Source organism: Pinus tabuliformis, chromosome 3_2, assembly GCF_031772625.1.
Source record: "Pinus tabuliformis cultivar Carrire ecotype Pingquan chromosome 3_2, CPIR1, whole genome shotgun sequence".
Taxonomy (NCBI): Eukaryota; Viridiplantae; Streptophyta; class Pinopsida; order Pinales; family Pinaceae; genus Pinus; species Pinus tabuliformis.
The window spans coordinates 790,099,746-790,243,924 of record NC_142302.1 but is presented as its reverse complement, the minus strand read 5'-3'; positions in this window follow the sequence as shown (position 1 = coordinate 790,243,924).

Here is a 144,179-nt window from a genome sequence, read left to right as displayed (position 1 = left end):
AAAGTAAATCTTTCTTAATAACTTTCCAAGTCTCCTGGGATGGAGAGTAATATTTGTATATGGTCATAAAATTATTTTACAGATGTTTATTTTAAAAATGGTCAACAATTATATGCATCATAATGTTATAGATCTCAAAGAATACATCTCACTTAAAATATTTCAATGGGGAGTAAATTGTGTATATAGTCATAAATTTATTTTATTGATTATAGAATTCAGGCTTCTGTGATCCATATCCAATTTTTAAGACAGGTTTTTGGCGATAATCACATCAGAATTCATTTTTCGATGCATTTCGAACCAACAAGTGTGGTTCATCATCGGGACAAGATGAAGAATCAGATCCAGGCATAGGTTAAATAGAGAGACAAATCATTGAAACAGCTAGAAAGAAACAACTATAGGTGGTCAACTATAGTTGTTTCCTTCTAGCTGTTTGAATGATTTGTCTTTCTATTTAACCTATGCCTAGATCTGAATCTTCATCTTGTCCGGACGATGAACCACACTTCTTGGTTTGAAACGCGTCGACAAATGAATTATGATGTGATTATCGCTGAAAACCTGTCTTAAAAATATTTTATTGATGTTTATAAAAATATCTAAATTTTAAAGATGCTTAACAATTATATGCATCATAATGTTATATATTTCAAAGGATACATCTCAGTTAAAATTTGAAATATCAGTTCATTATTTTTAAAATAATAATATTATATATAAATATCTATGGTCTTTCGATAGTATTCTAGAGTGTTTTTCAGTGTTTTTCAGATAATCATATTTGTATGTAATACATTTATTTGATATTTATAATTTGATTTAAATTGTGTAAATTAATGTGTGTTGTAAGTAGTTTTACATATAATAATGATGAAAATAATATTATTTATAAAGAATTACTTGGTTTTTTTTTGGTTAATTTAGAGATAAACTTTGGGGTATGCAAGTAACATCTGCTCTCAATTTAGTAATAACATTATTAATGATTTTGATGTCACATCTTCTGTGGATCATTGAATTGTGGTTGTTATCTATGTTATGCTTTCTTCCTCTGAATTGTATGTGTGTGGGTGTTAACATCATTTTTGGGTGTGTCACATGCATAGTTGGCTTTGGGGTGCAACATGGATGCAAGTACTAAAGCTCAATGTGATGGTATCCTCCTTAACTTTGGTACTAACATCATCGATAGTTTTAGTGTCATTCCTTGTCGTCTTACTTAGTTTTTGATCCAGATTGGATAAGTATATAATAATTTTCATCCATCTTAATGCTTTCAGAGCAGAAAACGTGGAGGAATCAGCTCACAAGACCATTTTTACTGGTGGGACCCAGTTTGGTAAATTGTGGTTTGAAACCTTTCAGGAGAAGTTTGAGGCATCAAACGATGTTTTTTGGGGTAATCTTTTCTTTCTTAAATGCAACACAATTTGGTACGATTATACACATAGAGACCTTTCCAACAACACAAGAATTACCTCAATCAAAGTTCGTTTGTAAAAGTTATGCCACTCAAAACTTGACCTTCTTGGTTTGATCACCATAATTTGAGAGGATGCCACATAAACCTCAGTATTCATGGAAAATGGACTAGACATTAGATCATAATGAAGAATAGTATATAAGAGTCCATATTATAACTTTAGTTAAGAGTTGAAGAAGTCAAATTTAACCACTAGTAGGCTATCGAGCTATGTTATAACTAGACCATTAAGGGGAAGAGGGTTCCATTCTATTTGAGTTCATTTTGTTCCATAGATGACAAAAGTAGCCGAGAGTAAATAAACAAAGAGAAAATAAAAATGAATTATGCACTATAACAACCCATGGGCCACAAGCCTCACTTCTTTGTACTTGCATCTATTTTTCTATTCAGAAAAAGAGAGCACATCAACCCATCCTTCCAGTTGGGTTTTATCCTAAAAGGGTTTCCTAGGTTATATCTTGAGTGAATATTCTAGATAAAACTATGTGTAGGATTCTTAATTTTGTCTAACATTTTGGTTGGACACTCTGCCCATGATCAAGGACTAGAAATTGAATGGTAACAAATGAGTGCATTGATGTCTTTAATAGAAGGAAGCATGCCAATACCAATTAAAGAATATATTAAAATAATAAAAGTAGTTGTTAAGGGAAAAAATCAAGTCAACAAATTGAAATAATAAAGGTAGTGAGAATTAAATATGAAATATAAGGAATTCAAAATAAAATAAAATAGAGAGAATAATGGGGGATAAGAGGAAAAATAATAGCACCTAGGCAATAGGATAAAAAGAACTAATGAAAGAGATGAATCTATTTAAACAATTTAATTTTATCTGGGAATAAGAACTTCGAAATATGAAGGAATATGACTGCAAAATGTGAAAATATTGATATTACGATGAAGGAGAAAGAAAATAGATTAAGGCTATTATAAAAATGAATAGATATACTGGATTAGAAAATATATTAATAAATTTAATTTAAAAATTAATAAATATAAGGATAGAATATGGGAGGGAGGGGAGGATTAAAATCAAATTGGGAATGAGATCAACTGAATAGAATAAAATTAAGTAATAAGAGATAAAATAGAATACAAATATATAAAAATGGTGCATAGGAAAATAGGGGGGATTAGGGTAAACTACTAAGTAAGATGGTGGATAACGGGTTGCCAAAAATGGCTTAATTTATAGCCATCTCCTCGATTAAAGCTGTCAGGGTTCTTATCTATTTCAAGGGCCTCGTTATTGATCCTAGAGTTGTAAAAAAGAAAAGAGACAAGGATTTTGGATTGATCAAAGAAGATCAAATGTTTAGAATTAAAAGAGTGCTCAACGATGGAAAATTTCGATAGGAATAGATGATCGATATCAACAATATGTTCTTGAATGCTAGATTTGAAGGGACTACTAGTCTGGACAATGTATGACTTACCACATGAATAATGAATCTGGTAGACCCATGAACTTAGCACAGTGTCGGAATTATCTTTGGTTGACTAGAACTTATGTTTCAAAGTTTTGTGGGGTTTAAAAATGGTCTTAATGTTCATTTTTAACAAGATTTTAGCAATGAGGTCGGTGGACCCTTTTATAGAATCGAGAGAGACTTGGCCCTAAGGAGGAGAGGAAACAAGGAAAATGGATATGGGATGAGAGACAAACTTGAATTCTTCATTGGTCTGAGAAGAAGTATAGACATTGGCCTTGAAAGCTTAGAAAGTGTGGAATTTTTTGGAAGGAAGAAACTAGGGAGCATATATTTTAAGGGCTCGAGAGATGAGAGTTTTAAGAACACCAAATTTTTGAGATGGGTGGTTTCCAGGATGGGCATGAAGATAATGATAAGTGTGGGTCTTCTTCCCATATACTTGATGGGTGAGGGAACCATTGGGAAGCCAAGTAATTAGGATATCTAAGAAAGGTATAGATTTATTATATTCAATTTCCATGGTGAATTGAATATGAGGGAAATGGTGTTAAAATGGAAGAGAAAGGAATTGGGTGAAGGTCTACAGTGTTTCTAAATGACAATAATATCATCGACAAACTTGAACAGACGCTTAGGATTTTGTTGCCAAGAGTCAAAAGCTTTGGTCTCAAAGTATTCCATAAAGATGTTGGCCATGGTAGGGGAAAGAGAGGAACCCATTGGCGTACCTTTAGGTTGTTCATAAATGGTTACTTTGAAACAAAATAAGGTTGACAAGAGGCATAATTGAACAAGGTTAAGAATTTCATAATCAATAAGTTTAGAGATGAAATAAAGGGCTTCCAGAACTAGTATTTTAGTGAAAATACATACAAGGTCAAAGCTAGCTATAATATCATGCTCATCGACATGAAATTCTTCGTTTTTAACAATAAAATGAGATGAATCTTTAATTAAATAATGGTTGGATCCAACCAATTTTTGAAGCTTAAAGGCAAGATATTGGCCAAGAGCAAGGGTGGGGGCTTCGATGGCACTTACTATGGGTCTAAGGGGGACTCCAAGTTTGTGAATTTTTTGTTGGCCATAGGTTCTAGGTTTGGGGGATATGGGAAATAGGACGTTGTTAGATGGAGGCATCCATAGAGGAGTATTTTACATAGGAGGATTTTCTACATTATTATAATTTTCATGCATACATAATAAATAATAATTTACATATGCATAAATCTACAGAGAAATAAACCCTCATAGATTTTTGGTTTTAAGCATAATTTTATCATATCTATTGTGACGAACTATCCTATGGAATATCCATGACAGTTGATAGATAAGTTTGTGTTTATTATGTCTTCCATTCTTCTAGATAATTTTCTATAATGATGTATCCTTGTGTTGGAAATTAATTTCACATGAATACTTTTCTTCTAAATAATATATGTGTTAACATTATTATTTGGTGTACATATGTGTGTGTTTTGAATAATATCAGATACATGATGATTGTGAGATTCAGATGGATTATAAGTCATTTCTTAAACCATCCAAAGTGGATATTTATAGTTATTATATTGTTTTGTTGATGCTATAGAATGAGATAAACAAAATTTAAGACTCATACAAGGCACATTTAATCATGTGGTTAAAATTGCATTAATGGAATAATCTAAAATCCTCTATTCAATGAATTAAAAGTGGATTTTGGGGATTTTGACCTTGAGGAAACATGTATCAAATGTATCTAATGCATTCTACAGGTCAAGGGCTTTCCAATGATGGGGTTTTCTCCTCAGACATAATTTGTATGCAAGAATAATGCCCCCAACAAGGTAGTTACTGATAATTCTTCATAGGTCCTTTGTAGAAGCCATGTCCATCACCCTAATCAACGTATGTAAAGTTAGTAATATACACACATTACTAGAAACTTATTGAAACATTAGGAATCTAAACCCTAACCTTAATGACAAGTAACAGTGTTAAGATCTTCACCAAAAGAATGGAAATAGATTGAATTGCTATTGTAATGGTTTGGTGTCCCATATCAAGAAAACCAAGAAGAGAAACACCATATTAGACTAAAATTGGTAATATATGGTGTTATAGTAAGCCAACTCCACAATGGGTTTGGTGATATTTGTATTTCACATCGTACTCTCCAACTTTTAATAAGAAAGGAATAATACTTCATTTAATTTTGTATCCACAACATGTTCCTCGAGGGAACATATTATACTATTATATGTATAGTTTTCTATTATGCTTCTTTTCTATTATAATTACTTCTTAAGTTGGTGTGGTTTTCAGAGTCCATATGGTTTGTTTATATTTATTTAATCACTAAATACAAGAAATAATAGTTTCCTAGCGGAGCACATGGTCATTATTTTAGAAGCTGAAGGTATGTTTTTCTGAGTCAACCATTGGAATATTCAAAGCAATTTCTAGATCATATTAGTGTTAAACTAACTATGTTTGAGAACATATGCGATTTGAGTTTACTATATGCTTACCTAGTGTAAGAACTCTAAAGTGGAGTGAAAGATGCACCCAATGGTTTTACATATAGGTATATCAAAGGAAAAGAAGGGGTTGTAAATCTCATATATCATTAGTGAGCATGTTGAAACACGTACTGATGTAGGTAAGTCAAGGTTAATAAAGTTAGGTCAACTTACCAAACATTTCTAGGAGTATGATCATATTGATGGATGTTCCTAAAAGTAAGACTAAGGGCCTTTTGGGAGCATCTCGATTCTCACAAAAAACCAAAAGATAAACATGAGTAAAAGGAGGAGAAAGAAGAACTTAAGATAAAAAAAGAGGAACTTTGGTTACTAGTATTTTACTAATGTTATATTGACCTTATTTAAAGTGGAAGCAAAGATTGATTTCAATCCTTATGAAAGTGAGTGAATCTAATAAAAGCATGTTAATGTGTCTTATTATATGACAAAAGAAAAAATATTTAAATGAAAAAAGATAAAACAAATGAATATAAAAATATCAATTATTTTTTTGAAACAAAAAATACGAAATAACAACTAGGTTTGGGACTTAGTCCGGAGATAACTTCAGCCGAAAAAGTGGAGAATTCATACACGCGAGTGTATGTTGGAACGGTCGGAGCGGTTGGTTTACACGCCCCCCGACCGGTATCGAATCCTGCCGAATCCTGCGGAGGCTACGCCAGTAGCATATTTGGGCCACGAGCACATATGTACTATGTACAATTGTATTATGACATATATAACTTCTTCAATTATGACATATATAGCTTCTTCAAGAGGGCCCCGCCCATGTACTATGTACAATTGTATTATGACATATATAGCTTCTTCAAAGGACCCCGCCCCCAAAAAAAAATATATTCGGCCGAATATCCAAGGTTGAAGTAGAGAGTTGTTCGGCCGAACATGAAATCAACCTCGAACATAATATTTGCAAATGCTCGAACGGACATTATTGGAGTAGTTTAGCTTACTATTAAGTTACGGGTCATATATATTATAATTACCACAATATTATGGCCCACAAGGAGATTGTTATGGATACATTAAGCTAAGGATTACATCATTTTTTCCCGTTCATATTTTTTAATAACACCAAAAATAAAACCTAGATTTAATGTTTATGTGGTATCACATTTCAATGCTGAGTTGGGGTGCTGGTTTCAACATTTGTCTGTCATCAATGTTGAGAATTTTTCGATATTGCACTTAGTCATACATTTATGAAAAAGACTCATTAAATGCAACATCCCTACAATGAGCTGAGAAAAGTAGCCTAGTGTTCACCGACATCCATGCAATGAAGAGTATCCAAATTCAAAACTGTAAGAAGTCTTTTTTCACTTAGTCATACATTTATAAAAAAGACTCATTAAATGGCAACATCCCTACAATGAGCTGAGAAAAGTAGCCTGATGTTCACCGACATCCCTGCATTGACCCGAAGAGTATCCAAATTCAAAACTGTAAGAAGTCTTTTTCGATCTTCCACAACATTCAACTTTCTTCTCATTAAAAGTATGTTAGCAAAGATCAAGATTTCTGTCACTGCTCTAAAATATAAGCATGTTCTTCCGTTGATTTTTTAAAAATTAATTACATAAATAATGAATTTTTAAAAATTTCCTGTTCGTGCACTTCTGCCTTCAAATTTCATATATTATAATGTTTTCCATTTTTAATGATGTCATTATTTATTTAACTTTATTGGTTGAAGTATGGCTTATTTTGCTATCTGTTCCTCCCAACGTTTAACTTTCCCCAATCCTTGCATTTGCTGGTAATTAATGGGCATTGATGGGGCTAGTTGGAATTCCACCCGGACTCAGTATCAACTGCAAAGCTCTTACCACTTTATACCTGAACATATCTCGGTCTAAACTTCCACCCGTTCCTTTCCCAGATCACTCATGTTCAAAATATAGGTTGAAACTTCCACCTATTTCTTTTCCCAGATCACTCATGTTCCAAATACAGTTACGTGTACGGGGTACATCTTCATTCTTTCTCCGCTATTTGGCTATAGTGATTGAAGTATGCCTTGTTAGTTTGTCCATGGAGTGATTTAGTGATGAAAGATTGGCTCAGTAGAAAGAGATCAGCCACACAATCGGCACATTGTTAAAAAATAATGTTTAATAAACTCATAATTAAAAATAATGAAATTTTATCAAAAATTATATTATCATTATTTTATCTAAAACTAGTGTGATATTTTACAACAAAGTATATAGTTTTCAAAAAGTATTAAAAATTCTCAATAAAAATTACAATTGAAATATTCCAATATTTAGAAAATTTGAACTTCTATTTTATTTAAATATTACATATCACTTTAATAACAAGTTGAGATGGAAGGTTGAAATGTCTAATGATTTTTATATATCAGGATCAGCTCTTACTGCAAGGACCTCTAGTAACCTCTCATGATCATTTATTCCAAGCTGCCATCTTTGACGTGGTTGAGTAGCAATAACATGATGAGTATATTGCATAACTACTTTATATGGTTCATATTCTTCAAATATATATCCGTCTTATTCTTTTCAACTTTCTTAAAATACATTCTCTTTAGAATAATAGATCCTCTTTCAAAGTCTTGACCATCAATATCAACTTGGCTTTCCAGCAATTTGCATTTGATTGTAGTACATCTCAATAGATAGTAGTCAACCCCTTCCACATTAATAGGAGGTGCTATAACAACAAATACATCACCTGTGTGGGATTTAATAGATATTTGAAACATTAAAAACATTTTGAATTTAACTAATATTTAGTCAAAATATAATATTCAAATATAATTAAAATTGATAATTTAATATTTAAAATTATCAAGGTATAAGAATTTGCATACCTTCTTGTATTAATCCAGAAATAACATCATAATCTGAAGAGAATTGTGGGTCTTCATCTCTTTATTCAATTGGAATGTGCACTTCAGTAGGACCAACACGATCTAAAGGTTCCAAGATAGTTTGTTTCCATTCTTCAACAAATCCTTGTTGTAAATTTATACATGCTTCTTGGAATTCATTTCCTACACAATATCCACAATAACAATCATGCTCCCTGACATGAAAAACCCAATCAGTGTGATCTGTGCTTCTAATAGAGTGAAAAGACCTTGTACCTAGTACAATTTTACATGTATAAGCATGTTCATGATCAACATTCGTTATATGCCAAAATAATCTACAAATAAACTTATCAATTTAACCATCACTTCTATGACACAAATTTTGAGTACACCAATCAACTACACTTTTTTCATCTTGCATTATATTAGCATCAAACTTCATTTGGTATCTTCTAAGAACTTGTTTAATGCAAGCTCCAACTCCATTATGCTCTCCTTTTCCATGACCACTTTCAAAGAAGCTCCATGTATGTTTAATTTTGATTTTACGATGAAGACGACACAACCAATAAAATGATCTTGCTGATTTGAATTGCCCTGCACAACCATCTAACCAAACCCAATGTTCTCTAAAAGTGACACTTCTATCCTTTATAAGAGAATCAAAAAATTTGTTGAAAGAACATTGCACAAAAAGAGTATCATGCTTTGAATCATCACTAACATAAAAGTGAACCTCTTTGATCACTTTTCTTTTTTCTGGTGTACTTTGTCTTCCATCAATATGCTCCTCTGCATGCCTATAAGATACATGGACCAAAATTGTAACTTTTTCTAAATGGTAATATTGGCTTTGTATTTCTTTTTGTGGTGAAAATATATAGTTTTTTGCAAAGTCAACAAGAGATAATACAACAGCAAGTGGAAAAGTATCTCGGCTAGTTCGAAATTGCATGTCTTGCCATCTTGTTGTATGACTATGTTGGACATAGTGATAAATCTGGTTAGTCTTAAACTCACCAATAAATTCTTTGATGGTAACTTCATCTTCAACCAAATTAATCCTTCTCGATTCACCTCCATGAGATAAAGAAAATGTGACATACTTGAAATTTTTTCTTTTAATCATATCATTTGAATAATCATGTGCAATATTTTTCCATCTTTTTAAATTAAAACAATTATCACATTTATTTTTAACACACTCCATATTGTAAAAGTGCTCATCTTCTCCTTTTTCACAAACTAAAGTCTTGATGAATTCAGTGACATGCAATGGAGGTGCTTCATTTGAAGGTTGGAATTTTAACCTGTAGTTATGAAATACTTCATAGTAATAATTGAATTCCACATGGTACCTACAACAACATGTTTCACGAACTTTGTTGGGTGGTAAATACCAAGGCTTCATTGCCTCAAAAGTTCATTTCCCAATTGTAATATTAGGATGTGCATCTTGAAACTTGTGGAATAGCTCTGTTTATGAAATGTCTAGAGATTATTTTTGATGCTCCTTCCTAATACCACATGAGATTCTATGTGTCAAGACATCTCTTCTATTAGAAGAAACTCTAGAATTTTCATTCCAAAATTCAATTATTATGCCACGCCATTCATCTAAAACCCTGTCATTTCTAAGAACCCTGCACACTATTCCCCAATTTTGGTGAGGATTCATGATTTCCAACTGTTCTCTTGTAGCAATCCTTCTTGTCAATGTTCTTCAACTAATATTAAGTTCCTTTGAAGTTGCAGTGACCAACCTTTCATTTGATGTCTTTTTACTAATAATTTCATTCATAATAGCTCTTCGAGCAGCTCTATGGTCTTTTTTGTGTGTTTTTCTACCAATCAAGTCTTATGATGACTTAATGTTATTAATCATGTTAGAGAACTAATAAACTTAAACAACAATTCTGCATGCAGAAAGAATTGAAAAGAATCACTGAAACTTAATGCCTAGGGATACGGATTACCTCCAGCCATTGGTGATGTTTTGATGAAGGCCACAGTCCACTTGCCTACTACTTCTTCTGCACTCCAGCTTCAATCCAAGCAAAAGAAAAAGAACACAAGAATCTGAAGGCACTTCCAAGCTCTGCTATCTCAGCTAGATGGTGTAGAACTGAAGGGGATTCAGATATGAGCTTGGGGACCAAACAGATGAACATATAGCTAAGCTTCCATCAAGCTTCTAAAAGCTATGTGTTAGAAAAACCACAAATCAAGGTAGAGATCAGATCAAAGTGATGGACCACTTTAGTAGCTCCCAATTATAAATTTAGTAATTGCAGTTGATTTTCTTAACTTAAGGAAACTACTGCAGTTGGTTTCCATAAGTTAAGAAAAGCTGCAATTCCATAAATCAAGGCAGCAATTAATGGAAAAATCAATGGAGCTTAACATTCTCCCACTTGGTCCATACTTCCAAACTTAATGTCTCAAAAACCATTGACAATCTGTATTAAGTAATAGATACATGAATCATGGCGATAAGTCCTCTTATGACGAGTATTATCTTCCATGTATTACTATGCATTTATTCTTATTCTAATTTATGTGGCAGCAATTTCTTAATGAATAAACCTTATGTTTATTCTTGGTCCTTCTTAAATGAATTTTCTCAAATCAACTTAAAGTGCACATAAATATGAGAAAAAACATCACAATAATTAAGAATTTCATTAAAATATCATTGTCCATACAATGAAAAACTTCATAATGGAACCAAGTCCCATATTCAATACATGATCCTTGAATTTAAACGGTGGCATGCCCTTAGTCAAAGGATCAGCGATCATTAACTCAGTGCTGACGTGCTCAATGACCACTTTATTTTCTTTAACACGTTCCCTTATAGCTAAATACTTAATGTCGATGTGTTTATTTCGACTCCCACTTTTTTAGCCATAAAACCAGCAGCTGAATTATCACAATATATTCTCAATGGCTTAGAGATAGAATCCATAATTCTAAGCCCAAAAATGAAATTCTTAAGCCATACACCATGTAAAGCAGCCTCAAACAGGATATACATAAGCATGTAGTCTTTGGTCCCTTGAAGGTACCTCATTACTTTCTTTGCAGCTCTCCAGTGGTCTAAACCTGGATCACTCTGATATCGTCCCAACATTCCCACAACAAATGCAATGTCAGGTCTTGTGCAGACTTGAGCATACATTTGGAATTGCTGATCTCTTAGGTCTAGTAGATCTTCTTAATGTTGTACCATCATCTTCCTCAGAAGTATGTGGTTCAACTTGTTGTTCAAAAGTTCTTGGCAACTCTTGAACTCCTTGATCTACTGGAATATCGTCAGCAGCTTGTGGAACTTCAACAATTGGTTGTTCAACACCAGTTTGTACTTGAGGGGTGCTATGAGTAATAACCAATCTATCACTTGAAGTGGAAGGTTGAGATTCTGAATGATCTTTCTCAGAAACTATGTTTCTGGTTTGATCGCTCCCACTGATCAAGTCATTTTCAAGAAACTTTGCATTTCTTGATTCCACAATCCTAGTGCTGTGAGATGGACAATAAAATCTGTAAGTATGTATGATTTCTAATATGTCTGAACTCCTATTGGCACCTTTCTTTGACTTGTTGGTCTGCTTTCCCTTTATGCAGTCCACACAAGTCTCAAGATCAGTAAAATCTAGAGTATTAAGTATTCCTTCATTTACCAATCTTTTAATTCTATCTATGGAGATATGACCTAGTCTCCGGTGCCATAACTTAGAGGAAACTTCATTAATAACACATCTTTTAGTGCCAGTGTGAACATGTGTTGAATCATATGTGACATTGTTTTGTAAATTAATGCAGTAAAGACCATTAGACAAAATACCATTCCCAACATAATCAGATTTATAGAATAGACTGAAAGATTTTTCTGAAAAGTTTAAGGAATATCCAAAGGTACAAGCCTTGAAACTGAAATCAAGTTTCTAGAAAAACTTGGAACATAAAAGGTCTTTTCTAACTCCAAAACAAAACCACCACTTAAAGCTAAATAACATGTTCCTATAGCTTCCACATGCGAGCCCATCTTGTTTCCTGATAAGATGCTTTGCTCACTTCCTACTGGCTTCCTTAGGTTTTGCAAACCTTTGCAAGGAATTCGAAATGTGAATTGTTGATCCAGAATCAATCCACCATGTGTTAATATTAATATTAACCATATCAGATTCATAACAAACAAACGAGATTACTTCCTCAAGTTCGAGAATGTCAGAACGAATTTCAGAGAAATTTGCAGGTTGTACTGCTGCATCAAAAGGATCACATGCTTATGTTAAAATTGAGGCTTAATAACTTTCATGTTTTACCAATGTAAATCATGCAAAAAAGAATTGAATCAAATGACATGAAAATTTCCTGTGGGCTAAATTTTCAATTCAAACAGACTCAATAAAACTTTATGAACTTTCATGTTTTACCAATGTAAAACATGCTAAAAGAATTGAATCAAATGACATGAAAATTGTCTGTGGGCTAAATTTTCAATTCAAGCAGATTCAATAAAACTTTATGAACTTTCAATGGAGCTTAACAAATCAATGCAGCTTAACAAATCATTGTATCTGAAACTTTATTTTTATCATCTTGATTAATTCCAAGCAAACACAATATAGGTTTCAGCTCCTTTTGTCACAATAAGCGTGCTAGAAGTTGGGCTTGAGAAATTAAAGATTTAGGTGAAAAATATTCCTCATAGATCTTACTTGTATGGTATTAGATGGTGCAATCAAACATCTTCTCTCCTGCATCAATCTCAATCTAAATAGATGATGGAATACTTGTTGGTATTTGTTTTGGTAAACTTGATCTGCTACTCAATGCTCCTTTCTGACCCAAAATATCACATCTTCTATCTTGCATTTGCATATCCTGGTTTTGGAATTGTTGATTTTGACTTGATGAACTAATATGTTGGTTGAATAAATTATTTGAACCTTGATTAGATGTTCCCTCTCCACCCAAAACATCCAAGTTTTGGACATCATCTTGCATAGGAGTACTGCAATGAGAATGCAAAATTTGACTTAATATGTTGGATCTTTGATGTTGAGTTCCTTCTATAGTAGTAATAATGATATTTTGCTGGTTTTCATGAGTTTCTTTTTGTTGGCTATTATACCCTATTCTTCTTTTTCCATTCCTTTCTTCCTCAACAAAACGAGGACGTTTGCAAGCTGATTTCTTCTTTCTCCTAGACTGGCTCCCCATATTTGCACAATATTTCACTATATATTCTGCATTCACATTATACAAAACACACTTAAAATTATATAAAATTTTGAATATAAAAAAAAAGAAATAAAAAATAAAAAAATAAAAAAATCATCTTTTCAAATTAATCTAGCAATTAATAAAACCAAAAATTACAATGTTCATACAAAAGGTGTATGATTTGCAAGGAAATGTTCTCCCAAAGATGCAATGATTTAGCACATCCAATGCAAAAAGATCGAAATGTTGTGAATGGCCTTTTTTTTATTAATGCAATTCTTACAAACAAAAATAGAAAAAAAAAATATTTCCCCAATCTTGTATTGAGTTAAGGAAATGTTTCTAGACACTTCTAGTGACACAAGTTTATTTATAAAAATAAATAACTACATGCTATATTCGAAACACCCTATTTACCATACTTTTTCTTTAATCACTTATGACATATTAGATTTGATAAAAAAGCAAAAGAAGCTTTTCTATGCTTTCCAAAATTTGCTCTTCACAAAATTAACCATTACCAAAAACAATTTTTGTATTTGTCATAATTTGTTTACAAATCTAATTGTTACCAAAAACATTTTTTGTACATACTAAAATTTGTTCTTTACAAAATTAACAACTAATGAAAATATTTGATGTACTTATCACAATTTGCTTTCACAATATTAACAATTACCATTCTTATTACTAAAATCATGTTTCCTATATTTAAGTAATTTTTCATTTTCTGCTTGCAAAATATTAAAATTGACATTTAAAAATATCAATAATTATTATTCTATCAACCACTTCTAATAAAAACTCTTCTTACATCTAAAAGGTTTGCCTTGACAATAACTTATTTATACTAACATTTATAAATTTCTTTATATAACAAAGTAAATATAAGTTTTTATAACAGAAAATTATGATTGAAGTGTTAATTCAACAATGTCTTATTTATAATATTACTATTCAATTTTTTAAAAGTGACTTTAATTTTACATAGAAAAATATGCTTAATTAATTTAGCAATATATATTTAACACTATATAATTCAATTGTTTTTTATAAAATAAAATAAATTTAGGTAAAAAAATAATTTATTTTTAAATTTTATTAAATTATTTATTTCACAACAATTCATCGTTAAAGAAAATTAAGATATATATGTTTTTAATTAAATATCATAAAATGATTAATTAAACAATATTTTTCTAATAATTTTTAATCAAATGAAATTCATATTTTATTTATATTTATAAGATATAATTTTAATTTTTAAAAACAACATTATTTAAAAAATTCATTCACAATTTTGCTGTAAAATTATTTTATGCAGTAATGATTTATTATGAAGGAAATAATTCTTTGGAGCGAACATTCTATATGAAACATGTTAATATGTTCGGTCGAATGCGCTTTCGAACGAATGCATCAAATTGGACCGGTGGTATGTGCATTAAAATTACTAATTTTGAATTTAACTTTTACGAACCTGGCTTTTACGTTTGGCTGCTATGGCATTAGGTTTGGTATTGTATTTTTCTTAATAAAACCAGTTCTAATGAAGATTTTCATTTTTATGGCCTTAAAAAATATATCAATAATTTATATTTTGGTAAAATTTTTCAACAATATAAATATTAATGTGTTGATTGTGAGTATATGATTTTTTAATTCTGTAATTTTTGTTTTTTTTTTTTAAATATTATTTTTATATATTATATTTTGAATAATATAAAATATATTATTATAATCATATTTTAATATTTTATTATAAAAAAATTAAAATATATTTTAAAAATTTTCAAAAAATAATTTTAACATTTTGCTATATGTTATTTTCAAATTTCTATTAAAAAAAAATGATTCTATAAACTTGAAAAGATAATTTCTTGGGTGGTTTTATATATGCAAAAATATTATCATTTTCACTAGTATTTTAATAATAATTAAAAAATATGTTTTCTTTTTATTTTTAAATTTGTTTAGCAATCTTTAAAATGTTTACAACACATCACTTAAAAAAATTGGAATCAAAAAACATAAATCAATAGAGAAATGTGGGGTCCCGGTTTTGTCACTACTTAAAAGTTATGTAAAATATTATTGATTATCTTTTAAAGAAAATGAATAAATTAGATAAAAAATATATATTAAATTTTAGAAAAAAATATGACATGAAAGTGAATTTAAATTGACATGTTTTGTCTTCTTTTACCACCACCACCTAATTCTAGATGATTTTGTAAATTTAAGAGTAAACATTCCAACTCCATTCGTTTTTTTAAAACTTCTTTGCCAGGAAAAGGGAAAATGTGATACACATTAAAATGCTTTTATCTGTTACAGTTAAGTTAAATTTGATTCGGATTTAAACAGGAACACAACAAATTACAGAGTTAACCAGAAATACAGATATGTAGTGGAAATAATACTTCATTTCATTAATGTAAAATACTGAAATATGCTTACAAATAGTAATGGAAATAAACTAGCTAGGGCAATGGTAGCTTATCTCTATGAAGAGATGTGGTTGCTGCATGCCTTTGAACTGTGTTACAATAAGGATTGAAGGTCTATTTATTGTTGAGAAAGAATGGAAAACCTTTAACATCCCAAAACCTAACCCTAAAAGATAAAACACCAAATTGTGGGCCCCGTTTGGGTAAATTGGTACATCAATTTCCCGGGGTCGTAACTTTGGCATACGATCTCTGTTTGATGCGTACAATAGCTCGATAAAAAGATCTATTCGAGCACTACAACTTTAGGAAGGGAAACATCGGTCCTGGACCCATGTTGCCCCCAAATTTCCCGAAAAACATCGTTTAGGGCCTCAAAACGGCTCCGGAAGTTCACGACCCGAAAAACCGCTAAAAATAGTAAACTGCGCTACAATTCAGGAAACTGAAAAGCTGAAAGAGACAATTGTGGGGGTCCAAATGGGATAAGTGGGTGGCCACCAACATCCACCTGGATCAAAATCATTTGTTATAGTACTTATAAGTCTATTTCATTGTGCATAATTTATAAAAGGTTCATAAAATAGTTTTTTAGACTCAATTTAGAAGGTCATGCACATACTTCGTACACATGATACATTGGGACCCTTAAGTTAGATGAATGCCTACTAGTATCTAAGTGAAAGCTATTTAGAAACTTCCTAAAATCCTAGTTTTACCCTATCAAGTGTGAAAAAACTAGAGGATTGGTAGAACTACTATTGATAAAGGTAAGGACATTGTGTATGTGAGTACAACATAGAGATTAAAAAAATAAGGCATGTAGTTGGCCATCTCTTAAAAGGATTTACATGTGCTTATTGAGTACTTAAGATGTCTTATTATGGAATTAAGAAGTGAGTCATGCTATTCAATCCGAAGGCTATAGATGATCCCTACTAAAATCGTGTTACATTAATTTAATAGTGAAATAAGGGATCCTAGTGGTTCACAATAATCTGAATAATATAGCATTTCCAATAACAATGTAAAGAAGAAGGAAAAGGAGAAAAATAAGAAGAGTATCATATGTGTTTAGAGACCATAAAAACCACTATGACCATTGAAACATTGATAGTCACATTAATACAAATTAGTGGAGGCTACAACTAGTGCTAAATAATAAGAACCAAAAACATAGTTATCAACTTGATCAGAACTGTGACCTCGGAGCTAGAACTCTAGCCCTAAAACCTCACGTTTTTTTGGCAAAAACACAAAATCAACCCATATTTTGAAAAGTGGTGTCAATATTAGTTCCTTTTCACCTTTTGGGTTAAAAATACCACATTTTGCAACCATGGATTTAACAACATTGTAGTGATGTCAAAAACCCCTTAAATTCAACCATTAAATTGAAAAGTGGCGCTAACAACAATACAATTTTTTTTATTTTTGAGGTTAAAACTACAACTTCTTTGAAACCTCCATAGTAAACAATTGGTACCACTGGAAGATGTTATATCCTATACAATAACCCCCAGTTATGATATGAGTTCTTCATTGAATAATGGGAACCCTTTCAAAATTTTATTTGTTTTCTGCAAAAAAAAATAAATAAATAAAATCTTATTTTATAGTTATGTACAATATTTTTCTTAATTGATTTATTTTGTTTAATGATTTTTCCTGATATGTTACTTCTTCTATTAATCTGTGATTCAATATATTAAGCATTAAGGTTTTTGGGAAATATTACTTTTTCCTAAGTACAGACCTAATTCATGGTCTATTAAATCAAGAAGCCTTATACCTGATGACCAATCACATGAATCCAAAGCAATATAAGCCTTTTTGGAGTTTTAAGTAAATAGGATGTCAAATACTTTAGGTTATATCCAGATTTGGCTACCTTCTTAGGCCTTTTTATTTTCTTTTAAGGTAGATATCATATTAGCATTATTCATATATAGTTGGAATGCTTAACCATTTTATTTCAAATTCCTTGGATGCATGGATATTGAATGTCTATATTTTAATTTTTCCTTCTAATTTTTGTGATTTTATTATTTACACTCGACATTTTGAAATTTGATTTTACAAGTTTTAATGCTTGATTTACGACAACATTTTGTTGATAGGTCATTCCACATGTCATTTAGACTAACTGTCAACTGGCCAAGATTGATGACTTGTCGTTAAAAGGATCATATCTGGATTTAGGATGATTCATAAGGAATGCTTAATTGAAGTCCCAGATACTCGGATGTTAGATTTCATTACTTTGAATGTGGATATGAGACTTATTGAATGTAAGTCATATATGAACTCTTGGATACAAGAATCACCTTCATGTTAAAATATATATGATATGTAAGGTATGACGTGGTAAGCACCTAAACACTTGGATCATATTCATTCTCAAACATATTTTATATTTGGGATTTTTTCTAAAGCATGCCATCGTGAAGCCCCAACTAATAAAATATCAAAAAAAAATTCATGAGGATTCATATTTAGATTTAGGGTCATGTGTAACACCTCCTCCCATATTTACCCACTTTTAAAAGATCCCTAGGCTAAACATGAGATGAGTGATACTATTACATGACCCAACCTCCACGTTCCAATGATGGAAGTGGGGCCTACAAACTGAAAACTTCTTGACATCCCTCAGGGACTACAAACCACTAAGGAGCCAAGTAATCACCCCAGGTAATCAATCCTTGAGTTGAAACCCCTTTTCACTGAACTAACTCAATAATTGCATCCATAAAACCTCAAGCATGTAGTTATGAGGTTGTAATATGTTGTGGCCAGCAACAACCCCCCTTCTTATTTGGTGTTATTGCTAATACTAAATAAGTGGGGACCCTTAATCAAAATTAAAAAAAAATCAACTAGTGCTTATATTTCCTTTTTCAATAAAACTTACCATCTTAAACTTAGGAGAAAACCCTTGGAAAATAAAAAAAGCCTAAGTTTTATGATAAAGTAGCATTATTCCTTGGGAAATATCGCATTGTAAAAGGATCATGAATACCCATTGCAAGCCGAATTCTAAAATTGCGAAATCGCGATATGCGACTACGGACATATATTGCATCGCATGCGTCAAACACTGCTTCCATTGAAAAACTTTAAACTTCTGATATGCGACGACGCATATTGCAAATCGGAGGAAACAGATTAACGAAAATTGTCATACGCCACGCTCCCGCGATATTGTGATATTGTGATAGAGCAATTCTGCGATATTGCGATAAAAGCGGAAATGCGATAACACGATTATGCGATAATGCGATATTGTATGTTTTTGATATAGCAAGCAAGCGATGTCGTGATTCTGTGATATTACGATCTGCGATATTGCGAAGCAAATCGCAAAATCGCTTCATTGCAGATCTTGTGGGCTCATGGTTCAAAAAAGTAGTTTCCATAAACTGAGACCTAGTTATATGCTTTAATGCCAATTAATGAGTTAGTTGCCAGTAATTAATGGAATAGAGTTTTGTGCTTATCAAAAAATCATTTCACGTAATGTGGTGTATTTTATATGTCTTCGGCATTTAAAGCTTTCCCGTCACCTTTCCTTATCATTATTCTCACTTCACTTGTAAATTACAGGAACGAAGAATAGAGAACGATACAAAGCAGTACGCAGGATACTATGGGAAAGAAAGGCAATGCCCCAAGCTCTGAAGAGAAGGAAATGGCGCCCTTGTATACAGACACCGCCTCCAATCGAGATGCTGGTATTGCTACCTGGGAAGGCATGTACAATTTACTTGAGGAAGAGAATCCCAGAGTAATGGAGGTGGAGGCTACTGCAGGCGCACATAGTTCTTCCGAAGGATCCCTTACAGAGCTAGCTTGTTCGTTCTTACATTGAATAACGGTGAGGCCCAAAATTCTTCCATACACAAACATGGTTAAATGGATACTGGACAGTGTGGATATCAGAAACAGACAATTTAAGACTCAGGGTCAAGAGCCTATGGAATCATTATTGTTACAAATTTTGAGCTTTATATCCACTAAAAGAAAAAGCGCAAAAGGCAAAAAACGCACCAAGGAAGCCGGGATCAAGAAACAGAGGTAGTTTCCAATGTGTGATTGAGCAAAACTTCTTGGAAAGGAAAGCTTCTAATTGCTCAGTCACCTGCAAGCCCAAGAATTTGCAAGAAAGCAACGATAGAGGTAAAAAGTAAAACTTGAATCCTAGACCACTGGTATTTGTTAGAAATATCCTCAAAATGGTATCTATCAAAGGCACAACAACTACAGACATACTGGAGAAAAAAGGCTCAAGGAAAGGCAGAATCAATCCAAAGGTTAACCAAGTTGAATTGGGATTCCTACTGGATGTACTTGGTAAAACCACACAGCCAGTGGATGACTCTCAAAGTGTATCATCAATTCTGCCGAGAAGATGGTGCCAGCTCTCACTGATTCTGTTTTCTCTGCACAACTGAAATCGGAAGTCAGCTAGCCGACTCTTCTCAAACATATGCTGAACGCGTGCAATTTCAAGGATCAGATACACAGTTAGTTATTAATTTTAGTAATTTTAGTTTTAATTTAGTTTTATATTTTCCCAAAGTGAGGACGGTCATTTAAACCGCATCCTAAATTTTTGTAATACGTTATTTTTAGGTTTGGTTAAGTAGTATTTAAACCCTTCTCATGCATTTAGAGAAGGGTCTTGAAATTTGTCAAAAACTTATCCCCAGGACATGCACTTCTGTACCCTCTGAGGAGGTTTTGATGAATGAATGGAACATGATTTATTGAAATCTGCATTTAATATCTGCTACTAATGTTTCACTTCTGTACTCTTAGTGGATGTTGGATTAAGAAAAGATAAATCATTATCACTTGAAGCTCATGAGTAGGACTAGTTATAAATGGTACTTTTATCTCTTAACTATTTCTGCCTTTTATGTTAAAAGTGATATTCAAGTTTAGTTGTTTATATATTAATGTGTGAATGCTTGAGTTATTATTTGGCACTTCTGTACGGTGATAGCTATTTATTTATGCTTGATGTATGAATAGCTTATTATGCGATATGTTTTTCACAACTGTTTCGTCTAACTTTTTATACAAAGTGGTTCATCTTTATTGAATTCTTTTCTCATAGTAGTTGAATGATCTTTATTACCAATTGTTATTTGAAATCATTTTAGATCGCATAACAAAAGGATTACACCCCAGGTTAGTGTAGAATTAGGTGTTTTTGTTTATTAGAATAAAATTTGCATGTTATTAGGTTAGAGTTAGAATTAGAGCATCTCACTTAGGAAATTTTAGAAGGGAAATATCAATTCCTCACACGCACACACATAAATTGGGAAACTGGTCCCATATCCCCAGTCGGACCCACTACACCAAACGGAAAAGGAGTTGCTAACCAAGGTCCAGATCGGGTGGGTATCCCCCTTGTTGTAGACCCTATTTTCGAGGCTTCAACATAACCACACTCATAAGCCCGCTTCCATGCGATTATGACCCAAAAACTCCAGTTTTGTGCCAACAGTTCTGAGATCTAAGCCACTTTTCTAGGCTAGTCTCTAGACCACTACCCAAAACTTCCTGTAACTTCCCAGAAACATAAAAAAGATGCTAACAGTGCTAACCATTCAAAACTTAAACAAGAAATTGAACTAGTCATGCCTAATCCATGATCGACATTTCATCAAACATACGATAAACATAAAAGATACAGGCCATGAATGCATATCTGACCATAAGATCCCACACTTCATTCAAGAATTACCAAGAATGTCTAATGTCATCTCAAGATAGCTGCACTAACACTTTTTAGCCCTTGCATTGATCAACCATTAAATAACTTATAGAATCATGAATAAGATCCATAGATAGCACACATCATATAATCATGCATATAACCAACATATAACCAGAATAACAACCATGAAAAATAAACCATAAAATCTTCATAATAACAAGTACTTGTGCTCATACACCATAGCAGGGAAAATTTCTTATATTAACATATGCAAAATCAAACCAAGTTAGGGATTTCCATGTACCACCTGACCATAGGTTGGGCTGAACCAAATATTACTTTCATCCTATCATCCTCGTGCCATATTCTAAGCACGATGTGGGATCACATGGGATAAACCAAGACAAGATCAAATGGGAATCTAGAGGTTAAATCACCTCCACGCTCAAGATACCATTATCTCACCTAAACTGGTCCTGAGATCACAAAACCAAACCAAGCTTGAATGCCTCTAAATTCCTTTACCATAAATTAAGGAATTTTATTGTCTCCACATCCCACCTATCGAGGTATTCCTGGAGAAAACCATGTCCACCCCCAACCCTTGGTATTTTCTTGAGACCACCTGAACTGGTTCCAAAACCTTCCGGTAATCAAAGCTCAATCAAGAATGAATTCCATCACACCATGGCTATCGAGGAAATGCCAAGGTAAGGCTAAAGTTATTGTCAAACCAAGAAAAACTCATGCCAATGACAAAAAATGAACCAAATGAACAAATTCATGTACCACACATTCACACTTCAACTACAAAAATCACACATGCAACCTATTACCTACAAAATACACCTGTTGAAGTTGTTGATACAATCTTCTCCTTGCACTCTCTTGCTTTTCTTTTCTTTCCCTTTGCTTCATCTGCTTTTCCTTTGCTTTCTTGCTCTCTCCTCTCTCTCTCTCTCTCTCTCTCACTCAATTTATCCAAGCCAAAACTAAAAAATAGATATGTCTCTTATGCCTTTTTATTATCGTTGTCTCCTTTTTCTTCATTTTCCTTCATTTTTCCTCTAATTTCCCTTGCATTCATATTTGTGTCTCTTCACCTTCCTTTTCTCCTCTCCTCCTTTATTTTCATAATTAAATGCCAATTATTGCCTATTTTCCTTTACTAATTTCCATAGCCATTATTAAACCACAAGTGATTCCCACTATAATGCTCACCCAACATTCAACTTGGGATATGTGTCCCGTGACCTTATTTTGATATTATTATCCTTTATTACATGAAAGTTTAACCTAGGGGCTATTACAAACCCCTCCCCCTTGGGGGAACACCTTCCTTGATGTTTTATGGCACCTATGATTAGAAAACCACTGAAAAAAACAAACATACCACTTATTAGAACTTTATAACACAAATCATTGTAGTATTCCACATGCAATATAGACCAATCAATCACATGATAAACATACTTCACATTTCTCTTAAGCATGAAAAACATCACGGACTTCGATTTTTGGCAACAATGCAAGTCTATAGGCCATTGGTCCAATCCTCTAAAGGATCTCAAAAGGTCCACAATATGGAGGTGCCAACTTCGCACATGATCCAAACCTCAAGGAGCTCCTCTTAGGCTCGACACGTAAGTACACATTCTCCCTAACATGAAACTCCTTGAATTATCTATGTTGATATGAATAACTCTTCTATCTATCCCATGGTACCTTTAAATTACTTTTAATAACCTACATCTCCTGTTCCATCTCTTCCAACATTTCTGGTCCAATCAACACCTTATTCACTGGATCACTCTAGCTGATAAGAGTATTACAACTCTACCCATAAAGAGCCTCAAATGGACTCATCCTCAAGGACTCTTGATATTCATTATTATATGAAAACTCTACCAGTGGAAGATACTCCTCCCACTTCCTCTGCCAATGCATGACATACTCCTCAACATGTCCTTAAGAATCATGTTGACCCTCTTTGTCTGTCCATCTTTTGCAGATGATAAGTTGTACTAAAAGCTAACTATGTCTCCAATCCTACAAACAACTACTTCCAAAATGTGGAAGTCAATTTGATATCTTTGTTTGATATGCTCTTCTTGGGAACACCATGCAATCTCATTATCTCCCTAGTGAATATATGAACTACCTCACTAGCTAAATTAGTAGACTTCACCACAATGAAATGAGCTACCTTACTCAACATGTCAACCACAACCATGACACAATCATGTTGCTTCATTGTCCTCGATAAGCCTACAATGAATTCCATGGAAATGACCTCCCACTTCCATTTTGGAATTAGAATAAGTTGTAATAATCTAATTGGGTTCTTACACTCAACTTTCACCAGTTGACAGTCCAAACACCTAGCAACAAATTCAGTCACATCTTTATTCAAGTTTTGCAAATGATAAAACTTCTTGACTACTGTGAAACTCTTCTGATATCTCGGGTGACTTGATCAATACATCTTGACATGAAACTCCCACAAGATAAGATTCTTGAGCTTACTACTATATGAAACATAAATCTTGTTACTAAATCTGACCAAGCCATCTGTCGTGAGGTGATACTCCTAATATCTATCACCTTCAGCTTTCTACTACAACATTTGCTTCAACTGCTCGTACTTGTCATCATGCTGCCTTGCCTACAAGATCTACTCCTAGAAATATGTCCCATAAAATATCACAGTTAAAATATGATTTACCTGCACTCACCTACTAAGAGAATCTAAAAACCCCGATTCTCCTTTCCCTTAATGTACTTTACCTCAAAATAAAACTCACTGAGAGTAGCCAACCATCTAGATTCCCTAACATTTAGATTGGGATGGTCAAAAAAGTACCTTAGTCCACTATGACCACTCATAATAATAAACCTCTTGCTAAGAAGATAATGCCTCCACATCTTCAAGGCATGAATGAGAGTTTACAACTCAAGATCATGAGTCACATACTTCTGCTCATGCTCATACCACCTATCCTTCCTGCATCAAGACTCCATCAAGTACTTTCTTGCAAGCATCTGTACATACCACAAATTCCTTATGAGGATCTAGAATCTTCAAAACTAGAGCATTTTTAAGAAAATGCTTCAACTGCTCAAAACTAGCTGCACACTTTCAATCCATTCAAACTTATTTCATTTTCCTTGCAAATATGTAATATGATATGAAATTCTTGAGGAGTTCCTAATGAACCTCCTGTAATAACTTGCTAATCCCATGAATGATATGACCTCATCCACATTCCTAGGAGCTGGCCATTCCATGATAATTTTAAACATTTCCTGGTTCACTGCTATCTCTTCCTTGGAGAAAACATGTCCCATGTAGTGAATTTGAGACTTAAGGAAAGCGAACTTGCTAAGATTGGCATACAATTGATGCTCTCTCAACAATCTCAATACTGCTACTAGGTACTCTGCATGCTCCTCCTCATTCTTATAATATATCAATATATCATTAATGAACACTATCACAAACTTGTCTAGATAAGGATGCACCACATTGTTCATCAAAGACTTAAATGTGGCTAGAAAATTAGTAAGACCAAAAGGATCAACTAGAAAATCATAATTCCCATACCTGGTATGGAATGCAGTCTTGCAAATATCTTCTTCTTTGATGTGCACCTGATGATATCCCGATCTCAAATCAATCTTTTAGAACACTGTTGCTCCCTTCAATTGATCAAACAAGTCACATATATGTGACAATGGGTGCCTGTTCTTGATAGTCGCCTTTTTCAACTTCCTGTAATCAATGTACAATGTGAGCATACCATCCTTATTCTTTACAAACAACACTGGTGCACCCCAAGATGACACAGTTGGACTTATGTATCCCTTATCAAGCATCCCTTTAAGATGTGACTTCAATTCCACCAACTCTGGAGTGCTTATCCTGTAAGGTGCCTTTGATGTTGGTGATGTTCTTGGTACCAAATCAATAGAGAATCCACTTCCTTATGAGGTAGTAACTCTAATATATTTTTCATAAACACTTCTTGAAATTGCGGCAAAACATGATACTTATTCAATAATTCCTCTTCCTGAACATACTTTCCATTGTCACTGGAAATATGCACTACAAACAATACATTCCCTTCCTACTACTACGCTTATCTTGCATAGCTATAACCATTCTTACATATGTAGGCTTCTTCTTTCCTTACAATATTCTTAGATCTCCATCATTATCCATGTACTCAATAGCCTTCTCATACCAGTCTACCTTGGTTGCATGAGTAAACAACCAATCCATACCCAAAAGCATACTATATGAATCCAAAGGAAGTACAATTAGATGTGTTGATGTAGGCATACCATTCAACTCTAATGAAAAATATCTCACCCAATGATTAACTCTTTTCTTGATCCATGTAGCCAACTTCACCAACCAAGACTCTACATGCACTTCTTTACTCAAGGTACGCTTATCCACCAGGTGAGGACTAACATAACTATAATTTGAGTATCAATCAAAATGGAAACAACTTGATCACAAAGCTTACCTTCCATCTCAATAATGGATGCCTCAATGATTGACTTGTTTGTTATCAATTGCTGCATAGATCTGGGGAATGCTTTGACTAACATCCCCAAATGTCTACACCTCCTGAACACTATAGATCTAAGACCTGCCACCTTCATACAATGGAAAATCCTTCTTGCAATGGTCCCTGCCACAAATCCAACACTACAATGGTTATCTTCCACTACCTTTATTCAACGTCTCTCCAAGCTGAGGTCCATGTCCCTTCTTATATGTATTAAACTTCTTGTAGGGAGCCACATTCTCTTTCTCGCCTGTATCCTTAGGTCTTCCTTGCTTCTAAGGCCAATTCCATTTAACCTTCTCATTTCCTTTCCAATTACATTTAGGCTCAAACTTGCACTTCGATTGCTCATAACAATTCTTCAATTTCTTGATGACTTCATCCAATGACCGAGGCTCATCATACTCAATCCAATCCTTGAATGTTAATGGTATTCCACTGATGAAAATTTGAACCTTCATCTTCTCATCCTTGATGTAAGGAACATACCTCAACAACTCCAAGAAATTGGTCATGTACTCTTCATCTGTCATGGAACCCATCTTCAACTCATAGAACTCCTTGGTCTTTTCGTCATAATACCTCTCAGAAAAGTACTTCTTCCTAAAGAGTGTTTTAAACTCTTGCCCACTCAACTCTTCTACCTTGACATCTTTGAAGATTGCTATCTTATCCTTCATATTCTCCTTATAATCATGCAATCTAAAGAACTTATTCATACTAAGAAACCATTCTTTTGCATCTTCTGATTTCTTCATCTCTCCATCAAAAGTAGGAGGCTTGTTTCTTGAACTTCTCTAACAAATAATGCTTCTCACTCCTCCTATAAGGATGATGGATATAACGACAATGATGTCTCTCTGAACCAAAACTAGAATAGAAACCATAAGCATTACATCTCCTTTTAGGTGTATCCAACCATATGCAACCTCTAACTATATCATCTCTATCCAACATGTATTCTGATCAAGACCTGCTACCATATTCCCATTATACATTTCCTCCTTTCCATGACTAATCCTTAGTTGTCCCTATCTCAGCAAATATAATAGGCTCCAAAGGATTACTGCATTAACCTCAGGTTTCTTTTCCTCGCCTCTAGGAAGCCTCTCCTATGTCTCAACCATCCTGTTATTATTTGCCTTGCAACTTATGATTTCTTCCTTCAAAATTTTCAATGTATCTGCTATGTAGGGGGAATAATCATATCCTTGCTTCTCAACTAATCTCTAAGGATAGTCACATGAACTATAATCCACCATTCTACTCATTATATCTATTCTTCTTCTTGTTGGAAACATGCCATGTTAGATAAACAAAATAGAATCATGATAAAACTTACCTTAATGAAGTTAAGGGGAGACTATCTCATTTGAAAAAATTAGTCTAGATTAGCACAATATACATGTATATACACATAATGACATCAACCTATCAACATATCACATCATGCATGATAATACAAACTATAACATCGACTATATACATGAAAACTATAACCATTGCAATGCATGCATAATAGACACACATACGACTAAATGCATGCATAACAATCACATCTATCCCATTTAGTCCAAGTGTTTAAAATTGGAAGCTATGATACAAATCTATAATAACTCCTCCCACATTTACCCGCTTTTACAAGCTCCCCAGGGCAAACATGAGATGAGTGCTACTATGAAATGACCTGACCTCCAAGTTCCATTGATGAAAGTGGGGCCTACAAATTGAAAAATTCCTGACATCCCTTAGGGACTACAAACCATTCAAGAGCTAGTTAACCACCCCAGATGATCAATCTGTGCGATGGGACACTTTTTGACTAACCTAACTCCATAACCACACCCATAACACCTCAAGCATGTAGTTATGAGGCTATAAATGCACTCATAAGCTTGCTTCCATGTGGTTATGACCCAAAAACTCTAGTTCTTTGCCATCGGTTCCAAGATCTGAGCCACATTTCTAGGCTAGCCTCTAGACAACCACCCAAACTACCTATAATTTTCTAGAAACATAAATAATATTCTAACAATGATAACCATTCAGAACATGAACTAGCCATGCCTAATCCATGACCGACATTTCATCAAACATATGATGAACATAAAATCTACAGGTCGTGAATGCATATATGATCATAAGATTCCGCACTTCATCTGAAAATCAGCAAGAAGGTCTAATGCCCTTTAGAGATAGATGGAATGAAACTTTTTAGCCCTTCCATTCATTAACCATTCAATAACTTATAAAATCATGAAAAGGAGCCATAGCTAGAGCACATAACTATCATATAACCATAATAGAAACCATGACAAATCAACCATAAAATCATGATAATAACAAGTACTTGTGCTCATACATCACAATAGGGAAAATAAATTATAATAACATACAAAAAATCCAACCACATTAAGGACTTCCACACACCACCCAACCGTAGATTGGGCTGAACCAAATCTTTCTTTCTACCAATCACCCCCATGCCATATTTCAAGCATGAATGTGGGATCACATGGGATAAACCAAGGAAATATCAAGAAATGAATACAAAGGTTAAACCACCTCGACCTTTAAGATATTATTATCTCACCTAAACCGGTATCAAGATTAGAAAACCAAACTAATTTGGATGCCTCAAAATTCCTTCACCATACCTTGAGGAATTTTCCTGTCTACACCACCTATCGAGGGCTTCTCAGAGAAAACCATATCCATACACAACCCTTAGGAGTTTCCTGAGACCACCTCACCTGGTTCCAAAACCTTTCGATAATCCAAATCTCAACTAAGAATGAATCCCAACACACCATGTATATTCAAGAAATGGCAAGGTAAGGTTGAAACTACTGTCAAACCAGGAAAAACCCATGCCAATTACAACAAATGAACAAAATGAGCCAATGCATGTGCCATGAATTCACATGTCAGTTATGAAATTACACATGCAATCTGTTACTTGAAAAATTCTCCTACTGAAGTTGTTGATCCAACCTTCTCCTTGCGCTCCCTTGCTTCCCTTTTCTTTCCCTTTGTTTCCTCTACTTGTCCTTTTATTTCCTTTACTCGATTGATTTGTCTCTCCTCTTGGAGCTCTCTCTCTTTTTTAATTGATCCAATCCAAAACTTACAAAAAAATGTGAACTATTGCTTTGATTCCTTTTTATTATTGATGTTTCCTTTTTCTTCATTTTCCTTAATTTTCCCTATAATTTCCTTTACATCGTATTTGTGCCTCTTCACCTTCCTTTTCTCCCATTTTCCTTTATTTTCATAATTAAATGCCAATTATTGGCCCTTTTGCTTCACCAATTTCCATTGCCATTATTAAACCACAAGTGATGCCCACTATAGTGCTTACCCAACATTTAACTTGGAATACATATCCCATGACTTGGTTCTCTTTTGTCTTTATTATCCTTTATTACATGAAACTTTAACCTGAGGTTGTTACATCATGCAATGGATCTATCATTTGACAATCCTATATACTTGAATACTTGAAGCTATTTTGTAGGTGGGGTTTATGGGTTTTACTGAAATCCCACCTACAGGAGCCCATGAACTAACCAAATAAACTAGTTTGAGGTGGTATATATACACCCTTGGGTAGGCCTAGTTCATTCCTAATGAGAGGTATCATTATTATGCCAAAAATTTCCCTATATTAGTTTTGTATTTTTTTTGTGCCTCCTACACTCCTAGTCTTCAGGAAACCCTTGTTTCCTTCTAGATATGCTCAACCTCATTATCTAACATCTTCTTACATATATTGTAGAGTAATTATTTGATGGATCTGGATGGTTGGATCTCGAGGAAGGTTTCATCTCCACGTTTGGTTAGGATGAGGTTGTAGCTTCACATGTACTTGCTTCTTTCAGTTAATAAAGAGACTCATGCCCTATTTCCAAATTGTATTATTGTTCTATGAATGTTAATTTTTAATCTTATGATTATTTATAATATATATACACTTCTAATTTTAATTTCAATGGTCTTCTCCTATCTTTGTGACTAACTTTCAAGTCTACACATCATGGAAGAAGATAGAGGTTTTGGACCCGACGGGATCTACTTTCAAACATAGGACCTATATGTGTGCTTTTGATTCCTACTTTTGTGAATTTAAGTGCTTGTCATGATTGCATGAGTTCTCTTTGTTATCATTTTAATATTCTCTATGTCGGCTCTCAACCCTAGCCCTTCAGAAGTTCTCCCTTCAAAAAAATTGGCGACTGCACTAGGGATTATAATAAGAAAAGAAAAAAATATATTCCAAAGAAAAAGGAGAGGGAACAAGAAGATTTTCTTTCATTAGTTTAGTAACAAAGTTAGTTGTGTTTTCCTTGAACAAAGCACTTGAAAAATGAATCTTTCCTCTATTGGGTTGGGACTTGGTTCAACCTTTAGGAGGCCAAAACCTTGTCTTAGATTCAACACTCCTTCGGGTGTTTTCTCTTCCAATAATATGGAGAGTTTGTTGTTGCCTCCTATATCACAAACTTATACAAAGTCCATTTTATGTTACCTTATAAGTTAGAAAGTGTTGTGATCTTGCTTAAGGGAAGTTAGTTGTTGTTTTAGCCATTTTGTGATATCTCTCGACTCATTTGTGTCGGCCATATCTAGTCTATCAAGTTATTCTCAATATCAGATTGACTACTTGGTCATTTACTCGTGTCAATAAAGAAGGCCCTCATTGACTTCTTGTTGACAAGTCTACTCTTATAGAATTCGACAAATTTCTTTGAGAGTAGACCTAGAGTCACACCTTGGCCATATTTACATCATTGATAGGTGACCTTGTGCCCAACGTTGATAAACATCATGGGTCTTTGACTGAGTGGTTTCCCTTGTGTTTGACGTCATATTACATTATCGTACATTAGGATTCATGCAATACCTTGGTTTCCATTTGGCCCTATTGGTGGATTCCTCACCTCTATGTCATATTTCATTATTGGTTGGTTTAGAGGATTTATTTTGTGCACTAGCTACATCTTCTGCGTGCCATAAATGTACACTGTGGTGGTTACTTCAACTTTATTCATCTAAGTCCTTCCAAATTATTGGCCTACTAGTTACAATCCTGTTGGTTGATGTGGGATGTCTTAATGCCTTCCTTCTAATAGATCTTTTCCTGTAGGCTCCAATTCATTGCTCTAAAAACAATATCTAGTCTATTTTTATTAGTACCTTAGGGTTTGTAGTCATCAGAGGAAAAATCCTTCGCTATCGACAATGGGAATACATTAATGTCTCTTGATTGACAGATTCTTTAAAGTGTTTGACTTCAACTCATTTATTCACACTTGTTAGATTGTACTAGCATACCTTGACACTCATTTTCATTATTGGTGAGTTGTCTCATAGTTGTTAATGATACACATCAATGAGCGATAATACAATGATTTCTCACATGGTTGACTTCAACTCATTTATTCCCGTAGTGTAGAAATGTACCATCTATGGTTGGTGAAAACCTCGACTTGTGCCAACATCTCATATCACTTTATCATTTCTTTAGTTTTCCGCCAGTGTCAGCACATTTTTCAACATCATCTTATACGTTGGCACCCAATTTTTTTATAATACCACTACTTCATCTACATGAATTGGTACTTTTGTGGGAATCAATTATACACCATCTTTTGTACATATATCCTCCTAATGATATCGAGACATAGCCCCATTGTGTTCTTTCATGATATGATCTGATGTTCCATTATGTATTCTTATATTTATCATCAAACTTATGTATACATCATGGATCCACTTTATATACTTGATCAATGAACATGCTTTATTATCTCTGAGCATGGGTATGCCCACCTCAGATATGAGTTCTCTTTCTAACACCATCCACAAGTATTTGATGGAGTTGAATCTGGTGATATCCTCTTGATATATTCAAATGACTCCTATTTTTACACAACGTATTTCAGCCATATGTTTCACTTTTGACCTCATACATTAGGGGGCATTTGTTATAACATATTTTAGCTCTTCTGTAGATCAGATGATCTTATATGGCCTAGGAAACTTCCTTCCCCTTACAAACCTGACTTTATCTCAAAAAAGTATTTTTAAAAATCCATACGCAACTATTCCCACTCTAAAATCACATACATACACTATTCCTAAGAATAATATACACGTACACCTTTCTAATTTTTGGAAAAAATAAATAAAAGCTGTTTTCTGAGTGGGGTTTATGGTTTCTACCGAAAGCCCACCTACATGAGCCCACGACTGAATTAACTAGTTTTAGGTGGTATATATACACCCCTTTGGGTAAGCCTGATTCATTCCTAATGAGAGGTATCATCACTACACTAAAATTTCTCTAGATTAGGTCCTTTTTTTGTTGTGCCTCTTGCACTCCCAATCTTCAAGAAACCCTTGTTTCCTTGCAGAGATGCTCAATCTCCTTATCTAGCATCTTCTTGCATATATTGGAGAGGAATTCTTTGATGGCTTGGGTTGGATGGATTTGGAGGAAGGTTTCATCAATACCTTTGGTTAGGATCAGGTTGTAGCTTCACCTATTCTTGTTGCTTTCAGTTAATAAAGAGACTCATGTCCTATTTCCAAATTGCATTGTTGTTCTATGAATGTTAATTTGTGATGCTTATGATGATGATGATGATGATGATGATGATGATGATATATATATATATATATATATATATATATATACATACATACATACATACATACATACATATATATATATATATATATATATACACTTTGAATTCGATGATTTGTTCCTATTTTTGTGACTAACAGTTCTGCACATCTTGGAAGAAGATATAGGGTTTGGACCCTACAGGATCTACTTCAAATGTGGACCCTCCAGGTATGTTTCTGATTCCTACTTTTGTGAATTCAAGTTTTTGGCATGATTGTATGAGTTCTCTTTGTTATCATTTTCATCTACTCTATGGGGGCTCTCAAGTCTATCCCTTGAGAACTTTTTCCTTCAATAATTCCAACAACAATAGGTCAATTACCATGTAGATCTGCTCTGTGGGAGCTCTCAATCCTATCCCTTGGGAACTTTTTCCTTCAATAATTCCAACAACAATAGGTCAATTACCATGTATTTTGGATGTAGTGACATGTCATTAATCATGTATACATGTTGACAAGGATGTCAAATTCACGAGGTTACATGTAACTTTAACTCATGATTTAAGAAAGAATAATGCTACATATGTTATTGGCTACATCATATGTCGAAATCACAATCGAAATACATTGCATCAAAATATTATTTTAAACCATGTGTTGTATTTTCAGTTGATTAATGTGGTATAAAACATTTTGACATCACCAAATAAAAATAACATGAAAATTTTTAAACAAATATATAACTATTCTTGCAACAAAATGACTTTGGATCCTATTGTTTAGAGATTAAATTCACGAGGTTACATGTAACTTTAACTCATGATTTAAGAAAGAATAATGCTACATATGTTATTGGCTACATCATATGTCGAAATCACAATCGAAATACATTGCATCAAAATATTATTTTAAACCATGTGTTGTATTTTCAGTTGATTAATGTGGTATAAAACATTTTGACATCACCAAATAAAAATAACATGAAAATTTTTAAACAAATATATAACTATTCTTGCAACAAAATGACTTTGGATCCTATTGTTTAGAGATTAAATTGACTTAAGTTAATTCTTTTAAAGGAAAGCCATTGACCACTTTTCTTGTTAATTATTGATGTTTTGTTTTAAATTGATTATGTTTATTAACAATTATTTGATTTGATATATTTATAGAAAATGAAACAATCTGAAGACCAAGAGTACAAGACAAAGTAAAATATAGAGGAAGAAAACTCTTTTTGTGGGCCAATAAGAAATAGTACATGTTCAACATTATGAAGGAAAATACAAAAAAATATATTATAGAGCTACAACGAATTTGTATCAATATTATTAATCAAGAAAATAATCAGAAAATTTTCCCAATAATTTTTGCTAAATTATTGAAATTTTTGTAAATAAATATCCGAGGAATTTGAACAAAAGAATAGAGTATTAGGTTAGTAAAAATACCAAATATTTCAGTAGGAAACACGTTGGAAAACTTTGTAATCAAGGCTATGGGTTTTTATTAGCTTTTAATATAAAAGTAATGTATCCATTGATCAATTTGGCTTGGAAAATCAGTGATTTTGCATAGTATTTGAATTTTTGTAATTCTATATTATGTTCAATTCTTGTTTGTTTTCATCTGAATTTCCATGATCTGTTTGAATTACTCAATTAATCTTATCCTAGATGTGAGTATGTATATTTTGGGATATGAATAATTCTTTATATCTGAACAATATATATGCATTTGGATTTAACAATTATTAAGTTTTTGAATTATTTCATAACTTAATAATTTATCATTCTTTATCATATATATTTTATCTAGTTTTTCTCCCAACTAAGATAGAGATGTAGATAGAATTAGCTTAGTAGAATTAAGTAAAATGTTTCATCTATTAGATTAAAATTCTTTTCATTATTAACAAATTTTGTTCTTAATACACTTTAATGACATTTGGGCCTAAATGTTAGTGGATACCAACATATAAATGAATATAAGCCTAACTGGGGCCTTGATCAAGTGATACTCCCTTTGTTGGTTTTTGAGCTATCAACAACTTGAAACTAGAAGGGGGGCAATGTTTTTGAATTGAAGGAAAGGCATCATTCACAACTAAGCTATAACAAACAATCCAAACACCTTCTTGAAAGGGAAAATCCATGAGATACTTTAAAAAAGTTTCACAATCTTTAGAACATTATGAATTAGTAATATTAAAACAATCTATTCATATACCTCATTCAGAAAAATTGGAATCACAAAGAATACCTCTTGTAGTATCTCAATTAGCTTAGGAAAAATTATCATGAATTCTTACAAGAGCTCACAATAAGGAGCTTGATTAATCTCCTATTAATTTTAACATTCCATAAAAAAGGTAAAATTTCAAGAAAATAACAACCATATGAGTTTGAACAAAGTTATGAAGAAGTGTCAAGTTTAATTTTATCTCAAGTTTCACAAGCTAAAGTTGATCTAAGTGAATTAAGAATTGTATTGTACTATAGTGTAGGAAAACTACCATCTCCACCTAATGATTCTCTAGATTCTCCACAAGGTTATTCCTAGTAATCACCTAAACACAATACACCACATACCCCTAGAACTTCAAGACCACATAGCCCTAGAACACCTCCATCACCACCCAGACAAGTGGATAGTAATAAAAAAAGAAGACCTTGGTGAGAACGAGGAGTAGTAGCAATCCTAGGACATTGACATGACTTATCGAAACACCTATGGAATTTCACACCAAAATTTTATCTAGAAAAGAAAGAATCACCATAATAGCACATAAGTAAATTTATTTTAGTAGTTAGTTTGATGAATGTTGAACATGAAGATATAGTTTGTATATCATTTCACTTTACATTCACAGATAAAGTGTATACATGGTGCTTCTGAAGTCACTTTTATTAAGTGTAAACTGGAATGCTTTTCAAGTCACTTTTATTAAGAAATTCAATGAAGGTAAAACACCTAATACATTAGTTATAGAAATATTTAGGATAAAAATGAACCCAAAAGAAAAATATAAAGGATTTTAACCAAACATTCTTAACACTAATGAACAAAATTCCTAAGGATTTGATACTTGCAATAACTATGTTAATTGAATTCGGTACTATTATTATTTGTTTTACTAATGCAATTTTTGTTAAAAGAGCATGTAAAAACATTTTAGATGAAACTTTTGATGAAACCTAAATGCTCAACATAGTAGGAAAATCCTTAGTAGAAGAAAAAAAATATTTCCTATTATAAGGAAACCTATGAATAAAATTGCTAATGATAAAAAAAAATAAAGATTATTTTGATATAGAAGGTTGTTGATCTATTTTCTTGTAAGGAACATGAGTCAGTGTCCAAGGGACTTATAAAAATTCCCATTTCATTTTTATATAGGTTGTTCTCCTCTTTTATTTCACTCTGATATTTAAAGTAGCTCAAAGCATATAAAGTTTATCATTCAACAGATTCACGTGTGAGTGGACCAGGTGTTATTTCAAAATAAATAAGGGAAAACGAAAAAAATAAAATAAATAAATATCATCTCACTGATTCATTCCATTGTATACATCCATTCATACATTATGAGGAAAATGTACTTGAAGTGAATTCATACATAGAAAGCAAAGAAAATGGCCCATATTTTCAAAGAACTCTAAAATGATTTAATTCATTCAAATATCATAAAGAGTTATAGGAAAAAAGTCAAAAGATTTCATTACTCATTTAAAATTTTAGAATCTGTTAGCGCTCGAATCTACCTCAGGCTGAGGAAGGCAAAACTCGAGGCAACATCAAACCACGCTCAGCCTCATAACTAGCCCTACGAGGACAGGAGAGGGCTCTCTCCAGGTCTATCTCGGCAAAAGGTTTTCAAAGGGGCTGAGATGACCAATAAGGAATACTGATCTTAGGCTAGATATTAAGTGCAGAGGTTTAAAGGTGATTTTTTGGGATTTTTTGTTGAATCAAAGGAAAAAGCAATTTTGGGTGCGGGGATGAGACACAGTTTCTGCAGAGGTCTACTTGGAGCAAGATAGGAAATTGTTTTGATGCTTTTAAAGTGATGCAGTGAATAGATCAGACAGGTGAGGAGATAAGGAGAGCAAGCAAGAGCAAGGGTTCTCCTTAAACTGAATAAAACATGGAAAATTAAACAAATTTAAAGGCAGAGCACAGCAAATCTATGGATTCTACCTTAACACTTCATTTGTTCAATTGCAGAAGATGAGAGATGGAAAAATGATACACATAAAAAACTTACAAGTACTGAAAGAAACACACCATCAAGACATAAAGCCACAATAATTCCAAATAGTGCTACAAATCCCTGGTCTTCGCTTTGCCAAAATACTGAAGTAAAATGTACAATAAAGTCTCAAAGCCTCTTCCCAAAGAGTCCAACCATGAAAATGACTAAGAAAATACATAATATAGGCAAGCTAACACATTCCCTTGCCTCTAGGGGTCGAGCTCATCATCCTAGGAGCTATTTCAACCAATTCTAAACTAAGCACTACAATCTAGGCAATCAAAACAACTTGCCTCTATAAGCTAGGAAACCAATTCATTCATTAATTTTTTGCTATTTTATGAATGAATCTTCTAGAATAGGTAAATAAGTGTCATGTCAACATGAAATTTCATTAATTACATCAAGGAAGGTGAAAAATCCCACCAAAAGTCAAAACTGGTCAAATGGCTGCGTTTTCCTGAGCTGAAGATGAAAAACTTGGAAAATACCCTGATGCGTAGCGCGCCAAACCCCTACGCGTAGCGCGCCTTTCAGCCCACTTTTGGGGCACTTCCCGACATCCAAATTAAGCTCAGGTGGGCTTGTTGGAAAGGTCTGGATGTCTACTTTCCAATCCAAGTGGAATTTTTTAATTTGGTTCCCATTTGCCCCTCCGAAAGTGCATTCTCCCAAGAATGATTCCTGTGTGTCCAAAAAGGGGCAGTAAGGTCATTTTTTGCATGTTTTTCGACCTTTTGGGGGCCCAAAACTTGATGAAATGCCTTGGCAGTGGCTGAGTAGGTGTATTTCATCATGACAAATCCAAAAATGTAAACCTTTCTTGAATTGGACCTCCCCATCTTCAGGGTAGTGCGCGGCGCGCTACGCGTTGAGGGCAAAAACCTGTTTTTAATACAAAAATTTCAAAATTGACAAAAACTTCTCTAAATTTTTTGAAATTTGAGCTGGGGGTGTCTCATCAAGTACCATGCTCCTTCAAAGAGGCTTCAGCCAAAATTTGGAGTGGATCAGGCCTTTTTCTCCGTTTTAATGCCCTGCTCAATCGCCCTTTAAGGATCTTCAGTTTCGCTTTGCAAACATGCATGCGGGCCCAGTAATGATTCTTCATATGGCGGAGGATATCTTTGCCTCTGTTTTCCTTGGCTAACAATTTCTCTAAATGAGTGTTCACCCTGATGAGCATAGACTCTCGCTCAATAGGTGTCAAATCACCGGGTCTCTTGTAGGCCAAGTTTCGGTCTTCTCGGATTCGCCGCAACTCATAAAGACTGTGTTCATCTTCTAGTTGTTTTTTGCGCTGCTCTAGATACCTGATATATGAAGCTGTCTCATCATGACTAGTAACAAAACCTGATGGCTCACCTGAAGGCCTCTCCTCATGCTTGGGATTCTTGCCCTTATCATGTACCTGCGGTGCTGCTGTCAAAAGCGAGGCCCCTTCCACACGAGGTGGAGATAACACTCGTTGTGCTGATGAAGTCAACGAGACCCCTTCCACCCTGGGTGGAGATAGTACTCGTCGTGCAGAGGCAAATAAGGCCTTGTGTCCTCGCTGATATGTCGCACATGCTGGAGCGCTAACATGCTCGGGCTCAGGAATGTCAAATTGATGTGAAGGCCCTCCCTCATCCTGGACAATCTCAGGAAGTGGTTATGGCACCGTGAAAAAGTCGCGAGAAATGAACTCCTCCCAAGCAATACCCTACTGTGCCAACTGATGCATCACTATGATCTTAATCAGTGCATAATGATAGATGCTCTTATGCTAATGTGTTGGGCTCTTCCTTTGTACTAAAGGCACCATTCCCTCTATGTTGCGACACATGAAAAATGGAATACTCATCATTCGTACCCTTGTGAAATGCATCAACAAACGGATATGGTACGAATAGAGACGTGAAAATCTACCCTCACAAGTGAAATACCGAATAATAAGTCTCATCAACGGTGCATACTCATCCCTTAGGAATCTGAAAGGAAAAACAACAGTTAAGTGCCTCATACACCCGGGTTTGATATATGGCTCATAGTGAAATCTCTCTAACTACTAGCGCTTATTCCACTTCTCCCCTACATTTGGTATCCCGGTGGCCTGAGCAATAATCTCAGGTGACAAGGTGAAATCCACTCCAGCAAGGTTTACATGACCATTCTGCAAATGTAGGACAAATAAGCGAACTAGTTCTCGGTGATGTTGGATTTGTGAGATCCGCTCACAATATTCAAAACATGATTGGTACCGAAAACAGTTCATTGCAAGTGGACAAGCTTGCAAATGAACTAAAGAAGTGGGCTCCTCCCTGACATGCCGACCACCTTTGCCACCCTTGTGATACCTCCTTGGCACCTCTATTTCTGGTGTAGAATCACTGTCATAACTCTGCTCATAAGCTGATTCGGTTTGTGACATATTGTATGAAGACAAGATGGCTGGAATATATATGCTGACTGTGCACACAATTGACTGCTGTTTGACTTTTTCCTTTTTTCAAAATGCTGTTACCAAGGGGACATAAATACAAGGGAATTGTTAGGGAAAGGGAAACATGAGGGAATTAGGGGCAATGAAAATAAACAAGGAATTTAGGGAAGGGAAAGGGCATAGAAATTATGATATTGTAGGGTTTGGGGTGAAGTAGGGTTTATAATTTTGTAGAGGGATAGTGTAGAATTTTTTTTGAGGAATCTTTAAGGGAAATATTGATGAATATGGGGGGAATAAGAAACACAAAAGTGGGAAAACCTTGGCAGCATATAATCTTAAAACCCTACCAAACTAGGCCTTTGAATCCACACAGCAACATAGGGTTTTTACATTTAGTTTCATGGCATAGCTAGCATAATTTATTTACATACATCTTACCAAAATGAGTACAAGGCATGGACATGAAGTCTACCTATAGTTTGCTTGAGTTAGAAAAGGATTTGAAAACTTCTTGGCGAATTTCTAGGCAGAATTCCCAACGCGTAGCGCGCCTTGCCCAACGCGTAGCGCGCCCCTGGTGCGTAGCACGCCTTAGCTGATGCGTAGCGCGCCCCTGAAACTAGCCCAATTTGCTCAATAACTTGTAAAATCACCTTAGCATGGATGCACTTTGCTCTTAAGAGGTGAATGGGTTGTTTATGAGGAGGAATGTCTTTATATAGGCTCCCCTTTGATTTTTACTTGACCAAAACCCATTTTGTAATGTTTGGATTTTGACACTTTTTCAAATTAATAGGCTCTGACTTTCTGGTTTCCCTCTTTAAAAAAAATGGTTGAAATAATGATTTCTTCTGATAAATTTTTGCAGGGATAACTTTGATATGCTTTGGCAAAGGAGACCAAGGTTGCGCTTCAACATTTGGAGAACTTGAAAATTTTGACAATTTTTACAAAAATGAGATGGTGACTTATCTTCAAAACAAAGTTTTGAAGAGAAGTCCTTATTCAGTTCTACAATGATGAAAATTATTGGATTGATGATCTATCAAAGACATCCCTCTGGCCTGCTGGTCTTCTAAGACTTTTTAAGACAAAATTGACTCAACCCTAGACCTAAGACCTCAAAATTTAAAACATGATTGTAAATGACCTTTGAAGATTTATTTTAATAAACAGGCCTAAACCAGCAGTGCCAAGCATGAGGGGAATAAGTGACACAACCCACTCCATCAGAGTTATGGCATGCCTAACAAAATGCAACTGATCAAAACTGATGGGACACCTAATCATGAAATGCAAAAGAGCTTTGATCTCTGATGGAGGGATAACTAGACCGACCCTAACAGAATCCACAAATGGCATGCCCTCCCAAAAATAACTCTTTATTAAAGTCAAAAAATAGTATTACAAAATTCATGTTTTGAAGAGAGAAAGTGCCTCAAGAACTTTACAAATCCTACTACTTAAGTGTAAAATTGGACGCATTCATCCCTAATAGACTGTGATTGGGCTCTTGTGGACCTATTAGTAAGCGGAAAAAAAGTTGTAGAAGGATTAACTAGTGAAATAAATATTCACTTTCTGATTGTCCTTTAGTATCATTTTTCAGAGTAAAAGTTGGCTTTAAGTATTTATTAATATAATCACTTTGGTAGTTATTAAGGATTAACAATTCCATCTAAATATTTCCTTATCCATTCCTGTATGTACTCCTTCATTGATTGGACAATCATATCTTGCTTGAATCTTAGCATAGATATTTCTTCTTGTATTTCTTTGGAATCTGACCATAGTTTTTCATGAATTGATTGTCGATCTTCATTTTAATTAACAAATGTAATCAACCATTTCTTGATCTAATAATTCAAAAAATCAGCCAAGTTGTCAAATTCATTGCCTCATGATGTTTTGATAACATTCATATATTCTTGTCTTATGTATTTGGGAATCAACATAAAATATTTAATCATTTTGGGACCTTGTAATTAATCAATGAGTTTTAAGGCCTTGAATAAATGATTTCTCCTATGGTCATCAACATATACACATTCGGAAATAACATCATGTATAATTTTTGTCCTTGCATACAATCCAACCTTGATTTTCTTGATCTAATTCCTTGTTGGAAGACCTTACCCGTTCTTTTAGAAGTTGCTAAGACTAGAAAACCTATTGATGAATTTCATCAAGTCATTATTAGTGAAATGTTGATCATGTTCTACATCCTTTTACAAATATTAAAAAAAGGAAGAAATTCTTTAGTGAAAATGTCTCAAATATAAAAAAGTTTTGTATGCTTCCTAAATAATACCAATTCACTTATTAATATTTACGATGGCATAGGCTCTGATACCATTCAATAAGTTTTCTACTTTCTTGATATTATGGGGTATGTTGGGTATACCCATTATTATAGCTTATGGGGCTTGAATAGCTAAAGGGGGAAGAAACAAAAGTATAGAGCTTAGAACTTCTTCAAGTGCATTGATATTTCTTTTTAGTCCTATGTTTTCAATTTCTTGCTTATTAAGAAGGTGAGAAAGTGCATCCTTTATATCCATGTGCAATTTTAGAAGTACAACATGTGCTACCTTTGAGACATCATCCTCTAACTTCCACTTCTTGATAACCTCGAATTGTAGCAAACAACAACCTCCCTCATTTTTTAGTATTTATTTCTAATTCATAATAAATAATGGCGACCCTTTATCTATAGTTTAGTTTTAATTATTTCTAAATAAAACTAAAAGGGAAATTGAATGCATAAATCATATAGAGGAAAACAAAGTGGAAGCTTTATCGAAATACCTTTATGATTTGGATCTCTTCAGCTATCACATCAAGATCTTTTACTTCTGTGATGTTAACAAAATTTCATATGAAAGAGTATGAAACAACAACATGTGCATGATCTAAAGAAGATGAAACATAAAGACAACCATAAAATCAAAGAACTCAAACACATTGATAATGAAATTTACCTAGTGTGGGTTATGTCTCTGAGCCCTGGTGTCAATAGTGGGGAGGCCACTTCATTAAGTTATGTAAATGATGGTGATATACATGGCATATTATTTGTCATTCAAGGATAAATACTCTCAAATAGAGTGGCATGTCTCTCCACGTGATGTTCTGAGGAACTCTCACTCATATGGGAAAATTTCGTCAACAAGAGTGGCATATATCTCCATGAGATGTTCTCCCTATAGGAACTCTCACTCAAATGGGAATTCCTTTAGCATGACAAGCTAGTAAATTCTCACATGATGTCGCATACAATCATTCCTCAACATAATGGTAATCAGGGATATCAACAACAAAATCAGCATCTTAGCAAATGAGAAGAAAAGCATGACATAACCACATCATATACCTCCATTCTCATGGATGGAAGAAAATAAAAATCTCAATTGCTGAAACAAACACTGCCGCTAAACTCATGGCACAAAATTGTGTCAAATGACTATAAACGTTTCCATTTCTAACACCATCAAATTATAGACCCTCAAGAATCTTGAAGATTCCTCCAAAAATTCCTTCTTCAATATTTTAAGCACACCATTATGCTCCCTACGGAATTCTATGAAAAACGATTATAAATTTGACATCATTCCACCTATCTAAAAACTCATCTTCCAAGGGAATATTTTAGATTCCATAAAATTCTACCAAAGATTCATTGCTATTGGACACCTGAATTTATGTTTCTCAGGGAGGGAAATAGATTGCGCGGTTGGAATCTTTGCGAGAAAACGTGAAAAAATGACTATACACTTGTAAAATTCTGACACTAGCACCATTGGTGCTCTAAGATAATATTTTAAGCCTCTTGGAATATTCCCACACCCATGGTTCCGCACATCTGACCCACTCATGGTTTCGCTGCTCCTCCATGCTCTCCCTAGTCGAATGGCAAATTTGGGTTTTTAAATAAGTTCTTGGGCGGAATTTACAACATGGGTTGATTGGTCCATTGGCAAAGGTCGAGATTAGGTGGCGGTGGTGTTGGGTTCAAATCCTGGCTTGGGTAAATTTTGGTTGGCAGAATTATTAGCACGACGTTAAGTGTTGGAGATGGCATGTTGAATGTGGAGTAGTTAAATATAATGGTTGTTGTGTATTTTAATTTGGGCATGGTTTGCAATGACGGTCGGTTGTCATAACTGTTTGTTGGTGGCTAATAAGCTTGAAGGTGTGAGGTCAATGTTTTTGGAGCGAAGGGCTGTGGAACTACCTCAGTGGCAGGTTCAAGCCTCGTCGGTTCTAGTAGATTGCAATATATATATGTGGTATGTGTTGGTTCTCGGAATTATGTAGTGGTGGGGCTTGACAATCCACCTTTGTAACATTTGTTTTTAACAATAACACCATGGTAGGGGTGGTGGGGTTGGATGCCTACCACCCTTTTAACATATTTTTTTTCCAAAAAATAAAGGTCACTTGGAAAATTAAGTAGGCAACAAATTCTCCCTTTCCAGTGGCCTGATTTCGTGAATCGAGATTCTACCAAATTGTTTCCTCGTTAGTGATTGCCACTTGGCCAAGTTTGACCCGAAATTTCACACATATATCTTGAGCATACGAACTTTATTTGATTTTCATTCACATTGTTGGAATCAAGGCAATGAACACTATGATCTGGTCCTAGTTTCACATCAATCCAACAACTCTAATTTTTGAGCTATTCTGAATCCATTTTTGACTCTGGAGCATTTCTGCAGACACTTGGATCACTTTATCAGAACAATTCTATCAGAGCCTTTTAGTAATATGTTATGAGATTCATATCCCTCAAGATCAATCTCCTAATGGTTCCAAAATAGTGTCTCAGGCTTCCCTTTATCAGAACTTAAAATATCATAACTTTATTTTAAATGTCTCAAAGATATTCCCATTTTGATATCCGATGCGGCATGATCACGCGGTCCCATTTTCATTCGCTTATGTGATTTAAAGTTTAATTATTTGTCTCGATTGAATTGAAGCTTTACATTTATTAAACTTTGATATTCATAATTAATGATTTAAAAAGAAACTTTTACGCTTTGTTTCCATTTTACACCATTTGTGAGTGCTACAAAGGTTTTTCTCTAAGTATCTACCTTTGTCTCCTATAGTTTAGCTTAACTTATCAATTTATGGAATAAATGAAGAATGACACTAGAGGTAAAAAGAAATCTCCACAACAACAATCTTCTGGTCCATTTCTGGAAGAGGTAGATGTTGGGAATGGGATCCCCCAAAGGGCAGTTTTGGGGCTAAAATCCCATGTTTGAGTCAAATTTTGTAATACCCTTGTAAATACTCTGCATTTTGTGGTCGCGGAGCACATAGGTGTCATAAGTCATAAAGGGTTGTCCACCCTTAGTTTTGTAAAGTAAAGTCAGCTGTAAGAGATCTACCCATGGTCTGCGGACCATGGGATTCTATAAAAAGAGCTAAGCTCTAAGTAGTTAGAGGGATGGAATGGAAACAGAGAAGAGAGTCATAGCTTTGAGCTAGAAGTCTAAGTTTTGGGTCATAGCGTAGGTAGAGGCTCTGCAGTTGAGTGCGCAGAGGCCTAGGGTAGAAGTCTGCAGCTGAGTGCACGGACCCCTACAACTATTTGCGTAGGGTGGTTAGAGTCTATAATCACTTGGAAGATATCAATAAAGAGAAGTATTCTACAATTTCTGTGTCTTTGTTCCAATTAATGCATCTTATCATTTTATGTGTGAATTTCCTTTATAATGATTATGTGAAGCGCAAATGCGTATGATTATGCTAGGTAACTGAACACATATAAGAATATCTATTTACGCGGTACTAACTATGAGTATCTAAGAAGATAAGTAAGACACTTAGACTAGTTTAGGAATCTTCCCGAACCTCCGCGAAGTGGCATTCAATTAATCAGACATGGATTCCTGTGAATACCACCTTCGCTCGCACCACCTCCAACTTCACTGCCATCACCTACGACTTCACCTATATGACCTCCACCTCCACCGCAGTTTAGTATGGCGAATTTAGTGAAACTGCCTTTGTTCAAAGGCTTGGGGAATGAGGACCTAGACCAATTATGGTTCGTTGTGAAAATCATATGGTAAGCTCAAGGTGATACAGATGATAACATGAAGAAGGAGACATTGGTCAGTGCTCTACAGGATCGCGCGCTAACCTAGTATATCAAGTACACTAATGATAACCTGAATGCTGGAGTAGTAGACATCAGACAACACTGAATAGAGAGTTCAGTAGGCCTAAATCTGAAGCACAATATATTGTTGGATTCAAAGAAATCGCGATGAAACCAGGTGAGACACCTTGGGAACTTGATCAGAGGTTGAAGTGTACAATCTATGAAACTAACATGAACCTAACAGATGGACATCATCACGAGTGGTTTGTGGCTTTGCTCCTACCACACTTAAGGGTTGCTTTATTGTAGCAGAAGATAACAACTCAGGCAGAGGCTTGGAGATCACAATGAGGCTGCATGAAACACCAATGTAGGATCCATATCTGGGGGTTTAGCAGATCCATGAGCAGTTGAAAAATCTTTTCCTTGAGATGCAAAGATTGAAGTAGGACAAAGAAGTTCAACTAGTGGTGTGCAAAGAGGTATGGTTTCTGAAATGCAAAAGTCAGGGACATGACAAAGACCATTGTCCGGTCTTTGCAAAATAAATTACAGGAGGAGGACCAATTCCTTTGAGGCCAGAAGCTCAAGCAGGACCAAGCGCGGGGCTTGCATTGTGGTGCGCTATATGTTAGGTAGCAGAAAAACATGCCATGGATAACTGTCATCTCTTACAAAAGTTTTTACAGGCACTGCAAAAAATGTTCTACAACTTTTGTAGGTCGGTTGGGCATGATGAGCACAATTATCGAATCTATGAGTTGATGATGGATAGAACACCCACCTACAGGGTTTTGGCCGAAATCTGGCCCCTTGACCAGAGTGCAAGGATGGCATGAATAGGATTTCAAGGGCACAGATGAGGACGAGGCGGAGGAGGACCTGGTAGAGGTTAGGGACAGTTGATATGCTACAATTATGGAGGGCTAGGACATTATGCCTGCGATTGCACTAACCCAAAATTTCCGTCGTGCAAGTATTGCACTCTGTGTGATCATGAAACAGAATATTGCCCTACGTTGATAGCTAGGATACATGACAAAGGAGTGCTACTACCTCTGCCAACTCAGAACCTGTAGATGATGAGGTCACATGAGTCACGTGAAGAGGACCCAAGTGTTAATATAGTGCTCAGAAGTGGAATCGTAACAGGAGATAACAAGGGCAAACAACCCGAAGACAATACATGGGTGCACAAAGCTCCAGCAAAGGAGGTTGGGTTCAATTTGGAACACACATGTGAAACATTCATGGAGGCAAAGAAGAGCTTCGCTAAGGCCTCCACCTCCGGAAGCAAGGATAAGCTTGATCAGGAGATCGACCCTTCTATGTTTACAACTTTCCTGGAGACCTGCATGAAGCTACTGCATGATAGCAAGGCTATGAAGGGGCTACAAGAACTCATAAATAGATGCGTTGGAAACACTCCTATTGAGCCACAGGTAGTATGAAAGATTGGCAAGCCTAAAACAAGGACGGAACGGGAGATGAGATTGACCGCACAGATAGGAGAGTATGAAATGGATCAGGTTATTTTGGACCTGGGGTCAGATGTGAACGTCTTACCAAAGCATACTTTGGAACGGATGGGGAGACCTGTGCTGCAATGGTCTCCGATTCAGCTAAGGATGGCGAATCAGTAGAAGATCATTCCCATGGGGCAACTGCAGGGGGTGACTATGGATATTGAAGGCGCGAGCGCCCTAGCTCATTTTGAAGTAATAGAGATAGTGGATGACAACAATCCCTATCCTGCACCCCTAGTAATTTACTGGGTTATTTATATGAACGAGGTAATCAATCTGAAGAAGCAAAAGATGATCTTTGAGAAGAAATCGATGTGCATAATAGTACCCCTCGATCCTGTTGAAGGATCGCGCTATATTGAACCAGTCCACGATTATGAGAGTGATGATGATCTGGACTGTATCTATAAGATAATAGCGCGAGATCAAGATTGGGTGAATCCGACAACAAATCGATGAATTGCATGGGATCACGAGAGTTCATGAACATCAGACTCTGATGAAGAACTAGAGCATTAGCAGAATTGGTTACACGAAGTAACTACACTGAGCTATAACATGATGACCTAGTCGTTGCACTATGTATCGTCAGAGGTAAGGAATCTGCCTACTTATGATGGCATGAATGATGTAGATATTTTTCTTGCTGCATTTGAGATGGAGGTACCCGAAAATCAGCACTTCTAGGCAATGGACTGGGCACTGCGTGCTACACCTGCAAGATGGTGGGGTATGCACAACGGAAGTTTTAATGATTGGCGTGAATATAGGAGGATGATGAGAACATGATTTGGGAAGCCTAAGATGTGAATGAAAAACAAGTATTATGGGAAAGATGATCTACGCGTGCATTTGGCCAAATGGGCCCAGGCTTAAGGAGAAAAGCCCCAACCTGAATGGGTGACTTGTTTTGTCACACACTGGATATTGTCCCAATGAACTGGTATGTAGAAACATAGTTCCTCCATGGCACAAGTGAATGGGATATTCTGCATGAAGGATTCGTAACGAAATTCAATTTTGAAGACGGGTTTGACTATATCGATGAGGTGCTACAAGAGGTGAAAGCAACAATCTTTGAGATACCGCAGGATCCTTTAGATCCAATTCAGCCTAAGTGGGATATTCAGCTAAGTCACGCACTAGAATTCTATAATGTAATCATTGAAGAAGAGGATGAGGATCGGTGAAAAGTTAACATCCCTGAAACATAGGGTCGCTGTGAGGTTGAAGGTCCGAAGATTGAGAACCCTGATATAACTGTGTCATTCAAAATGAAACAAGTAAACATTGGTACTGAGGCAGAACCCAAATTTGCAAAGATTGGAGACTATTGGGATGGATAAGGTCGCTAAATTTCTCCAGGAATACTAGGATTTATTCCCTACCAAGTTTACAAATCTGAAGGGGATAATCGAGGACCTAGGTATGATGAGGATTAAATTGAATCCTGATACAAAGCCCGTTAAGAAAATACCTTACCATCTCAATCCGAAGTATAAGGAGAAGTTTTGCTTAGAGCTAGACAAAATGCTTGTGGCAGGCATTATTGAGCCTGTGGAGGAATCCGGTTGGGTAAGCCTAATGGTGGTATAGGAGAAGAAGCAGAAGGATGAAAAAGGATATATGTGGATCTCAGAAAGTTGAATGACACTTGTCTACATTATCCTTTCCCGACTCCATTCACTGATGAAGTGTTGGACAATGTAGGTGGTTGGGAAGCATATTCCTTCACAGATGGGTTCTCTGGGTACCACCAGATCAAAATTGCATCAGAGGATAGGAGAAAAACAACCTTCGTGACTGAGTGGGGTTATTTTCAGTACACTATAATGACATTTGGATTGAAGAATGCACCTGCGATCTTCTCATGGGTAGTCATTGCTACATTCAAAGAATTTATTCATAAGTTCCTTGAGCTATACTTTGATGACTGGATTGTGTTTGGGATGGTAAAACACCATGTAGCAAGGTTGCGCCTGATGCTGGATACCTATTGAAGATACCAGATCATGCTCAACCTAAAGAAGTGTCTGCTCTGTGTTCCTTTTGGGACCCTGTTGGGTCATGTGGTAGGATACTCTGTCTGGCAGAAGAAGGAATTAATGGCGCACACAACAAATTTTTCTATCATTGTTGGGCATCTATACAAGATGGGGTCTAATGAGATATTCTGACTATATTTACTCAATTTTGAAAGAAGTAGCATCCTCGTGGACACTCATGAGGGCACCGCGGGAGGGCATTATGCAGGAAGAGCAATTGCGCATAAGATTCTACGTGCAGGGTTGTGGTGGCCTACCCTCCATCAAGGCTCAAAAGTGTATTGCAAGGCATGTGATGTATGTCAAAGGACTATAAGGCCATCACAGAGGGATGAGATGCATTTGAATCCACAGATGACATTGCAACCCTTTGAGAAGTGGGAGACAGTGTTTGTGGGACCCATTCAGCCGCAAGGAAATAAGGGAGCAATGTACATTATCACTGCGACGGAGTATTTGACTCGTTGGGCTGAGGCACAACCTGTAAAGGATTGCATAGGCACGATTGCCGCGAAGTTCCTCTTTGAGCATGTACTAACATGATTTGGTTGTCCAAAGATCTTGATGATTGATCGTGGTACGCACTTTCTGAGTGAGATGATAAGCGCACTGACGAAGGAATTTCAGGTTTATCACAAGAAGAGCACGCCTTATTACCCACAGGCTAACGGGATGGTGGAAGCATTCCATAAAGTGTTGGAGAATGTGCTGACCAAGGTTTGCAATGCTCAGTGAGGTGATTGGGACCTACGCATACCTACAATACTATGGGCTTATCGAACGACATGCAAGAAGTTGATTAGACAACCCCCCTTTAGGCTTGTCTATGGTGTTGAAGCGATAATGCCTATGGAATATATTGTGCCTAGTTTGCGCATAACATTTCTCACAGGTGTGATGGATTACAAAGCCCTGGAGGAAAGGCTCACACAGCTGGATGAATTGAGGAAGAGAGATTTCTAGCTGGATTTCACCAACAGGTCCAAAAGTAGCGCGAAATGGCATGGCATGATTGACATATTAAGATGCACACCTTTAAGGTAAATGACTTGGTTTTGTTATATGATAGTAAGTTTGATAAATTTCTAGGGAAATTTAGGATGCATTGGTTAGGGCCTTATGTCATTAAGGATATTACTGATGGATGAGTGGTACAATTAGTCAAGTTGAATGGAAATCCCTTCCCAGGAAAGGTGAATGGCAGTCGCTTGAAGCCATACACTAATGGTTTGGCCATGTGACTAGATGACAGTAGCACAACCTTAGCGATCCAGGCAACTGAAAGGAGGCATTGTACTATAAACTACACTACCTAGGTTGGGGAGCTACGCAATTGGAGGATGGTGCAAAGCAAGGACGTGTCACAGGGTCCGCGGCAGCGCAGAGGGGGCTGCACTATCTAGGGAGAAATCACACAGGTTGGCCAGAAAGTGGCAGTTAAAGTCACTGTTCATGATTTGACGACAGAAGTGCGCCCAAATGGAGCAGGCAACCGACATTTAAGATGAAATTTATGGCTCAAATCCTTGAAAATCTGCCGCCAATTCGGTATTAATGGACCAAATTTGGGGGGAACAGTCGAATTTGAACTCAAAATGCCTTATAAATTACAAGTGGATGTCCAGTGAAAAACACTTGGCATTTTGAGAATTGAGTTGTTGAGCTCTCAGACACCCATCGACTGAGAATTCTTCGAGGCTTTCTAAGAAACTCCCACATTTTCAAACTTGGTGGAGACGTCATGAGCATTGCTAGAAAGTCTTATCTCAGCACCCGCCGAAATTATAAATACCGAACAAGCAGTAGAGGAGCCGATATAGGAAATGGAAAGAGAGGCAGAAGTAGCTACTTCGGAAGTAGTCGAAGTACTGGTAGACGTCCCTAAATCACTGAGGACGCTGAGACCAAAGCTGACCGCAACCAAGGAAACCATGAAGGACAAGAAGGGTAAGAAACCTGCTATACTGGTGTGCATATCACCAAGGAGAAACCCACCAAAACCCACTGCATAGGAGAAAGGCAATGCCATAAACTTAGAACTAGAGGAGGAAGACATTGAAAACATCTTGATGGGCGATGAGGATGTGGGAGTTGAAGTCGAGGAGGTTGAAACCTAGGGTGCAGACCCTATTACTCGATTGTCAGAGTATGTCCCTCCATGCAAGGTTAAGTCCAAGGTGCCGAAGGACATTGATGAGAGTAAGACTCCCCTGCAAACCCCTAAGATGCTGGATGAAATTGTGTTTGATGATCTATGATTGGCACAAGTGCCACTGCTGAAACTTGAAGACTAGGACTTGGCAGACCGCGAGAAGTTCCCACACCTGGCGACCAAGCAGCTAATGCACCACACCATTGATACAAGTTTGGGAATGACTGCATTGGAGTCACGAAGGTGGATCAAGGGAGTATAAAAGGCATGGTTGCTTAACTTGCTCTAGGTGCCACACTACAACTGCACCCCAGTAAAAGTTTTGGTCATCAAGTAGTTGTTGTTCTTGGTGCATGATGGTTGTCTATGGCTGGAGGAGCCGACACCCATCACAGATAGGTTGATCCATCGGATAACACGATTGCTAAATACAGGAGAGAATCCAGGCATGATCTTTGGTAGAAAAGGTGGTGAACAGGCTCTCATGAAGTCTATGAAGGAAAAATTTAAGCTAGTGAAGAAGCCACATGGGTACGCTATATTCAGTATTCGTGACCCACTCTGAAGGTAGCCACATAGATCTTAGTGGGGAAGGTGATGATGAAGTGTCGCACTGATGAGGTGCTGGCACCTATCGTTGTGCTAACAACACAGTGTGCTAAAGGAGTGTTGTGCAACTTGTCAGACTACCTTCGCAGAGAGTTCTTGCCGAACTGCCGCAGAGCACAAGAGCTCAGCAAGACGTTCCACTATGCATGGCTCTTACTGTCAATTGTGCTCATAGCGTGGGAGCTGCCAAAGGACAACAAGTTTCCTTCGGTCATGGAAAACCTCCCTGAAGCAGCGAAGTATGCTTCATTGTGGGTGACCAAGGACATGCAGCAAGTCAGGGGCAACAACATCTTCTAGATCTTTATGGAAATGAACATCCGGATGGGCATCAATCACAATCCTCGATTTTTGCCTACAATGTATGCCAACCTGCAAGCAGACTTCCATTGAGTATCCATCAGGGCACGGAAGGACCTTGCATAGAAATGGTACAACTTGCCATATCTGGAAATTGATGATGCCATTAATGTAGTGCTTAATCAATGGATAGCAGAGCGGTGCTCTACAACAAATTTGACGGTGGGTGGAAGCAAGTCCGTTGTGTAGAAGAAAAAGGAGGAGGCTAAGCTTAGGATGACATAGCTGGCTGAAAAGAGGAAGAAGGAGTCTATTGATAAGGCTCAGGAAGAGCACGAGGCCATGCAGCAGATAGGGAAGAAGATAGGTGGGACAAAGTGAGGCTCTGATAAAGGCAGAAGGTCACCTTCACTTGAGACCGAGGAGGAAACATAGGAACAATATGACATGGAACCTCAGGAGACATCCGCTCACATCAAGCACCCAAGAGAGTTGGATAAGGGAGGGCCCAGGAAGAAGTCAAAGTCGACCAATACCTCACTAGACCCCATCACATTAACAAAGGGCGATTTACATGATATCGGTGACATAGTCAGGGATGTCACCGCGGAGGTCCTGCAATAGTTTGAATAGCAGCAATAGATCATCTTAGGGGCTATCCAGACAGGGTTGCAAGAATTGTAGACCCGCATGTCGCAGACTAGCACGATATCTACCAACTTGGCTATCGGCACTTTAGAGGCTACCAATATGCTGTGCACGAAGACTTCCAGTGTGATAGTGCTTCTAGATGGAGCACTGACCACAGAGAATGAGGCTGACAGGCCCACTATTAGTGCCCTAAATGGAGTCAGGTTGAACTTGGTAGCACTCCCGCGCGAAGCACTCCACCCCTTGCAAGATGAAGTAATTGCAGAGTTGAGGGCCTGAGAGCACCGCACCCTGCAAGTGATTAGTGAGAAGCAGATGGCCTTACAGAGAAATGCTGCCATTGCCATTGATTGAGGCAACCAATTAGAGAAAGCACATTTTGCACGTTGTAGAGGTGGCACGCAGAATGGTACCAGAGGTGGCCATTCCAGAGGAGGAGCCAGTTGAGGTACGCATCCACAAGTTGGCCATAGGGGTGCACGACACTCGGACTGAGATGGCATGGCTTCAGTTGGATTTGAACCTGTAAATTATAGAATTACAATTGAAGGCCTAGCTTTCAACCCTGCCAGAAGTGAAGGAATAGCAGGTGACCACTGTCACAGAAGAGTAGCGCTGGTGGATAGTGCAGTAGCAGACTACACGCAGTTGTTTGAGCAGTTATTTGAGATCCTGACAAGCTTTCAGGAGGGCCCCAATGTACAGAGGATAGAGACAGAAGTGCATGAACTACAACAACGCTATGATGAGGTTAAGGGCATAGGGCGAACCGTCTCGCTGACAGAGAGACTAGCCAAGCTGTAGTAGGCTAAGCAGCTGAAGGAACAGGTGGGCACAACACTGCACAAGGAAGTAGTGCGCAAGGCAAGACCAAAGCCCTGGTTGGATGAGGCTTAAGCAGTGACAAGCAATATCGAAGGCAAGATTCCGACTCTGTAGGCAACGCAACAAAAGCCTCAGACTGACAGTGCAGGAGCAATGACCGAGAAGAGAATGGAGGACGCAAAGCAGGTGACAACTCAGTGCACGACCAAGGTTGCGGTCATACGGGTCGATCTGGAAGGACTTCACGCAAAGATCTCTGCGCCTACCTATTGACTCGAGGGCGAGTCATGATTTTTGTGCTCGGGCCCTGTTGGGAACGGGATCCCCTAAAGGGAAATTTTTGGGCCAAAAGCCTATGTTTGAGTCCAATTTTGTAATAACCTTGTAAATACTCCGCATTTTGTGGTCACAGAGTGCGTAGTTGTCATAAGTCATAAAGGGTTGTCTGCCCTTAGTTTTGGAAAGTAATGTCAGCTGTAAGAGACCTACCCATGGTCCGTGGACCATGGGATTGTATAAAAAGTGTTAAGCTCTAAGTAGTTAGAGGGATGGAATGGAAATAGAGAAGAGAGTCGTAGCTCTGAGCTAGAAGTCTAAGTTTTGGGTCATAGCATAGGTAGAGGCTCTTCAGTTGAGTGTGCAGAGGCCTAGGGTGGAAGTCCGCAACTGAGTGTGCAGACCCCTGCAGCTGTGTGCGTAGGGTTGTTAGAGTATGTAATCAATTGGAAGATATCCATAAAGAGAAGTATTCTACAATTTCTATGTCTTTGTTATGATTAATGCATCTGATCATTTTATGTATGAATTTCCTTTATAATGCTTATGTGAAGCGTGAATGTGTATGATTATGTTGGGTAACTGAACGCATATAAGAATATCTGTTTACGTGGTGGTAACTATGAGTATCTAAGAAGAAAACTAAGACAGTTAGACTAGTTTAGGAATCTGGCTGATACGTTGTCTTAGTAGCACGAAAGTGTCTAGATCAAGGGTTAGGGCTGTGCAAAGGTCAGCCATACCCTTTCACGGAGGTATTGAAGGACGGAAAAGAGGGTTCGTCTGGCAAGCCCTAGAGCGAAGTGACCTACGTGAAGGTATGAATAAAGGGAATAAACGACATCACGACCATCTGATGGTGTGGAAACTTGGTTCCATCATCCCCCCTCATTGCTTTGGGTGAGACTTTGGTCCGCGCTCCTTGGGCTAATGCCGAAAGGGCCAATAGTGTAGAGATTTGTTTGGCTAATTAACGCAGAACCTGGGTTAGGCCCCCTCAAGCCAATAGTAGATGATAAAGTCCTAGGAGTAGGATTATTTTTGGATACTGTGTGTACCAAAGATGCTAGATTTCCTTCATGGGAATCAATTTATCATAGTTTTAAGGTGAGAACCCCATAGTTTCTCAGAGAATAGTCATAACTGTTGAAATCGTTGCTATTTTGGAAGATACTGCTAGTGATTCGTCCAACTCTTTTCTCCATATAATTGTAGCCAAGCCACGATTACTTCCTTACATGCATATTGTTTGTTGGGTAGAAGAAAATTTAGACATTTTTTATAGGCATTTAAAAACTAAGAATGGGACAATAATTGGCTCTTTCACTAGCAAGGATTTACAAATCATGTACCATTTTCCGAATCCTTAGTATGTATATCATAAAGAATATTCTAAGGCTTTCGTAAAGGAGCATGGGCACCCCTAAAAACAAATCCGACAGTGGGGACATGGCCCAAATAAGCATAAAGGAGAGGAATCTAGTAAATATTCACTTGATTCCATCGCTGCTCCTTTCCCCAAAGTTGTTGCTATGATGTGTCAATTGAATGCACTCCCTAACATGTCAACTTTCGAGGCACTTGGGTACCTCTATTTGATGGGGATTCTGAGGGGTTTATATTTGATTGGGATACCATACTTTTTGATAATTTGGATTCTCATATATTAGATTTTTGGCATGGTAGATTAATTTTTGAAAATAAGTTATCTCCTTTTTATATGTTGGCCTATGGCACGGATGAACTGTGTTTTTCTATGGATTTTCCCTCTATGGGTTGGAAATGGAATATTCAAGATCCTAAGCCATTGACAACCCTCATAAAGTTGGAAATTGGTTCAAAGAAGCATTATTTACCTATATTAGAGTTTGGGGTGGTCTTTCTCATCTCCATATTTTTCCTCTCTACATTCCTGATAAGTTAGTGAGCAGATAATTGTCTTATCACATAGTGGGTTATGACATCACCAAAGTATTGAGAGAATCCAATAGGGCATGGCCTACTTTCTCTATAATGTTCATTATATTTGCATTGGCCAATTACTGCCATAATGAGAAAGAAATACTTGTTGTTGAAGCTCTGAAATTTCCTACTATTCCCAACTGGTAGTATGACTTAGACTTAGTGGTGAAGAACTTGACTGCATCCCAAGGGCTTATACAGTTTTTCCATGAAGAGGATAAATTTGACGATTTGATTGTTCAATATTCTTCCTATGCTACAGTGTTGCGAAGTGTGGAAGAACATTTTTTTATTGAAGAGAAAGCTCAATTTGTTAAGTACAGAGACTCTCAGATAGAAAAACTTCCATTGAATTTGTTACAGTTACCTCAAGAGAATTGATCGATGTTAAATGATCAACCTGATAGTTCTAAACAGTTGGCAGTTCCCCTTAAACATCAACTAGAGGTTGTTTTTATTTATTCTCCACCTCAAGTTGATGAGATGATTTTTTATTCCTGAATTAAATGAAGCTCGGAATGAGTTTAGTATGACTATAAATCCATAAACTAAGGTTCAAGCTTCATCTTCTCAAATTACCACTTCTTCACAACAAGTAGAGTCTCAGGGTGATATTAAAAATGTTGAATAAGGAAGCAAGACAAAATAAATTCTTGATAAATCTTTCATTCATGGTCAAAAGGAAATCGATGTTATTCCTAGTTTCCCTACCTCAGAAGTTACTCTCAATATAGAGGCAATTCCTCCTTTAGATATATTTTACAGTCCTTAGCACAAAGCGATATTCAAAAGAGGAAGAAAGAAAAGGAAGATAGAGCAGTCTCAACCATTAGTTCCTAGCAACGTTTCTTCTTTTGAAGTTTTATCGAAGGTTTCCTCTGCTGCACCTTCTGAGGAATTGGGAAAATTGACTCAGTTCGCAAGAGAATATGCTTATTCAACAATAGATAAAGTAGTTGACATTCAAGAGATTTTAAAAGAAAAAGAAGGAAGAATAACATCACTGGAATGAGAAATCGATTCTGAGAAACAAAAAATTACTAACAATGTCAAAATCAGATGGTGGAGTTACAAAGGCAATTGGATGCATTAAAATTACAACATAACAAGCAAATACAGGAGAAAGATGATAAACTTAAAGATATGTAGAAAATAATAGAGAAGTTGAGTGTTAATACACAGTTATCAGAATCTAAAAAGGAAGCTAAAGAATTAAATACTCTATAAAAGAACCAAAAAAAGGTATTTTGCAACAGACTCCTGATAATTCCAGATCAGTGCAAGATAGTGAATTCCCTAATTGATCAATTTAATGAAATGATGAATTTTTTTGATGAAGTAAATGATCAGCTGACTGATTTCATAACGTGGAAAGAAAGTAGAAAAGGAACAAAGGCAAATCTTCCTAAGAATGATGAAACACAAAAAGGAACAACCTTTTGAGAGTAGAAAATCAGAATGAGACAAGTTGAAGATACAATTATTGAGGCTCAAGATCTTTCTAGTTCTATCGTTGAATCTATTAATGATAATATATTGCAAGCAAATCTAATTTCCAAATGCCCAGAAGGCTCGCTTCCAGATGCAAAGACTCTAATGAAGACTTAGGAAAAATATGTTAACATAATGGTTGAAAGAATCAAATCATTGTCTAACATTGACCTGGAGAATCATTGGCAGTTCCTCGTAAAACCTCACATCCAATGGTTGGTACTTCGTTGTTTATCCATTTTTTCTACATCGAAGATATCACCATTAAAGCCAACTATTTTCACTAGTCATATGAGTATTGAACCTAAACATCCTACGGAACTCACTATCATGTCGGACCTCTACATGTTGGGCAACTCAACATTGGACAATTCTTGTCCTAGATCTAAAAGTTGTTGTAATAATTTCCTGCTATATTTTTACTATTTGTTTCTGTTGAAAGATTGTAGAAGAAATTGTTTTACTTTCCATGTATTAAGATTATAAATTCCCCTCTCGAAGATGGAGATAGGGGTTCTGAATTTGGAAAGAAGGGGACTTGAAATTGTACTATTATATTTTGAGTTTTTCTTAATATAAGCTAAACCACTTGCAGTTCTAGTATGAGTAGATCTACGACTTATCGGGTACTATTATCCTATTTTACCATATTTTTGTTTTGAAAGGAATTCTTATTCGATATTTTTCACATATATGTATGTTTTTCAGTCCTCCATGACCACTATTGACATGATTGATTGAAATGTAATGTTATATTGTGAACAACAAAATTTATATCATATGTGATGCTTTAATAAAATTAATTTAATTTAATTAATTTTATTTATCGAATTAATATTTTAATCTCATGATGATCTATATTATTGTGTTTATTACGACATATTTTTAGAACATATGTTATCAAGTTACTCAGGTATTAGAACAGGTTATTTTGATTTATAAGTAGAATCTATCAATTTTCTTGATAAATACATTATCACCATCATTCATCCCATTCCACATATTTTCAGTTAAGGGAAACTAGTCCCATAATTCTAGTTAGAGCCACCACTCCAAATGGAAAAGCGTCTAATTGGGACCTCGACAGGGTAGTTTTACCTAAAAGTTGATGAGGTCAATTCAAGCCATCAACATTTTTGTTGATAGGAGGGCCAATAGACTATGAGTGGCAAGAAGGTATCGCTCTAAATCAAGAGCTCATTCTATGAGTTAAACCCCCTCAAAGTCTCATACAACTTCTAGATCACATTCTAAGTCACATGATTCTAGATCTGAGGTTTCTGAACCAACATCAAAATCTCCTAGCCTTGTTACAATATCAACTATTCAAACCTCTAAATACATACTATTTTCAAAGCAACCTATTGAGTCACCAAAAATCCAAACTCTCACAGAGAAATTGTAAGGGATCTCCATTTCTATAGAGCAACCTACTCAACCAAAACCTTATGAGGGTAGTGTTACTTCATCACTAAATTCTTATGGATTCCTCACTAGATCACAAAGTGAGAAGCTAGGAGTCAAGCCCTTCGAATTCCCATTACCAACTCACAAGAAAACGAAACGTATTTTTGGTGTTAAATCCTCGGCTAGTGAGAAGATTTATTCCCTCCACCCGACACTCCTACTATTCATATTACTTATACACAACCTTCCTTACCATTATCTTATCACCCTTTGACATCTTCATCCACCCATATCTCTTCCCTTCAACCGACCAACACTATCATTATCAATAGTGTTGCTGGGGAAATGTCTACAATTGTTAATACTTCAACAACCCCTTCATCTAGTACATCTACTTATGGATCTTCCTCTTCAACCAGTGGTCATATTTTTCATCCTAGAATGGAAGATATACCATGGAATAATCCAGGAGTAATTGTGATGACTCCTCCTCTGCACCTTCGTCCTAAACATCCAAAAAAAGGGTTGCCTAAATATAATTGTGATGATGGACTTCCTGCTGAAGAACATCTACATAATTTTATGTTAGCAATCAATCTTAAAGGGGTTTTTGAAGAGGATGTAGTGTGTATATTATTTCCTTATACATTTGAGGGATCATCAAGGTGCTCATATTTTTCATTACCATCTAGATCAATTACTAATTGGGATACATTCGAAGAACAATTTCTAAAGAAATTTAGAGATGATAGAAAAATAGAAACATTAATTAATGAGTTGTCAAATCCTAAAATATCACCTAATGAGAAAGTTAAGGATTTCAATTCAAGATTTAATAAGCTTTTGAATAAAATCCCTACTACATCGAGGTCTAGTGTTGACATTTAGATTGAATGGTATATCAATTCCCTCCCATCAAATATCATGATGTTCGTTGAAATATCTCAAAAGGAAGTATTAAGTGAAAATATGAAACAAGGTTTGGCTATGAAAAAAAGAGTATTATCCCTTGGGAATATTTTCTTTTCAAAGAAAGAAAAACAACTAAAAAGGTTACTTTTGAAGAAGAATGTAAAAAGAAAACTTACAAATATCCTTGCTATAGGGATTAATGCATGCATGGTTGTGGACGAAATACCTTCTCGGATCTTCCCGGGATCCAAGGAAGTCTATTTAAGATTAGCTGCAACTTTCACAAAGAGACATACATATATTCATATTAATGCATGATTGAGAAAGCGGAAGGAGAAGGATTACCTCAGTCCTTAGTGTAGCCCTATTGGAGAACTCAATGTGGAAAAGTGGAAGAACTCTTCGCCAGGTCCTAGATTAGAACCTGCACATAGGCAAGACAAAGCGTAACCCTACAACATATAAAACCTTATAATTAAAACATCAATATATGATAATATAATCTAGCATGCATCTAAGCTACTTATTAATCATGGAATGGAATCAACATGTAAAGGAATACAATATCAACACCATCAAGTAGACAACATAGACACATATCTATATTATTATATAGAAGAAGAATGATTACAACCATCTTGGCTAGATCAAGCCACCTCTAGTCCTTCAGCTCCCCCGCCCTCTCTCTCAAATTCTTGGCAACATAACAATACTAAATCTCATGCAAAGTTTCAACAACCATTCGATCTCCATCACAATGACCAAGCCTCCAATATATAGATTTTGAGAGGCTCTTCCTTGTCAGTTCTTTCATGAGTTCCATTCAGGCAAAATATTGGATGTTTCCATGCTTTATTGCTTTTGCCCTTTCCATGAGACTTCGTTAGGAATAAAAATTTCCTTAGTTAGGCCAGAGGCAGATGTTTCCTGCTTTTCGAGCTGACATTTGAGTGAAACACGGAGTGTTAGTCAGTCAACTTGCGCTTTTACCTCTGGAATCTCACAAATATCTAGTAACGCTGCCCTTTAGGAAAAACAGAGTGTTAATCTAGGGACTAACTCATTTGGCTGAGAGATGGAAAGCATTATAACTCTCCTTGTCTATTTCTAGGCTTTGTTACCTTGGAAAATAGGTCTGTGATTTAGGTATGGTCTTCAATCAATGTGTCTTTCTCCTCTGAGTTGACGATGAGTTCATTTTCTTGTATAACAGATGCCCCCTAAAGTGTGAGGTCAAAGATGAAGATTATGGTCGAAATACTTTATAAATATTGTAGGAAGAGAGAGAGATGATCAGAGCTTCAGGACTGCAGGAGACCTGAAACAAACCACATATTTCAAAAAATATAATATCATGTCTTGAGTTGGGCATTCCCATGCTCAGTAGCTGTGTTAGAGTGATTTCCTAAAAAGAGATATGGCAATCGTGTCCACTGATAAGTACAATGTGGAATTGTGTCATGATATGATCATCTTGACAAGTTGTCTCTGAAAGCAATATACGATACTTGGGAGGGAAACAAGGCTAAGTGATGTAAGCCTCTACCCAAGGTCTTGGTCGCCGTTTATTTGAATAACATATTTCTGCACATGTGAATAAAGGAGTTGAAGTCGAACATGTGAGAAATCATCGATTACTAGTCAATGATGAAAATCGTTAACAGATGTGAGGATGTCCACCCATAAGGATGATGGTCTCCAATATGCACACTACAATCTAGTGAGTGTGAGAAGGATGTTGTTGTCGAACACGCGTAGACTCATTCAACTCGGATTCAATGATGAAAACCCCCAACCAAGCACAAAGTAACCTGCCACTAATGACTACAAGTTCTAGGGTACTGATATGTTTTTGAAGCTTTTTCCTAGATAGAGTGTTGAAGTCAATAGGAAGAGATATGTCAAAAGGAAGGAAATGAGGTAACCTACATTAGTCAACATGAAACGAGACAAGAACGAGTGTTTTGGAGATAAATTATGAGAAATGGGTCAAACATATGGAGGAAATTTTTAAAGTATATGATGGATGTTTGATACAGGAAGTAGAGGATAAATGGATACCTTGAACAATAGAAGGCACGAAACAAAGGTTTACAAAGGTTTACTGTTGAGCATTGGAAAAGGTATGTATTTAACATTTATTTCTTTATCTTTTGCTTTAAATCATAACTTCCTTACATTCTAAGATGGTAATATGTTAAAGGATTATGATAGAATTAAGGAAATTTGTGATTGATGTAAAATGATTAATTATTGTCTTTTTCTATGCAGAAAGTGAAGAAAATGGAAAATCACTATTCCGAGGGAAAAGACAAATAAAAACCAACAACTATCCCTTTGACAGGAAACCGCATCCAGACAAGGAAATCAAGATCGGAATGCATGGACCAGGAAAAGGAAGAAGAAACACGGTATCAGCGCAAGATGACAAAACAATAAGTTGAAGATTAAAGATATGGTGAATCCCTTAGGATCCTCTGATCTTGAGGGATCGCTGCCTTAAGACTTATCTGCATTTTTGATACTTCTACCCGGCGATTATAGAAAGGGACAACACTGGTAGCCCGGGGGGGATTATTGTTGATTTGAAGAATTTACTATTGTAATCTAAACTTTGATCATCATCTCTCTTTAAAGAGCGATAACTATAACTCTGCCCTTATGATTAATATATAACTTCGTTGTTGTTCCGTCTTCTGATCCTGGAGTAACCACAACAGTGCTTCCCTGGTGACTAAGGGCCCGACCCTAGTGGATCACTTGCTTCTTGTATCATTATTTTTCGATTCCAGTTGTGTGTGGTTTGATTTCCTTTGCATTCTCTTAATTTGCTTTGTTTAGTAATCTTTTGTTCCTAAACATTTCATTGAATTGATCCGTTATATTGAAATCGCAATCAAATCGCAAAATTATTATTCATAATCGAAAATATTATGATGCTCCTTCTAAAACAATATTGCATTATCTGATTCGGATTCTACTATTCATTTACAGTTGATATTGTTGTTCATTTACAGATTGATATTGTTGTTCACTTACAGATTGATATTGTTGTCCATTCACCAATTGGTATTGGTGTTCATTTAGCTACGGTTTACTTACAATTGTGATTGTTGTTCACTTGATTACTATTCCATTATCATTGCAATTGTCGTCCCTTTATAATTGTGGTTAATATCCTGTATACTAGAATAAGGTTACTGATTCAATTACTCTAGATTTGTTGTGTGTTTACACTTAATTAAGCTTTCCGTTCAGTTTCTGTAGGTTTACTTAGATTCGTTGTACCTTTCTTAGATTGCTGCTTAATTCCTTTATTAGTTAAAGATTGTTTTTCAAATCCTTTTTGTTAATATTGCTACTTAATTCATTATTGTAGATTAACATTTGTTGTTCGATCTTTTCAATAGATTAGTTGTTGTTCCTTTTCTGCTAATTGAATTGTTATTTCCACTATTTTCTTTGGTGTGAATAGAAAGATCTACAACTATAATGAACATTGACTACTACTTTCTAAGTTCTCAGATTGGAGGTGTTGTCTTTGATTGATTTTCATTTACATTAGTTTACAGGGGAAAGAGTTATCATTACTACATCCTTGACTGATGATTGCTATAGTTTCTTGAGTGAATGATTTAGTTACAAAGCATTCAAGTTTCTTGCCATTACAATTACATTTTGTTTCTAGCACTTATTTACTTTTTGTAAAGCATTATACTGCAAACATTACTCTTGAACAACTGACCGCCTCAGACTGAGTACACTCTTGAGATGAAAAATCATACCTGGATTGACAATTAATGTAGGGTAAATAGAGGTTAAAATGACCTGATTTATCACTCGACATTTTGGCGCCGTTACCGAGGAGAGTGTAGCCATTTGTTTCTTTTTAAAAGAGAGTAGTGTAAGTACATGCTAAGAGAGAGTTGGGTTTTAAAAATGAAAGGTAAGAACCTGCGTACGAAGCATGTAACAACCCTACTCCCTTGCCCGCTTTCCTACAGATTTGTTGTTATTTTGGGTAGAAATAAGTATTTGATTTGTGTGCATGACTAAGCAAAAAAATCCCAAAAATAATCATAAACCGCTACCCAAACCTGATAAAGCTAAGGGGTCACTGCCCCCCTCGCCGATCGACCTTTATAGACGAAATCCTTAAAAAAGCAGAATCTCAACTATTAGTAGGACCTAGAAAAGCTACTTCTAGACAACCTACTAGTTCCCTTCGGGTCACAGAACCACCATCTGTAGCCTTTGCTGAGGTACACAGCCAAACAAAGGAGCAATATTTTCAAGAAATTGAGAATTCTAGCCCAAAATCATTACAAGAAGGGAACCTTAGTAACCTCTACGAAGGAGGAGGAGAAACAAGGGAATATGAAGAACCAAGATCTCCTCTTGGAATAGTTAAGCCATTAAGCAGCCTAGATAAGGGAAGTACTGTCAAAATTATCCAGAACAAGGCTGAAGAACCTGAAGAGCTAAGATCCCCCAGAATTAGTTCACCAAGGAACTCTCATCATCCCAGACAAAGGAAGTGTTGTTAAGGCCATTCCTGCTCCTTCTAGCTAGCCTAGGAATACCCTCCTAGAAATCCTAGAAGGATATTGGCACATATTTGACCAAATGGCCTAGAACCAGCAAACCCCCCAAACCTCCATATTGCAATATCCCATTGTAGATACTATAACTAATGCAGCTATGAAGGCCATTCCTCTTCAACATATTCCTACATTCCATGGCCTAACATCGGAAGATCCATATGCATTTTTGTTTGAATTTGATGTATTGTGCAGGGGGTACGACTATACCACCGATCCCGAAAAGCTAAAATTATTTCCCTCTACACTAAAAGGGGCTGCGGGCTGCTTTACAATGGTTTATGGGGTTAGGTGGAGGTGTCATAAATGATTAGGAACAGATGAAAGGTACTTTCCTAAAGAAATATTAGGATTATTGTAGGTCTACAGAGTTAAAGGATGAAATATTTCAGATGGTAGCCAAACCTAATGAGACACTAGAAGAATATGTTGAACACTTTTAGCATAATCTTTAGAGATCACCTTATGCATCATTGCCCTTACCTGGTAATGTATTAAAAAAACATTAATTAAAGGGATGAAGGAACAATGGGTTGAAACACTAAATACTATGGGAAAAGGAGACATTTATTAAGAAAATTTTGCTAACATTATTGATTTATGTATCAGGAGTTCATGAGGCAACACAAGGCTAAAACCAGTGGAATGTGACAGGTTCACAAAGGACAACAAGATCTCTGGTGAAGAAGTAACCCATGCAGAAATCAGAAATTTACTGGAGAATTTCAAAACTGATATATTGGGGACTCTGACAACATAGCTCGATATTATGCAAGCTAAATAGAAACAAGCAGAAGCAGAGCAAAATCTGGAAATATTCTGCCCTAGATGTAGAAAGAAACACAACCACAAGGAGTGCCCACTAGATGTAGTTCAAGTCTACGCTATCTATACAAAATATCACTCCACAGAGAGCTGCCCCTCACTTCCTAGTTTGAAAGCAATATATAAAGAAGAAGAAGAAGAATCAGAGCGAGTGTACCTACTCAGTCAGCGCCGTCAATGGCAGCCACGACAACCAAGTATGTCCTCCGATCTGTCTTCTTCTTTCCAGCCTCCACAATATCATGCTCAGCAATATAATACAGTGTGGCAAAATTGGCCTCCCTTTTCAAATTGGTCACAACAACCATTTCCTTCATCACCATGGCCAAATCAAACAAGCCAACCTAATTGGCCAAAATTTCCCTACTATCTACCATATTGGCAAAACAATGCATATCCAACACAATGGTCCCATCCCACTTCGCAGAGTCAGGCCTGGCAGACTAATTGGCAGAGACCAATGAATCAGCCAGCTGGAACCATTCCACTCCATCAAACTACACTGCCAGCACCATATGCACTACAACAAAATCCCCATTCCTACTTAAGACTGCAACTCCCAGCCCAACCCAACTTGAACCCAAATAATAGACTGGTTCAATCCGTTCAAATAATCAAAACACCAGAACTAGAAAATGATCTAAGGGAGTGCAACAACCCTCAATTAAGGTCTAGGCACATTATAGAAACTAAGGGAGATAAAAATGTTCAAGTTGAAAATCAATGACCCGCAGAACAACCATTACAAGAAGAAGATGTGGTTAGACAAAAAACTCATGACCAAGCAACCACATCTTCTCCCTCATTCCCAGAACGATTAATCATATCGCGCCCTATCTAACATCCTGACTTTGATATTATAGGAGAACTAAAGAAATTGTATATAAAAATCCCACTCCTCCAAGCTATCCAAGATATCCCAATATATGCAGAAACCATCAAAGAGTTATGTATAAAACAACCAATGAGGAGAATAACAACTAACCCAACAGTCCAAGTAGTTGGCACCCTATTTGATCTATTATCAGGAAGAGAAGCACCTATCAAATATGAAGACCCAGGGAATCCAATAGTGATAGTACAAATCAATGGACAAAGGTTTTTGAATACCCTACTTGATTTAGGGGCTGCAATTAATATTTTAGCAACTGCCACTTGTCAAAAACTGGGCATTACATTAGTAGAACCAACCTCCACCTTATTAGAACTGGTTGACCGCTCAGTAGTTAGACCAGAAGGTACACTTCATGATGTAATGGTATCAGTATATTCCTGGGAATATCTTGCTGAATTTTTGATAATCAACCCCAAAAACTGACTCGATGGACATCCGTTAATCTTAGGTAGACCTTGGCTTGCAACTGCTGATGCTTATATTGGTTGTCGACAAAGCAGTATGACTATAACTATTGGGTTGTGTTATATTATTTCCACGTAGTTAACAGGGGGTTTGAAGGGCATCCGTAACCCCACTTTATGGGGTCTGGGGCGGCTCCCCAGAAAATTTTGGTTTTGGACCCTATGTTAGGTTGGGCGGACCCACCTATGGTTTTGTGCATGATTTTCGCACATGTTTTTTGGATGCGATGGTTTTCAGTCCATGGTATTGGACGCGATGGTTTTCGGTCCATGGTATTGGATGCTTCGGCATGTATAAATATGTATTGTAAAATTGAAAGGAACATAATGAAAAATCAAGCTGGTAGTCCCGGTGTTGGGATCCAGGGGAAAATCTCTGTGTATATGTGTTTTATGTGTTATGATCTTGCATTGTTTATTTTCTATGTTTTAGAATTTGAATGCAGGTAATTTCTGTACGGGGTTAAAACCTACATTTGGTATCAGAGTTGTTTTGGCTTCAAGGGGACGCCTTTGTTGCTGAGTGGTTTTGTTTGAGCCTGTGGGAGACCCTGTTCAGTGGGAGATCTGTGAGATCGATTCTGGTGGTGAAAGAAGATGGTGGGCAGTGGAAACATAGAGATCGAAAAATTTAATGGTTAGAGTTTTGAGTTGTGGAAACTCAAGATGGAGGATCTGTTAGTGGATAAAGACCAGTGGATCGCGGTAGATCTGGTTACTAAACCAACGGGGGAAGCTACGACGAAGGCTTTGTGGGACAAGTTAGGGACTTTGTACCAATCTAAGTCTCTGGTGAATAAACTGTTCCTGCAGAAAAAGATGTATAACTTGAGGATGAAAGATGGAGACTCGGTGACAGAGCATCTGAATGCATTTAATGTTGTGGTAAGTTAGTTAGCATATGTTGATATTAAAATTTCAGATGAAGATAAGTGAATCAGTTTGTTGTGTTCTCTACCAGATTTGTTGGATAGTCTTGTTATTGCAATAGGTAGCAATGCAACTGCCTTGTGTTTTGATGAAATAGTATCATCCTTGTTGATGGAGGAGATGAGATAGAAAAATATGGAGAGCTAAAATGGTGATGCCTTGTCTGTATGAGGGCGGACCCAGAACAAAAACAAAAATAAGTCATCGAGTGGGAGATCTAAATCTCAAGGGAGATCTTAATCTCAAGGGAGATCTTAATCTCCAGGAGAACCTATAAAGGTGGTGTGCTGGAAATGTGGAAAGGAAGGGCACTACAAAAGGGACTGTAAATCTAAAACTCTTGACAAAGGAAAGGAATCTGATGACGCTCCTTCTGCAGAGGTGAAAACCACCTCAGATGAAGGTGGGGATGTGTACATGGCTTCTTCAAGTACACATGTAGATCATCAGGCATGGTTGATTGACTTAGGTGCATCCTTTCACTTCACTCCCCATAGAGAGTGGTTCTATGAGTATGAGAAATATGATGGTGGTGATGTCTTCTTGGGGGATGACAGGAAGGCTAGAATCATTGGTCGTGGAAAAGTAAAGTTGAAGTTGTAAGGTGGAAGGGTTAGAACACTTCTAGGTGTTAAACATATTCTTGCATTAGCCAGAAATATGATTTTTGTTAGCAAGTTGGATGATGCAGGTGTAAAAACAGTGTCTTATCCTCCAACGCTGATGAAGGTGTTCAAAGAGGTGAAATATTTTATTAAACATGAAGTCCAACGAAAGGAACCTAAGAAGATAGAGTTTGAGCTAAAGGAGGAAGAATTAGACTCTACAGTAGAGGAGGAATCAGAAGATGAAGAGCCACAAACTCTGGCTGGGAGAAGATCAGTTCAAGAAAGAAGGCAACCTGAAAGGTATAGTCTATCTTATTTCTACTAAAATTTTTCTTTATCTATCACTGACGATGATCCCAGAACTGTGAAGGAAGCAGTAGATTCAGAGGATGGAAAACTCTGGAAAGAGGCCATGGTTGATGAAATGGCATCTTTTCACAAAAATGAGGCTTGGGATCTGGTGGAGTTGCTGGCTGGAAGGAAACCCATTGGAAGAAAATGGGTGTTCAAAAAGAAGACAAATGCAAAAAGGAAAAGTGGAGAAATACAAAGCTCGGTTGGTAGCAAAAGGTTATTCCCAGGTGCCAGGAATTGATTTTGGTGATATTTTTTGTCCTGTTTCCAAGGTAACTTCTATTAGATTAATTTTATATGTTGTTGCTATGTTTGATTTTGAGGTAGAGAATATGGATGTGAAGACAACATTTCTTCACGAGGATCTGGAAGAGGAAATCTACATGAAGCAACCTGAAGGCTTTGCAGCAAAGGGTAAGAAAGAACTGGTATGCAAGTTAAAGAATTCTCTGTATGGGTTAAAATAGTAACCAAGGATGTGGTATCATAAATTTGATACATTTATACGGGGACTTGGCTTCACCAGAAGCAAAGCAGATCATTCTGTGTATTTTAAATTAATTGGTGACTATGTTATTTATCTGGTCTTGTATGTGGATGATATGTTGCTGGTTGGAAATGACAAAGAAATTATCTAGGATTTGAAGACCCAATTGTACTCCAAATTCGACATGAAAAATCTTGGTGCTACAAACTATATTTTAGGCATGGAAATTAAAAGAGATCGAGCAAAGAGGAAGCTTTGGTTAAACCAGAGGAAGTATGTCGAGACAATACTACAGAGGTTTAATATGCAGGATAGTAAACCGGTGAAGGTTCCTATTCTTGTAGGTGTGAGGTTATCTGCTAAACAATGTCCCAAGACACAAGAAGAGGAAGAGGACGTGTCCCATGTTCCATATGCAAGTGTAGTTGGTAGCCTGATGTATCCAATGGTATGTACTAGACCATACATTGCACATGCAGTGGGAGTATTGAGCAGGTATATTTCAAAACCAGGAAAGGAGCATTGGACAATAGTGAAGCGGGTTTTCAAGTATTTGCGTGGCACTAGTGATTATGGTTTGTGCTACCAAGGAAGACCAGGATTGGACAGAGTGTTGGATATTCATGGCTTTGGTCATGCAGACTGGGCTGGAGATCTGGACCAGAGAAGATCTACAAGTGGGTATGTGTTTAACCTATTTGGAGGTGCAGTCAGTTGGATGAATAAGAAACAATCTGTAGTAGCACTATCAACTACAGAGGCAGAATACATGGCAGCCACTCATGCAAGCAAGGAAGTAGTTTGGTTGCAAAGATTGTGTTCAAGTATGGGGTTAGTACAGGAAGCTATAAGGATAGACTGTGACAGCCAAAGTACAATTTTCTTGGCAAAGAACCCTGCATATCATTCAAATACAAAGCGCATTGATGTTCAGTATCACTTTGTGATGGATATGATAGAAGACAAAAAGGTGTTGCTGGTAAAGGTGGACACTTTGAAGAATACTGCAGATGCATTGACAAAATCTGTGAGCTCTGAGAAGTTCTCTTGGTGTAGAGAGACAATGGGCATTTCAGGGCTGGGAAAATGACTAAGCTCTCTTGTGGCCCCCTGTGGAAAGAAAACAACAAGTGGGAGAATGTTGGGTTGTGTTATATTCTTTCCATGTAGTTAATAGGGGTTTTCAAGGGCAGCCGTAACCCCACTTTATGGTTTTGGACCCTATGTTAGGTTGCGCAGACCCACCTATGGTTTTGTACATGATTTTCACACATGTTTTTTGGACGTGATGGTTTTCGGTCTATGGTATTAGATGCGATGGTTTTCGGTCCATGGTATTGGACACGATGGTTTTCAGTTGATGGTATTAGATGCTTCGGCATGTATAAATATGTATTGTAACATTGAAAGGAACATAATGAAAAATCAAGCTAGTAGTCTCGGTTTTGGGATCCAGGGGAAAATCTCTGTGTATATGTGTTTTATGTGTTATGATCTCACATTGTTTATTTTCTGTGTTTTAGAATTCGTATGTAGGTAATTGTTGTACAGGGTTAAAACCTACAATAACTAGAGGGAGCAATATCAAGAATCTAACTCTATACCCTCCTGCCCAGGCAAGTGTAACAATAATAAAAACTAACAAATAGCTTGTATCATACCTCACACAAAACATTAGGTCCCAATTAACTATAGAAGATGCCATCGATTTTAAAGATCGAACAGAGGATGATGTCATTAATAACTTCATTAACCAATCAGAATCTAGATCCCATGTACAATGTCACATGATAGAGGCAGCGTTTGACAATGAACTAGAAGAAGATCCTCTCAAAGACACTCGTGATCAAACAATACCCACTACCTCTATTTCAAACAGCAAAACTATAGAGATTGAGCTAGGAAAAACCTTGAACATTAACAATACCCTGACTCCTAAACAAGAAGAAAAGTTGGTCCAACTGCTGAGAAAATATAAGGAAGATTTTGCATGGGATTATCTAGACATGAAGGGAATTGATCCCCATCTGTGTACGCACTACATTTATACAGAAAAAGATGTTAGACCCGTTCGCCAACCCCAACAGAGACTCAACCCTCACCTAAAAGATATTGTGAAAGCTAAATTACAATAAATTTTGGATGTAAAATTTATTTATCGAATCTCCGATAGCAAGTGGGTCTCTCCACTAGTAGTGGTGCCAAAGAAGAATGGAAAGTGGAAGATTTTTGTAGATTATAGAGAATTAAACAAAGCAACGTAGAAACACCACTTTCCTCTTCCATTCATTGATCAGGTATTAGATACCTTAGTAGGAAAGAAATTATTTTCTTTCTTGGATGGCTTCAGTGGATACAATCAGATTCAGCTTACCTTTGAAGACTAGGACAAAACTACTTTTACCTGTCCTTGGGGAACATTTGCTTACAAAGTCCTACCCTTTGGCCTATGCAATGCCCCTGCCACATTTCAGAGGGCCATCCTCAGCATCTTTTCATATTTAATAAATGAAGGGCTCAAAGTATACATGGATGATTTCACACCATACAAAGATGATTTTGAGCTAGCACTAGACACATTGGAAAAGGTGTTGCAACGATGTATTGCCACCAGGCTCTGCTTGAGCCATGAAAAGTGCTATATGATGATGACTGAAGGGCTCATCCTAGGTCATTATATCTCAGAAGCTGGAATACAGGTAGATCTGGCCAAAATTCAAATAATTTTGTTAATACCTACTCCTACCACACAGACAGAGGTATGCAGCTTTCTAGGATTTTCTGGTTATTATAGGAGATGCATACAATATTTTTCTCAAATAGCTGCACCTCTATATGCACTGACAGGGAATGTTGATTTTGTTTGGACAGATAAATGCGACCATGCTTTTGAGGATCTGAAAAAGCTTGTGTCAATAGCCCCAGTGCTTAGAGGCCTAAATTGGGACTTGCCATTTCAAATTTCATCAGATACTTCAGACACAACTATTGGAGCAGTCCTTGGGCAGGAAGAAGACAAAAAACCATATGCAATATATTATATTAGCAAGAATTTGTCTCCTGCTAAGCTAAACTATACTGTTACTGAAAAATTGTTTTTAGCTATAATACACGCTGTAAATAAATTTAGGCATTATATCACTAGATATCCTGTTGTTTTATATAAAGATCACTCTGCCATAAAATATTTAGCAAATAAACCTATTACAAACAGTAAAGTAACAAGATGGTTGATCTTATTGTAGGAATTTGACATCACCATAAAAGATCGACCAGGGAAAGAGTATCCTGTAGCTGATTTTCTCTCACGAATGCCGAAGCCAGTGGATGCAGCAGTAGTCGAAGATCAATTCCCAGATGAGCATTTATTTGTTGTTACTATTAGGACACCTTGGTATGCTGATGTTGTAAATTATTTAGCAGTAGGCAAATTACCAAAGCATCTGACCCCTAATGAACGAAAATAGATTGTGCAATGTAATACCTGATTTTCTTGGATTGGGGGCTACCTATTTCATACAGTGGCAGATATGCACATCAGAATATGCGTCCGTGAAGATGAAATATTTGACATTCTAAAAGCCTGTCATGATGGACTGTGTGGTGAACATTTCGCAGATCGAAGGACTGGTCACAAGGTTTTGCAAATAGGTTATTATTGGCCCACAATATTTAAAGATGCTAACAAATTTGTTCAAGCCTATGATAGTTGCCAAAGAGCAGGATTCCCTAGACAGTCCGATGAAACGCCTTTAAACCCACAGTTAGTAATCGAACCATTTGAGCATTGGGTGCTCAATTTTGTTGGTCTGATCAACCCATCATGAAATTAGAAAACATATATTCTAGTAGCAACAGAGTATGTTACCAAATGGGTTGAAGCAGATGCACTTCCAAGTGCTACAGAGGACTCTACGATTTATTTCCTGTTCCAAATATTTATGTGATATGGCCCAAGGGACATAATCATGGATAGAGGACCACAATTTGTAGGTAATAAAAATGCTGCAACGTTAAAAAATTATCACATTCAGCCCAAAATTAGCACTCTGTATCACCCACAGGGAAATGGCCAAGTAGAGATCATGAATAAGATAATAGAGGCAATATTGACAAAAACCATTGCATCACACAGGTGTGATTGGGCTTCAAGATTGCCGGAAGCCTTGTGGGCATACCGAACAATGTGGAGAAACACCACCGGTTATTCACCATATCAACTAGTATTTGGAAAGGAACCCATCTTTCCAATAGAGTTCAAAATACAAACATTAAGAACACCGCAAGATATTGGTATGGATTTAAATGAGGCCCACACTAACATATTACAACAAATTAATGAGCTAGATGAAATTAGGCTCTCGGCTCTTCAACACACTGCTTTAATTCAACAATAGAGAGCAAAATGGCATGATGCCCTAATAAAAAATAAAATCTTCCACGAAGGAGATTGGGCACTCCTATATGACTTCAGGTTTCAAGATTTTTCGAGAAAACTTCAAAGTCACTAGCTTGGACCGTATGAAATCCAGAAAGTGCATGATAATAGCACCATTACTTTGACTACTATTGACGGATCTGGACATACCTTTAAAGCAAATGGCCACTTAGTGCGACTATACCATAAACCGCTTACTCGGGAATCCTTCTACCAGTAGCTCCAGGAAGATTCCGATATGCAGATTCTTGCTGAGGAAAATAATCCTTCCTCGGAATTGGTTCACTAAATAATTTCATTGTTTTTAAACTTTGTACATAATTTTTTCTCTCCTACTTGTATAAATTATTTTCTGTACAAATTTTTGCATTTCTGTATTTCTTTTGCATTTTGTTGTTCCTTTCCGAAGGAACAACATTTCTGCCATTTCACTGTTCCATTTCGAAGGAACAACATTTCCGTTGTTTTGATGTTCCTTTTGGAAGGAACAACACTTTCACATTTTGCTGTTCCTTTTCGAAGGAACAACACTTTCACATTTTGCTGTTCCTTTCCGAAGGAACAACATTTTTGTCATTTTTTTGTTCCTTTTCGAAGGAACATCATTTTTGCATTTTGTTGTTCATTTTTGAAGGAACAACATTTCCATATTTTTGTTGTTCCTTTCCGAAGGAACAACACTTTTGTTTTCTACTATTCCTTTCCGAAGGAACAACACTTTCGTTCTTTTGTTGTTCCTTTCTTAAGGAACAACACTTTCACATTTTTTGTTGTTTCTTTCCGAAGGAACAATGCTTCTGCATTTTTTTTGTTCCTTTCTGAAGGAACAACACTTTCATTTTCGTTGTTCCTTTCTGAAGGAACAACACTTCCGCATTTTCGCTGTTCCTTTCTGAAGGAACTACACTTTAATTTTTGTTGTTCCGTTCCGAAGGAACAACACTTCTGCATTTTGCTGTTCCTTTCTGAAGGAACAACACTTTCGTTTTTTTTGTTCCTTTTTGAAGGAAGAACACTTTCATTTTTTGCTGTTCCTTTCCAAAGGAAAAACACTTCCAAATTTCTGTTGTTCATTTCCGAAGGAACAACACTTTTGTTTTTTTGTTGTTCCTTTCCAAAGGAACAACATTTCCGCATTTTTGTTGTTCCTTTCCGAAGGAACAAAACTTTTGTTTTTTGTTGTTCCTTTCTGAAGGAACAAAATTTTCACATTTTTGCTATTCCTTTTCGAAGGAACAACACTTTCGTTTTTTGTTGTTCCTTTCCTAAAGAACAACATTTCTGCATTTTTGTTGCTCCTTTCCGAAGGAACAACACTTCCACCAGATTGTTTTGCTATTCCTTATAACGGAACAACCATCCTTCACATTTTTTTCCTTTCTACTGTTCCTTCTGAAGGAAAAACAATTTCGATTTTGGATGATCTTAGGCTATTCCGCTAAAGGAGCGGTATTTTATTTTACGCTCGCTTTATTTGTTGTTCTGATTAAGAAACAACTACTGTTCTTCTTAAGAAACAGTAGTTTCCAATATGTTTTTTCTTTTGCTTGCTATTCCTCTTAAAGGAACTCCGGTTTTTGCGTGCAGATGTTCTTTTGTTGTCCCTCCTAAGGAACAACAACTATGCCATCTAAGGAATAACACTTTTTGAGTGCATTTTTTTGTTCTTTGTGTGTGTGTGCTTCATCATTCAGAGGGTTTTTGTGAATAATGGTTCATCTAAGGAACAACTATACATTTATGCAAGAATACAAAAACTAGAGGATACTGAAATTAACAAACCAAAGAAAAATCGTATCTTTAGAGAAATTGATTTGAATCGATAAGAAAAAAGAAGAAAGGATACAAATATTTATATCACTTTGATGTCTTTATTTTCACTAAAACCAATTTGATTGATTATCTTTATCATGTTGGTTCTCTCTTAAAATCTTCGTAACTCTCTTTGATCATTATTATTGAATAAGAATAAGGGCATATTTTCTTCTATTGAGATGTTCAAACTTCTTCCACCATCCCTACTCTTAAGGAGTGTTGAGCCACCCTCTATGTATAAACAGGAAAGTGCTATATAAAATAAAAGTAAAAAGAAAAAATACATATCTATATAATTAATAACATGATTTGTCAGATGAAGGATAGGGGGTCTCATCAAGAGCTATCCTACCATGATCATAAGGAATAAAGTGAAGTGGCATTCCCACTATGGCCACCACACCAGGGATATGATCCAAGAGGCATATCAAAAAAATAAAAAGTCCTTGGAATAGGAGGTCTCATCATGAGCTGACCCGCCCACCTTTCACTCCTTCCTGCTGAATGGCATTGTGATTCATCTAGTTACCAAGCCAGCACAATGGCCTCCATTCTGACATCGCACAAAACTTTCCTAGGCATACACAAAGGATTATAGTTCCAAGGGTGAAATAAGAAACTCTGTCAAGGTTATGGACACCTGTGGGCAACAGAGCTCTGTTGATGGTATTGAAGTCATATTTTTTATACACCAATAGCCATTATAAACCCTTATCCTTATGTCTTTATATTGATTTCAAATGAGATTATGTCATACAACCCTTTCGAACCTTTTATACATGAAAATCATTTATAAATCAATCATAATGTTTAAAGTGGATAATGAGTGCATAAGAACTTTTACTTACGTCAAGCTGTCATATCCTCTATTTTTCGCATCATTTCATGACATTTCCGTATTTATTTGTGATTTCCATCATAAGCCTCAATTTCGGTTATCCACTGATTTTTGTAAACATGTCATGGATCTAGATACATCGTTCCTTTATTTTACTATACGATTGTAGTTTAGCATGTTGCTCCTTTATTTTCCGGCCGAGGATGACCTATCACATTTAGGAGGGCATGGGTGAGCTCCATAATGCACTGGTATACGTGTCAGCTCCTTATTTGGAGGTATTATGACTCCATCAAAACTCGGGAATAACAAGTTTAACAATATTGTATTTCCCAATATGCACAGCTTGTTGTTCCATCACCATTTCTGTGTTTTTCTCTGTAAAAATCAAAAGTGAGCTAAAAATTGAACAGCTTGTTGTTCCATTGCTATTTCTATGTTTTTCTCTAAAAAATTAATAGTGAGGTAAAGCTTCAACAGCTTGCTGTTCTGTCGTTATCTCTGTTTTTTTTTAACAGTGTGCAAATTTGCAGGAAGATCATTCCATGGTGAGAGGGAGGAAAATAGCAGTAACAGAAACAATAATTGTTGAAGTATCAGGACTACCAACTATTGGACTAGTATGGACCCTGAAGAAAATGAGACTTCAAGATGCTATAACCATCTTCCAGGACGAAGGACAGAGCCTTACTGTCAAAGGAAAAGGAGTTCTGCCTACAACCCTAGGAGAGCCATGGGCAGAATTGGCCAGAATTGTGCAAAGCTACATCACTTGCGATGGTAGAAAAGACGTGGTAAGACCACGCCATCTCAAATTGTTAGCTGTATTAAAATAAAAATGTGTTGTGAATTTGCCCGTGTACTTAAATTCTTTATTGCATGATGCTGCCCAAAGTATAAGAAAATCTCGTCATGTAGAATTAGTAGTAAGTCATCACGATTTAATTTAGCTAATAGTCAGTTAGAGTCTTACCCAATAGCAGAGTAGTTGCGAAGAATTGGTTTTCTCAATAGATGCGGGATTGGCCTTGCTAGCCCCAAAATGAAAATGCACTACTAGCCATCAATTAGGCCGCGGAAACGAAGACAATCTGTCAAATTGGGGAGAAGCAGAGGAATGTTGGGAAATCCCCAAGGAAACAGTAGCTAGCCTGTAGAAATACATGACTCAGAGGATGAGCAACCTCCACAACTTGAAGGAGGGGAAAACGAAGAAGAAGAATTAGAAGAAAATGAAGAAGATGAACCAGAAGAAGAAAACGAGCACTTCGGCGAGGAAGAGGAGGAAGAAGCAGAGCAACCCGAAAAAAGCCCATTACAAAATCCTATGCAAGAAGATGAATTGGCCCAAATTTTGGCCAACATGGGGGAATACATCTAGCCCCACAGCCCACTCAACCCTGATATTGAGGCAGGACCATCACAGGAGCACTCTGCTCACAATAAGAGTGCATCGGAAGAAATGAACAATGAGAAGAAGAGGAAAGACAATCACAGGTACACTCTGCTCATAGTAAGAGTGCATCTGGTGAGATGAGTGATGAGGAGAAAGAAGAAGGACAATCTCAGGAACACTCTGCTCATAGTCAGAGTGCATCTGAAGAAACGCGTGATGAAGAAGATGTAGAAGAAGAAGCTGCCAGGGAGATAGCAAATCAACCCAAGGTTTCCACCCCTAAGAAATCTAATTAGTAGGACGAGAAAATTGAAGAAGTGTTCCAAGTAGAAAACATGGAAATTGGCCAAGGCGAGGGTACATTCCCTGAAGAACAAAGTCCACGCCCAAGAAAAGAAATAGTTGTTCTTTTGAAGAAAACAAATGAAATCAAAAAGTTGCGAAAGGAACAGCAGAGACTGCTAAATGTAATTAAACAACTCAAACAACAAATAAGGGTCCAAAAATGGGGAAAAGCTCAAAAAGAACCCCTGGAACAAAGCATGCAACCACCCAAGCGAAACCCCGTAAAAAGAATACCAAAAGGATTCAAACCGAACCCATTATCATCCAGGACTGCAAGGAACAACATGTGGCCGTTACAAATGCAAAATCCAAAACAGAAAACGCACCAGTCCATAATAAGGACGTCCAGAGAGAGGCATTGTCCTCTAGCATCATGACCGACCGAACAGTTCATGAGAAGGAAACACAGACTATAAGAACCAGATGTCGCAATAAGGAGATCCAGGTAGATCTCTAGCCCAAAAATTTTATGATGGACAATGATCCGAGGATAGTGAAACCTCAAAAGGATTTGACACAAGCCCAAAAAACAATAGAAAAGCTCACAAAGGAAACGTTTCCTCAGGAGAAATATCAGAAGTTACAGCAGTAGGTAAAGAACATCAATGCATCGGAGGGCGAGGCCTTCGATAGATGGCAAAGGGCAAAGGAAAAGTTAAAAAGGTGACCAATAGACTAGACATAGTTCTGAGTGAAATGGATACCTTATGTTCTCTGTATACTGATGTTCTAGCATTTAGGGCACCTGCCAAAAACTATGCTTTGTTTTTGATGGAAAGGTTTTTATAATTGAAAATTAAGGCTGTCAAGTAGGGGTGCCTATAGAGCTAAAAACTATTGATGATTTCATAAATTGTTGTAAGCATTACGGGGTGAAAGTCCAGCGATTACTATGTGAGTTTTATTTTCATAATCTTGTGTTGGATGGTGTAACAGAAGAGAACCCTAGCCATTTTGTGGGTGATATCCAGCTTCAGGCTTTTATCTCTTTTGCTGTTAATTAGTTAAAGTGGCTTAAAGCCCATAATACCTTCCAGAGGTAGGAAAATGGGTTAGATCTGTGGGTAAGGGGTGAACCTAGAAACCCATTGCAACTGTGGAATAAGCATAGAAGCTTAAGGAGAAAGAAAGGTGTGATTCAGACATTGGGACCCATTCACACAACAGTTGTCTAGAAAGGGGTAGAATACTTCCTAGCCATCAAAGACCTTGCCATAGAAACAACCAAATTCCGATACAAGACTTCCAATTGGAATGTCCAAGACAGAGAGCCTTTCAATTACAAAAATTTTAAGCTAGCCGTTGATCGCCTGGGTACTTATGGTGACCTCATCTTGAGAGAATGTCCATCTTGTTTAGGCTGTAGGTTTCAAACTCCAATCATTTGGTATCCTCCACCAGGGTATAGAGCCCTATATGAATTGCTTGAAGGTCAAGCATGGCATATTTTTGAAGTCTTAGCTAGAAATCATGGTTTCAGACCACTGCATGAAAATCCTTCTCCAGCCTATTCCCTAACTGCCTTGCATGTCAATTACAATGTTGTCATGAGGGCATGAAATGGGGTAAGTAGGCGGGTGTGTTGATCATTGGAAAAGGTACGTATTTAACATCTATTTCTTTATCTTTTCCTTTCAATCATAACTTCCTTACATTCTAAGATGGTAATATGTTAAAGGATTATGATAGAATTAAGGAAATTTGTGATTGATGTAAAATGATTAATTATTGTCTTTTTCTATGTAGAAAGTGAAGAAAATGGAGAATCACTATTCCGGGGGAAAAGACAAAGCAAAACCTACTATTGTCCCTTTGACAGGAAACCGCATCCAGACGAGGAAATCAAGATCGGAACGCATGGACCAGGAAAAGGAAGAAGAAATGCGATATGAGCGCAAGAGGACAAAATGATAAGTTGAAGTTTAAAGATATGGCGAATTCCTCAGGATCCTTTGATCATGAGGGATCGCTGCCTCAAGACTTATCTGCATTTTTTATACTTCCGCTTGGCCATTATAAAAAGGGATAACGCTGGTTGCCTAGGGGTCAGATTATTGTTGATTTGTAGAATTTATATTGTAATCTCAACTTTGACAATCGACTCTCTTTAAGGAGTGATAGCTGTAACTTTGCCTTTATGATTAATATATAACCTCATTTCTATTCCATCATCTGATCCTGGAGTAATCGCATCAGTGCTTCCCTAGTGGCTAAGGGCTCGGCCCTAGTGGATCACTTGCTTCTTGTATCATTATTTTCTGATTCTAGTCATGTGTGGTTTGATTTCCTTTGCATTCTCTTAATTTTCTTTATTTAGTAATCTTCTATTCCTGAACATTTCATTAAGTTGATCTGTTATATTGAAATCGTAATCGAATAGCAAAATTATTATTCATAATTGAAAATGTCATGCTGTTCCTTCTGAAACAATATTGCATTATCTGATTTGGATTTTTTTGTTCATTTATAGTTGATATTGCTGTTCATTTACAGATTGATATTACTGTTCATTTACAAATTGATATTGTTGTCAATTCACCGATTTCTATTGCTATTCATTTAGCTACGGTTTGCTTACAATTGTGATTGTTGTTCACTCGATTACTGTTCCATTATCATTGCAATTTCCATCCCTTTATAACTGTGGTTAATATCTTATATGCTAGAATAAGGTTATTGATTCAATTACTCTAGATTTGTTGTGTGTTTACACTTACTTAAGCTTTCCGTTCAGTTTCTGTATGTTTACTTAGATTCATTGTTCCTTTCTAAGATTGCTGCTCAATTCCTTTATTAGTTAAAGATTGTTGTTCGAATCCTTTCAGTTAAGATTGCTACTTAATTCATTCCTGTAGATTAAGCTTTGTTGTTCGATCTTTTCAATAGATTAGTTGCTATTCCTTTTCTTCTAATTGAATTGTTATTTCCAGTATTTGCTTTGGTGTGAATAGAAAGATCTACAACTATAATGAACATTGACTACTGTTGTCTAAGTTCTCAGATTAGAGGTCTTGTCTTTGATTGATTTTCATTTACATCATTTTACATGGGAAAGAGTTATCATTACTGCATGCTTGATTGATGATTGTTGTAGTTTCTTGAGTGAATGATTTAGTTACAAAGCATTCAAGTTTCTTGCCATTAAAATTAGAGTTTGTTTCCAGCATTTATTTACTTTTTGTAAAGCACTATATTGCAAACATTAATCTTGAACAAGTGACTGCCTCAGACTGAGTATAGTCTTGAGATAAAAAATCGTACCTGGATTGATAATTAATGTAGGGTAAATAGGCCCACGGGGCTTTGGATTGACGGTGAATGGGTGTACTGTTAAGGCACTCCTTGCGATAGGTCACTGGTTCAAATCCCCCGTGGGTACTTAGGTTAGTCTTAACTAGGAAAAAAAAATGTAGGGTAAATAGAGGTTAAAAAGACCCTGTTTATCACTCAACATTAACCAGGAATATTAGACTCATGAACACCAAAGAGTCTTAGGATCATATTATGAAGGTTAAACTCATAGGATGGTAAGGTTCATCTGAGAGGCTGATAAAAATAGGTTTTTTGAGGGAGTGCCATGTTCAAGGGATAGACTACTACCAAAAAATACTTCAGAATACAGATATTGAGTGACTGCGTTTTCCATTTTTTTCTCAATCTTATTAAGTTTAACATGTCCATATGGGTAAGCTCGAGGGTCCTTTCATATTTAGAGAGTTCGAAAAGATCTTAAAGAGAAACTCCAGGATGGTCCCTTTATGATGGTTGATAACCTTAGAAATGATGTTAAGTCAGACATCATCTGGTATTGAAAGTGGGAACAATGGTCTGTAATGATCGTGCAGGGCATGTTGAAATGACAGATTACTTGATTGAACAGGAATAAAGTAGTTGTTTCTCCATAAACCCAAAAAGTGGGAATGGCTTCAACCCATTTCGTAAAGTAGTTCACAACAACAATAATGGAGTTGTGTCCATCAGAGGAAGTGGGGTTATAGGTGATGAAGTTGATGACCCATTTAGCAAAGGGTCTAATGGAGATAATTGGGTGAAGAGGGCAGGGGATGCATGCATTTTATTGGTGAATATTTGACAAGGATGAAATTGCTAGACCGCGGTAATATAATTTTTAAATAAGGTTGGCCATTAGTATCCTGCACGAAAAATATTTTGGGCGGCAACCAAAATCCCTAGTTTTTGTTGAATTATTGTCAGACCTTCCCATAGTCAACCACGATGATAAAAATCCAGTGGAAAAAACCAAATCAAATTGTTGGAGGATAAAAATCCATTTTGAATATTTTCCTCCAATGACTTGATGAGACAAAATATGTATCATGGGATTCTCCAAGGTAATGGCAATAGTCTGTCGCAGCAGTATGTAATGTCAGAAGCAATTGACAACAAAGACAACTACAAAGGATAATTTTTCCACATGTGAATATTAGAGTTTGATCCTGGCCAGGGCTTTCAAGAGATAATATATCAGATGATCATTGAGATCATCATGGGTTTGGACCAACACCATACCAATAGAGGACGGTGAGGCTGACAGGTATAAAATAAATTCACACGAATAGTAAGGAGGACTGAGCAGTGGGGAAATATGAGTTCCTCTTTCAAGGAATCAAATGATCGTTGGGCTTGATCATCCCACAAGTATGGTACTCCTTTCTTTATTAGGAACATAAGGCCTTTTGTTAGTTCAACGTAATTCACGATGAATCTCGTAAGAAGTTTTCCTTCCCTTGCAAACTTTGGAGTTGTAAGATGGATTGGGGTGCGAGAAATTGAGTAATTGCATTTACCTTATCAAGATCAATCCTTATCCCGTCTTTGGAGACAATGAAACCAAGTAGGCGTCTAGGCTTGATAAATAATACGCACTTATGCTGATTCAGACAGATTTTATTGAACCTACACATAAGAAAGATTGCTTGAAGATGAGATAGGTGTTGGGTTTGCTTCTTGGAGTGAGCTGGAAGATCATCCAAGAAAGCTTGAACAATGTGTCTGATATCATGAAACACATAGTCCATGGCCCTCTGAAATTTTGTACCCATATTTTCTAGATCGAATGGGAGCTTCTGATATGCAAATATTCCCCAAGGACAAATGAAGGCAATTTTTTTCTGGTCTGCAGGTTTTACGAAAATCTGGTTATAGCCTGAGAAACCATCCATGAAGGAGAAGGATTTGAAACTGACACAATCGTTGATTATTTGGTTAATGAAAGGAGTCTGATAATTTTCTTTTGGACATGCGTAGTTCAAATCCTCGTAGTCGACACAGATGCAGATGGTACATTATTTTTTTATCTACAAGAACTAGATTGGAAACCCATTCTGTCAAGGGAACGAGGTAGATAAAACCAACACGTAATAATTTTCCCACCTGAGTCTTGATAGTTGCAATTTTGCAAGGCTGGAATGGTTGGAGTCTTTGGTGGAAATGCCGGGCATTGCCATAGACCTTGATCTCATGCTCAAACATAGAAGGATCTATGCCAGACATTTCCTCATAAGACCAAGTGAATACATCACAAAATTCCTTGAAAAGACAGGTGAAGCTTGCAATTTCCTCAACACTGCAACCAGTTCCAATATGAATGTTTTCCACAATACTTGTTTTGAGTAAGATATCGATGAGCATAGTTTTCGAAATATTTCCCAGGTTCCCTCCTGAATCCAAAGTTTGGATAGTCGTATAAATCAAGGGAACAACCTTAGGTGGTTCAAAAGGAAAGATAATTACAGATGTTGCCTTTGAATTAGATATCGAAGCAGAATGGTGAGAAGTTTGCCAAGGTCACTCCTCTAAGGACATGATCTCTTGAATAACTTCATCCGAAGGTAGGAATACATTAAGGAGATCGTTAGAAGGAGCCATGATGGGAGAGGAGGTGGTACCATTGGTCGTAACCAAAGAATTAGAAGAATAAAATGTAGATTGAATGGCTTGATAAGCCAATTCGACTAGTGAAAGTGACATTTGTTCTCCACAAGAGTCAATTTTTGAAGGGGCAGGGAGGATCCAACGATCGATTAGATCATGAGGAATTTTAAATACCATAGAAACCATTTGTGGAACCTCGAGTGGCATGAGAGGAGAGCAACCCAATAGGGAGGAACCCTTTAGAAGACTGGTAGCAACAGTGACGTAAGAGTTAGGTATGCCACCCACTAAGGGTACAGTGTCGCTAGGAAATCGGGACTAATCTGGGGTACAGAAAGATAGCTGGTCCACAGTGACTATTCTTCCATCCAATGGAAATTGACTGAGGCGGAAGACCGAAGAAACAACGATATTTATAGCATAAGTCCAACTGCGACCCAAAAGTAGATTATAGTCAAGATGGTGATCTACGACTTTAATGTCCACCATTACCATTTTCCCACTCAGAGTGATGGGGTATCTAAAAATTTATCCTTTCGGGATGAATGTATGGCCATCGAATGCTTTAAGGTAATTCAATGGAGGAGTGAGGGTTAGAAAACCCAGAGCAAGCCAACATCAATTAGACATGACACATGTCGAAGCACCTTCATCAATGACTATTCTATGGATAGCTCTACCTTGAAAATAACCTGCACCTAGAATGCAAATTGGTGGGAAAAGTGAGGCTTACATTTCTCCATGTTGAAAATTTGTAGCATGGAATCCTGAGGGTCAACCCCACCAATGGTTGAAAGAAAATCTTTCCGTTGCATTGGACAGGTTTGCAATACTTCAAGTGCAGACATGGTTGTTGGTGCTTGCACCAAATATTCTACAATACTATAGTTTTGGGCATCACATGTAGAGGTATTGTGAGTCATGCAATGAAGTGTCCCTTCACGGGGGCAGATCAAAAAATAAATAATAGGCCTTTCGATATGAAGATCGTTAGGAGACAGTGGATTTGAACCTGAGGTAGTGTCCAGACCATTAGCAATTAGAGTTACATAAGTTTTGGATAATGTTTTAAGATCAACTGTTTCAAAGGTGTAAATAGTTGACAATCCTTCACCATAGGAAGGATGGTTTGAACCAACATTGCCCCCTTACAGGGGTTTTCGTGGGTTCCAAATAAGATGTTGCTATTGTTGAGAAGGGAAATGGTTGTGCAGTATTGCACGGGTCCGATTAGTGTCCTTTTGAGAAAGAAGATCTGTGCATTCTTGAAGACAAGGACATTTGTGTGTCATGTGGTCCTCCGCAAAAATTTTGCAAGGGAACTTAACAAATATCTCCTTTCCGTAGTCAAATTTGGCAACATATTTCTTTTTGGGGTTGGGTGCATAGCGGGATTCTCTTTAGAAGGAGAGGTATTTTTCTTGTTCTTATTTTTGTTCTTGTTCTTACCACTAGAGTGGTTGGAAGAGCAGTTGATTCAGTAGAAGTAGTGCTATCGATAGACAACTAGGAAATGAGCCCACTAACTTGTTTTACAACAACCCCGGAAGTAGCACTAACAAGACCGTCAATGTGCGCACCAGGCTGCTGAGTAGTGGGAGCAATGGAAGTTAGAGGGGCATGGGAAATTACATCGTATAGCGTGCTAAACTGGTAATAAATCAAATCTAAATGCTAGGAATGATGAATGGATTGGTCTTCCATGACTACACCACCTAAGGAAACATCGTTGGAAATTTGGGGAGGAACTGATTTGCATAACCAATCTACTAATAGGTAATCTATAATGGGGGCCTTGACCAACCTCTGCCTACGTTTCCATTCATGTATGTGATCAGAGATGTGGGTGGAGGTGTCTTGGTGAAAGGTAGTAAGAAGTTCCATTTCGGTTACATAGTGGATAAGAAGCTAAAAGTGATTTAAAATTTTCATTGCAAGGGCACCATAGGTATTGACTGACGCGTGTGGTCACTCAATGTACCACTTGGCAGCATTTCCAGTAAGGTTGCGTGGCAAGATCCGGGACCAAATAATTTCATCCACGATGGAGTTCGATATGCACCATAGATGGTAGGTGGTGACAAGTGTACCTAGATCATCCCCTTGTTTCCCTTCAAACTTTTGGATGTCGACAGGTATTTTGTGTGGGATTGGGGGCCAATGCAAGTTATGATAGATGGGGTCATTAGTCAATTTATACAGATCAGGTATATCCAACATTAACAAAAAAGGAAAAGTGTTTGGTGCACCTGAGTCTGACCAGGGTGATGAAGAATGACTTGAAGGACCCTGGGGTCCTCCCATCATGTTGTTTCCAACATGATACATAGGATTTATTGGATAATAGCCTCCTTGTTGTGGTGGAATAGTCATATATGGTGGCGGTCCATAAGGGATATTAGGTTGGGGGGGAAATACTAGTTGGCCCCAGAATAAAAAAGTGCTCCCTTGACTCAATTGAGGTTGAGGAGGGGGTGCCCAAATAGACGGAGCAGGACCGAGTTGAGGGATTTCACTAGCCATATAATTTGTCATATGTACATGAATGACACTAGAATAGTGTCCTCTTGGAGGAGGTAATTCGATCAATGACGGTCTAAGTTTTCCTATAGGAAGAGGTGGAATAGTGATGCCCCCGACTGGTATGTGCATGTTGGGAACATTGCCCCTAAGCATCTGAGCCTCAGGGTTTGAAATTGCAAAGGGTAACAACCAAAAGGGTTAATGAAGGTAGCCATGCTAACTGTGCTATTAGGAGCAATAACCAAATGTCTAAGAGTAGACACAAAAGGGGAAGAAACAAACATGTACTGGTTTCCACTCATAGTAGGTGTAACTAGGTTGCTCAGGCTAGGCATAGTCTGGATAGTAGGGTAACTAATTAGCTGTGTGTTATTGACTATTGGCGGGGGAAGTGATGGTGTACGAAAGTTGTCCAAAAAATACCATGACCCATTAGTTGCTGTGGGGATGTTGGATGTGGGTACTATTGAAGAAATGATAGATACATGTGATACTTGAATCAACACTCATCCTAGAGGATCAGTGAGGGGAGGATTATAAGGAGATACAACTGCTTCATTGAAAACATCATCAACTATTATAGTGTCCTGGGTGGTGTTATGTGATTTAGTGTTAGACACTAGAGACTTATTTCCCGAAGAGGGAGAATCTAGGTTGCCAAGGCTCGATTGATCCTCCAGAGTTAGCAGAGGAAGACCTTTTTGTCACCTAGATTGATGATGAGGGAAATATGTAGCCATGATGACCAATATATTTTATCAAAAAAATTTAAAGTGATATTTATTATGTTCTCATTGATAACAAACCAGCACCTAAAAATAAAAAATACTCTAAAGTTCAATCATCAAGTAGTCAGGGGATATGCATCTATTTGATAACCATAGTTTGCTAGAGATGAAACCTAGTATCACAATGGCTAAAAGGGAGAGTTGTCCAAATGTATAGTTACAATGACTCTTGAGCTTCACTCAAACCTTAGATTAAGGGGCCAAGTACTCTCATGAAGACGAGCACCCTCCGAAACACTGAACAAAGAGTACGTTCGTCTATTTAGGTACTAGGGTAGCCCGCCTCAGTCACCTTATGTTCATCCCTAAAAACGTATTTCCACTAAGGTTACCTAAAAACACAATTCACCACCTGGGGGGACATGTTCGTAGATAGTACACTGTGTGGACAGGATACCTGAGTCCCTGACTCAGCTCTGATATCCCCGAAGGGATCCACAATACACAAAATACCCAATGGAGATGTAATCTAAGGTGGGCTACCTTCTCTCACATTCAAATTTTTTCTCACATTTAACTCCTTTCTAAGGGGAGTGGTCCTGCATGATATGAGTGCAGTAGGATCCTACTCTCTTTAACGAAATTAGTCTCAGTTTTGCAATCTTAGATAGTTTACTCACCACTACCTAGCCTAAGAACCTAGCTTAGAATAATCTATGTGCATGTTAAAAAAGAGTTTCTGATTGTTTTTATTACGAGATTGATTTGAAAGGTACTTCATTAATGTATTTAGAGGGGGTGTTGGTGTATGGATTTTTTTGATACTCTAACTCAAACCATGTAGAAAATATGCTTTTCAATTTCAATTCGATGAATAAGTTTTTTCTACGAGAGAGTTATCTATACATCAATCTAGTACTATGCATCCAATGAAGTAAACACGCACACAACTTGTAGACATGCAATTCTCTCTAAAAACTAACATAATATACATATGTAGAATCAAACCAACTAAAACAAAATATTTAAAGAATTTTTTTCATTTTCTTTTCTTGAAAAACAAATTCACTTAAGCTATTCTCCTAAAAAGAAAAATGATCATAGAAGCAAGAAACCAAACATAGTGCATAATTGCAGATCCCTAGAACAAACTATAAGTAGCCTCCCAAACTAGGAATTCATATAACATGGTGAATATCAAGATAAAGTTTGACTAATGCTTCTCAAGAGAGGGTACAAGGCATTAATATTAGGACTAACACTTTGTGCACAAGCTTGAGGAGTGTTATAACTCAGTTGATTTCATAGCTAGGGTGTGTTACAAAGTCAAAGGCTATAAAAAGGGTCATTCAAGGTCTGATGAAACGATATACATAGTAGAGGAGGTTGTGAAGCATCCTGAGCAGTTAGAATGGGAACCAAGAAGAAAAAAAAGACCTAGAAAGAAAGAGAGATATTGGAACTTGGAAGATCAAAATCGGGAGCTAAGTATACTCCCAAGTGGAGTCTCCATTTCTGCTATAGGGATTAATGCATGGGCTGTTTTGGATGAGATACCCTCTTAGATCTTTCTGGGATCCAAGGCAGACTGTTTAATATTAGCTACAACTCTCACAAAGAAACATACATATATTCATATTAATGCATAATTGACAAAGAGAAAGGATAAGGATTACCTTAGTCCTTAGTGTAGCCCTGTTGAAGAACTCAATGTGGCAAAGTGGAAGGCCTATCTGTCAGCTCCTAGATCATAACCTACACATAGACAAGATGAAGCATAATCCTACAACATATAAACCTTGATAATCAAAACATCAATATATCAGAATATAAGCTAACATGCATCTAAGCTAGTTATTAATCATGGAATCGAATCAACATGTAAATTAATACAGTATCGACACCATTAAGTAGACAACGCAAAAAAATATATATATTATTAAATAGAAGAAGAAGAATTACAACCATCTTGGATGGATCAAACCTCCTCTAGCGCTTCAACTCCTTTCTCTCTCTCTCTCTCTCTCTCTCAACTTCTTGGCATCATAACAATATAAATCTCTTGCAAAGTTTCGACAACTGTTTGACCTTCATCATAGTGACCAAGCCTCCAATATATAGATGTTGAGAGGCTCATCCTTTCCAATTCTTCCATGAGTTCCATTGAGGCAAAAGCTTGGATGTCTCCATGCTTTATTGTTCTTTCCCTTTCCATGAGACTCTGTTAGGATTAACAATGTCCTTAGTTAGACTAGATGCAGATGTTTCCTTCTTTTTGAGCTAGAATTTGAGTAAAAGGTAGAGTGTTACTCAATCAACTCACGCTTTGACCTCTAGAATCTCATAAATATATAGTAATGATTCTCTTTAGGCAAAACAAAGCATTAACGTAGGGACTAATGCCTTTGGTTGAGAGATGGAAAGCATTATAACTCATCTTGTCTATTTTTGCGGTGCGTTACCCTGCAAAATAGGTCTGTGGTTTAGGTTTGGTCTGAACAACCAATGCCTCTTTCTCCTTTGAGTTGATGAGGAGGTTATTTTCTTGTGTAACAATCGTTTTGATCTAGAAGGTCTACAAAAAGTTCTCAAAACCGTGTCCAATGAAATGGTAGAATTAAAGAAGCAAGTAGCTAAAACATCAACAAGAAGACCTTTCAGAACCATAAAAAGGAATCAAATGTTTCAATCTCAACCACCTTCTCAGATATCCAATGAAGATTAAGATGAAGAAGAGGAAGAAGAAGGAACAATATCAATATAATAAACAAAATAAAATTTAACAACTGAAGCAAATGGCTGATGGTATTTTATCTTTAATACTTTGGAGACCGAAGAGAAAGAACATGAAACCCTTGTTAGTACACGAAGAAAAGGACGTGTAGAAACAACACAAAAAAGTAAAAAGGGTACAAACAACTCATTGAGTGAAAAAGGTATTTCCAAAAAGACTTCTAATCAATCTCTGTAGTCCACATCAAGTACTTGCGCTACCTCTTCTACATCGAAAACCTTAATAGTCTCAGATACCATTGACTTTAACATTGTTGAGGATATGAAGAAAGAAAAAGCTAATATTTCCCTATATGAAGTCAACAAGCTAAAGCAACAACATAAATTATTTCTTAATGAGTTAAACATTGTTCCTACTTCTCCATTACCCTGAGCTATTACTACCACTAAAACCTATAAGGGGAAAAATAAGCCTATTCATACCACTTCTGATAAGCTCAATTCTTCCAATGTCGTAATGATTAGAGAAATATCTAATTCACATACTCCTAATTTCCTCTTAACTTTCAGACTTTTCAAAAAGAACGCTCATAATTATCTAGTAGATTTCAGGGAATCCTCTAATCTCATGCCTTATTCAATTTGTTTAAAATTTAATGTAAAGCCCCATAAATCCACTTTACAAATAGTTCAATTAGACCGAAGAAAATTTAAGGTTCTAGGAGAAATGAATGATGTCTTAATTAGATTATCCTCCAATTCAGAGGTGTTTCAAATTTTCGACATTTTGGTAGTTGATATCCATGATTTTTATCATCTCATCTTAAGTAGGGATTGTTCTGAACAATTTCATGGTTATTTTACTATAATTTGGTCTCATATATGGCTCCATTACAATGGAAAACTGAATCAAATCAGAGTTGATAGGGAGAAACATATGAAATATAGCGTCACCGATCTTGACGAAGATAATGAGCTTGTAGTTTCTACTAATAATATCTTGGGAAATTATTCTTCTGAGTATCTCTTTGGCTATTTCCTTCATCAATCCTCTCAATTTTTTGTTGAGTCAGTTACATCACAAATTGAATTTTTTTCACAAACAAAATCATCTAGCTATGTGAATATTGTAGAATTATTTGTAAACAAGTCTGATGATTTATTTTGGAGGCCTTATTTTGATGGATCTAAGTCCATTGATGGTGCAGGAGCTAGTTGTATCTTCATAATACCAAATGGAGGAAACACCATGTTGGAATGCATGTTGGAAACATATTCACTTTTGAGTGGGGGGGTGAATCAGTAGTGACGACCTTTGTATCAATTTTCACGAATTATAAATAATTTTCCCAAATGCAATTATCCATGCAAATGCACAACATTAAATAATAAAAAAATGTAAGAAACAATAAATTAAAGCCATAATCACCATGAAAAATAACCATGAAAAACATAAGCATACACACATAAGAACACAAGTATTTCTGGTGGAAATTCTTGCGGGAGAAAACCACCCTGCTACTGCTACGTTGCTCAAATATTCTATTAATCTGCTAAGTAAATTTACATGGATTAACATACAACCATAAGAAAGAAAACTTGGTTTCTTATACAATATGTTGGCATCTATCAATTTAGAACTCTGTTTCTCTTGTGGATCTACAAACTACCATCCGCTGGAAGCTCCCACGAGCAACAATGCCCGCCCAACCACCATTGGACTGTCCAAATCCAATTGGAGGGAGAAAAATCTTCCTACTATGAATCAAAAAAATCAATGTCTATACTAAAGCCTCCAAATACCCTCACTTCCTCGATGTGAACCAGGTTTCATATATTTTCAAACTGGGTTCTCAATTCACTGAAGATGAGAAACCCAACATCTCCAGCATTATGGCCATAAATCTATACCACAAACCTAACTTGGAGGAGGGAATTTCTTCACTTCAACTATCACCAAAACACTTCTCACAACCACAAAGCAAGCTGCCAATTTTCTTCTACAACCAACACACAAATTCTGAATCCTCTTCTAAAACCTATCTTTGGTTTCTGCTCACAAATCTATGATATATCTCTACATAAAATATGTGAGAAAATTTTGCATACTCTACTCACTCACAATGCTCTCACACTAGCATACTCACTCACTCTCCTAGCAGCCAAACAAATGAACTCAAATCCTTCTTCTGTTTAACATTTTTTGTGATGATTAACTCAACAAATGGAACAAGTTGTGGAAGAATGAAAAATTATGTTCACATGCTTCTGATTTAGTTGAGGAAGGACTCTTGAACAGATTAATCACTAACTCCACTTTCCCTTTGATGTCTTCAACCTTTATCAATATCTAGAGTGCCCATAATTTTTTTCCAACCATATGATGAAAATTATTGATCAATAACATTGCCACAACATGAAAATTAGTTGAGAAACACGAGGAATGTGGAGAAAAAATCATGAAATCCCTCAGTTGGTCCCTTAGCACTGTCCTCTAAGAGACTGGAGCTATAACCACTCCCTTTGGCATTCCTCCATGCGACTGGAGCTCTCCAACTACTCCCTTGACCCATCATACATGCAATTAGGGCTAAGGAATGTCAAACATCAGCCAAATCAGCTAAGAAAGTATTCAAGTCTCTCCTAGAGCTTGAAAAGCCTCTTTAGGTTCTCTAGAAGCCACTAAACCCTCTCCAACACTCCAGAAATCCACTATAGCAACTCCATCATCCTCCCAATTCAAACTAGATTAACTAAGATGCCAACCAACAACCATACTAAGCAATTGAACCATCAAACTTCTCTGTAATGTCCCTGCCATCAATATGAAGCTCCAATACCCTTCAGACATCCTCCAACATATGCAAAACCATTACAAGAATCCACAGAGACATGTAGATCCTCTCCAAGCCCAATGTATAAAGTCATCAACATGTGGACCTAATCTGGGACATGGAGACCAAACAACAAGGCTCCTTAACTCTAACTCCTAAAGTAGCCATCGTCAACTCTATACAACAATATGAACCTTAATATTACCATCATGGGAATACCTCCAACCTAATGCAAACACACCATTGTTGGCTTTCGAGGGCCTGACCTAGGTTCAATGTTAGTTAGCCAAACAAATCCCTACACTACTAGCCCTTTCAACATCAGCCCACGGAACGCAGACCGAAGTCTCACTTGAAGCAGTATGGGGGGATGTTGAAACCAAGTTTCTGCACCCTGAGATGGTCATGATGTCGGTTTATATCCTTTACCCCTACTTTTGCATAGGTCACTAAGCCTTAGGGCTCTATCAGTCTACCCTTTATTCCATCCTTCAATACCTCCGCGAAGGTGTACGATTGACCTTCACGCAAACTTAACCCCTGGTCCAGGTACTTTTGCGCAGCTATGACAATGTATTGTATAGGTTCCCAAGTTATCTCAAGTTTCTTACTTATTTTACTAATCAATCATAGTTAGCGCCGCGTAAACTGATATCCTTACTTGCGCTCAATTAACCGATACAAACAAATATATTCACGCATCAAATAAACATTGTAAATTAAACCCAAAACACAATATAATCAAATGCATTAACAAGACCTAAATACATAGTAATTGCAGAATACTTCTCTTTATTGATGTCTTCGAGTTTAATAGAGACTCTATCCTCCCTGCACACATAGCTATAGGGGTCCACGCACTAAGCTGTGGACTTCCACCCTAGGCCTCTGCCTACGCTAAGACCTGAAAACCTGAGACTTCTCTGCCAAAACTCCAATGTTTCTTTCTTCACTACTCCCACTTAGAGCTTGCTTACTTGGCTCCTTTTTATACAATCCCATGGTTCGCAGACCATGGGTGGATCTTTACAGCCAACTTGACACTTTACAAAATAAGTGTAGACAACCCTTTATGAATATTGACACCTTTGCACTCCATGACAAGAAAATGCGGAGACCTTACAGCTTTATTACAAAATTATCCCAAAACATGGGCTTTTAGCCCCAAAACTTCTCTTGGGGGAACCCGTTCCCAACAAGCCCCCAACACAAACATGGTGACTCACCCTTGAGTCACTTTGTGGGTGTAGAGATCCTGGTGCAAAAACCTCACAGCTTAACCTGTATGATGGCAACCTCGGTGGTGCACTGTGCGGCCACCTGCTTCACTTCATTAACCAACTGCTCTGTCACCGGTCCTGAACTATCATCTTGAAACTTTTGCTGAGTCACTTTCAAATTAGCAAGCTTGACTTCAATAGAGGTTGTGACTAAATAAGCTTTGTCCAACCAGGGCTTTAAGTGCCTCTTGAGCACCGCCTCTTTGTGCTGTGCTGCATCTACTTGTTCCTTCAATGTTTTGGCCTCCTGGAGCTTCTCTAGTCTCTGCGTGAGAGCGACGATGCACGTTGTACCTTTTACTTTGTGATAGCACTACTGTAGTTCTCACGCCTCTATCTCCAACCACTGTACATTAGGATTCTCCTTCAGGCTTGTCAGGACCTAGAATGACTGTTCAAAAAGCCATGTGCTGTCTGCTACTTCATTGTATACCACAACTATCGCCTCTGTGATAGCGGTTGCACGTTGTGCCTTTACTTCCAACGGAGTTGAAGGCTAGGCCTTCAACTGTAAAGCTACAATCTATAGGTTCAGCTCCAGTTGAACCTTAGCGAACTCTGTGTGAGCATCGTAACCCTTGTAACAAGCTTGTAGACCTGTTCATCTACCTCCGCATCCTTTTGAATGGCCAATTTAGGGACCATTCGGCAGGCTTCCCTCACAAGCTTAATCATGTGCATATTTGTGTTGGTAAGTTCCACCATGGAAGTGATGGTGGTGTCTTACTGTAGGGCCATCTGTTCATTATTAATCTTCTGCTCACTGATTACCTGCAAAGCATGGTGTTCAAGGGCACTTAGCTCTGTGATCAGTCCATCCTACAATAGGTGGAGTGCCTCACCAGGGAGCACTGCCAAGTTCAAATCCACTCCCCTGAGGGTGTTGAAAGTGGGCCTGTTGGTGAGCTCCAGTATTGTAGCAATAATGCTACAACTCCTGGGGCTTCCTGTCTCTTAATTTTATCAACCCGGTAGTTCGTACAAACTTGGAAGCGGCGGTGCTATATGCACAAGTACTAGCTCTTGTCGCAGCTGTCACTTGGTCAGCTGGCACAAGTCCGCTAGGGCTCAAGCCAACTTCTATAGGCTCTCAGAAGAAGCTTGCTAATTGATGGACGAAAGCTAATCTCAAAGGAAAGCTACTTTACTTGACAAAAATGAACTGAAGGCAAATCAAAGCATGTAAACCTAGGAAACCCTAATTTAACTAGTCTGACCTCTACAATGCAACGAATGTAAATGCAACTTCTACACCCGCTGTCACTACCTCTCATAAATGAAAATGCATGGATCTAAACTACTTGCATCATGAAAGTTATGTTTTTGTATTTTTCCTTTAAGTGTGTGGAATGATGGTGATCTTGTGCTAACTAGGGTTTGGTTGTGCAGATGGGATGGAGAAGGAAGGAAAGCGTGGGATAGGTTGGGGAGGCTAAGAGAGGTCCCTAGGGATCCTTAGCATCCATCCACAGAGGTTCCTCACATTCAGATGCTCAGCAACCAAGAGAGTGGCCTCCTACAGGATGGCTGTGGAGGATCCTACAGGATACTCTGTTTTCTACAGGATGTCTAAAAATGGCTACAGGATGACCTACCGTGAGTGTTTGGAGTGATGGAGGGATGATGAAATGGTAGAGGGAGATGTGTAAGCTAGGAATGAGGCTGGTGATGGCTTTAGAAGTGAAAGAATGGGATGGGAAGTGAGTGTAGGGAGTAGGGTGGAAGGTAAAGGGCTATGTCAACGAAAGGACTAGAGAATGGAAGTACGTGAGGAGTGAAAGGCTTTGTGAGATAACAGAGCGGAGCAGGGGTCAAAGATGTGTTTGCAGGTGTGATCAAGGTGGAGGACGAAGTGATGGAACAAGAGAAAGTAGTGTAGATGAAACAAATGCTTGTGAGTGTCACCAAAACGAGAATGCTTCAACCTGAGCTACCTGTGACATAAAATCAATGAACAGCAATATAGATTGTGAAGGAAACTCATGCATGGCAGTGGAATGAAGAAGCAATGCTAAATATGAAAGTGCATGAATGGATCTAAGTAATGCCTCAGCCTACTTCCAAACAACTACAGCAGTTCTAACTAATAAAACCAATCTGTTTGACTTCTACAGGAAATCTAAATCAGCAGCTATACTCAAATGCATGTAAAGGGAAAATGGAAACGAAATGCTAAAGGAACAATATTGATACAAAGGAAGGAGGCCTGAGCTCTCAGGTTGGGCCCAACCCCGAGAGCTTTAGGCTCCTTTAAAAACTCAAAATCTGATCCAAAACTGCTTGCTTTTATTCATAATCAAAAGTCTAATGTCATGCCAAAACTGGCTTACAAAGAGCGAAAACCAAATTGACTAACTAGCTGCTACGAAATGACTAACTACTAGCTACCAAAAATGACTACCAACTAGCTACAAAACGACTACCCACTAGCTAACCAAAATGAGGCCCCAAGCCTTCTTATTTATACAATTTGAGGACCCAACAGTCCTCCTAAAAGTTAGGGACTTGGCTGCCCAAGACTTGGAGTTAACAGCAGTCCAACTTGACTTGCTTGGCTGCCCTTGTGCTCATTAATTTGGTGGCCTTTGAACTCCGAGCTAATGGTGGAGAATTCGAGGTAAGGGTCCATAAATGAGGGGGACACCTTCCTACAAATCCTCTAGCTTGTTCTCCCACGAATTTGGCTGCCAAGTGCTCATTAAGACCTTCAAATTTGTCTCCAAGTTGACCAACAAGGCTACACAAAGCACCCATTAGACTTGTTGGCATAATGACTAACCAAATTCACTCTATTAACATAAAAATAATAAAAAAACATGCAATAAACAAATGAGAATGGTGGACTAAGCCAAATTAGGAGGTTGAATGAGCCCAAATAATTGTACATTTTTGGGGCTCATCACCTGTCATCTTCGTTTTCTCTGGTCAGTGCTCCATCCGGAAGCACTATCGCTCAGGAGTCCTTTGCATGTAGCATCTCGACAGCTTCAGAAGTACCAATAGCAACACTGGTGGACACTGTGCTAGCCTGTGATTCACAGATCTGCAACTCATGTAGACCAATCTAGATGGCCCCCAATAGTTTTTTTTGTTGCTGCTCAAATTGCTGCAGTACCACGTGGAGACATCCCGCACCATGTCTGCAATGTCATTCAAATCTCCCTCTATTAGGGTGATTGGGTCCAGCGACGTCTTACTGGCCTTGGATTTCTCCTATGACCCCTATTTTTCTTGTTCTCTTAGACATTTGATGTGGTACAGTGTTGTTTGTGGGTCCGCTCCATTCTGCTCTATTTGTTTGTCTATTTCTTCCTTTGTTGCGGGCGAAGGTGACCTTGCGCCTTTGTTAGAGCCATGCTCTGTAGCACCTATCTACTTTTCTATCTGCTGGGTGGCATCGTGCTCTGCCTCGGCCTTGTTAGTAGCCTCCTTGATCCTCTTCTCGACTAGCTGTGCCATCTTGAGCTTGGCCTCCTCCTTTTTGCACTGCGCGGTGGACTTACTTGACCCCGCTGCCAAGTCTGAGGCAATGTGCCACTCTGTCAGCCAATGATCAACAACTACACCAATCACATCATCTGTCACCAAGTAATGCATGTCATGCCACATCTTCTTAGGGTCCTTCCATGCCTTGATTGATACACACTGAACGTCTGCCTTGAGCTCTGCGTACTCCTACAGTTTGGCAAACACTGTAGGTGACAATCACAGTTTGTGATTGATGGCCATGTAAATGTTCATTTCCATCAAGATCCAGAAGATCTTGCTATCCTTGATGTGTTGAGCATCCTTGGTTGCCCAGAACGAAGCATACATCGATTCTTCTGGAAGGTCTGGCATGACTAAGGGGAATTGACTATCTTCTGGCAGCTCCCAGGCTACCAGTACAACTGACAACAAGTGCCATGCATAGTGGAAGGTCTTGTCGAGCTCTTGTGCCTCGTGGTAGTTCGTAAGAAACTCATCCGAGAGATAGTGTGCCCAATTAAACTAGAACCCTTCGGTGCATTGGGCCGCTAAAGCAATGACTGGTGCCAACAATTCATCTGTGCGACACTTCCTCATAACTTTTCCTGCCAGGATGTGCATGGCCACCTTGACTGCAAGGACGTAGATACTTGAGATAGAATATTCTCATGGCTTCTTTATGAGCTTGAATTTCTCCTTCATGGCCTCCACGAGGGCTTGCTCGCCACCTTTTCCACCAAACATCATGGCCAGATTCTTCCATGTATAGGGCAACTGCGTGATCCTATGGATCAACCTATCGATGATGGGTATCAGCTCCTCTAGCCATAGACACCCATCATGCACCAAGCATAGCAACTTCTTGATGGCCAATACTATAATGGGTGTGTGATTATAATGTGGCACCCATAGCAGGTTGAGCAGACGTGCCTTGTCTAATCCCCTGAGCCACTTCCACCGTTCTAATGTAGTCATCCTGATGGTTGTGTGAACAACGCAACACATTAGTTATTTTTTCGCAAAGTGCGAGAACTTCTCATGGTTAGCTAAGTCCCAATCTTCTAGTTTCAATAGCTAAAGCCGCCCCAAGTGTCGTCCCTCAAAGACAATCTTGTTCGACAGCAAAGGTGTGTGCAAGGTGACCTTGCTTTCGACAATGTCCTTTGGCACCTTGGTCTTGCCCTTGCATAGAGGGACGCACTCAGGTAACTTAGTGATAGGGTTAGAACCCTCAACTCCAACTTCCTCCACTTCAACCCCCAGATCCTCATCATCCATCGGGATTTCCTCAATTTCTTCCTCGTCTAGCTCCAATTTAATGGTTTTTCCCTTTTCATGTGTGGTGGGCTTGACCTTCGGTGGGTTTCTTCTAGGTGATACGTGCACCGGTATTGCAGCCTACTTACCCTTCTTATCCTTTGCACTCTCCTTGGTCGGGGTAGGCTTCGGTTTAAGCATCCGTGGTGACTTTGGGACTTCAGCTAATACCTCTACAACCTTTGGAGCAACTCCCTTTGCCTCCATAAAAACGTCCAACACAGCCTCCTTGGCTGTCACTGCTTCGACGTCCATAGCGTCAGATCCTGGGGTAAAATCATGGATGAAATTGCGGTTGGATTCTGGAAATTTATCAAACACTGGGCAGTCAAGCAATGCTTCAAAGAATGTGCAGGTCATGCATGTCTGAGAGCTCACCAACTGAATGTTCAAAATGCCAAGTGTTTTTTGTTGGGCCTCCATCTGTAATTTATAGGCCAATTTGAATTCAAATCTAACTTTTCCCCCCATGTTCGGTTCATTAATGCCAGATTGGTGGAAGATTTCCAAGGATCTTACCCATAAATTTTGTGTTAAATGTCGACTGCCCACTCCATTTGGCTGCATTCTTATCATCAAATCGTGAATAGTGACTTCAACGGTCACTTTCCAGCTGGCTTGCGCAATTTTCCTATGGGTAGCACAACTCTATTCATGTTGTCGCAAACCCTATGACATTTCCTCATTCCACACAATCCTGTAATCACGCAGTTCCCCAACCCAGGCAATGTAGTTTATAGTCTCGTGCCTCCTTTCAGCTGCTTGAGGCTCTAAGACTATACTACCTCCATATAGTCACCTGCTCGAATCACTAGTGTATGGCTTCAATCGAGTGCCATTCACCTTTCTTGGGAAGGGATCTCCATTCAATTTAACCAACGGAACTGCTCCACCGTCGATAATCTCCTTAATGAAATAGGGCCCTAACCAATGCTTTCTGAATTTCCCTAGAAATTTATCAAACTTGCTGTCATATAAAAAAACCAAATCATTTACCTTAAACGTGCACAACTTAATGGGTCGATCATGCCATGCCTTTTCATGTTGCTTTTGGACCTGTTGGTGAAATCCAGCCAGAAATCTTTCTTCATCAAGATCAGCAAGCTGTGCTAGCCTATCTTCCAAAGCTCCACTATCTGTCATGTGAGTACCGCTATGCATAGACTAGGCACAATGTATTTCATGCGCATCACTACTTCAGCACCATATACAAGCCTAAAGGGTGCCTACCTAGTCAACATTTTGCATGTCGTTCGATACGCCCATAGTACTGTGGGTAAGTGTAGGTCCCAATCACTTCATTGAGCATTACAAACCTTATTTAGCGCATTCTGCAGCATGTTATTGAAATTTTCCACTGTCACATTAGCCTATGGGTGGTAAGGCATTCTTTTCCTGTGATACACCCAAAATTCCTCCATCAGTGCATTGATCATTTGTTGAAAATGTGTGTACCATGATCACTCATCAAAATCTTTGGACACCAAATTGTGTCAGTTCATACTCAAAGAGAAACTTCACGGTGGTCACACCTATTCGGTCCTTCACACGCTGTGCCTCCACCCATTGAGTCAGATACTCAGTAGCAATGATAATGTACCACGCTCATGTATTCTTTTCTTGGGGATGAATGGGTCCCGCAAAATCTATTGCCCGTTTCTCTAAAGGTTGTAACATCATCTGTGGGTTTAGAGGTAGCCCATCTCTCTGCAATGGCCTGCTAGTCCTTTAACACAAATTGCATGCCTTGCAGTAATCTTTTGACTCTTGATGGAGAGTTGGCGACCACAACCATAAATGTAGAATCTTCTGTGTGGTTGCCCTTCCTGTGTAATGCCCTCCTGCAACACCTCCATGAACATCCGCAAGGATACTTCTACTTTCAAACACTGGTACATATCATTGTAATACTTCATCAGACCCCATTTTGTATAGATGTCTAACAATGATAGAAAATTATGTCGTGCACACCACTAAGTCCTTTTTCTGCTGGATGGTGTAGCCTTCTGGGGCAGTTCTTGTTGTTAGGAAGTGTATGATGTCTTCAAAGTGACCATCCGCGATGCACACTGCAAAGAGTTGCGAGTTAGGCAATCCATCCTCCAAATTAATCGGCTCTTCCTCCATTTCAATGTGCAACAGATGGTCTGGTCCCACATTTAGTCGTCCAGGCTTCACAATAACCTCAAAATCATACTCCTGTAACAATAACAACCACCTACAAATTCTTCCCCCCAACACAGGCTTGTTGACCAGGTATTTCAATGCACAATGGTACGTATACATCTTAAAATGTCCACCCAGTAAATAGTGTCTAAACTTCTTGAGCACGTATACCATGGCTAATCCTTCACACTTGGTGGTGGAATATTTCTTCTCAACCTTGGATAACCTCTTGCTTGAAAACGCTATAGGATGGTCCAATTCTCCTCCGCTAGCCTTGGTCAGTACTACTCCCAGTACTATACACAATGAATCTACATGTACATGAAACTCCTTCTTCCAATTCAGGAAGACTAAAATTGTCTCGATGACCATTTTTCCTTTCAGCACATCCATCTTTTTTGACAGTCCTTATTCCAGTAGAATGTGACATCCTATTTCAACAGCTTTTCCATAGGTGCGGTGATCTAGGCATAGCCCATGATAAACTTCCTGTAGTACCCAGTATGTCCCAAGGTTTAGCACAATTGTTTCACACTCCTCGGTGCCTCCAAGTTAAGTATCACTGCGATATTCACGGGATTTACCATGAGTCCCTGTCTACAAACCACATGACCCAACAGAGTCCCAAAAGGAACACAAAAACAAACATTTCTTCAGATTGAGTGCAATCTGGTACCTTTGACAAGTATCTAGCATTAAGAACAAACTAGCCACATGGCGTTTTACCAACCCAAACACAGTACACTCATCAAAGTATACCTCTAGAAATTTATGAGTGAAGTCTTTGAATACAACAATGACTACGCGCGAGAAAATCGCAGGTGCATTTTTCAATCTAAAAGGCATTACAGTGTACTGAAAACATCCCCATTCAGTCGCGAAGGTCATCTTGCTTCTATCTTCAGGTGCGATTTTGATCTGATGGTACCTAGAGAACCCATCAGTGAAGGAGTACGCTTCCTGGCCACCTACATTATCCAATACCTCATACTGAATGGAGTCGGGAAAGGATCATGTACACAAGTGTCATTCAACTTGCTGAGATCTATGCATATCCTTATTTCATCTTTCTTCTTTTTTCTCTATACAACCATTGGGCTTACCCAATCAGATTCTTCTATGGGCTCAATGATGGCTGCCGTGAACATCTTATCTAACTCTAAGAAAACCTTCTCCTTATACTTCAGATTGAGACAATAATGTCATTGCTTAACCGGCTTCTCATCGGGTTTTAGCGTGATCGTCATAATGCCCATGTCCCCTATTATCCCTTTTAACTTTGTAAACTTGGTAGGGAACAAATCCTGGTATTTGCGTAGAAATTTGGTGACCTTATCTACCGTCGCGTCATCCTAGTAATCTCCAATCTTCATGAATTTGGGCTCTGCCTCCATACCAATATTTACCTGTTTCGTTTTCAGTGGTGTAGTTATATAAGGATTCTCGATCTGTGGTCCCTTGACCTCGCGGTGACCCTTGGTTTCAGGGATATTAATCTTTCATGGATCCTCATCTTCTTCTTCAGTATTCACGTAATAGTTCAAGCACGTGGCTCAGTTGAGTAGTCTAATCGGGTTGAATCAAATCCAAAGGATCCTACGGTATCCTAAAGATTGTTGCTTTAACTTCTTCTAGTGCTTCGTCAATACATTCAAATTCGTCTTTGAAGCTAAACGTCATTATGAATCCTTCGTGCAGAATATCCCATTTTCCTGTGCCATGCAGAGCTCTGTCTCTAAGTACTAGTTCATCAGGTTGACATCCAAGGTGTGATAGAGCAAGTGCACCCATTCAGGTTGGGGCTTCACTCCATAAGCCTTAGCCCATCCAGCCAAGTGTGCACACAGATCATCCTTCCCATCATACTTTTCTGCCACTTGTACCTTTGACTTCCCAAAGTGTGTTCTCATCATCCTCCTACACTCGTGCCAATCATCAAAACTACCCTTGTGCATACCCCACCATCTTGCAGGCATAACGCGTAGTGCCCAATCCAAAGCCTAGAAGCACTTCTTCTCTAGTACTTCCCTCTCAAATGCATCAAAAAACACATCGACATCATTCAAGCCATCATAAGTGGGAAAATTTCTTACCTCTGATGACATACAGTGCAGCGACCGAGTCAGCATGTTACAACTCAGTGTGGTTACTTCATGTCGTTGATTCTGCCAACACTCTAATTCTCACCCAAGTTTGAGTTGCAAGAACTCTCATGATCCCATGTAATTTGTCCATTCGCTATCAGATTCACCCAATCTTGGTCTTGCACTATTATCTTATATATGCAGTCCAAATCATCATCTCTTTCATAATCACGGACTGATTCAAAATAGTGCGATTCGTCAGTGGGATCTACGGGTATTATTACTCGAAGCAATTTCTTTTCAAATATCATATTTCACTTCTTTAGGTTGATTACCACATTCATGTTAGTAGCCCAATCAATGCCAAGGAGCGCAGGGTAGGGGTTGATGTCATCCATAATTACTATCACTTCAAAGTCAGCCAATCTACTCGCGCATTCAATATCTATAATTACTCCTTGTAGCCATCCGATGGGGATGATCTTCTGCTGATTTTCTATCCTTAACTGAATCGGAGACCACTGTAGCACGGGTCTCCCCATCCGCTCCCAAGCCTGCTTCGTAAAAACGTTTGTGTCTGACCCAATATCCAAAATAACCTAATCCATTTCATATTCTCCTATTTGTGCAGCGAGTCTCATCTCACGCCCTATCCTTACTTTATGCTTACCAATCTTCTGTACCACGCAGTTCACAGGCTTGGCTTCGTGCAAAAACTTCATGCAGGTCTCCAGAAAGGTCGTAAGCATAGAAGGGTCCATTTCCTGAATAGGCTTATCCCGACTCCCTGAGGTAGGGGCCTCAGCGAAGCTCTTTTTTGCTTCCATGAATGTTTCATGTGCGTGCTCCAAAGCAAATTCAGCCTCCTTCTTCCGAGCTTACGAACCCATGCACTGTCTTCAAGCTATTTCCCCTTATCGTCACCCATTGTAATTCTACTTTGGAGCACTATATTCACATTCAAATCCTCTTCGTGAGGCTCAACCCTCATCATCTACAAGTTCTGAGTGGGTTGCAGTGTTAGCACCCCTTTGTTGCATATCCTTGCTATTAGTGTAGGACAACCATCTATCTCATGATCAAACTGAGTACAATATTTGATGACGAATGCATTCGGTTAGTGAATTCACGAGCACAGTGTCTTGGTCCTCCACAATTGTAACAAATCAGTTGTCCCTGACCTCTCCCAGGTCCTCCTCCACCTCAGCATCGTTCGTGCTCCTGAAAGCCTATTCGTGCCATCCCAACACTCTAGTCAGGGGGCCGCATTTTTTCTTGAACTCTATAAGTGGGTGTTCTATCTATCATCGATTCGTAACTTGGGCATTTGTGCTCATCATGCCCTACCGATATGTAGAAGTTGCAGAATAATTGTTGCAATGTTTGTACAAACTTCTGCAGCAAATTAAAATTATCAGTTGTATGTTTCCCTACTACCTAACATATAGCGCACCACAATGTAGGCCCCACGCTCGGTCCTGCTTGGGCTTCTGGCCTCAAAGGAATCGTTCCTCCTCCTGTAATATAATTCGCAAAGACTGGGAAATGGTCTTTTTCATGCCCTTGATATTTAAATTTCAGGCACCATATCTCTTCGTGCACCTCCGGTTGAACTATTTTGTCCTGCTTCAAAATTTTCATTTCAAGGAAAATATTTTGCGACTTCACATGGATCTGCTGAACCCCCAAATTCAGATCTTGCATCGATGTTTTATGCAGTCTTATAGAAATATCCAAGGCCTCTGCCTAAGTCATAATCTTTTGTTGTGATAGTGCAACCCTTAGGCGAGGCAGGAGCGAAGCCATGAACCATTCGCGCTGCTGTCCATCTGTTAAATTCATATTAGCTCCGTGGATTTTACCCTTGAATCTCGGATCCAATTCCCAAGGTGTCTCACCTAGTTTCATTGCGATTTCCTTAAACCACAATTGACTGTGCCTCGGATTTATGCCTACTGAACTCTTTATTTAGTGAGGTTTGGATCTCTGCCAACCCAACGTTTGGGTTATTGTTAGAGTACTTGATGTACCAAGTTAGAGCGCGATCCTGCAAAGCTCCAACAACATTTCCTTCTTCATGTGAGCATTTTTGATGCCCTGAGCTTCCCATACAGCTTTTGTAATGAACCAGAACTGGTCCAGGTCCTCATTTCCCAAGCCCTTAAACAAAGGAGGCTTCACTGAATTCACCATGTTGAACTGCATTGGAGGTGGTGGTGATGTGGGTGAAGTCATGGGGGGCGATGGCAGTGAAGGTGGAGGTGGTGTGGGTGGAGGTGGTAGTCGCAAAAACCCTCATTTTATTAACTGAACTACACTTTGTGGAGAAGCCTGCTCTACTCCCTCTTCATCACTCAATGGATCCAAAATCAATGGGTTGTATTCAAGACCCTTTCTTCCTTCATTCCTGTAAGTCTTTCTACTTTGTGTAGCTTTGAACATCAAGGTAGCTACATAACCCTTTTTCATACAATAAAATCTTAATCCAAGTATTTAAGAATTCAAGTACTTATCTCGCAGGCCTTTGAAAATGCATCGCTCCACCTTGCTGTAACTAACTGAGGTATGGACCGTGAATTTAGACACAAATCCCCCTATGATACGATCGAGCCAATGATCAACAATGCAGGCGATATTACCCTTAGAAGCTTCCAGTCTCTGTACAAGCTCTAGGGTCTAGAAATTAGGAGCGTCAAGCCTCCACCTTCCTTAGCTATCTGCTAGCTTTGAAATCCACTCGTATAACTCAACTGGAAAGGAACAAAAAAAGATTTATGTATACAGGTACCTATCCAGCCATTGTTCCTTTTTCAACCGCGGGTTTTTTTCTGCCCCTACTTTCGCATAGGTCACTAAGCCTTAGGGCTCTATCAGTCTATGCTTTATTCCATCTCTCAATACCTCCGCGAAGGTGTACGATTAACCTTCACTCAAACTTAACCCGTGGTCTAGGTACTGTTGCGTAGCTATGACAATGTATTGTATAGGTTTCCAAGTTATCTCAAGTTTCTTACTTATTTTATTAATCAATCATAGTTAGCGTTGTGTAAACTGATATCCTTACTTGCATTCAGTTAACCGATACAATCACATATATTTGCACATCAAATAAACATTGTAGATTAAACCCAAAACACAATATAATTAGATGCATTAACAAGACCTAAATACACAGTAATTGCAGAATACTTCTCTTTAGTAATATTTTCCAGTTTAATACAGACTTTATCTGCCCTGCATACATAGCTCCAGGTGTCCGTGCACTTAGCTGCGGACTTCCACCCTAGGCCTTTGTGCACTCAGCTGTAGAGCCTCTGCCTACGCTAAGACTTGAAAAAATTACACTTCTCTACCAAAACTCTAATACTTCTCTCTTCACTGCTCCCTACTTAGAGCTTACTTAGCTCTTTTTTATACAATCCCATGGTTTGCAGACCATGGGTGGATCTTTACAGCCGACTTGACACTTTAAAAAATAAGGGTGGACAACCCTTTATGACTCTTGACACCTTCGCACTCTATGACCACAAAATGCGGAGACCTTACAACTTTATTACAAAATTATCCCAAAACATGGGCTTTTAGCCCCAAAACTTCTCTTGTGGGAACCCATTCCCAACACCATCATCTAACCAAGGACCATGTACACCTCAGTCTAGTCCATGCTAGTAGATATTCCAAGGACTATCCATCACATCTCAAAGCTAGTCCATGCTAGTAGACATGCCAAGGATCATCTACACATCATCCATAATCACCTCAATCATTAAAAAACTCAACCATTTGTAGCCCAAGAAACCATCTTGACGTCAATGACAATCAACAACACATATGCAATATTTCAACAGACATCAATGCCAATAATCTCCCCCTTTTGATGTCAACCCCCGAGCTGAAACAATCATATGATCATCATCCTCACAGTGTCCCCCTTTGATAAACATATAAAAGGGCTAAATATTTCAAGAATGAATGCTATATACTCCTCTACATGAAAGGGGCTCCATAAAAAAAACATAGACTCCACTCACAATCATATGCAGAAGATGAACAATGGAGTGCAACACTGAAATAACAACAACACTCCCCATGGAAGATATGTGCAATAAACTCCCCCTTGACATAAGCTATGCCCAATAAATAACACATAAGAGAAACAACACACATCTCCTACCAACAACAACAATAAAATCTCACTCAGTAACAATAAACACTAAAACACATACTCTATCCCCTGAAGCAACAACAACATAATCCATGTCATAGCAACAGATCATATTACCAACACATAATAGTAGGAACATAATGTGATCTACTAGAAAAAACAACAATGATCAACTCCATAGCATCAACAACAAATACCCAACCAACTGTGAAGAAACAACAAATACATCCTCTCCATAATGTATTACCCAACAAAAAATCCATATACTGGAAAAAAAATGTCTCTCTAGAAGTGACATCTCTCTGAAGTGGACATGGTAACAACAAATCATGATGACAGGTCACAACAATATTACCAACCATACTCCATTAAATATAAGCATCTCCAGGGCTGAATGTAAACTCATATATATATATATATATATATATATATATATATATATATATATATATATATAGATATATATATATATAGCTTCCAATGCCTCCTTTCCACATGCAAGAGGCTACTCCACATGGACTAATGACTATGACAAAATGATATGCAATAGAGTACAGGGTGTCATAGGCTTATTACATTGCTTCAAAATTTATAATACATGGTTGTACAATGACATCAATAAGCCCATATATGGCGGAACCATGACTCACATGACTCTCTCTGAATGCATAGAAGACTGAAGATTTTCCTCCATGATAAGTATGAGAGTATACAATAATACAACATGAAGTACATGGTTGCAACAAAAATACTAATAGCCTATACATAGCTAGACTAACTCTCATGAATTATTATATAATATATGCCAAACATGGTGATGAGCCCCAGAAATGGGTTATTATATGGGCTCATTTTGCCTCTTATTTCGACTTAATCCACCATTATCATTAGTTTATTGCATGCTTTTGAATATATTTATGCTAATAAAGTGAACTGGGTTAGTCACTTTGCCATGTAGTCTAATGTGTGGTTTATGCAGATTTTTTGGACAATTTTGGACAAAGTCAAGGGATTTATGAGCAAATGGAAGCCAAACTCGAGGAAGACAGGGAAGAGGATTTGTACAGGGGTGTCTCTTTCATTTATGACCCCTTTCCTCAAATCCTCCATCAGCAACTCGGAGCACAAAGGTCCACATTGATGATTCACAGGGGCAGTCGAGCAAGTATAGGAGGACTGTTGTTTATCTCTAGTTCTAGGAAGCCAAGTTCCTTGATTTTAGGAGGACTGTTGGAGGACCCCATTTTTATAAATAATGATGCTTAGAGCCTCAGTAGGTTAGCTAGTTATTAGTATATTTTCGCACTTTTGTGCAGCATTATGTTCAGCTCATTTTTGAGTTCCTTTTTTAGAACAATTTATGTAATGTAACTACTATTTTTGATAATGAAGATGAAACGGTTTTTGAGCCACCAATGATCTCTTTCAGAGGGCTGAATCTCTTGGGTTAGGCCCCAACCCAAGCTTCCCAACACCTCCTACTGTGTACTTATATGTCTTTGCTTCAATTCATGAGTTAATTTATGTTGCATAGATTCATTCACTTTGTTAGATTAGATTGCTTTTGATGGTTCATATAGTTGTTGTTGTTTCAGTTGCTCAAGTAGGCTACTGTAGTGATAGAATAAGATTCAAAAAGGCCAAAAGCAAGCCCTGATCTCCATTCTCCCTTCCTAGGTATATGATTTGAGGTCAAGGCACTTCTGTTGCCACCAAAAACACAGTTTTTTGCTCTTCCATGCAACTACTAGTGTGATAGCTTTATTGGAAAGATTGATATTGGTTAAGATTCATTTTCTTAGATCATTTCTTGTTCTTTTACCATATATCTCTCTGCATGCTTTTCTATTCATAGGTTACTGTTCAACATTTTCTGTTTGTAGGTCAGAAATTAGGTCAAGCTAGAAAAAGCTTTGTTTTCATGGTATAGTTAGTTCTTTCTTTGGTTAGTTTTGATAAGTAAATGTGAAGATCTCTTGCAGGACATCTCAACTCACCTTACATCCACAGAATAGCTAGAACTAGCCCACTTCTCATAGATTTCCCAACTCATTTGCAACATTTCGCCAATTTGCCCTAATTTCTGCGTTTTTCCATCAAGCTGCTTTCTTCCCATTTGAATGAATCCAACCATCATGTTCATTCTTGATATTCCTTAACAAGTTCTAGAAACCTCAACACCTTCATCTAGCCTTTAGTTCCCATTTCCTATAATTTTTCCACCTTAAAACCTCCAAAAATAGCTCTCGACCTCCTCCTGTAGATCCCCTGCAGCCTCCTGTAGAAATTCCTGTGAGTGATTTTTCGAAGTCCGATCACTATGAACGTCTTCAGAAGGATACTAGGGTCTTCTTAGGACCTCTCCACACCTTTCTCCACCTTTTCAACAACCAACTCCACCTTCCTTCGCCACCAAACCTCTACACAATCAAAACTAGATAAATCACAAGCAGAATAATTTCACATAAAAATACTCAAAAGCAAAAAAAGATGATGTCTTCTCATTTCTTTTCAGAAGTAGCATGAATAAATGAAATTTACCTTTTCAGCAGTAAATGACACTCATTTCATTAGTTTCCATATCTTTTTGCAAAAGTAGGGTTAGTGGGTAAACTAGGGTTTGCGTTTCATTTCAGTTTTCCTTCTCTTTCTACAAATAGAATAACCTCTGTAGCATTAGCTTCCTTTCATCATAGTTAAAAGCTTCTTCTGAGAACTCATAGAGTTGGCTTGAGCTCATTAGGGTTCTTGTGCCAGTTGACCAATTGATAGCTTGCAGTAAGAGCTAGTACTTGTGTATACACCACGGTTGCTTCCAAGTTTGTTACGAACTACCGGGTTTATAAAAGTAAAGTAGGGAGCCCCAGGAGTTGCAACATTATTGCTGCAATACTGGCACTCACCACATGGATCTCAATGTTATGCATGTCTAATACAATCACAATATGAGTACATAAAGCATATGAAAGACCACATGTCCTCTCTATGGCAGCAAGATAATGTCATTACAAATTGGTGAGCACCAGTATTGCAGCAATAATGTTGCAACTCCTGGGGCTACCTACTTTACTTTTATCAACCCGGTAGTTCGTAACAAACTTGGAAGCGACGGTGCTGTATGCACAAGTACTAGCTCTAACTGTAGGCTGTCACTTGGTCAGTTGGTGCAAGATCACTAGGAGCTTAAGCCAACTTCTATGATTTCTCAGAAAAAGATTTTAATCGTGATGAAAGAAAGCTAACTCTAAAGAGGCTATTGTACTTGCAGAAAGAGTAAGAAGATTGAAATGTAACACAAACCTTAGCAAACCCTAATTTACCCACTAACCCTACTTTTGCAAGAAAAGAGATGAAAACTGATGAAATGAGTGCCATTGACTACTAAAATGGTAAATTGCATTTATTCAAGCTACTTATGAAAAGAAATGAGAAGAAAACATCTTTTTGTTCTTTTGAGTGTTTTTATGTGAAATTATTATGCCTGTGATTTATCTGGTTGTGATTGTGCAGAGGTTTGGTGGTGAAGGAAGATGGAGTTGGCTTTTACAAAGGTGGAGGAAGGTGTGAAGAGGTCCTAAGAAGCCCCTAGTTCCATTCTGAAGATTTCCATTGCAATTGGATTTCAAAATACCACTTACAGGAAATTCTACACGAGGCTGTAGGGGATCTACAGGAGGATCTACAGGAGGAGGTCGAGGGCTGTTTTTGGAGTTTTGAAGGTGGAAAAATGATGGAAAAGGGTATCTGAAGGCTATATTAAGGTGTTGAGGTGCCTAGAACTTGTTAAGGAAGATCAAGAACGAACATGATGGTTGGATTTGTTCGAATGGTGAGAGGAAAGCTTATGGAGAAAAACACAGAAATTAGGGAATATTGGTGAAATATTTCGAAGGACTTGGGAAATCTATGAGAAGTGAGCTAGTGCTAGGTTTTTTATGGATATATGATGATCTGTGGTGTCCTGGAAGACATCTACACATCTACTTACAAAAAACTGATCAACGAAAGAACTAACTATACTATGAAAACATAAATTTCTCTAGCTTGACCTAATTTCTGACCTACAAACAAAAAATGTTGAACAATAACCTTTGAATAGAAAATCATGCAAAGAGATATATTGGAAAAGAACAAGAAATTATCTAGGCAACTGAATCTGAATCAACATATCAATCTTTCCAAATCAAGTCATCACACTAGCAGTTGCATGGAAGAGAAAAATTGTGTTTTTGGTGGCAGCAGTAGTGCCTTGACCTCAAATCATAGTCTTAGAAAGGGAAAAAGGAGGTTAGGGCCCGTTTTTGGCCTTTTTGAATCCTATTCTATCACTACATTAACTTACTTGAGCAATTGAAACACAAAACAGCTATGCAAACCATCAAAAGCAACCTAATCTAACAAAGTAAAATGAATCTATGTAGGAGAAATTAACTCATGAACTGAAGCAAAAACATATAAGTACAAAGTAGGAGGTTCTGGGAAGATTGGGTTGGGCCCTAACCCAAGAGCTTCAGCCCTCTGAAAAAGATCAGTGCTGGCTCAAAAACTGTCTCATCTTCATTATCAAAAATAATAGTCACATTACATGAACTATTATAAAAAAGGAACTCGAAAATAAGCTGAACAAGTGCTGCACAAAAGTGAGAAAATTATACTAATGACTGGCTAACCTTCTGAGGCTCTAAGCCTCCTTATTTATACAAATGGAGTCCTCCAACAGTCCTCCTAAAATCAAGGAGCTTGGCTTCCTGGAACTGGAGATAAACAATAGTCCTTCTTTACTTGCTTGGTTGCCCCTTGGAATGTGGACCTTTGTGCTCTGAGTTGCTGATGTAGGATTCAAGGAAAGGGGTCATAAATGAAGGGGACATGCCCCTACAAATCCTCTTCCATGTTTCCCTCGAGTATTTGTTACCATTTTCTCATAAATCCCTTGACTTTGTCTAAAATTGACCAAAAAATTTGCATAAATCACACATTAGACTACATGGCAAAATGAATAACCCAATTCACTCTATTAGCATAAATATATTCTAAAAAATACAATAAAATAATGAGAATGGTGGATTAAGTCAAATTAAGATGAAAAATGATCCCATATAATTACCCATTTCTAGGGCTCATCATCACCCCCCTACTGAATGGGTTGCTCATCCTTTGAGCAACTAGTCTAACTCTTCATCCTTGATGGCTTTGATAGATTCCTTGACATCCCATGCCTTTGATGTGATATCTTCCTCTTTATCTTGGAAACTTGCCTTTATATCCACCTCTTCCCATTGTTTCTATTCTTCCTCCTCTTTTACTCCTTCCAACAATCCTAGCAGCAGTGGAGGACTGAATTTGAGGCCAATCCAATTGGCCTTCAAACTTTGCATAGAGTGCTTATACAGTGGCACTATCCTCATGGCTTCCCTCATCCTATTTGGGGAGTGATACTCCCTGATCCGTAGGCTATGTGGTAATGTATTCCGCCTTCTCATGCAGGCATGAATGCAGTCATATCCAAACAATCTCTCCATGTCCTTGAAATGAGAAATAGCCTGGGCTTGCTTATCAACATAGTCTGGGACAACTTGAGGATTAGCTATAAGTTGTTGGTGGGGATAGATGAGAGCCAAGGGTTCTACTGGTTCTACTCTAATCATTAGGGGTTCATTAAACTATTTTGCCATCATTTTTTGGATCTATGCTGCCCTTTTATTTTCATGTCTCATCCAATATGCCATGGCCATCAGCTGCAAGTATCCCAACGCAACATTTGGATCCCATAAGTTCATGTCAGTAAGTGCCATGTTGTGCAAGTAAAACTTTGCTAGATTCACTTTGTCCTTAGCTTAAGTGTGATCACATAAATTCATGAATTGGCCATAATCCTGAAAAGGTATTGTGCCCCTCTGGGCTAATGCCTTGATCTGAAATTGGAGCCACTGATCCTTGAGGTACATTGCATATGATTTGGCTGGTTGCCTACACTGTAATGCCTCCATAGCCCAACTAGCCATGTAGGCTAATTGGGCTTCCGGTTCTTGTAGCTACCTTATTAGTGTTTCACTGTCTGCTTGGGGTTCCTCTTCTTGTTGCTACCTTTTTAAGATTGATAGCTCATTTCCTCCTTGAGGTTCCCTTTCTTGCAGCTGCTTCTTCAACATTTCATTTTCTGTCTCTAATTGAGATCTTCTAATGCTTTCTATATGCCTAACCATGCTCAATTCTTTGCCCATCTCCCTCAATTTGCTTTCCATGTGCCCAATGTCTTCCACCCCTTTTGATTTTGCAATCTGCATCCATGTGTGGGTCCTGACTCTTTCCTTTTCCAGCTTGAAGAAAAGAGGGACTGCAAACTTTTGTGGGATGATTTTTCCCCCTTCAAGGAGGTTGTTGTAGGAGCCTAAGTTAGGCTGAGGTCCAGGCTCTAGTATCTCTTTTGCCTTTTCTTCCTCCTTGGTTTGTTCTTCTGCCTTCTTTTCAAGTTTTTTAGTCTCTTGGAGCTTTGCCAATGTCTCTTGTAGAGAGGTCCGCGCCTCATGTAGGATTTTTTTAGAGTCCATTAGTTTGATCCTTTCATTCCAAGTAGAGGTCTTAGGACTCCCTCTTTCTTTAGTGATGGGGATTTTGGAGGGAGGTTCCTCCTTGTTGCAGTAGGGACATCCTCAAGGATGATGAGCTCCTTTGAAGGTGGCTGAGGCTTCCCCATCTTTATTTTGGTGCTCTATCGAGCCTTGAAGTACACAGATGGTTGTCTCTTCCTTTTTCCTTTGGACTTGGCTGGAGTATTAAGTGCAGGAAGAATGACTGCTGCTTCTCTTGCTAGTGTCTCAAGAGACTCTTCTTCCTATTTTGCTTCTTCTTTTTCATCTGTTGTTTTTCTTGTTTCTGCTGACTCTGGTGTTGTTTTCTCCTCTTCTTGCTTAGTTTCTTCCTTTCCTGTGGCAACCTTTTTCTGCACTGTCTTAAGCTTCTTATTTTTAGTTCTTGTCCTCTTCTTTTTCTCTGGTGTGGTTTTCCCTTTTTTTCTTTTGACTCTGTCTTCCTCTCTGCTTTAGGCTCATCTTTGGTGGTGTCATATTTCTCCTCTCCTCTTTGTTTTTCTTCTTTTTCTATGTGGGGTTCCTCTTCTTCCAATTGAATGTTCTATTCTTCTTCATGGATTTCCTTCTCAGCTTCCTCCTTTTGTTCCTCCTCTTCACTTCCAGATGGACTAAGGTCATCAGTAAGAATTTCTATACCATCCTCTTTAGTCATGTTCCTGAAAACCTCCCAGGCTATGGGGATTGTGTAAGTGTAGAGGGCATGCTCCACCAACAATTTCATGAGCCCATGGTGAGCCAGTTGGTTTGGAACCTCTGCCTTCAGTTTGGTGCTAGAATCTATTAAGGATTGGAGGAGAAAATATGGAATACTGAGCTTTCTGGATGGAGGAAGGTCCATGCCATATCTTAGTTCATGTAACAGTCTGAAATGATACCCATAAACTATGATGTATCTTCCTTCACAGGAGATATACTTCATGATCTGATAGCTGACCTCACCCCATGGATAAGGTATACTTGTCCTCTTGATGCCATTATTATCCTCCACAGGATGTTCATTAGGCTGAAGAAAGGTCTTTTTGGCCACTTGGCCCAATAGTTTTTCTTCTTTGCTCCATGGTAGTCCAAGTGGGAGACTTGTAATCTTGCTGATGAGTTCCAGTGTAAGTTCTATGATTAGACCCCTGAAACTGACGGTGGCCTGGAGTTTTGCATGAGATTTTAAAGACAATAAAAATTCCTCTGTGACTTCCTCATCATACACATGAATTTTTTCAATGAAAGGCATCCAATTTTCCCTGCTAAAGAGGGTTACCACTTCTGGATGTTCATGCAGCTTAGTTGAATTCAGAGGCTCCTTCCTCTTAAAACCCCCTATCATGATGTTCAGACACAGTTGGAATGTTTCAGGTTAGGTGGAAGGCAGCAAATTTCAAACCCGAAAACAAAGGAATGGCTGAGGTTTTCTTTCTAGAACCAGAGAGAGAATTTTTTGTGTTCTTCATTTTTAACAAAAACAAATTGCAATTTTCCTTCCCTTCAAACTCTGTTCTCAAACCTAATTTACTTCTCTGTCTATTTGAGGGAACAATATCTTTAAAAAACAGAGAGTATACATAACAATTATATTTTATTTTTTTTTCACAAAATGGGCAGACTACCCAATGCAAATTCACTCTTTTACAAGCTTAATTTTCCAGGGTTGCATCATCTCTTTACACAGGAGAATACCATGGAGGAGAAAGAAACAATTTTTTCAGTGCAAAGAGTAAATGGATAAACTGTATATATATATATATATATATATATATTTATATTTAAACACACAGGCAGACTCTGTTCTCACTTTTCCCTTCTTTTCAACTCAATACTTCGCTTCAAATCCCACCACCTTTTGTATATATATGGAAATGAAGAGTGGGTTTTACTAAGCCTACCTTTTCGAGCTTGAATTTGCCACAAAATCTTGAATTTTCCTCTGCGATGCTGCTCACTGTCTCTCCTGTAGAAGGGCTCCTATAGGAATGTGTTTCCACTCGTGTAGAGTGCGATAATGCTCCTGTAGAGCCCGATAAGCGGAAGGGTTTTGAAACTGACAAAGAGTGACTGTTTCGAGGTTCTAAAGGTGGTAGGTAGGTTGCTATAACCTAGAGCTTGTCAATATAATGAAAATGAAGGTGGTGGAGGTGGTCGACTGCAGTGTACTTAAGCTTACGGGAGTGTTCTGCGGTGACGAGGTGAGGTGGTAGGAAGGGTACATTATCCTCATCCGGACCATTGGTCCCTACATTAGTGCCATTATGAATCTTCATGCCGCCTGCCCGCAATCACTTCCATCATTATGATTATACGCTGCCACCACTACCTATTTTGAGTTTTCTTCTTGAGTTGACTAAACACACGTGCTGACTGCACCCACTGAGTGCTGTTTGAACTAGATGAGGCGTGCTGTTTGAACTGGATGAGGGTGGCCGGCTAGCTGGCCACCTATCTCATTTAATTACAACCATCTCACTTTTCCATGCAGTTTCTAAATTATACTCATGCAACAGAGGAACAGGTTTAGTCACTTACCTGTTAGTCACTACCACGTTGTTGCATGCTCAGACTGTGGCTTTCTGTTCATGGATTGTTATTGCTGGCGCCCATGGCTTCTAAATTGGTGGCTTGGATACCTCATGCTAATGATCTTTAATCAGGACTAGTTCCTTGCACGTTTTATCATCTGTGGCTACACTAACCTTGCCTCTCGAGCTCGATTTTTAATGGGATCAGTTGTTACAGGAATCCTGCAGGATTTCCTGTAACTGCTTCTCCCTCTAAAAATTTTGGTTGAGGCTTGAGAAGGGACTGGAAAGATAGCTAAGGAAGGTTTTGTTAGTCAAGGAAAAATAGCTGGGATGCACTAGGTAAATGATAAGTTAAGAATGTTGCTGTTTATTTTTCATTTAAGAAAAAAAAACAAAAGAAACAGGATTTTTGTGTTTTCTGTGTAGGGAAGAAAGAAGCGAGTGGGAATGCAGTGGTGCAGGTGTGGAATGGAGAGTTAGGAGGATGAATGGTGGTAGGAGGGTCCACAGGTCTTTTGAACAATTTTTTAGCCTTTTGATCCTTTTCTGGACTTGATTTCGAGCTCTCTGTGATTTCTACAGGAGCCTCCTGTAGAATGCGCAGAGCCTCTTATAGGATGCATAATTTCTAGAACAGGTGAGACTAGGGACTAGAGAAATACAATAGAGATGGAGAAATGGTCTATAGGAGGTGGATTTGGCTCGACCATGTCCCGTTTTCTTCTGTGGCCCTCCTGCAACCTACAAAGTATTCAAAAGAAGTTACTTTTTTATGTTCCTGTTTTTCCTTTTTACTCTCTCTCTCTCTTTTTTTTGAGATAGTTGGGGTGCCTCTAGGAGGTTTTCACCCTCATTGCCTGCACTGGGAACCTCCAAGGGGAGGTTTTCACCCAGGGATCTTTTATTTTCTTCTTTTTTTTTATTTTTATTTATTAGGGTGTGGGTGAAGTGGAGTCAGAGACTTGCTCCACTACCAACATTGTTTTACTCGGATTCTCAATGAATTCTTGCCTGGAGAGGGGCTTCCTGTAGATTTTCAACCTATGCCCATTGACAAGCATGGGGATGCATTCTTCATCGATGGTCCTGATTAGAACTGAACCATTTTCATTGCACCTTTCTACTGTGTATGGTCCCAACCATCTTGTCCTCAGTTTGCCCTTGAAATATTTATACCTTGAATCATACAATAGTGCCCAATCTCCTTCCTAGAATTGTTTCTCTTTGAGGTGTCTGTCATGCCATATTTTACTTTGAAGCTGGACCACCTCTGAGTGGGGAAGGGTCTGCAATCTTTGTTCATCCAATCCATTTAGCTAAAGTAACCTTTCCTTTTGTGCATGGATGAGATCTAGGTCCAGCTGAGTTGCCATCCTTAGTGTGCTATATTCAAATTTTATTGATAGCAAAGCCTTCTTCCCATAGACCAGTTCATAGGGTGTGAATCCGTGGTGGTCTTCCAGGTGGTGTTATAGGCCCAGGTGTCCTCAACCAATCGATCTACCCAATCTTTTCTGCTGCTCCTCACTACCTTGGTCAAAATTCCTTCCAAAGCTCTGTTAGTGACTTCCACCTGTCCATTTTTTTGTGGATGATAAGGGGTGGAAGCTTTGTGCTTAATTTTGTGATGTGTGAGGAGGTCTTCAATCAGATTGGATGTAAACTTACTCCCTTGATCTGTGACTAATTCTATTGGATATCCAAACTTGTCGAATATATTCTGTCTCAAAAACTCAGCTACTTTTTCTTCTGTTGCTGCCTTGATCGCCTTTGTTTCTGCCCATTTTTTCAGATAATCAGTGCACACGATGATGTAATATTTCTACTTTGAGGGAGGGTTGACAGGACCCACAAAGTCCATGCCCCACTTCTCAATTAGCTTGAAAGTCACTTGAGGTTGCAAGGGCATCTCATCCCTTAGAGTAGGTTTCCCCATCCTTTGACATTGGTCACATTGGCTGAGATATCTCCTTACATCTTGATGAAGAGTGCGCCAATAGTAACCTGCTTGCATGATTTTGAAGGCAGTCCTCTTTGCTGCAAAATGGCCCCCATAGGGCCCATCATGATAGGTTAGGAGAATGTCAAAAAATTCCTCCTCCCTGACACATCGCCTCAAAACCTAATCTGGGCCAAGTTTGAAGAGATTGCCCTAATCCAGGTGAATGGGGCACTTTTCCTCACGATCTTGATCTTCTCTTTTGAGGACAGGTGTGCCGAGAATGGTGTTGAAATCAAGTAATTTGCTATATTAGCAAACCACAAAGAGAGTACTGAGATAGAAAATATGTTTTCATTTGGCATTTGATCATCCACCATTCCTTCTTGATCTGTAGGCAGATCTATTCTAGACAAAAAATTAGCAACAACATTTTCCTTACCTAGTTTATCAACAATGGTTAAATCAAATTGTTGCAATAGAAGCAACCATCTAATAATGTGAGCATTTACATCTAGTTTGTTCATTAAATACCTAATTGCAGCATGACCAATGTGTACAAATGTTTGATAGCCAGTGATGTAGTGTCTGAACTTATTTAGGGAATGGACTATAGCTAGGAGCTCCTTTTCGGTTACAGTGTAGTTTAATTCTGCCTTCGACAAGTTTCTACTTACAAAATATATGGCATAAGGCAAATTCTCATCAATTTTCCCTAAGGATGCTCCTATCACTTTGTTCGAGGCATTTGCATGAATGTGAAAAGGTAGGGCCCAATTTGGACCTCTCAAAATTGGGGCAGTCACCAGTTTACTTTTCAAGGTATCTAGAGCCTCTTGGCAGTTGTCAGTCCATATGAACTCAACATCTTTTCCCAAAAGACCAAACAATGGAGAGGCTAGCTTACTGAAATTCTTAATGAATCTTCTATAATACCCTGCTAAACCTAGGAAGCTTCGAACATATCTTACCTTTTGAGGAGATGGGACCCTTTGGATAATGGCAATTTTGTTGGGGTCCACCTTCAATCCTTGCTAAGAGATTGCATAACCTAGCACGGTCCTTTTAGTCATTAGGAATTCACATTTTTCAGGCCTAAGGGACAGGTTCATTTCAATACACTTGTCCAAAACTTTTCTTAGGTTAGACAAAGCTTCCTGGAAGTTAGAACCATAAGGGGTAAAGTCATACATATACATTTCCACTGCATCATGCATCATGAACCAGTTCAATAAATATACTCAATACTGCTCTCTGGAAAGTGGCGGGAGCTTTGCATAACTCAAAAGGAAGGAATCAGTATGCAAAGGTACCCCAAGGACAAGTGAAAGTGGTCTTATCTTGGTCTTCCGGGCTGATTTGGATCTGGTTGTACCCGGTAAACCCATCTAGGAAGGAGGAAAACTTCTTCCCTGCTAGGCCATCTAACACTTGATCTATGAAAGGTAAAGGAAAATGGTCCTTCTCGGTGGCCTTGTTTAGTTCCTGATAATCGACACAGATTCTCGACTTCCCATTTTTCTTTGGCACTAGCACCAAAGGAGATACCCATTCGCTGTCAGAGATAGGGTAGATGAATCCTGCATCCAGTAACTTTTGCACTTCATCTTTGACAATGTCCTTAAGGGCTGGATTCATCCTCCTTTGAGGCTACCTGACTGGTTTGCAATCTTCCTTAATGTAAATGTGATGAGTACAGACTAAAGGGTGTACTCCCTTCATCTCCTTATAGCTCCAAGCAAAAGTATCCTAGTGGTTTCTTAATAAGCTACACACTTCTTTCTCCTGAGAGGTGGATAGGGATGAGTTGATCTTCAAGGTTCTTTCTAGGCCGAATTCCACATTCTTAACTTGGAGAGAGGTCGGGTCAGCTACACAGAGATCAATTAAAGGATTGGCTTGGGTTTCCTCCACCAGCTCTTCTAATGGCAAAACATTGGGGGGTGGATTCTGAATCAAGTTTTCCATAAGATCATCCTCAATTTTTGGCCCCCCCCCCATGGTAGCTTCCACTGCACACAGTGGTGTGGAATAGACTTCATCCTTATCTTCCTCCTCCAACTAGAGAGGTAAATCATGTTCTAACAAAGGTTGGGTAGGAGGATATAGGACTAGCTGTTTGGACATATGCCCATTCTTGATTTTCATGTTCCCTGATCAACAACTAATGTAGGCATCTGCAGTAGTCAACCATGGTCTTCCCAGGATGAGAGGATAACCCGTGAGCTTTTCTTTTATTTGGAGAACCAGTAAATCAGCAGGGTACTCCCAAGAATCGATGGAGACCATTACGTCTTCCACAATCCCTTTAGTGGTCATGGTGGAGAGGTCTACTTACTGTAATACTGTTGTGGTCTTTCTCTGGGAGCCCTGAAGGTTGAGCTTGAGCATAGTGTCCTTGGTCATCACATTAATGTCAACCCCTATATCAATCAGGGTATGGGGGATTATGGTGCCATTGATGTGGACATCGTCTACAGGACTTCCAAGGTCTCGATATTTCGAACAGATTACTTGCCCCAACATCAGGTCGGACAGTTGTCCTATGACATTGATAGTTGGAGCATCTCTCTTGCGCCTGCATGGGTGCCTGAAGCACTTCTCCTTGATCATCTTGTTATATATAGCACATCCTTTATGGATTGGAGAAGTGGTATCTTTACACATAATTGTTTCAATTCTCTTAGAAGTTTAGTTTCTTCTAGGGTAGGTTGCGTTGTTCCAGTTAATCTCTCAAGAAAGGGTGGAATGGCTTTTGGTTCACTTTCCTCGTTTTCTTCCTCATCCTCCTTAGGGGGAGGCTGGTTTTCTGGGAGAACCTTCCCAGACCGTAGGTTAATCTTATGAATATCCATAGCATAGGTCGGGCATGATGTTTCCCCACTATATACCTGTTGGGCCTATCTGTTATTTGGGTTCGGGTTCAGTTGAGAAGGTATTTGGGGTTGCCTTGGTGGAGCAGGAGTAAATGGTTGCGGTTGAGCAAGTGGTGGAGGAAAAAGAGCGGGAGGAAATTTGTACTAGGGCCTCCACCCTTGATGAGGTGCATTCCATTGAGGCTGTGGCTGAGTATAAGAGTGAAACGAATGAGCAACTGGTTGAGAATGGTACTGAGATGGATATGACCAAGGAGGGGGTGTGGACCAGGAACGATGAGTATGGGGACCCCAAGAAGGCATGGAAGTGGCTTGATTGGGGTTGTAATATGTCTGGGATGTCCCTTGCATTCCCTGCTGGTAAGGTCTAGGCCCATGTGGCCTCCTTTGGTTCATGAAATAGAGTGGTTCAGTGGCTCCTTCGGTCCCCTGGTATGCAGCTTTAAGTCCGAGCAAGGAAGGGCACTAATTCATAGAATGGTCTTCTTCACAGACTGAACACACTTCTATAGAGTTCAATGGACATTCATTCCTAGGATGCCTTCTGGTGCACCTAGGACAAAAGATGGCCAAAGCCCTCTCTGCTTCCTCTTGTTTTCTTTTGATATGCAAGGTATCCATTTGCATGGCAAGAGTCTGCCTCATCTCGCTCTTGAAATCTTCTAGCAGATTTTCAAATTCACCTCTAAGGGATGAACTGGATGAGGATGTACTGGCTAAGGGTTGACTTCCCCTACCTCTCTTTCTGGCTGCCCTAGAATGGTTTCTAAACATAGTCTTTATGTCTTCATAAGGTAGTTGGTAGATGTCCCCCCCAGCTAGCAAATGGAGGGTATCTAGAAGGTCTTCTGGGACTCCTCTGAGCAAGATGAACTTCAGAGATTCAGGGTCAAGTGTGCACTTGGCTCTTTTATAACTGAGCTGAAACCCCTCTTCATAATCTTCCAAGGATTCATCACTTCCCATGGTCATTCGGAAGATTTCTTCCTTGGTATCCTTTGACCTACATTAGTCCCAGTATTTGTTATTAAATGATTGTTGCATCTGAGCCCAAGTTGTGATGTTGTTTCCAAGTAACACCATGAACCAGTGCAATGTTGCATCCTTGAGGGTAGAAGGAAACGATTTCAACTTCTGCTCATCTTTTGCATTGTCATAGGTTCGACATATAATAGCAAATTCAAACAAGAAGGTATCAGGATCTTCGGTAGTCAACCCATGGAAGTGAGGTAAGGCTGAAGGACTTATGTTCTTCATTTTGGTGTCCTCATCGGTCTCTCACATAGGAAAGACACCCCCTACTCTTTCCCCATTCCCTCTAACATTTCTTTTTTCAGCCATGGTCTCAAGAGGGATGGTTTCTTGCTCTTCTTCTGCTATAGGATCTTCGTATATCTCAGGTGGTTCACCTGTAGGTTCTTCTAGATCACTCCCACCGAAGAAGAGAGATGGGTGGCTTTCTGATGTGGTGGGGGTGTTGGGTAGGAATTTTCTTGAATTATCTCTGTTCCTACGAGGCATTAGAGGAAATCTATTTTTGGGTGATTTATTTATTTATTTAATTTTATTATTATTATTATTTTCTGCTTGTACCTGCAAAACTGAAATAGATTGAACAACAAATTGTAACTAACTGAAATGAAATTGCAGAATTGAAATGAGAGCAAGGAAATGACTAATCTAATTTGCTGGAATGGAAATTGCAGAATTGAAATGAAAGCAGGAAATGACTAATCTACTTTTGCTGAAATGGAAATTGCAGAATTGAAATGAAAAAAGGAAATGACTAATCTACGTTTGCTGAAATGGAAATTTCAGAATTGAAATGAAAGCAAGAAATGCCTAATCTACTTTTGCAGAATTGAAATTGCAGCATTGAAATGAAAAAACTACTCTACTTTTGCTGAAATAAACTACTTAGCAGAATGTTACAGTAGAAAATAGAAGAAAGCAGTAATCACAAAATACTCTGACACTTCCCTGGCAATGGCACCAAAAATATGGTGAGCACCAGTATTGCAGCAATAATGTTGCAACTCCTGGGGCTCCCTACTTTACTTTTATCAACCCGGTAGTTCATAACAAACCTGGAAGTGACGGTACTGTATACATAAGTACTAGACTTTACTACAGGCTATCACTTGGTCAGCTGGCGCAAGACACTAGGAGCTTAAGCCAACTTCTATGATTTCTCAGAAGAAGCTTTTAACCATTATGAAAGAAAGCTAACTCTAAAGAGTCTATTCTAATTGTAGAAAGAGTAAGAAGACTAAAATGTAACGCAAACCTTAGCAAACCCTAATTTACCCTCTAACCCTACTTTTGCAGTAAAAGAGATGAAAACTAATGAAATGAGTGCCATTGACTACACAAAAGGTAAATTGCATTTATTCAAGCTAGATCTGAAAATAAATGAGAAGAAAACATCTTTTTGTGCTTTTGAGTGCTTTTATGTGAAATATGCTTGTGATTTATCTTGTTGTGATTCTGCAGAGGTTTGGTGGCGAAGGAAGATGGAGTTGGCTTTTGTAGAGGTGGAGGAAGGTGTGGAGAGGTCCTAAGAAGCCCCTAGTACCCTTCTAAATATTTTCATTGCAATCGAATTTTGAAAAACCGCTTACAGGAAATTCTATAGGAGGCTGCAGGGGATCTAGAGGAGGATCTACAGGAGGAGGCCGAGAGCTATTTTTGGAGTTTTGAAAGTGGAAAAATGATAGAAAATGGTAACTGAAGGCTAGATGAAGGTGTTGAGGTGCCTATAACTTGTCAAGGAAGATCAAGAATGAACATGATGGTTGGATTTGTTCAAATGGCTAGAGGAAAGCTTATGGAGAAAAATGCAGAAATTAGGGCAGATTGGCGAAATATTGCGAATGACTTGGGAAATCTATGAGAAGTGAGTTGGTGCTGGTTTTTTTATGGATGTATGGTGATCTAAGGTGTCCTGCAAGATATCTGCACATCTACTTACAAAAAATTGACCAACAGAAGAACTAACTATACTATGAAAACATAAATTTCTCTAGCTTGACCTAATTTTTGACCTACAAATAGAAAATACTGAACATTATCCTTTGAAAATAAAAGCATGCAAAGAGATCTATTGTAAAATAACAAGAAATGATCTAAACAACTGAATCTGAATCAACATATCAACCTTTCCGAATCAAGTCATCACACTAGCAGTTGCATGGAAGAGCAAAACTATGTTTTTGGTAGTAGAAGTAGCGCCTTGACCTGAAATCATTGTCCCAGAAAGGGAGAAAGGAGATCAGGGCCCATTGTTTGCCTTTTTGAATCTTATTCTATCACTACAGTAACCTACTTGAGCAACTAAAACACAAAACAACTATGCAAACCATCAAAAGCAGCCTAATCTAACAAATTAAAATGAATCTATGAAATAGAAATTAACTCATGAAGTGAATCAAAAACATATAAGTACAAAGTAGGAGGTGTTGGGCAGCTTGGGTTGGGCCCTAACCCAAGAGCTTCAGCCCTCTGAAAGAGATCAGTGCTGGCTCATAAACTGTTTCATCTTCATTATAAAAAATAATAGTCACATTACATGAAATATTCTCAAAAAGAAACTCGAAAATAAGCTGAACAAGTGCTACAAAAAAGTGCGAAAATTCTACTAATGATTGGCTAACCTACTAAGGCTCTAAGCCTCCTTATTTATACAAACGGAGTCCTCCAATAGTCCTCCTAAAATCAAGGAGCTCAGCTTCCTAGAACTGGAGATAAACTACATCCCTTCTTTACTGCTTGAAACAAATCCATCATAAATATAAGCATCATGCACCATCATCGTACTAAACTCCATGGATTCACCACATGCATGAAATCATCAAACCAAAATGCATGATGCAATCCAACTACATGTCAACTCATATATTCAACATATAATCCATGCATGATAAACACATAAACATATGCAACTGATGAGCACATATCATGAGATGCATAACTAACTCCTCCAAGGATCCATAATGCCATCAAAACATTGGAAGCATAAAAAGTTCTCCCCCTGAACATGTTCCATATCACCTCCTGATCACATCTTAACAAGACAACATTAGTAGAAAAAATCCATCATCAAGAAACCATGAAAGAATATAAGCATCAAAATTACCATAAAGATGTGCCAAATAATCCCCCTAAGTCTATGAAGGCCTCACATCCATTTTGCAATCTAAAAGATATATCATGCAATAGATGACTGTAATATGTGTTCATCTCTTCTACTCAAACTCTGATGAGGAAGAGTTCTCTCTTGATATCTTCTAACTTTTCACTCTCCCCTTCAACACATGCACATTACCTGGGGTTTTGAATCCTCTAGATATCACCCTCCTTAATCCTTCCTTTCGAATGAAACATCCCTTGGAGTTGAAGACCACTTCCTTACCTACATCAACTGTTTGGATCACACTTAAAATATTTTTCTTTAAACCCTCAACAAGCCACACATTTTGACATTGGTCTTCTTTTCACCAAGGTTGGCTTTACCACTTACCAACACTTTTGATGGTTCACCCCCTTATAAAAACATGACCACTATTGATTCTCTTAAGGAAGTGAAATTTTTTCCTATCTCTTGACATGTGATGTGAACACCTGCTATCGATGTACCATTTTTCATCCTCATCACGTGAGAAAATATAAGTACCATATCTTCCTAATCATTCCTCATTTTTCTTCAACATTGCTCTCGATTGGTTCCTTTGTTGTGCATGTATTTTTTGTTGCTACTTGTGTACTGATGGTCTCATAGATCTAGGCATCAAGAAATCATTGGCCGTGTCCAAATTCATGACACATAAAGCATTCTAAATGATCAAAATAAGAAGATATAGGATCTGATCCTTTTTTCCTCATGCTATATTTCCAACTTCTTGTATTAGACCTACAATCAATGGCCTTATGGCCAAAAAGGTTACAAGAATAACATCAACCTGAATGAAATTTTATACCTGAAGGAATATCTCATTCTTTGATGTCCAAACTACTGCATGAATGTCTAATTTGATCCTACAAAAATATGTTATATGTCCAATTCGATGACAATTAAAACACTCAATCTCATTCATTAAAGGAGAAAATGAATTCTGATTTCTGCTTTGAATTTTCCTACTATCAACTCTACAAGTGAATGATTTTATTGGCATAGAAACTCCTTTCGAATCTCTTCTTTGCTGCTGATGAAATTGTTGTCTCTTTTCTTCAACATTGTCATGGCTTCTCACAAATTTCATTGTAGGATTCTTTAAATCTATCTTATTAAATTTTCCTACATTCAAATTTGCATTTCCTCTTTAAAGGTTAGAGCTATATTTTCTCTGTATTATGATGCTCTTAACCTTTTCAAGCTGCTGATGCTTCTCTTTTGTTTTCTTTCTAAATTTATCTACTACATTTTCGAGTGATTCAACATAATATTTCTTTTCTTTTTGCTTGTTTCACATTGCTTCTTCATTTATTTTTGAATTTACTAGTTGGGTTCTCAAGGTAGTGAGCTCCTCCTTGAGATTTTTCTCCTTCTCATCACAAATATTCAACAATTTCTTATGATCTCTACATGCAGCTGTTAGTTTATCTACTTGAGCATCCAATTCTTTGATTACAACCATTGTTGATTCATATTCATCCTTAATGATAGTAATATTCATCTCATCACCACTATCAAACTCAAAAGAATCATCAAAATTATAGTTAAAAAATTCTATCAACATATTACCTCATGAGACATCCGATTTGGCTAAAATTGTAGAAATTTTTGCTTTTTTTGCAATGGATTGATTATATTCCTTCTTTAAATTCTTTTCATTTTGAGAAATTCTCTTTTTTTTTTTTTCCATAATCTACGATCTACTCTCCAAGAAGACAAGCTTCAATGAAGAGAACTAGCTTTGGTACCAATTGATGGAAATATATTCACTACTGGGGGGGGTTGAATCAGTAATGATTACCTTTGTATCAATTTTCATCAATTATAAATAGTTTTCGCAAACCTCAATTATCCATGCACATGCACAATATTAAATCATCAAAACATGTAAGCAACAATAAACTAAATCCACAATGGCCATGAGAAATAACCATGAAAAACATAAGCATACACACACAAGAACACAAGTATTTCTGGTGGAAATCATTTTAGGAGAAACCACCCTACTTTTGTTATGCTGCCAAAATATTATATTATCCCATTGAACAAATTTACATGGATTACATTACAACCATAAGTAGGAAGAATTGGATTCTTCTACAGTATGTTGGCATCTATCAATTCAAAACTCTGTTTTTCTCGCGGATCTATAGACTACCATCCGCTAGGAGCTCCCATGACCAACGATCCTTGCCCAACCACCATTGGACTGTTCAACTCCTATTAGATGGAGAAAAATATTCCTACTACGAATTGACAAAATCACTATCTATACTGAAGCCTCCACACACCTTCACTTTCTCCATGCAAACCATGTTTCATATATTTTCAGACTGGGTGGTCAATTTGCTCAACATGAAAAACCAAACAAATATAGCATTATGCCCATAAATATACACCACAAATCTGACCTAAAGGAGGGAATTTATTCACTTCAACTCTCACCAAATAATTGCTCACAACCACACAACAAGCTAGTAATTTTCTGCCATAACCAACACACAAATTCTAAACCCTCTTCTAAAATATATATATGATTTTTTCTCACAAATCCCTGATATATCTACATAAAATATGTGAGTATATTTTGCATATTCTACTCACTCACAGTGCTCTGACACTATCATACTCATTCACTCTCCAATAAAACGAACAAATGAACTCAAAGCCTTCTTCTATTTAACATTTTCTAAGATGATTAACTCAGTAAATGCAACAAGTTATGGAAGACTCAACAAATCTGTTCACATGCTTTCGATTTGGTTCAGGAATGATTCTTGAACAAATCAATCACTAACTCCACTTTCCCTTTGATATCTTCAACCCTAATCAACTTCTAGAGGCCCCACAAATGTTTTCCGATGACATGCCCAAAATTCCCAATCAATAACATCGTCACAACACCAAAATTGACTGAGAAACATGAGGAATGTGGAACAAAACTTGTGAAATCCCTTAGTCACTCCATTAGAACTATCCTTTGAGAGGCTAGAGATATAACTGATCCCTTGTACCTTCCTCCATGCGAGTGGAGCTCTCTAACCACTCCCTTGACCCGTCATGAATGCGACTGGGGCTAACGAAGGTCAAACATCAGTCAACTCAGCTCAGAAACTGTTCAAACCTCTCCCAGATCTTGAAAAGCCTCTGTAGGTCCTTTGGAAGACACTAAGCCCCGTGAAGCAATCCAACAATCCACTATAACAACTCAATTATCATCCCCAGCCAAACTAGGATGACTAGGATTCCACCTAGTAACTATACTAAGCAAGTAAGTAATCAAACTTCTTTGCAACATCCCTGCCATCCCTATGCATCTCCAATACCTATTAGAAATCCTCCAACATTTGTACAACCATCACAAGAATCCACAGATACATGTAGATCATCTCCAAGCCCAATATATACTATAATCAACATGTTGACCTAATCTGAGACATGGAGACTATACACCAAGGCTCCTTAAATCTAAATCTTGAAGTAGACATCATCAACTGTATGAAACAACATGATCCTAAAGATCATCATCATGGGAAGACCTCCAAGCTATTGCAAACACATCATCATCCAACCAAGGACCATCTACACCTCAAGCTAGTATAGGCTAGTAAACATGGCAAGGACCATCCATCACATCTCTAAGCTAGTCTAGGTTAGTAGACATGCCAAGTATCATCTACACATCATTCAAAATCAACTCAATCATCAAACACCTCAACCATATGTAGCTGAAGTAACTAGGTTGAAATCAATGACAATCGACCACACATCTGCAACATTGCAGATTTAAGTTTGAATGCATGAATAATGTTGCTGAATATGAAGCATTTGTTCGAGGATTACAAAAGGCTATAAGTCTTGATGTTAAATTTCTCAAATTTTTTGGTGATTTTGAAATTATGGTTAAATAGGTCCGAAATATTATTCAATTTGTTTCAAATCACTTAAAACATTATCAGTCCTTGATCCGAGATTTGATTTCACATTTCTTGGTGTTTAATATACCCCCTATCCCTAGAATCCAAAATGCCAGTGTAGATTTACTATCCAATGTTGCTTCCAAGCTCATCCCTCGTGAGGAGTTTAGTCTTGATAGATATTCTATAGAATTATTTTTTCGGCCTTATATCCCCAGTAATATTACTAACTAGAGAGCGTTTAATGAGGATGTTGACATTTAGATTTTTCTTACATCACAAGGAACATACACAGGATAAATGAATGATGAGGAGGACATGATAAAAATCTTAATATGTCCTCAGATGAAAGTTCATTGCCAAAACCTATGGTGAAGCTAGAAGATTTATATGATTTGAAAGATAGATTTAAAAAACCAACTAATTATAAACTCCCAAGTAGTACCTTCATATTTGAACTCATCAATCTAGGTTTTGAGGATAAAGCCAAAAAATTAATCTAGGACTTAGACTCTCTCTAGATGAAAGGCTTGGCTTTATACATTTATTGAGAAGGTACAAAGATGTCTTTGCTTGTAATTATGATCAGTTGAAAAATTATGATACTTATATCGTTCAACATACAATACCTATGTTTCTAGATGTAAAACTTGTTCAACAGAGCCTTAGAAAGTTTCATCCTAATATTGAATCATAAATTAAAACTAAATTGGATAAGTTTCTCAAGGCTAAAATCATCTTTCCAGTTAGGAATTCCAAATGGGTCTCAAAGCTTGTAAGGGTAAGGAAAAATAATGGAGATATTATAATTTGTATATATTTTAGAACTTGAATAGAGCATCTGAAAAGGACAATTTTCAAGCTACATCCTATGGAATAAATATTAAAATCAGTTGCAGGTTCTGAATTTATGTCTTTTAGATGGGTTTTCTAGTAATAACCAAGTTCAAGTTCATCTTGCAAACATGATCAAGACCACATTCAGAGCTAAATGGGGAACACATGCATATCAAAAAATGCACATTGGTATGATAAATGTTGGAGCAACATTTCAAAGAGCTATGGACATAGGTTTCATAGGTCTAATAAATAAATCAATTGTTATTTACTTGGATGATATTACAATATATTCTAAAAAGAGAAGTAATCATCTTCATGACCTAAAACAAATCTTTGAAAGATGTAGGAAGTTCAGAATATCACTTAATCCCAAAAATCATTCTTTTCCCTGAGAAAAGGAAAACTTTTAGGATTTATTGTTTCTAAAGATGGAATTTCTATAGATCCTGAAAGGTGAAAGCTATTTTTCAAATTCCTATGCCTCATAATAAAAAATCAATGCAATCATTTCTCAAACAAATAATTTTTGTTAAATGATTTGTCCTTGATTTCTCACAAATTGTTATCCCACTTCATAACATGATTAAAAAGAAGGAAAATTATAAGTGGGGCTGTTAGGCCCCTATACTACTAGTGTAACCCCTTATTGTTATTAGTATAACCCACTTATTATATTGATGTACCCATGTAGTGCCCATATTGTTACTATTGTGCCCCATAGAAGCCCACTATTGTTATTATTGTTATTATTATTGTTATGTCGGCTTTGATTATGTTATAACCCCTTAGACTCCTATATATAGAAAGGAGGTCTTTTCATTTGTATGATCCAAGAATTGTTCATTTATGTAATTTAAAGGAGGTTGCCCCTTCGAAGAGGCTGAATTCTAAGGCGTGGATCTCTCTTTTCTATCTTTTTGTGAGCTGGTTTCATAACATTTGGTATCAGAGCTTTGGATTCTAGGGTTTCGCTGCTCCAAACAGGTCATCGTGGAATTTTCGCTATAACTATTTTTCTGTGATGTTTCAGAAGTCGCAAAAAAAACCCATTTGAGAAGAAATCGTGCTGAACCTTGGATCCGAATTTCAGATCTTTTCGTGTGATAGTTGTGGAGATATGATCTGAGGAAGTTGGTCTTTTTGTAGACTCCTGAATTACATTCCAAACAGGTGACCTGGGGAAAATCGTCATATATGGGGGCCTTTATTATATGGATTGAAATTTCGCAAGAAGGTACAGAAAGAGGGCGGATTTTAGTTTTCTTTTATATATTTTTTAGAGTTAAATATTGAAACAGTGACACGTGGCACTTCATACAAGTTCGCTCTACTGAACTAGTCTACAATCAGGTCACTGCGGGAGATTGTGCATAACTCTTTCTTGGAGAATCCAATTTGGATCAGACTAGTGGCATTGGAAAGAGGACACAGAAGGCTACTACATGTTGCAATTTCAGAACTTAAAGATCAAAAAGTACAGAGTTACAGTCGTTTCAAGGTCGAGCTCCTAAAATCAAGAAAAATCAAGATGAGGAAGTTTGATGGCAAGGATCCGGTAAATTGGATACTTCAGATGGAGCAATATTTTGATCTACATGGTGTAAAACTTTTACAAAAGGTATGTATTGCATCTTCATATTTAGAACCAGATCAATTTTTATGGTATGAAGGGCTTTGTTCTCGTAAAAAACTTGTTACGTGGTCAATTTTCACGGAGGAAATGATAGCACATTACGAGGATACAAAGAGCAACACCTTCTTTAGAGCAACACCACAACAATTGGAAAGAGTAAAAGGGATTTGTGATATAATGGAAAGAAAAATTACGGAAACCAAGAAGCATACCCCTCACAACTATAAAGATGGAAGTGTTGTTTCTCCCAGCCTTCCACAACCTACAAGGGTTACACCACAACAATTGGAAGAAAAAAGAGAAAAAGGGCTTTGTTACAATTGTGATAGCAAATGTACTAAAGGTCATAGGTGTGCTAAGAAGAAATTATTTTACATAGAATATGAAGAGGAGGAAGAAAAGGATAAAGAAACATCAAAAGAAGAGGATATACGCCAGGTCACCACCCCAGAGAAAGAAGAAATGAATTAGACCATATCTTGTAAAGCATTGGCAAGAATTACCACTCCTCAAACTCTCAAGATAGAAGGACATATCAAGAAGAAAAAGGTGCAAGAAGTGAAAGATCACATCGAGAAAGAAGAAATGAATCCAACCATATCTTGCAATTCAATGGACGAAATTACCACTCCTCAAACTATCAAGATAGAAGGACACATCAAGAAGAAAAATGTTCAAGAAGTGAAAGATCACATCGAGCATCAAGAAATGAATTCGACCATATCTTGTAAAGGACTGGAAGAAATTACCACTCCTCAAAAGATAGAAGGACATATCAAGAAGAAAAATGTTCAAGCAGAGAAATATCACATCGAGCATCAACAACAAGTTCTCCAACTTTTAAAGGATAACTCCACTTCGGTGCAAAATCAAACAAAACAACAGGTAGATCAACATCGTAGTGAAAAATGTTTTGATGTAGGTGATTGGGTATTTTTACTGCTACATCTCAAGCAAGCTATTTATGAGAAGGAAATGTTGGCAATACTGATGATGATGATGATGGTTAACGTCCGCTGAGACCAAATAATGATCTATCGGACCTAAAAAGACAAATTATTTATTTTGATTTAAGATTTTATTCCTATGCTCAAAAAGTTTGGAGAGAAGCCTCCCGAGTTCACTATAATTTTGGCATTGTAAAAGGCTAGGAAGGTCAGTATTGTAACAAAGGTTGTGAAATTGAGATCTAATGTGGTTGTATGCAGGGCACTCTAAGAGGAAGTGGTTTTCATCCTCGATGCTCCCATTCTCACAAATATGGCAGATCCTTTCCATCCATGGTGTTTTAGGAACTACCCAGCGGCCAGTTTCGCTATGGAGCTCATGAGAATTCGTTCTAATCTTTGCTATATTAATTTTCTTTTTTGAGCTAGTTAGAATAGAGAGATACTTTTGATCTTCAAGGGTGGGGTTGATGACCTTCTTATAATAACTTAATTTTCTTTTAGACGCTAAATCTTTCTCACACCACAATTTTTCTTTGAACTTAGAAGTAACAATATCTTTAATGTTATTTATGTTTTGCAAAGCATCATTCTCATTGATCTCCCAATAGTTTAACCAGGCCCTTGTGTCCTTATGCCATCCTCGGTTAAGCCTTACGTGATTTTGGCTGGAATTTAAAGCTAGCTTAGGAAGTCTATGATTGTCTATGTTATTGAGCTTGTGCTTGTACATCAGAAACCTGAGCATAGCTAGGCTCTCAATAGAAGAAAGACCTACTTCTATAAGGAGAATAGGATAGGGTGTATTACTTTTAATTTTCAGGTTATAAGTTATAAAACGCTTCTGGATTTGCTCAATCTTCCTCCATGATTCTCTGGAGATGCTGCAGCCCCAAACTTCACAGCCATATAAGATAACAGGAGTGACTAAAGTTTCAAAGAGGAACTTCTTTTTATCCCACATTACGAGGTTTGGTATTTTACAATTATTTTCAAGACCAAAATAAGCTTTCCATCCCCCATTGATCCTTTTCTCAATGCTATGGTTCCAGTTGAGCTTGTGATGGATATCAATTTCTAGGTACTTGTAAGAATACACTTCCTCCAAGTTATTATTGTCATACGTAAAATTAGCGCAAGTGTCCTTCTTAGATTTGATAATCATAACTTTAGTTTTGTCTGTATTAACATTCATACCCATGGTAGAGCAGAAATCCTTAAGAAGCTTGAGTTGCTCATCAAGATCAGAAGGGCACCTTGCCAGAAGAACAATATCATCAGCATAGAGAAGAAGGATAATGACTATCCCAGCTAAGATTGTGCCACCACATCCTGCTTCTTCTAAATAACCTTCGAGCTTATCGATGTAAATGCCAAATAGGGTAGGGGAGAGGGGGCAACCTTGTTTAACTCCGATGTTACACTTAATATCTTTTGACCACCCCTCCTTGTTCTTTAGCTTGGCAATTACATTCTCGTATAGCCTTATAGCAGCAGCTCTTAACTCAAGAGGAACCTTTAGCTCTTCTAACCTATTCCAAAGGTTGTATCTAGGAACCGTATCGAAAGCCTTTCTAAAGTCTACAAAGCAGCAGAATAAATTGGATTTATCATTACGACATTCCTCCGCAATGATCCTTAGCGTAACAAGGTGGTCTGTTGTTGAGTGATTCCTTTTGAAACCTGCTTGGCCCTTAGCCCGCTTACCTTCACTTTCAAGCCATATGCTTAACTTTTTTTCCAGAATACTACCATATAATTTGGCTACGAGAGGGCTGATCATAATTGTTCGATAATTAGAGGGGTTATTTGTATCTCCACTTTTAAAAATAGGGATAATGAGGCTCTCAGTCCAAGGTTTAGGGAACCCTTGCTTAACAGCTTGATTGAAAAGCTTGTGGATGTGGGGGATGAGGACAGGACCTCCAATTTTTAAGATTTCTGCCTGGTAACCTTCAATGTCCTTAGCTTTCCCATTCGCGAGGCGATTAACCCCAAACTTAATGTCTTCTAAAGAGAAGACTTCTTTCGTTGTGAGCAGGGTTTCCAAATTATCCGTGACATTAGGAGATTCATAAAGCTTTTTAAGATAAGAATTCCAATCATGAAGAGCAATTTTATTATTATCCTTAGTCTTCCTAGTCAGAATCTGCCTCCAAAATTTCTTAGGAGCTACCTTAGAGAGGTGTAAGAGATTCTCCTGTCTTTGACGAATGTACTGCCTCTTTTTCCTTTTAATTAGGGCTTTATATATTCTTATCTTGTCCATTTTAAGAGAATCATCAACAGCTTCCTTAATTGCTCTCCTCGTATTTTTACAATCTTTGTCATACCAAGGATTGGTTTTGCTATTTCTTTTATTATTAGAGACTTCAATTGAGAACTTTTTAATAAAATATGAGAGGGTTGTAGTAAAATTATGATATAGGTCTTCTATGTTATCTATACTACATGCACTTAAAAAATGGCGACCTTACCGAATGGGAAGACTCTTCAAGGAAGAGGATGTGGAAGCATTATTTTGTGCTATTTATATTATCCAACCAGATTGGATAAACGAAGCAAGGGATGAATGGAAGAAGGACGAAGAAGTATGGCCACTTATTCAAAAGTTGCAAAAGATCCCAATTCAAGAAATATTGCCAGAAATTGAAGAGGAAGGAAAAATCATATTGGAACCTGGAGCAGTCACAGAAACAAGAACCCGACAGCTACGAAATCGATCAATTTTAGAGTATCTCATCAAGTGGAAGAACATACCCGCTGAATATTCCACGTGCGAGGACAAGAATTTTATACAGAAGCATCAAGAACTACTCAAGCGTTGAGGACAACGCTTTTTGAAGGAGAGGGGCATGTTAGGCCCCTATACTACTAGTGTAACCCCTTATTGTTATTAGTTTAACCCACTTATTATATTGATGTACCCATGTAGTGCCCATATTGTTACTATTGTGCCCCATAGAAGCCCACTATTGTTATTATTGTTATTATTATTGTTATGTCGACTCTGATTATGTTATAACCCCTTAGACTCCTATATATAGAAAGGAGGTCTTTTCATTTGTATGATCCAAGAATTGTTCATTTATGTAATTTAAAGGAGGTTGCCCCCTCGAAGAGGCTGAATTCTAAGGCGTGGATCTCTCTTTTCTATCTTTCTGTGAGCTGGTTTCATAACAGGGGCCAATCTAAGGAAACGTCATTTGAATCCATTAAACATGCTATTATTAATGCATCTTCATTGTCTTCTCCTTATTTTTCAAGAGAATTTATTTTATATATGTTTTCCTCCGATCATTCTTATGCAACGATGTTCACTCAAAAGAATCATGAACAAATTGAAGCTCCTGTTGCTTTTTACAATTCAACATTTTACGGAGCATAATTAGATTACTCTAAAGTTGAAAAACAAGCATTTGGAGTATTTAAATCTATCAAACACTTTAGGCCTTTTCTCTTGATATCACATACAAAATTAATTATACCATTCCATGTGGTTAGGCAATTACTAATTCAAAGAGAATTAGGTGAAAAGCGTTCTAAAATTGTTGGAGTTAAAGGCTTTTGCAGATTGGTAGCTGGTGCATCAGAGAAAGCTTCTAAAACTAACACATGTGAAAATATTGAAGTCACCGAGGTATGTCTCATTGATACTAAATCCTAATATGCAAATCTCATTTTCTATTTGAAGAATTGTTACCCACCATATTGTAGCATCCATCGTCATTTAAATTTCATTTTTAATATTATCAAAATGTATATATATAGATATATATATATATATAAATCAAATATTTTGTTTCAAAAAAAATCAAAAGAGAATGTGAAAGTCCGAAAACAATGATTTATTTTATATTATTAATGACATTCAAATCCATATAAGGTGGGTCCCCAACCCATATATTAAAGTTCGAGCAATATCACAAGATATAGGAAAGCATGGGCTCGAGAGGTAGATAAAGTGTGCTACAGGGGAACAAAATCACAAGTTATAACTCAGGCTCAACCCCCTCAGTTAACCATGATGTCAAGGTGTTTGAATGAGATTTACGGCCTGAGATTGCTGCGGGGGTTCAAGCCTAATGAACCTCCCGTACACTCTCTACCCCGTAGCGGGCCACCCCCATCGCTTCATTCTATCTCATCTCCTCCACCTCAACCGCCACCCTCATCCATTACCGTCCACCTCATTAACCGTATCCCGTCACCTCATCTAACACTCCATTAATTAGTTACATTAATTACTGGTTTTCCCTCTGTTGGATTATCATATATATAAAAGACAAGCAAAACCCCGTTGCATTAGTATTTAATTTTAGTACTGAGAAACCTTGCATCTAGTTTAGCAATCCAAGTCAGCAACCATCCTGACAACCGTCACCTATAGTCACCATGGCCAAACAAGCAAGTTCCTCATCAGTTATCCATACCCCATTAATGGATGCTGAAAAAGATATTTCTGATACCCTCTGCACAATTAAACATCTTTCATTGTATCAAGATGTCATTCTGAACCATTAAAAGTCTCCTATATTCATGACAATGGTTAGGTCAGGTGTTTTAGCTGCTTTTGTCCCCAGAACTCATCTATTCCTTGAGTTTAGTCAATGGCTAACCTCAGAAATGTACCCTAAGAAATGTTTTGTAAAGAAAAGGTCAGGGGAGAGTGTTTTTCAAGTAACCTCACAATTAATACACCAAGCTTTGAATTACCCTATGTCTAGAACTTACAGCACCTTTACTGAAGAATCTCTGATTTATTATTATGATAACATGTCTCCTTAAGAACTTTCTCATGTCACCTCTTTCTTGGCCCCTAAATCTGGTCAATTCTCCCTAGATGGGAATCTCTTCTATTTAAAAATATTTGCAGTAGACATAAGACATGTTTTGCAAGTAATTGCCAAGATTCTAGGAAAACAAGACTCCAAGCAGGTGAATAAGTTTGTGCTAGGATTTTTCTCCTTAATGATGAAGCGAAGCCATAAATAGTACTAGACATTCTAGCATTCTGGGTAGATACTATTAATAGCAAATTTATGACTTTTCCTCTCACTAGGTCCTTCAAATTTCCTTAAGTCATTACTTATTTATTTTTGTATCAGAATGCTGAACATTTTTCTGATTTGGGGCTAAACATTGTTGATATCAATAAAAAGAAGCAGTCAGTGGTATTCTATTCAGGCCTGATAAGGGGTGATCCAGGAGATAGTGGTTTATTTGAGTTTACTTCTTTATTCCTTCAAGTGGCTTATAAAATTTTGAATGGAAGCCTACCCCCAACTTTTCTTCCTAAATCTCAAGAATTTATTCAATTGACTAAGAATGTGAGATGTGGGGATTGACTCATATTTGAAGAGCATGCAGAGATTAGGCTTTATGGAGCCTCTGTCAAGCCTTACAGGTTACCTAAATTTGTGCCACTGAGGCTTTTTTCCCCTGAATTTATCAGGAAGAGTTTAAATGTAGATCAAGTTCATTTTGTTCCTACGAAGAAATGCTTTTTCTTCAAGTTTCCTAAAGAAGTGGGACCTTTCAATGTAAACATCAAGCAGACTGCCCAAGAGGCTGAAAAATTGTTGAATGACATGTGCCTTTTACAAGTGGTTGAGTGGGCTTATGACCCTCATCAAATTATTACAAAGAGAAGACTTGAGAATGGATATGTAGCCTTTGTACATGAAAGTAGACCTGAAATAGATAAGTTGGAAAATGGAGGTTTGAAAAACACTCAAGGGACAGAGATTGAAACCCCTAGCATTACATAAAAAGGTGTCAAGAGGGTTAGAGAGGAAGTTATTGATCTGGATGAGGAAGAATCTAAAGAAACAGAAAGGACCAAGCTTCAAGATTCAATGTCTTCAGCACAACCTGGTTTGGTGATTCAGTTAGGAGAAATAGAAGGTGCCCCAACTTCCCCATCTTCCAGAGAACTTGTCCATGATTAGGTTCTTTTAATTCAAAGTATGTTTTCTCAGATAGCTGAGATAAACCAGAAGGTGAATTTAAATATGGAGGTTCAAGATGAGTCTCAGGTAAATGCTAAAGAAACAAGATTGCTATCTCCCATGGATTTGGAGAGGAGCTAGCTTAAAATTGCTTTTTCTCATCCTACTGAAATATTAGTGGGGTCTACTAGCAATTTCAAGAATATGAATTTAACTGTTGACACTCACAAGCTTCCAATCCTTGACAAGATCAATTTTCATATGCAAACTGGGCAATTGATCGTGAATGATCTACATAAGACAAATGCAGCAACTGTCAAGGCAGAAAAAATGCTAAACAAGGTAATTCAATAGTTAAAGTTGGAGAAAGCCAACTCTAGAGCATTGAATGCTCAGGTAGATGAGCTAAATAAAATTATCATTAAAATAGGTGTCAATCCTGATGACCTACCTACTGTTCAAAAATTATTGCAATATTCCAAGTCAGAGATTGGGGTTTTGAAAAAGAAGTTAAAGCTACCTGGAGGTGAGCATCCCATAGCTGCAGGGATAGTTGAAGTAGGAAATGAAAATGAAAAGCTCCTACAGGATGTGTTGCAGAAGATTGAAGAAGTTTCTTTACTTAAAGAATCGTTGGACAAGCTACAACGAGAGGTGGACACTCATGTTTTTACAATAGTAATGCTAGCCAACACAGATGATCTAGCAACATAGGTTTTATAGTTGGGAACAAAGATTAAAATGGCTAAGCATGATGTAAAAAAAGCCCAAAGAGAATTGGTAACAGCTTGCAAGCTATTGAATTTGAGTGAAGAAGAAGCAAGAAGGGAGAAAGATAATGCAAAGAAGTGCAGGGAAGATCTCTTTAGGGCTGAAGATGAAATAAAAAGGCTAAAGGAGAAAATGAAGGGAAATATGTCCTTAATTCAAGCTAGAGAATTCCTACGGGATGAAGTCATTGAGGTTATCAAGGGAATTTGGGAATTTCTTGTGATTATATCTGAAGAGAAAACACTAGTTCGAGATATGGAAGAGGTGGTCATAAAAAATAAGCAAAAAGATTTAGACAGATCAAAGTTTACAAAGAGGATGATAGATTTCATTAACTCTAAATCTACTACAAAATTGAAGGAACATGACATGCCAGACAAAACATCATGTGTAATAGATTTTAACAAAATGATTGTGATAAATATCTACAAGAATACTACTGAGAATAAGATAAATGAGATGAAGGAAGCAGTTTCAAACTTTAACATCCTGTTTGATAAAAGAGTTAGGGTTGGACTTCCTTCTTGCTGGGATCTACAAGGAAACTTGCTGCCATGGAAAACATATGAGACTTTGATGGTTGAGGAAAAAATAAAAGTTGATAACACTCATGAAAAGATAGCAATATTGAAAGGAGCCATCATTGTGAACTACCTAAACAAATATTTTAAGCTTCTCTGGATGGTGGAGACTCTATTTACAGACAAGCCTACTTATGGTAGTATCATAGCTTGCAGAATATCACTTGACAAATTAGAGGAAGCACCAAAGTAAATTGTACCTTTATGGAGAAAGTGCAAGGGATGGGTGATAGAGAAGACCAATGATGCATCAACAGGACCACTTACTCAAGCCACATATTCAAACAACGAGTAGCAATCACCAATCAAACTCTAATTTTTGTTACTTCTTGTTATCTTATTTTCTTGACAATAATGAGGTGTCATTTAGCCTCTAATGTAATACTCTGTAATGACTTTTACTTTAGACAGTTAGAAGGTAGTTAAGCAGTTTGACAGTTTTGGTAGTTACCAACTATTCCATGATTTATAAAAAGAGGCAAAATTATAGAAAAAGGGTCCGAATTTTGAAGAACCTAGAGACTAAGCTATTGTATTCTTGATAAATTGATGAGTAATGAAGGAATCAAAAATTTTCCACACATTGTTGGGTATGATTTTGTAATTTCTCTATTATGTGTCATCACGTTTCTTCCTTTCTTTAAATATGGTAATGAATCTGCAGGCCTTTGTTTACTTATGTGAATGAAGTTAAAATTCCTTAAAAGAGTGCTCCTATATATAAAGTTCCTACCTCTATATTTCTTCTCAGTTACAGATAATAGTTCTTGTCAAACACAACATATTATATTTAACTTCTCAAGGCATTCTTCACACAGCATTCATCCTCAGCATCACATGGCATTATGAGATTTTCATATCAGCTAAATATTAAGGTTTAAAAGTCAATTTCTTTAGGTCCTTCACATGAGGATACTTTATACAAATAAGTGACATGCATAGTAAAAATTAATGTCTTAAGCACAATTTCTACACAGCCAGGAAATTGGTTTCTTAAGGAACAACATTAATTGGCGTCACTACCGGGGATGAAATCAAGAACATTTTTCCCTGAGTTTTTAATATTGTCCTCTGGTTGTTCAGTGAGGAGGAAATATTGGTGTATTAAAAAGAAAACAATAGCTCTAGCTTCAAAAAGGCCTCACACAAGGTCAGATACCTCATAGCAGAGAGCTTAGGGTCTTTCAGACCCTGAGAGATTAGTTTCCAAGAGGGTTGGAAAGCCAAAAACTCCATTTATCTGCACCTAGAAGCAGTTCAACACATCTTTTATCCAAACATTCACCTTTTATTGACCAAGAGCTACATTTTACATCCAGTTCATTTCAAGAACCCAACTGTCAAGAGGGGAAACTCACCTGATTCTGCTTCCCATATACACAATTTTCATAGAAATCAAAATCCAGATATCTATTACTCATACCTTCTACCATACCTTTACCATGAAGAATTTGAAGGCCCTTCTCTCCAGTATGTCCAAGCCTTTGATGCCACATCATGGTTTTCTCTCCAAAGAGCACTAGATTTTCTGCTCCACTTTCAGGAACCACAAAACTATTGCACCCATCAACAACAGTGCTACCTTGTAGCTTGTATAGAGTTCTAGTCTGAACTCCCCACATCAAAAGCAGTGCTCCCCAAACCATCTTGCAGGTATCCTTCTCGAACATTGTTTTTACACTTGCATCATCCAGCTTTCTTACAAAAATTAGATTTTTGGCTAATGCAGGAATATGTAGAACACCCGGAAGTGTTCTAACCCTTCCACCTTGCAACTTCTACTTTACTTTTCCACGACCAATGATTTTAGTCTTCGTGTCATCCCCTAAGAAGACATCACCACCATAATATTTCTCATACTCGCAGAACCACTCTCTATGGGGATTGAAGTGAAAGGATGTACCTGAGTCAATCAACCATGCCTCATGATCTACATGTGTACTTGAAGAAGCCAAGTACACATCCCCACCTTCATTTGAGGTGGTTTTCACCTCTATAGAAGGAGCATCATCAGATCCCCTTCCTTTATCAGAAGATTTAGATTTATAGTCCCTTTTGTAGTGCCCTTCCTTTCTGCATTTCTAGCACACCACCTTTACAGGTTTTCCTGGAGATTTAGATCTACCTCTAGATTTAGATCTCCCACTCAATGACTTATTTTTGTTTCTGTTCTGGGACTCTCCTCATATAGACAAGGCATCACCATTCTGGCTCTCCATATTTTTCCGTCTCATCTCCTCTGTCAGCAAGGAAGAGACTATTTCATCAAACTGCAAGGTAGTTGCATTGCTAGCTATTGCAATAACCAGACTATCCCACAAATCTGGTAGAGAACATAACAAACTAATGCACTTATCTTCATCTGAAATCTGATATCAACAGATGATAACTGACTTACGACAATATTAAATGCATTCAGATTCTTTGTCACAGAGTCTCCATCTTTCATCCTCAGGTTATATAGCTTTTTCCATAGGAACAGTTTATTCACTAGAGACTTAGATTGGTACAAGGTCCCAAACTTTTCCCACAAAGCCTTCACTATAGATTCCCCTGATACTTTCAACAATACTGAATCTGAGACACACAATCATATTGTGCTCTTTGCCTTCCGATCCAACTTCTTCCATTCTTCATCAGACAATCCCGTTGGTTTAGTACCCAGATCTATCGTGATCCACTGATCTTTATCCACCAACAGATCCTCCATCTTGAGTTTCCACAACTCAAAACTCTGACCATTAAATTTCTTGATCTCTATCTTTCCACTGCTCACCATCTTCTTTCACCACCAGAATTAATCCCGTAGATCTCCCATTGAACAGGGTCTACCACAAGCCTGAGTGAAACCCCTCAACGACAAAGGCATCCCCTTGAAGCCATAACAACTCCGATACCAAATGTATGTTTTAACCCTGTATAGAAATTACCTGCATAAGAGTTCTAAAACATAAAAAATAAACAATGCGAGAGCATAACACATAAAACACATATACACAAAGATTTTCCCCTAGATCCCAAAACCGAGACTACCAGCTTGATTTTTCATTATGTTCCTTTCAATGTTACAATACATATTTATACATGCCGAAGCATCCAATACCATGGACTGAAAACCATCACGTCCAAAACCATGGACCGAAAACCATCACGTCCAAAACCATGGACCGAAAACCATCGCGTCCAAAACCATGTGCAAAAAGCATGCACAAAACCATAGGTAGGTCCGCCCAACCTAACATAGGGTCCAAAACCAAAAATTTCTGGGGCGATGCTCCGGACCCCATAGAGTGGGGTTACCTACACCCCTCAAACCCCTTGTGACTCCCCCCGCTATGCAATCGACACAACGAAGGGGGGGCTCCACCCCCTTCTGACGCCCCAGTTAACTACGTGGGCTAGTCGTGGAAAGAATATAACACAATGCAACATCATATAGTAGTGTTTTTTAATTTTGTAGAAAATCTCAATGTTGAACACCTTGATGTTCTTTTAAGACTTTTTGTGCAATCCTTGGATGGTGAAGCAAGAAAGTGGTTTAAAGGGCTTCCTAATAACTCTATTCCTACATGGGAAGATATGGAGTGTGAGATCACCCAGAGATGGGGAGAGAAATGAGATCATGGGTATTCACTTATAGAGTTTAATGTTATTAAAAAGAAATATGATGAAAGTGTTGTTGAGTTCATCAGAAGGTTCAATAAACTTTACAACAATCTTCTAGTGGAGATCAAGCCCCCTCCTACTGGTGCAAAAATAAATTTTGCAGGGGCATTTGAATCACATTTTGGGTTCACATTAAGGGATAGAAGGTCCACAACCCTTGATTAGATCTAAACTAATGCTTTAGAGATAGAAGCAAATCTGGTGGCTGCAAGTAAAGCACCAGAGGCACAGCCTACCCAAGATAAGGGAAAGGCCAAAGTGGAATCCTCTCAAAGTCAAACATTAGAGTATATGAATAATGTGATTAAAAATTTGTTTAGTAAATTGATTAAACTGGAGTTGGATAGTAAGAATTCTCAGAGGAAAGTACAACAAAATAGAAACTTTAATCCTCAATATAGAAGACAACCTCTGCAAATTTTGCAAAAAGAGAGAAAAGACCAAGATCAGGTTCAAGCACCACTTTACATAGAGGCAAATCTTGATGAGGTACCAGAGAATTCCAAGGATCATGATGATCATATTTCCACGTTGTATGAAGGAGATGAAGATGAACTAGGTGTTGAGGGAGAAGAATATGAAACAAATGCCATTTATGATGAGAATGAAATTGATGAATATTGGAAGCAATTTAATGATTTTATGCAGGTAGAATTACATAAGAAATATGACTTGAGATCAAGGAAAAGATCTAGAATTCAAGAAAATTAA